The following is a 144179-nucleotide window of genomic DNA, read 5'->3' as shown; positions in this document are numbered from 1 at the left end:
TGCAGTTTAGAAAAGAGACTGGTAGACTGAGCTTGACGCTAGATGGGAGAGAGTTCATGATTTCTCTCTATGCAGATGATATCCTTCTATATTTACCTAATGGAGACTATGGGGTAAGAGACAAAATGGGCATCTTGAGTGACTATGCTACTCTAACCCGTTTGAAGGTCTCCTCGACGGAGGGAAAGAACTCCGACTCAAGAACACCAGTCTCCCCAGAGGGAGCCCTCTGAGAAAAGATATAACCTTAGAAATAGGGATAACTTGAAGAAGCCTGATAGATATCAAAGTATTGATACACGTCCCTCTCGATCTTTTTCGCAGAAATCGGAAAGAAGAGGACGATCAGACACAGGAGAGCACACCAAGTCCAAAGACAAGGAACCTGCTCAAAGTAAAAAATCTCAATTTCCAAGAAAGAAGGTAGCCAGTATTAGAGTAATCGAACATGCCGAGAATACTGAGGACACAGCTGAAAAACGGGGAGTGGGCACAGACAATGCTAGACAGTGCAGCAGAAATCACCATAGCTCGCAAGACCCTGATGAGTCATCTGGAGACAGTGGACACGAATGAATACATTCAAGTAGAAACTGCAGACACCAGAGTTAGCGAACCTCATAAGATAAAACAAAATAACTCTGCGTATAGAGGGAGATAAGACTAGGAAAATAAAAGGTCTATTTTGGGATAACCTCTCAAAAGGCTATGACATCCTGTTAGCTGAAAAAGATTGGCCCCCAGAGTTTGTCAGGGAGTGCCCTCGTGGCGAAGAAATGATTATGCCTGCCTTCTCGAATCACATTCCGGTTCATACTAAATATATATATGCAAGGAAATGGGCAGTAGCCCAGGCACCAGCATTATATAAAAATCACGTAGGATGGGATGAGGACTCTCCTCCTCACAAAATCCAGTTAAAAAGTCCACCAACTGCACAAAGGCAGTATCCAATTAAGCAAGAAGCTAAAAAACAAGTCAGGGAGATTTTAGATCAACTTGAATACCAGGGGGTGATTGAAACATGCACCTCTCAAATGAACAATCCTTTATTTCCTGTCTCCAAACCGGACGATTCATATTGTCTAGTCTTGGACTGCAGACACCTTAACTCATGTTGTAAAACATTTGCAGTACAAAATTTGCATAGTGCTGCACTAATGAATAACATAGTTTGTAAAAAATATAAAACAACATTAGACATATCTAATGGTTTCTTTTGTCAAAATATTGCACCAGAAAGCTGATACTTGACCGCTTTCTCAGTAATGGGGTCACAGAAATTTTCTGTAGGCTCCCACAGGGATTCAAGAACAGCCCAGGACTATTTGCAGCCAGAGTAACAGAGTTACTACAAATATATGATGATGAGGCATTATCTTATGTAGATGATATCTATCTCACAGACGACGACTTGGAGACTCACTTGAAAAGAGTGAACACCATAATACTTGGGTTCGCAGCAGAGGGTTACAAATTCAACTTTAAAAAGTCTCGAATTGCCCATCTGACAGTATTATTTTTAGGATGCGAATTATCAAGTGAAGGAAAAAGCCTAGCGGACAACTTCTTAGAGAAGTGCGCTGTACTCCAAGCACCAAAAACGCTGAAGAACTTACAATCGATTCTAGGCTTCCTGAATTTCGGAAGAACTTACATTTTAAATTATGCGGAGAGGGTTAAACCTCTCTATGAACTAATTAAACCTGATTTTAAACCAATCAACTGGACTCAAAAACACACAGAAATTTTAAGATCATTGCAAACAGACATGTTAGCAAAAACAAAATTAGATACACGTGACAATACACGCAATCTTGTAATCAAAGTCATCCCAGGAAGATGCGGATTCACGTACCTGACCTCTAATGAGGGAGAAAAGGTACCAATTGCTTACAAATCACACTTGTACACACAAGCAGAAAAAACATTCAGTCTCACAGAAAATACTGTGAAAGCAGTACAAACTGCAATAGCAAATGAACGAGATCTAGCACATGGCAAAAGGATCAATGTCCTCACAGCGGAATCCGCCTTCGAGGCGCTATTCAGCCCAGTAAACCTGCCTACAGTGTCACTGGATCCGAAACGGATACAGTGTGTAAATTCTCTTTGCGCGGAAGATGTGAAATACTATTTCGCCCCGCACATGAAAAAACGGAATGATTTGACTTATGAATAAGAATATCCTCTGCCAATCGAAATTCTGCCTCTCCAACAATACTCTTGTATAATCTATACAGACAGATTTGTACAGCATTACAACGTAGAGAACAAATCCTACGATGCAGCCTGCGCGATTGTTAAAGGTCGCTGGCTGTGCGGTAAATTCAGACCGAAAATAACAAAAACTGAATCAGTGAGAAACTGTTTGGCTCAGCGAGCTGAAATCAGATCTTTAAAGATGGCGCTTGAAAATGCAGAACGTGAATTCCCGACACTAATCGTGTGCGATTCTCATTTCTGCGTCAACTCTTACAATAATAAATTGCAGAGCTGGGTTCAAAATGATTACAAAGATGACACAGGTGCCACAATCAAGCATAAAATGCTTTGGAAACAGATAGTTCTTTTACAGAAAGAACTACAAAAGACTCATGTGATACACACTCTGAGTCATCAAAGTGATGGCGTTCACGTTGCAGGGAATTCATTAGCTATTACAGCCACAGCGGAAGCAACTAAACCGGCTTCCGTAGCCACAAAAAAGCGTTCAGAAAAATACATAGACGGGGAAACCATGCTGGCAGTAAAAACGTCCTTAAAAGGCGACTGTGCAGCACTACCCGTGAACTATCCACTCAATTATGCATACGTAATTGATGCAAACTCCGTTCCTTTTGCTCGAATCCCTGGAGTGGGGGATAGGGTAATTCCAAACATGAACCGGAGAAAGGTATTAATAGCAGACGCACACATGGGTGAAGGTCCAAGGCACATACAGATGAAGGAATCTCTGACTGAATTACAATCAGTATACTGGTGGCCAGGGATGAGCGTGCAACATCAAATATATGTAAAGAACTGTCCCGACTGTGACAGGGATCACAGTAATGAGCCGGTCCAGTCTGTTGCCCAGCTACCGTTTATAGACAGGATAATGCTGTCTACGTGCAAACCGGCGTCCTATTAATTAATTAAAGACTAAAAATTCCCTTAAAAAATGTGGCCCCAGCGCTCGGCTGACGCCAAAACTGTTATAAAAGATCTGCGAGTCTTCATCGGCACATACGCAATTGCCATGTTCCATTCTGACCAGAGTCCTGCTTTCAGCTCTCGAGCTTATAAGGAGGCCATGGCCAGTATGGGCGTTGAGTTGCGATACTCTTGTCCATCACACCCCGAAGGGAACAGTGTAGTGGAAAGAAAAAAACGGGACATAAAGCAATCTATAACAGCGAAGGTATTGGGTTCGGGTAATGGGTGGGTCAAACATTTAATAAGTGTCCAACTTAGTCTAAACAATTTGCCAAGAAATTCTCTAAAAGGTTTCAGCCCATACGAACTATTGTTCGGAACTAGAATGCACATTCAGGACTTAGATAGTCAGGTATCAGTGGTAGAAGATAAGAATAAAGACTTTGACATCAAAGATCGTTTGGCTGTTTTACAGGACTTGAATGAAACAAGAAAATCCTTAAGCAACATAAAGTTAAAGCAACAGCCAACTACCACTGATGAGGCACCACCAGCCCCAGCAAGACCTGTCTGGATTCCAAAGATTGGGGATCTAGTCAGAGAGAAAATAGCGGTGAAGAAGGAATTTGGGCCTTCTTACAGAAATGCAGTACCTGTCTTGGCAATCAACGGAACAAGATCAGTAGTACTACCTCCTCTTGCTGGTAAAAAGGAGAACAGAGTTGTATCAATCGACCTGGTAAAACCACAAGCATGTGGCCTATAATCAACAGTAGGCCCAGTGGACTCCCAAAAAACAACAGAATACCCAAATTTGCAACAATTCAAGAGGTTCAAACTGAAAGACTAATCACATTTGATAAACCTGCAGTGCACAGAGAGGGACTACGCAATAATGCCATGGAACTCGTGCCTCTTGAAACACAGATTGAATCACTTCGTCAAGAAACACCAGTCTACAATGATGTGACATCAGAATGTGCTACCGAAAGAAAAATTGAGAAAACAATTCCAACAATTGACAGAACTGCCTCTGGCTACTTCATCAATTTCAATAACTTTTCTGAAGATCTAAGCAACCCTGAAGTAATGCCAGAAACAAAGACTTTTAAAGAAAAAGCAACAGAACTCTTTCATCAACTCAAGAAAATTTACCTTATTTCTCCATGGCTGGAGTTCTGGTTTGGTCTAGGTGTATTTTTCCTCCTGCTTTGGCTCATCATGGTACTTTGTTTGAGAAAATTCATTGAGGGAAAATACAGTTCAATGGACACAGCAAGTCAGAACATCAACTTAGTCCTAAAACCACACAAATCATCCCACGTGAAGAAAAGAGAACTATCAACAGTAAATGTCACAGCCATTCCAATACCCGGCGGGGTAGTATGGGACAAAACTGACTATGAAGTATATGGTCCGGTTGAAATCCTTAAATATCCTCACCAGTTTAAGGTTTCATTAAGTGACTTTGTAAAACCAAGTACATTTTCTGATGATTGGGATTTTGAAAGTATAAATAATATGATGTCTGATTTAGTGTTGTCAGCAAGATTTAAAGAACATGATTATTTACAAGGTTCGTCTCATTATGAACAAATGTATTGCTTCTCACATTACGGAGACCATTACTTACATAAATCTGCACAACCTAGAAATGTTTTTAAATATAACCAATGGGAACATTGTGCTACTCCACCTAAAAGCAGTTCCAAAACATTCTATGAGAAATTTCAGTACTTCTCAGGGTTTAACACAAGTAATGCAGAAACGTTTTACTATAAACTGTTGGATAAAACAGGGACGAAAACTATGCTGACAAATACTAAATTGATATATTCTGAAGCATTTTATGAAAAAATGATGACATTTGGTTTTGATTTCTGGAAAAATAACATTGAAACAAAAACCATTTGGGGTACAAAAGATTGGCAGGTACAAGGCATAGAAGCATTATTTTGAGCCTGCATGATCCCAGAACAAATGATGTTCTTAAATGACACAATTCACCAAACAACCTGTCTTGGCCTAGCTAAGATTAAGGACCTTAACAAACCGTCTATTCCAAAGCCAATACCTGATAATGCAACAACAGAAGTTGAAATAGACGTATCTAACATTTTACATCTAAACAGAACACATCCTGATTGGAAAAGTGGTTAATCTGGCCGATTGACACAAATAACTGTCAAGATAGATTCCTGAACAAAACACAGGGGTTAATAATGTCCAGACCAGACCCTAGATACTCCCAGAGACAACATCCAGGGATAGTAACAACATACAGTGTAGGGAAACTGTGCCTCGAATGGCTAGAATCATCCACACTGGCAGAAATTAAGCAACACTTATCTTTACTTAAAGATGGTGCTGACTTGCGTGATTTCATTATGGGACCACGCAAACAGCGCCAAAAACGATTCATAGCAACCAGTATATATACGGCTTACAAAGAGGCTTGGAAAGTAACACAAATTGAAACAGCTGAAAAAATACGAGAAATTGATCGTATTAATTTGGAAAAATCACTTTCTGTCGTGGACAATGGGTTAATGACTCTGTCCTCCAGAATATATTCACTGGACAGTATTGTATCATCTACCATAGATATAATAGACAAAGACTTGCTAATGTTACAGCATGGCCAGTCACAATTGCGTTCTATTGTACAGTTAGGCTGGACGCTGCAAAATCTTCGTTCAGGCTATGTGCCATGGCGTTAAATCAACACAACGTCATTGTTTTCCATCTTTAACCTTACTGATAAACAAATCAGCTTGGCACAGAAAGGAGCAGACTATACAATCCTGAGCATCGAAAAACTTGAGAGATTACCATTGACAATGTCAGAAAGTCCTGTCATTGAATGGATAATACACGGGATTATCACAATTCCAATAACAACTTTCCGATTTAAAAATTGCCTTGAATACATACCGACTGGCCAGTATGAACGTTTGGGTAAAGGGTACATTAAGTCAGCATGGAAATTACCATATACACACACATGCTATAGTGACCGCAACAAAAATGTATTTCTTAGTGGTGAAAATTGCAAACATTCACTAAGCGGTATACTTTTGTGCCAAGGTATTAATTTACATGGGGCCTGTGAAGGAAATTCAAAGAACCTTTCATGCCACCAACATGTCACACCTGCAACGCAGATAGAGCCTTTCTTTAAGCAACTCTTGAACGGGAGTTACATTCTAATAACGGATCACAGCTGTTGTGGCCTTATGCCAGGGAAAGCATATCTCGTACAAGTAACTTCCATGGTCAAATGCTGTATGCAAGCATTGTTTCCAAACGGCCCTGGAGACTCCGAGACTCCCATATGGCCTCGTTTGAATGTCTCTTCTATACGAATTGATACTTTAAGCAGAATGAAGTCTGTGCTTTTACAGACAACAGTGCCCATCACGTCATCAAAAGAGACGTATGATCTCCAAGTTGCAAGGACGGCTTCGGAGATACATGACCTTTTATCAACAAATTGCCCCGTGCATTTCACAGAAATGCTTAGCCAAATTCTAAATATGTCAAGTGCCATAGGCATCCCAGGCGTATTTAAGACGATTTTTTCGGGACTGTTAACACCATTCAAAGCAATCCTAGGAATTATTCCTAATTTTGTCCATTCAGTCTTTGGCGGCATACCCCTAAATTTTGGGACTTGTAGCAGGCATTTTATTTTTGACCCTCCTGCTCCGATATGGCAAGCCAAAACACAGACATGACTCCGGCAAGGATGGAAGAAACGACCCTAGCAGTACGCTACCGGGACCGAATAACTAGAGTCCTTGGATTGGCCAGGCTGAGAGATCTGAACATGACCTGGTTTCTTTCATTCAGACCTATATGGCAGACCTGCATCTTACCTGTGCTTCGATGTATGCTATGCGGAGAAGAATGCGTGTTGGACACCTGTCTTGCACTTCCATCAGCAGCACCAATGGATATCGATACTTTGCTAAGTCCTGTAACGGCTCATGCATTGTGTTGCCCCCAGCGGCTACCAATCCTGATGACGGCATTCGTTGAGACTCCTGTGCTACGACTAGGTGGTGACAGTGGAGCAAGAAATAAAAGCAACATCATCCAGGTACGACCTTCTGTGAGCATTGCTGATCCAAACACCGATGATAGCAATCATTCACACACCTGCCAAGTTACAGCATTATCGAACTTGGTCGAACTGTCACCTGATTTTGTAGACCAATTCTTTGAGAGCCTGTCTGATATGATGTTCTCCCCTGAACAGAAACAATAATTTTTGAAAAGCATTCCGACACACAGCGTTCCCATGAACTCTGAATTCGGCCTTCAGTTTTGATCAACAAAAACTACTGAAAAGCGTTGGAAGTCTATTCCCCCGTTCACCATGAAAATTTTTTGGGGGGTTTGAAATTTTTTCCAAAATATTTACCTTTTTTTCTGGCACAAATTCTTTGCTTAAAGTAGAACTATTCATAAAGAACAGAACTTCTATTTTTAGGTAAATCTAGAGACAAAATAATTTTACCTCAGCCTCTAGCACACGTTACAGCAATTGCATTTCTATGTGATGAAATTATCTCGCCCTTCTTTTCTGTATAAAGAGATATTTCATGTGTAATTTTTTTCGCAAAATCGTTCACTGATTACATATGCTATAATTTTGAATGATTTCTATGCTTAAAGACGTACAGTACCAATATTTCCATGTATTTCAAATACGCCATTTCAAATGCGAGTATGTATTTTGGGGTGGTAATGTTATACATACATCTTATTGCTTTAGTTTTTAGTAATTTGATGGACATAAATTCGTGGAGTGGGTGTCGTGTTCTAATCTAGGACCCCGATCAATACTGTGACCTTATGCCCCTATATGGCTATAATCCATTCATGCCCCTATAATGGCATAAACGACCAGAGCCATATTTTCAGCCATATTCTGAAACTCGCCTCTGCAGCTCATTACAGCAGATGACACAGCAGAAGCCACTATCTTAGATTCCTAGATTACACTCTGAGTTCTTCAACAAGATAAAACCCAGCAACCTGGGAAAGCCCCGCTTGCTATGTTTTGATTAGTAACAGAACTCTAATGAGCACTGAAAGGACGATCACTTCCTAGTGACATCTTTATTGTCGTCTTATGTCCAAAAACTTACGTCAAACAAGGCACCTTTCAGGTATAAATATTACCAACGTTGCCTTAAGCAAACGCGACTACGATAACGATGGTGTGGTGAATACAGGAGCAGAACAGCTGTCCCTTGCAGAGCCCAGCAGATGCAAGCAGCCCACGGACGCTGCCCCTCCTCCTCCTTGACACGCTGAGAGAGACGCTGTCTTTTCTCTTGCAGAGAAAATCCAGCTCCGGCGTTTCCAGCCTACTCTTGCGAGTGACTGGGATATCGAGTCCTGAAAGGAGATACAAGACCTCCAACATTCTATTCCAGAGGTATGGTGTTGACTAAACCCTTAGAGAGAATTCTTGAAGCAAACCTTGGCAAAACCAACTTAACTAAACTGCTACTTACTCCCTCTCAAGCATTAGGCTTAGGTCAGGTACACTGGGGTAGGCGTAGTTAGAAGCACCAGTTGAGTACGTTAGCCTAATGTATATATGAATGTATATATTTTATTCATTTTAACCATTGTATGGCTAAGAAACCATATCAATGCTTTTACAGTATTATTTCGCAATCCTCCTTTTACTGTACGCACTTTTTATAATAACAAGTCTTGCAATTGTGGCAATTCATTTCTCTTGCATGAGAAGAAAGACTGTTCAATAAATAATACATTTTATTGAAAACGCCCGTCTCTATACTCTGCATCTTGGTGAAAGTAATCTGCACAACTGACTGCGTAAAATAACTGTCTATTGTTTCACACAACTCTAGAGATTGACTCTTATTCTAAGGAGCAAAGTTGTCATGTTTATGCGGTTGTTGGAAAACTGAATCCCTTCTTGTCTGTATCAGGGAAGCTGATCACTTCCTATTCAGTCAAGAAAGTTTCCAGTGACCTCTGAGCTAGTTGGTACAAACCCAATTAAGTTTAGCATAGTCAGTAGAGACCTGGAACACCGCACTTCTACGTCTATACTGCTGTTTATGTTATTCCAATGCGCAGGGCCTATAGGGAAAATAGGAACTACACTCACTGACCTTAGCGTATCTGAAACGGAATGAAAGAAGGTGCTGAGGTTGCCTAAGACTATCTCCAGAAATGCCAGCTTTAAATACATCCAATTCAATATCCTCATATTGCCTATCTCACTCCACATAGGCTTAACAGAGTGTTAGGTAGTAATGATAAACAATGTCCACACTGTGCGCAGCTGGACGCAGACTTCAAGCACATGATGTGGGACTGCCCGCCCCAGCCTGAATATTGGCATTGAGTCCTTGAAGTAGTGCATAAGGTTCTCAATCACACCATTCTTTGCATAATTGAAGCTTGCTTGTTGGTTTCTTTCCTAGGCAAAAAAAAATAGAAAAGTAGGAACTCAATTAATAGATTTAGCTTTAGTGCTAGCAAAAAGGAGAATAGCATTAATATGGAAATCCCCTGCAGGTCCTAACATTTCAAACTGGGACAATTATGTCCCAGTTTGGGCCCGGGCGAAGGAAAGAGCATAAATAGAGGAAGATGGGAGAGGTGCGAGGCTCCACCCTATAGCGGACTTATGGTCGGAAGTGGTACGAGAATGGGAAGCTAGGGATGCAGAAGAAAGCAATAGCTACCCCGAAACCCTACAGCCTGCCACACCACACTGAATAATAACATGATTCATCAGGGGACTAACTTGGGGCGAAGACCCACTACCTCTTCAAATGTTCCCCGCCTGCCCTCTTTGTGAACATTAAAATACATTGAAGATACATGCAATTTGACCACAATTAAGATACCTAGATTGTAGCAACTATAGCCTGACTGGGTTTACTGGGTGCCCCCGTTGTTAATTAGTTTTATGAGGAACTGCTCGACATGTATTTGAATATTAGATTTTGATTCAGGGCGATATTCATGATGATCTGATCCCCATTTCTGAAAAATTGCTGTTGAGATTTGACTGCTAACTATGCACTAAATAAGTGGAAGAAGTGATGTCTACTTTACAAGATGAGTACTTAATGATTGTTGATACCTAAAGACCAGACGAAACATGTATGTTGTACCTGTTGAAATTAAAATGTAAACTCAATAAAAAGATATTTTTTAAAAAAAAGATGTACGGTGTTAGTGATGGGGTATATTTGTGGTTGTGTGGGTATATGACGATGGCTGCCTCATCTCTTTTATTACTCGAATAAACTTGTAATGTGTTGTGTTAGAGATAATTGCATGTTATTCTTGTAGTGTATAAAAGGATGTATGATTACGAGTTTTAGTTTCAGCATACAGCATTGGTAAATTGTAACTTTCATTGTTTTGGCATAGTATGCACTGTGTTGCTATATTATGGTTGTTGTGAGTGTGTGCCACTGTATGAGTTTGGATGAATGAAGTTGGCGTATAATGGTGTGTGCCTGGCTACAGGCTGGTGGATGTTTCATGTTGGTCATTCAGATGCATGTCTTGTAGGAGATGCATGGTTATATGGTGGTATTTTTGTGCCCAAGTAATGCTGGTTTTGTGGCCATGCATGATGTTGGGTTTGATGGCTATATGACTGAGGCTGTCATATGATGTTGGACTGATTCAGGTATGAAGGGGGTGGTGGATTGATTGTATTAAAGAATATATTATAATGTATAATGTGCAGCTTGTTGTTTTTTATTTTAGTGCACAACCGATGGTGCTTCTGCAGTTATATATGATGCCAGTTTGTTGGCTTTATGATTTGGCAGCTTTTAACATAGCATTGCTGCTTGTGGGCAGGTAGTGCCACATTGTTGATAACAAGAAAGCATCATGTAAACGCATGACAATTTTCGAATGACCTGTATCCTGCTAGGTTTTACTGTTAGTGTCTGACACTGCCTCTCTGTGTATTTCCATCTCCTGGGCAGATCTAAAGGGAAACGTTAGCAGCTTAAATTGCCACCGAGTTCAGAGGTAACTGGAGACGGTGCAGTGACCTTTAACCAAATGTCAAAATGCCTCCATAGCAAATGCAAGTCCAAAGCAGTTCTTGGGCTGACAGCCAGAGCAAAAGGTGATGTGCATGTCATTTTAGTAGAACTGGCTTTGTGTGAAATCCTGTGGGTTTTTGTGTTGTTCCCACCTCATTTTGCTCCCTTTGCACAGATTAGCAGGAGAATGGTGTTACACAATGCAAAGAAGTTTGGCGGGTAAAACATTTACAAGTCAAAGTTGATCATCCCAGTTATTTGCACCACTATACGTTATGAAACATTGCTTAGTGTTATGCAAGTGTTTATAAATAAATCTAGGCAACTGTGATGGTGAGGGTATCACTGGGAAATTTGTTTAAAATGTAATATACACTAACATTCTCTCCTTCTGTCTTGTTTTCCCTTCTAGGGCAGAATGAGTGTTTGTCTTTAAACAGACATACACTAAAAGGGGCAGTGGGTCATCTGGGTATGGTGGCCATGCACAGGGAATACGCACAACCTTTATTCTCCACGTTGAGACATTGCCAAGTAAGTGCTATAACCCAGTAAAGGACTGGTAGTGCCCCTTTTCTAAGCCGGTGAATGTGTAAACACTGGTGACACAGGGAGCTCCATTCAGCAACTGGGATCCCAGTAAGATCATTTGAGGACACAATTGTTGGAACAGGGCTAACATTATTGTCATAGTCATAGAACTAGGAGAATATCTTGTGTTATTGTGACTTTTTTGTGCACAATAGCATTGACACATCATCATAATTGGCATGCAATATGTGCAGAGGACCTAAGTCACATATCCCAGAGGAAGTTAGATATCACAGAATCACCAAAGGCAGCCTTTGTAATAATAAAAAAGCCAGGACTCTTGCTTGCCACTACCCCATTGAGCAGGAAAAACTGATAAATGTAGGTCTGCAGCTGTGATGCAGGAGGGTAAGGAATCAGGACAAGCAGTAATCCTCTCCTTGCACACAATATTCCTTTAACATAGGATTCTACTTGCACAGTCATAGTGCTACATCTGTTGAACACATAGATGCACCTTTCTCCATTCTACAAGCAGCCTTTGTACATGTATGCCCAGATGCATCAAGCATTTTTGGAGTCGCAAACGGTGCGATTCCTTAAAATCGGCCGTTTGCGACTCCAAAAATGCTTGTTGATATGCATCATTAGATTTTGTCCAAAATCGCTGATTTTGCGAATTTCTAAAATGCGATTGCATTTAAGGAATCACAATTTTGCGATTCCTTAAATGCAATGCATCATTGTTTAAAAATTTGCGAATTTTAAAATAGCAAGTGCAAATTACCACGAGTTTGAACCTAGTGGTAATTTGCAAAAATGTTTATTAATGCACAAAAATGCATTTTTTAAACTGTTAAGTTACAGACACACATGTCCTTAGGACATGTGTGTATGTAACTTATAGCTAAAAGTGCATTTCATGTGTGCAGGGGGGGGGGGGCATTTGGACCCCCCTCTCCACCCTTGAAATGCTTTGTTGAATTGCGATTTTGAAATTGCGAATTCGCAATTCCCATTCATTCCTATGGGCATTTCAGCCCATAGGAATGAATGGGAATTGCGAAATCGCAATTTCAAAATCGCATTTTTTTTGCGATTCGGTAAAAATTGCGATTTTTACCGAATTGCAAAAAAAATGCGAAAATAATGATGCATACCATTTTGCGAATCCTAATTTGCGATTCGGTAATTTTCGCAAATTAGGACTCGCAAAAAAGTAGTTTGATGCATCTGGGCAGTAGATACACACAGACAGGGTCTATGAATGAAAGACGGCCTCTGGCTACGCCAGTGACATTTATAGTCCTATTTCCCCACCTCTCCTACTTCCCTGCAGATGGAGGTATGTTCCCAGTTGTGTTCACGTAACCTTCTGAGGGATAGTATAGAATGATGATTACAACCATAGATCCATGGAGGAGATTGTACCCTTATGCTAAATATAAATTGTTCTACCACTAGATTGCGCTTTCTGTCCACCAGTGTTTAATTTGTAAAAAAAAATAAGTGCCAGGGCCCTCGTCAAGATGCCACTGCAGCTTGCACCACCCATTACTCCTGCCAGCGCTGCCAATAACAGTACCAACACAACTACTAACCATCACACTCCTAGAAGTGTGAAAGTCCATAGACTATTCCAGTCCCCCAAAGCTATAAGACTAACTTGGGCGGCAGGTATTGGTCCTTCTTAATGTATATTAAATTAGTAAACAAATGTTGTGCTCATGTCTGAATCAAACAAACAGCGCCACCATGTGACAGACTGACATAAGTGCTGGTATTGACAATAAGTTCGGGTGCCAAGCACCAGAAACCACGGCTCAAATTAAGCACTGCTGTCCACCACCAATACATAAATGCAAGGTATTGAAGATCTGTCCTGCTTAGATATCTGAAAGGTAGAGCATCCTTAACAGCAAATTGGCTTTAGTGATTGAAGAGTCAAAGATTGATACGAAGTTTCAATCCCCATTTACAATATTCATAGAGTCCCTTCAATTAACACCTAGAAAAACCATGCAGTGGCAAATATATGAAATGAGATTTTGAGACTCAGTGGTAAAAATGCAATAAGAAAAACTTTACAACATTATTTTAAAGAAACTGTAGAGCCGCAGGTAACTTGAGATGAAGTTTGGGCGCATGTAAGGCAGTCATGGGGGTAATAATATCACATAAGGCTACATTTTTGGGATTGACAAAAGAAAGGAAACTGGTGTTAGAGGCTCAAATGCACCAGTTAAAGACTGGAAATAAACAAGATGACTCAAGAAGACCGTACAAATCCTTGTATGGCGAAAGAAGAGAATTAGAGCAACTATTACTTTTGAAAGCTGCGTGTATGCCACTTTTTGCAAACAAAAATATTGCGGCTGAGGCGGAACAGCCAACTGCTAACCGGCACACAAAATGAATAGTTTTAACAATGCCAATGACATTTAAGAAATATAGTAGGATAGAGGGAAGATTTATAACTCAACAACTGAGATAATTGCCCTTTTATACTATTACTATTACTCCTTATATACTTCCAAGTGATGTGACGAGCAATTGTTAGGCATGGGTCTTGCAGATTTTACATTTCCCACCAGTGACCAAGATAAAGAAGCAATACTAGAAGAACCCTTTATGTCATAGAAGTAAGAATAGTCATCAAGAAAATATCCAGAATCAAAGTACCAGGGCTTGATGACTCTATAACTTAATTTTATAAATCCTTCTTTGTCTATTAGCAAATCCTCAGACTGATGTATCTAATTATTTTTTGCATTCAGGCAAAGTGACTGAAACAATGCCAGAATCTACTCCCGCCTTTTCGTTGTGGAAACCTCATAGCGGTATGACCAAACAAGCTGCTTATAGACATATAGCTCTGTTGAACATGGATATAAACATATTCAGTAGAAATATGGTTGCATGTCTCAATCCAGTTTGGATCAGTTTAATATTAACTTATCAAATGGGATACGGCAAAAAACAGGCAGAGATGGGATACTATACATCTTGCTTTATACATTGATATTGCAGAACACACTACCACTAAATAAATCTTATATACAAAGATCGGTAGTGGTGTTTCCAAAAATTTGGAAAAGAACCGCACATACACTAATATTAGTGAGATAAGAAACAGTACTGGACAGTCAATAGAATCTTTCTAAATATCAAAGACGGAGTGCTACATGGACCAATATCCCCCCCTACCAGGAAGGAACACAACTCGTCAAGCCAGAGGATTGACAAATATACATATAGGCAAAAATGGTCAGGAGAGCACAATCCTACAATGTAAATATGTACAAGACTGATGCAGTATAAAGGCAAGACAACAGCAAATCCAAGTAAAGTCAGCAACTTCTCATAAGGTACAGGACAAATAGATTAATAAAGTTCATATTTTGTGTCATCTTTTTCTTTATTGATTCTTAAAAGTGATTTTCCAATTGATAAAACAACATCCAGGCACAAAATATGAACTTTATTCATCTATTTGTCCTGTACCTTATGAGAAGTTGCTGACTTTACTTGGATTTGCTGTTGTCTTGACTTTATACTGCATTAGTCTTGTACATATTTACATTGTAGGATTGTGCTCTCCTGACCATTTTGCCACTAAATAAATCTTCTTTGCATTAAATGCAAAGAATGCATTTGAAAGGGTCTAATTGAGTTTTCTGAAAACGCCACTGGAAATAAAGGGGTTTAGATATAATAATTAGAAAATTTACTTTAGCAAACTTCAAATTCACAAAAAAAAAGACTCAAGATAATTAGTAAAGCGTCAAATAATATAACTTTAAGCAGTGGGATCAAACAAGATTATCTCCCTCCCCTCTCATTTTCACTCTTTCAATGGAACCAATTTTAAGAAATAAAAACATAATCCTAAAATTAAGGTTCTGCCTACTTCAAGTGGACATAATAAACTAGTTCTATTTGTAGATGATGTCTTTCGCTTTATAACACGACTAGAAAACTCTCTCCCTGATCTGATAGCTGAACTTCATCTCTTCCTGATCATAGCAATGAAAATTAACTATGCTATTTCGGTTGTAAAAGGAGTGACAGACCCAACAGGATTTAATACAAGGTTACTGTCTGAGCCAGGCTTTAGCCATAACTCTAATCCAATAACATCTAATATTTCACCCCTAACGTAGCATATATGTTTGGTTGCAATGTTCACATACGATGGACATATTGCGCAAGGATTTATAAAGGTGGGGCTGACTTGTACTTTCCTTTTTTCGGACATGTTGGATCTATTAACATTTATATTATTCCTTGCCAACTGTACATAGCACAAAAACTACCCCTCAGATTCTCTAAATCAGTAATTCCGAATAAAGGGAAAAAGCTGCTAGCTTTCAGCTGTAGCAATAAATCTCCCTGAGTAGCAAAGGCAACACACTGTACTGGTTGACCTCCAAAAGGAGAATGTTTTTTCCCAATATAGAGACACAAATTAGAGCAGTCCAGATCCGACCTGAAGTGGACACCGCAACCGTATGTGAAGCCATAGGATCTCATTGATTCTGTTCAGCCATTGCTGTGCCCTACTTGTTCTTGCTATTGCCCAACTATAGGGCCCTAAGCAATACTGCTCTTAATTCTATAGGATTTTTGATAGAAGACTGGGAGGTAGTCATTAGGAGCTATAAGGTCAACACATATCCATCGCCACAGACTACTATACCATATTACCTAGAATTTCCTCTGGGAATAGCTGCCATTAGGGTTCAAGGTTGGCGTCGATCATCCCCACCGCTATTGGGTAATTTATTTCAAAGTGATGAACTCAAGAGACCTGTAATAAAATTTCAACCTGTCGTCTGTAGATAAATTTAGACTTATGCAGTTGCTTCACTGGGCTTAATCAGCTCAATGTGTAGAGTAGGGCCAGGGAATGGACACCTATGAAAAATGTTTTTTAAATCTGAAAAATAGGCATTTCCAACCTTTGTATATTGATAGGATGGGCTATAAAGCAACCATTCAAATACACATGTATGGAAATACCAGGAGGCATATGGGCTATAATTTAGACTATGGCAGAGAAGTCCTCAAAATGAACACAGTATAAAGAAAACCCATATAAAATATTGCTGAGATTGTATTTCACACAAGTTAGACTAAAGCTCATGTTCAGGGCCAGAGGACAATTTTGGAAAGGATGCACTAAAAGCGGCACCACGATCAACATGTGTTGAGCATACTCCAATATTCAAAAGTATTGGTCAGATATATAGGGGATGATAACGCTTATTCATTAGCATCCACAATTGCATTCATATTTTTGGCTAGATTCTCTCTTGCCCAATTTTGGAAAGAGGTAGAACCTTCCTAGATAAAAATATCTCGACTATTATATGGGCATGAATGCCCTGGAAAGGCTTACAGTTACCATCCATGACAGAAAAAATAGATTTGAGATAGTGTAGACTCCTTTCAAAATGTATGTCAAGAGAAGAGAAATGACTAATAAAGTAACTGCCTATATGCTATTGTGCAAAACTTACATTTGTGTAAAATGTCAATGACGAGAGATGACTGAATAAAGTTAGTTTTAAAAAAAAGATGCACCTTGTTTTAGACAAAAATATAAAGCTGATAATCGATATTTAACTAAGAAAATGTTGTTTTATACTGATGTCATATGATATTGTGTGTGTCTCTCTGACATGCTTAATGGATAGTAATCCTGCTGTAAGTATGTTTTGAGTCAATTTACTATAAAGTCATTTAAAAAGCAGAAATACTATTTTGGAAATGACCCTTCTGCTGTTATTATTGAGAAGTACGTAAACTCTTATACAGCTATTAAATTGAAATTTAATAGGATAACTTAAAGAATATTGTAGCGCAGGAGACACTGGAGAGGGGATGAAGTTTATAAAAGAAAGCACTTCTATAAGACTCAGAATAAAGGGGCTCAGAAAGACATGATATTACTAAATGCAGAGGAAATAGGCTGTTGCTTTTAGAGAACAAACACATCTGTCTGCTCCTTCTCTGATATCTAGTACAGTTCCACCCTGCTGTGAAAAGAAGGTATTGTAGCCTACACCGTGATACTACTATTACAATGTGGGTTCATGCTTGATAGTCCCTGTACAGATGAACATCCAGACCATCTGAGCAGGCGTGCAATCCTATCATTTTTCCTTTGACCCCGAAAATTCTGCTGTTGTTTTGTTTCTTGACAACAGTTTGTGGGTCACTTAAATAGCAAATCTTGGTCTTCCCTTTGCTGGTATACCCTGAATTAGAGACTCTCAATTGGACTTGTCTACATACCCAGAAGCCTCGAGATGGTAGCACCTCTTTGACCCTTTTCTACACAAACACTAGCTTGTGGCTCCATGTTTATAGTTTTGCGGTGTACAAGTTGTACCCAGTTGAGCTGGCTATTGGCCGTCCATGTAAATAAATTCCAAAGGCTTGAGGTAGATTAGCTCCACTCAGTGTCTACTATTTATTGTATGTTTCGGACATGCCCCAACTGCCTGAACCTTTACATTTAAGCTAGAGGTTGCCTCCATCTTGATGAACAACTTTTGTTCCTGGATCTGATTCCATCCTACTGAGCGCTACCCATTTCCCATTTCTCCTGGCTTAGAACAATTCTGAATGCGCCTGCTCAAGCTGTGCTGGCCTGCCCCATTGCTACTAACCTTGCTTTCATGGAAAGCCCGCCAAATGATTCCAGAGACTCACAAGAGACTAGAGGAGTGTTGCCCAAGACCTACTCCAACAAATACCAGTGTGCGGAGTGCTGACTCTGCCTGGTGACAATGCTTCCTAGCTGCACCACCATCTGTTATTTTTTTTACTGTTTTTACAATGCTGTTTTGATGCAGTTCTTGTCAGTTAGCTAAATCGAGAGAGCCTGTGTAGGATGAGAGAAGCCCTTTGTGCCTGTGGGCTTACACCCGTTTCAGTGTATCCAACCGTGGCCAGCTCCCTCTTAGTTGCCATTCAATGAGGAGCTGCTGAACCTTAGCTTCAAGTCCCTCAAGTCATGCAATAGCCCCATTTTGGATGACTTACACCACTAACCTTAAACAAAAGAAACAGGCTTCACTCGTCGGAGCCCCCAAATGAAACTGCAAAACTCCACGAACCTGTCCCCTTTCTTTGCCGTCACTAGGTACACTGGATATAGCACCCTATTACTTGCAAACATTGCTTAAACTGTTTAAATATTTTCATAACTGCACTGTAGTGCTTTTATGTCTTTGTGTTTCATTAGGTTAATGATAATTTAGCGTCTGCCTTTAGAATATACTATATATTGTGCTATGATCATTGTTCGTTTTATGTTGCATTGGGTCTTGCTGTCATTTCTGTTTCCATTTGTAGTAAAAATATTTTTAAATATCCCTGAATTGTTATTACATAATGGACAGGCATATCTGCATAGTGGTTAAGAAACAGAGGGAGAAGGAGGATAAACAAAGCTAGGTCGGCCTCCAGTTACATGTATCAAAAGATCAGGAACCCAGGGTAATGGATTCAGAGACCTAGTTTGTGTGCTATGGTTACTGCATAAGTTATGTCAGTGCTTACCAAAAAAGAAGAAAGAAAAATTTCTTTCTAGAGTCCCCTCACTCACTGGGGTTTCCCCACGGTGACATGCTTCATCATTGGGGCCATCCCAGTTCTCTATGAAAAGGGGCGTGCTGCGACTAGCGAACTATGCAGGAGCACTTTATTTGTGAAGGACTATGTGTGGTGTAAAGTGATGTGGTGGTGGAGTGGGTGTGTGAATTAAAAATACCGTGCTAGTGGGCCTCAACAATTTTATTCTGCTCCTAGTTTTGTATATTAAAATGGGGGTGACACTGCTATTTAACCTTGAGTAGGGTCAAATCAGTGTTCTTTGGTCAACATGTTTCAAGCTCCCCAAGCTTTTCATCAGGACCATACAGTGTCCAGCCCTGTATATACCACTCCTATATTCTAATAAATAGGATCAATTCGATTTAACTATGCGCTGTTAATTTTAAAACATGCGTGTTATACATACGATTTGTACCTTAATGATGTTTATGTATTGGTGCTAAATAGCACTTCATGGTCTCAGGCGGGGGCGGGATCACCTCATGGAAGCATTGTTCCGTATCGGCGAAACCGCTCGGTATTACCTATTCGTTCCCCTCCCGACCGCTCGGTATTACCTATTCGTTCCCCTCCAGACCGTATGGTCGGGAGGGGAACGAATAGGTAATACCGAGCGGTTTCGCCGATACGGAACAATGCTTCCATGAGGTGATCCCGCCCCCGTCTGAGACCATGAAGTGCTATTTAGCACCAATACATAAACATCATTAAGGTACAAATCGTATGTATAACACGCATGTTTTAAAATTAACAGCGCATAGTTAAATCGAATTGATCCTATTTATTAGAATATAGGAGTGGTATATACAGGGCTGGACCCTGTATGGTCCTGATGAAAAGCTTGGGGAGCTTGAAACATGTTGACCAAAGAACACTGATTTGACCCTACTCAAGGTTAAATAGCAGTGTCACCCCCATTTTAATATACAAAACTAGGAGCAGAATAAAATTGTTGAGGCCCACTAGCACGGTATTTTTAATTCACACACCCACTCCACCACCACATCACTTTACACCACACATAGTCCTTCACAAATAAAGTGCTCCTGCGTAGTTCGCTAGTCGCAGCACGCCCCTTTTCATAGAGAACTGGGATGGCCCCAATGATGAAGCATGTCACCGTGGGGAAACCCCGGTGAGTGAGGGGACTCTAGAAAGAAATTTTTCTTTCTTCTTTTTTGGTAAGCACTGACATAACTTATGCAGTAACCATAGCACACAAACTAGGTCTCTGAATCCATTACCCTGGGTTCCTGATCTTTTGATATCTGCATAGTGCACATTTACCGCCCTCCGCTCCTAGTTGGTCTCTTACCACTGTTGGTACCGACTAGACACTTATTTTCACCCAACTCAATGGAACACATTTTATTGATCTCAAGAGGGTGCACACCTAAGTGGCCTTGATGTGATTGAAACCTGTGGAAACGGGGATAAACTCAAATTCCTGTAGTGGATTCAATATTCATTGGGCCACCAAAACCAGTGTTCACAGTGCTGGCTTGATATCAGCATCCCAAAACAAAAAGAGGAAGCATAGAGGTACTGATAGAATCACCCTCCTAGCAGAACTGTATAAACAAAGAGATTCTATCAAAGGTGAAAAAAGTGATAATTTGTATGTTTAATTTTCTGAGTGATACTAGGCTCTCTCTTAGGTATAGAAAGATGAGAGCACAGTGTGCTTGTTAAAATACCCCTCACACACTAAAAAAGTCCTTTAGTGTCATGCTTCATCATAGGGGTCTTCCCGCCCCTATAACGGGACGGGGCGTGCTACGACCAAACGAACTACGCGGGAGCACTTAAGTTGTGACAGAGGCTATGTGTGGGTGTATGGGTGTCAGTGAAGTGTAGGGACCTAACAAAGTGAGGGTGGATAATTACAAAAAAGTTACAAATTCCCTGGAGTAGTAGAAAAAATTATTTATTCATATCTCTAGCTGGGAACATTAATAAGGGGATTGTGAGGTAGAGCAAATAGCTTGCTACCTAGTCGACATGTTTCGTAAGCAGTCCCCTCCTCGGAGCAGCACGGGGGTAGGAATAAGGATTCTTTCTTCTGCCGGTGATTCAACCGTGCTGATCACCCCTCGCCTGCAAGCTCATGGGGCATTGAAAACTATCGAAAAGAAGACCGCAATTGGTCAATATTTTTGGTACTCATTGTATTTACCTTGCTTTGCTTGGGCCAGCTCATGCCCTGAAGCCCAAACAGTCAGCTTATTTTTGCTGCATTGTTTGTAGGACAGTAGGCATACCTCTGTAGAACTGAGTTATTAGTAGTAGGGATCACTATACGGTCCTGATGAGTAAGCAGTAGGGGACTGCTTACGAAACATGTCGACTAGGTAGCAAGCTATTTGCTCTACCTCACAATCCCCTTATTAATGTTCCCAGCTAGAGATATGAATAAATCATTTTTTCTACTACGCCAGGGAATTTTAAACTTTTTTGTAATTATCCACCCTCACTTTGTTAGGTCCCTACACTTCACTGACACCCCTACACCCACACATAGCCTCTGTCACAACTTAAGTGCTCCCGCGTAGTTCGTTTGGTCGTAGAACGCCCCGTCCCATTATAGGGGCGGGAAGACCTCTATGATGAAGCATGACACTAAAGGACTTTTTTAGTCTGTGAGGGGTATTTTAACAAGCACACTGTGCTCTCATCTTTCTATACCTAAGAGAGAGCCTAGTATCACTCAGAAAATTAAACATAAAAATTATCACTTTTTTCACCTTTGATATCAGCATCTACATTCTAACTCTGACAGCTGTGTTGTGCCTGCATTAAGTCCCACCCTACACCATTGCCCTTGAACTAAGCCTTAATCATCACCCACCTCTGCCTGGAGACTAAAGAATGCAGATGTGCCCCTTCAACCACTACCAAAGAAAACATGTGACCTCACTGATTGAAACATTTGGCACTATATTTCTCTTATATTTAAGATACATCTTCCTTTTCCAATGCCATTCTTTTCTTAGGGAGTTTGTTAGAGTCTCTAGATCTCCCTACTCATAAACATGGTCTACTTGACCTTATTCTGGCTTTAGCCTTCCAACAAATTGTGCTTAATTCTAACAACTCATTAAAACTTTCCGTTCAACACTTGTGGAATAATCTATGCCAGAACCATTGACTTGATATTGCTTTTGCCTCCGCCTGTAAACCATTTGTTATAATTTTTTATTGAGCAGAGCATCGAGAGCATGTCAATCACAAAAGAAGTTTAAAACAGGAAAACATCGAAAGATCAACATATGCATAAAATCGGTTCATAAAGGCATAGAGTATGTGCGGTAACAACACCATTTACATAAATACCAACAGTAAAGCAGCTTCTAGAAATCTAGAAATATCTACCATTTATTCTTGCAGAAATACTTAAAGTGCTAGAGTAAGAAAGTGCTAAAGTGCCAGAGTATTAAAGTGCTGTAATAACCCAGGAGTAAACCTCCAAACCCCTCAAACATATCCCATATTCCGCTAACCTCTAAAATTCAAAAGGACCTAAATTCCTTATCAGAATAAAACTACTAATCTATCTCATTTTCCAGACTCCTAAAATACTTCCAGGTTTCATTAAACTTTTTGGATGCACCCACCCACCTCGCATAAACTTTCTCAAAAGCCCTAGACCAATTCATTTTGTTTAGCCACTTCTAGTAAGTGGGTGCTTCCATCAACCTCCAGTTCTGTAGGATCAAAGAGCGGGCAACCAAAGTGGAGATAAAAATAAAAGTCTCCTCTGCTTTTATCAAATTTGCTTTTTCTTTACTGATTCCAAAAAGGGCAACCTCCGCCTCCAACTGGACCCTCTTCTTAATTGCCCTATTTAAGGCAGAGAAAATCTCTCCCCGTAAAGGCCCTAGTCTAGGACACGTAAAAAAAATATGTAGCCAATGCCCTTCACCTTCTGCCTGGCAACTGTAGAATCTATTATTTTCAACTTCTGGGTATTTTTTGTTAAGTGCTTTAGGTGTAAAGTATGCCATCCACCGGGATAGAAAGGCCATTCTTTTCAAATTAGCTGCTCTCAGGGCCTTGCTCCCTAACTGGCATATGACTTGCCATTCTTGACTAGAGAGGGTGCATTGCGTTTCCCGAGTTACCCTTTCTAGATGTTTCTCCACCAGTAGGGGTTGGCCATGATTGCGCAAGAGACAATATCAATTCCCATCCCTCTTAGCTTTGCTCCATAAAGGGCTGTCATCAGTTTAGTTAGCGTACTAAACACATTTTTTTGTCTATTTAGGAAATATACAATCTGTAAATATTCGGGAAAAAACGGGCTTCCTCCGGTCTCTACTCCTCATCAGCACCTCTTGCCAGGTGATTATCCTGTTCTGAATTAAGAAATGCCTTAGCTCTTCTAACCCACAATCCTTCCAATTTCTTAAATGGCTAAATTGGATTTGGAGGTCGATGTTTTTGCATTCTCCTAATTTTAAAGAATGAAACCTGGAAGAGTCAGCATTTTAAAAAACGAATTGAAGTCCAATAGAGTAATCCTTCAACGTCTTATATCTTGTCCTTTTGGGAAGTTTAGAAGTTTTTAGAAATATTGAAATCTGAGAATCAGCATCCTGCACCATTTTATCTCCCAAAAATTGAAATTTAAACTGTTAGGAACCAGTAGAATCTAAAAAGGCTGCTTCATAATATGAACGAACATGAGGAAGGGCCAAGCCACCCAGGTCGATGGCTAATTGTAGTGAAGAAAGCTTAACCCTTGATGTCTTTTTCCCCCAACAAATTTTCTAAACATAGTTTCAAGCTCCTTAAAGAAATGAATACTGATTTTGATATTTGTAAAAATGAAAACAAGTGACGGAAGTATAGAAATTTTGATAAGGTATACTCAGCATATCAAGGTTAAAGGTAGTAGCAGCCAGTTATCCAACAGTTTCTTGATTTTATCCTGCATAGCTACATAATTCAGCTTGTTTAGCTGTTGATGTTGATCAGAAACATAGATCCCCAAATAGCGTATTGGGTCAGGCTTAGCGCTTGGTGCATAAGATTGGCTGGGAGAAAATTTGTGTCAGAGTTCAGTACGAGGATTTCCGTTTTATTTTGGTTTATTTTATATCCCCCAGTTAGTTCAAATTTTCTGAATTCCATTAGGACCAATTCCAGATTCTGGCTATCAGGTTTAAGATGTAACATAATATCATCCACAAATAACTTTAGTTTGGACAAACCCGGAATTGGAGCGTTGTTTGCAACCTTTTCTTGAATTCGATGGCTAATGGCTCTATGAAAAACCCTTGTCTTGTCCGACGATTAATTTTACTGTGCCCACACGATTTGCATTTATTACCACCTGAGCCTGAGCCTCCTGATAAATCTTTTGAAGTATTAAAATAACCTGGGGAGGAATGCCAAACCTGCCAAGGCCGAAAGAGAGAATTCCAATTTACCAGGTCGAATGCCTTTTCGGCGTCGCCATCATAATACAAGCCGGGATTAAGTTAGTATTACAGTAGTCAAGAGCCTGTATTAAAAATTCAGTATTTGACGACATAGCTCTCCATGCTATAAACCCAGACTGATCCTTATGGATTATTTCCTGTGCAACAGTTATAAAATTTTGCGCCCAGGTCTTCATTAGGATCTTATAATCAGCATTGAGGAGACTAATGGGTCTATAAGAATTGACATCTTTTGGATTCTTACCATTTTTCATGAAGCTGACAAAGATAGCCTCTTTAAAAGGGGAGGGCACCACATCTCCATTTTTGATATGATTAAATAGCTTAGTCAAGGGTGAGGTCGATTCTTTTGCAAACTCCTTATAAAATTCTGCAGATTCGGTATTTAAGAACTGGCAAATGGGATGTAGGTAATTTTACCGAAAAAATTACCGAATCGGTAAGTTTCGGTAATAGGTAATCGTCATTCATTCCTATGGGCCTGGAGGCCCATAGGAATGAATGTCAATTACCGAATCAGTAAATACTGATTCGGTAATTGGGGGAAACATTGAAGGGTGGCAGGGTGTCACTTTGACAACCTGTTGCACCCCTCAATTGTGTATGTGTGCACATGTGGCACACATACATGCCCTAAGGGCATGTATGTCTGTCACATGGCACAGGTGTAAATGCACATTTATGCATTTACATAGGAATTCCTTATTTACCACCAACTAATAGTTGGTGGTAAATAACGAATCCTTAAAGCCCAGAACCACTGTTTACAGTGCTTCCTACATCTCATTTACCGATTCGGTAAATACCGAATCGGTAAATGATGATTCGGTAAATACCGATTCGTTATTTACCGAATCGATAAAATAGCCTCCTACATAGGGAAAGGCTTTTACCGGTCAGTAACGGCTGATTTCTGCCGTTACCGACCGGTAAAAGCCGACCTACATCTGGCCCTTAATGTTTTTTTCCCATTTTTTTTTCTTCGAGTTGGAGCACCCTTTCTATCACTCGCTCACCCCTCCATTGATTTATCAAACTATTTTTTCAAATGAGGAGGTTCTCTATCTCTGAACCAAAATGCCTCACAGCTCCAAGCAGCTTCAAATGTCCCGGACACAGCTTTAATTAGTCGCCAGGAAGAAGTAATCCTCCTACCTCCTGCTTCGCCGTTGCATCGCTGCCGCCTATGGCGTCCCCAAGAGCCGCCCCAACGTCACGAACGCAGCCATGAACGTCGCTGCATGCCTGCCCACTGGAAAAAGATGAGGCCGCAACGAACGCCAGTCCCGGAGCGCCGTGAAGGGGAGAAAAACAGACTGCCAGCAAGACCTTCATTTTTTCCGGAGCGCACCTCGCTCAGGTACGCTGAGTACACCAGGGCTCCATTACCGCGGGCGGAGCAGCGGCACCTGAGGCTACACAGAGGCGTGGTTCTCCTTAGCCATCCTTCGTAACAGAGAACTCTTCTGGTTGCCACTGACATCATATTTTAACAAGTCTGTAAAAAGTTCTCCTATATGTGCTGAAAATTTGAAACCTCAGTAATTGTTTTATTTTCTCTGTTCTTTTTTCTCTGATTTCTTGTTGGCACACTGTTTTCTTAAATTAATATACGATTGTTTTTATAATCATTTAAAGTTTTGCAATATGTGCTGCTTAATATTCATATTTTGTACTGGCTGGCCTTTGTATCTTTCTTATGTCATTTAATAAAGATTTTTAAAAGAAAAAAATAGAACTAAACAGATGCAAAGTGTTGACCGCAGTTTGTACAGCTTCTTTTTTTTTTAATTTCCGTAATTTTTTATTGGATAAAAAATATATATTTACATGGAGCATGAAATATACATGAGTGGAGGGAGAGAAAGGAGAGAGAGAAAGAAAGGAAAGAAAGAAAAAGGCGCCGGGGGGGGGGGGTGGAGTGTTGGCCATCTGCCTTCCTTGTCCTTGCAGTAGTTCAGTCTTCGCAATGGTACGATGGATCAGATAGTTCGAGTAGTTCAAATGTCCGTTTCCAAGTCCTGCTTGTCGTTGTCTTTTGCCTCCCCCTTTGGGATGCTTGGCGGGTGTCCTTGTTCACGCCCCAGGCGATAGAGGATAGGGAAGTATAGAGGACGGAAATGAGAGAGGAGAGGAGCCTTGCTTACTGCTTTCTTTTGTTAGAGCGCGGATCCCCAGAGTGTGCCCCTTGATGGTTGTCTATGTTCTGCGCCTAAGGGGGTTTGTGCGATGATAGGTAGAGGTCTAGGGGCCCCCACATGTTTGACTGCCTGTGGGTTTTCGGTGAGTGTCCCGCTACAATGTTATCTGCCCCCCTTAGGAACGTGACCCAGTTGAGCCATGCCTCGGGCAGCAGCTTTCGAAGTGTCCTTCCAGTTGCTTAGGATTATTTTGACTGCAGCCGTCAACAATAGGTCAATGAGGTCCCGGTCTCCTGTCGTTGTGATGGACGGAGATGCAAAACCCCGGACTAGACTTGGGAAATCTATGTGTATGGCTACTCCTGTGATTTCATTGATAAGCTTCCCAATTCTATCCCAGAATTCCCTGACCTTAGGACTGCTGAGCAGGAGGTGTTCTAAGTCCCCCCTCCCTTTGTCACAATTCCAGCATGCATCACTCTCTCGGATCCCCAAGGTGGCCAGGCGGGCCGGTGTCCAGAATGCCTTATGCACTAACCAGTATTTGGTCTGGTTTAACGATGCTGTTATCTTTTTCCTAGAGGTTGATCTCCATAGCTCTGCTTTCTCTGTCTCGCTTAGTTCCTTCCCTGCCAGAGTCCCCCAGAAGTTTGTGACCTTATCGTTGAGTTTGGTGTGTTTGGGCCGGAGGGCTTTGTATAGGTGTGCTACTTGGTGTCCTAATGTGTTGAGACTGGCTGCAAGTTGTATGAGCGATGGTGTCCGGCTGTTGAGTTTTGCCTTCCTAATTGCTACTTTGATTTTCAGGAAGTTGTAGAGTTCTATGCTTTGTAGGTTGTGTGTTTCCTTGAGAGTGTCGAAAGTTGTGTTCGCGCCTTGGCGCTGTAGGTCATGGGCCGTGGATATACCGTGTCTGTACCATTCATGCATGTCTAGAACCTTATCTCTGTATCTTAGAGTGGGGTTGTGCCAGATGGATTCAAATTGACCTCCCTTGATGCTTGTTGTCAGTAGTTTGTCGACACTCAGGAGAGCGGTCTTTGTGTTCTTCAGGACAGGGTTGTCCTTCACTACTGGGTGTCGTGTTGCGGTTAGGAGGGTGATGGGGTTCATGCCTTTTAGTAGGCCGCGCTCAAGTGTTAGCCATGCTGGGGTGTATTCCTGTCTTGGGTCCAGCCAGTGTAGCCCCTGTCTGGCTATGCATGCTACCTGGAATCGTTTGAAATTTGTTATGTTCAGGCCGCCCTGAGTTTGTGTAGGCTTATTCTGGGTTTTTTCCCTCTCCACAAGAAGTTGTTCAGTATCTTGTCTAGTCTCTTGTGGAAGTCTTCTGTGTTAGTCAGTGGGAGCATGGTTAGCATATAGTTGACCATCGGTGTGAGCATCATCTTTATCGCTTCTACCCTTCCCCACCATGTTGTGTATTTGGGGGACCACCCTTCTACTTTGTCTTTAATTTTCTGGATTATTGCGTGTTCATTGTGTTCTAGTGTCGTTCTTAGGTCTCTCTCAAAGAGGATACCCAGATATTTTATGGGCTTCTGTTGCCATGTTAGTCCGGACGTTCCTAATACCGTTCTTGTTGTGTGGATGTTTAAAGGTTTGCACTCCGATTTATCTTTGTTGAGTTTGTACCCCGAGACCTGGGCGTATTTATCAATGGTGTCAGTCAGTGCTTTAATGGATCTTTCTGGGTCTTCTGTGACTATTAGTACATCATCCGCGTATGCCGCTAGCTTGAAGGTTTCTTCCCCTATTGGTATCCCCACAATATCCACGTTCGTTCTGATCATCGTGAGGAGCGGTTCTATTGCTAATAGGAATAGGGCTGGTGAGAGAGGGCAGCCTTGTCTCGTTCCCCTTCCCAGGATGAGTATGTTTGATGTGCCTCCGTTGACCACCACCCGTGCTTTGGGGTCCTCGTATAGAGCCATCACCATTTTCCTATATTCCGGTCCTATCCCGAATTTCTCCATGCATTGATCTAAAAAAGGCCATGAAACTCTATCGAAAGCTTTCTCAGCGTCTAGGGCTATCATGACTGCTGCGTTGTTGCTTCGGGAGGAGTGGTTAATTATGTGGCATAGTAGTCTTGTGTTGTCGTGTGACATGCGGTTTTTGAGGTAACCTACTTGGGAGTTGTGTATAAGTTTGGGTAGGTATGCGTTGAGTCTATTGGCCAGTATTTTTGCGTAGATCTTGCAGTCTACATTTATGAGGGAGATCGGTCTGAAGTTCTTCGCCTCGGTTGTATCCTTCCCTTCCTTTGGTATAACAATTATATTTGCCTCAGCCATTGAGGGTGTCATGCGTCCGCTCTGGACACATTCCGTGTATACCTGTTTCATTGTGGGTTTGAGTCTGTGTAGGTACTGCTTGTAGAAGCCAGCTGTGAAGCCATCTGGCCCCGGTGCCTTATTGTCTTTGAGGCTTGCCGTTGCCTTCTCTATCTCATCCTCCGTTATGGTCAGTTCTAGGATGTCGCGTTCTCGGTCTGATAGTGTGGGTGTGGTCATGCTCTCTAGCAGTTCTTTGCCTCCATCCTCCTTTAGCGTTTCATCTTTGGTGTATAGTCCTTCGTAGAAGTCTCTGAAGACCTCTAGAATCTCTTTGTTTGTAGTTTGGGACTTGCTGTGTCTGTCTTTGATGGCTCCTATTGTGTGGTGTTTCTGTTTTCCCCTTAGATAGGATGCTAGGTTTTTGCCTGCCTTGTTTGCAGTGCATAGGTTGATAGATTTGTATTTATTAATCCAGGTACCTGCTCTCTCACTCAGTATTCTATTAAGTTCGTACTTCAGTTTGGTCAGGTTCGTGAGGGTGTTCTTATCTTCTATTCTGGCTATATGGCTGTTCTCTAGCTTTTTAATCTCTTTCTCTAGGTCTTCAATTCTCTTGTTCCTTCCTTTGTTCAACCTGCCCTTGATTGTCATGACTGTTCCCCGGATGGTGGCCTTCAGGGCATCCCATAGTACTCCCCTGTTTGTCTCTGGTGTGTCGTTCATTAGCAAATATTCTTTTATCGCCTCTTCTATCTCGGCTTTCGCTGATGTGTGTTGTAGTAGACTGTCATCGAATCGCCACCTGCGGGTTGGCCTTTCATTGTGCTTGCCAGATAGGCTTAGGCTTATGTGCGAGTGATCTGATACTGTTCTCGGTCCTATCTCTGTGTGGTCTATGAGGTGGGTGTGTGTTTCAGACATTAGGATGTAGTCTATTCGGCTGTATGAGTTGTGTGGGTTGGAGTAGAATGTGTATTCTCTGGCATCTGGGTTGCTTAGGCGCCATGGGTCTCTTAGTCTTAGTTTGGAACAGAGGTTCTTTAGGATATTGGGGTTACTTGTTGATTGGCTTGGTCTATGTGGGTGTTTGTCAATCGCTGGGTCAAGAACTTGGTTCATATCTCCTGCGACGATCACTAGGTCCCCTAGCGGTAGGGTGTACAGTTGTGCACCTACCCCCTCCCAGAATGGTTTGTCTTCTCTGTTGGGACCATATATGTTTGCCACATGGAATGTCTCTCCCGCTCTTCTAAGAGATGTTACAAGCGTTCTTCCTTGGGAGTTTGCTTGGGAGTCTACCACTTCTAGTTTGGAGTTTTTGCTAGTGATTGTTACTACCCCATTCTTCTTATTCTGTGCCGGTGATCCCAGCACCTCGCCTATCCAACTGGCCCCTATGCGCTTTATATCTTCTACTTCCAATCTCGTTTCTTGGAGCACATATATATCGCTTTTAAGTTTCCTGAGGTGTTCTAGCACCTTCCTCCTTTTCACCGGGCTGTTCAGCCCTTTGACGTTTAGGGACACTATTTTAATGTCAGACGCGATGCTACTCTGGTTGCTGTTTGTCATTTACGCTGCTCTGTATCTCGCGGTGTAAGTGGCCTTTCTCTGCGTACTTTTGGTCTCATGGTTGTGTGTGGATCCATCTCCCTACGTCCGCTCGTGCTGCTCCTACATGTGAGTGCATAGAAAGAGAAATAGTAGAAGAAATAGTAGAAGAAGAGAAGATGATAGAAAGTAAGCCCATGTATATGCTCCCCGCTCCCCCCGTTCCCCTCGCTTCCTCCCCCCCACCCTTCCCTCCCACCTCCCCCCTCCCTTACTTGCAGAGTGGGTGTGCGACGACAAAGTTCCTTCGCCCCGCATCATCCCTGAGGTAGAGTTTGTTTCATTCCTTTGGTCTAGTCTTTGAGGTAGTATGGGAGAAGAAAAAGAAACAACGGCACGGTCTTTCTCCGATCGTCTTGTTCAAGCTGTGCCTTGTTCGTCCTGCGGTGTGTTGTTCTCGCCACAGACTCCTGGAACTCCTTGATGTGCAGTCCTGTTACTGTCTTAGGTCTTATGAGGTAGAAATGTTGTCTTGTGTTTGTAGTGTGTCCTATTCAGATTGCCTGTTCTCGTCTGGTGAGGCGCTTCTTTTCGCTGCTCCGGGGCTTTTGTTATCCTCCATCTCCTCCACCGGTGGGCCTTTCAGGTAGCTCCTTAGTTCTTCTGGGCATTCAAAAATCATTGTTTTCCATTTATCTGTTACTTTGAACCTGGCAGGGCCGACGAAACCGAAGGTTGCGCCTCTTCTGCGCAATGTTTCTCTGAGGGCCAAGAACCCTTTTCTTGACTCTACCGTTTGTTTTGAGTAGTCTTGGGTTAGTACAATCTTGCTTCCTGCCCACATCAGGTTCTGGTTTTTCCTGGCAAAGGCAAAGATGGCGTCTGTTTGGCTCAGTCTGAGCGGGTTGCATATTATTGCCCTTGGCCCCCTTCCTGTTGTTGGTTTTCCTGCTGGCACTCTGTAGGCTTTTTGCACCTCGAACCTTCTATCAAAGGTGATGCCTGTTAGTTTGGGGATCATCTCCTCTAGCATGGCTGCGCATGAGCCCGCCCCATCCTCTGCCCCTTCCGGCACTCCCAGGATCCTTACGTTGCCTCTTCTTGCTCTGTCGTCCTTCTCCGCTAGCTGTTTTTGTATGGCTTTCGTGGCTTTCTGCAGTTCTGCTATGGCCTTGGTGTTGTCACTTGTCTCGTCCTCCACTGTGCTTATTCGGCTTTCTGTTGCTTCTATTCTTGTGTTCGTTTTGTGGATTTCCGCTCTTATAGCCGCCATCTCGAGTTGCATGTTCTCCACTTTGAGCCTCGTCTCTTTCCCAACTTCGTTGCCTTCGTTTACTCTCCGTAGGATTGTTTCTAGGGTGACTGTTTCGCCCTTTGTTTTCAAAGGGGAGCCTTGATTGTCTATTTTGGGCTTTTTTTCAAGCATCTTCCCCTCATTGCCTGCCATTGTTCCGATGCCCCGCCTAGGTAGGATGCTGTCTAGCCGCCCCCTGCTTGGTCCTCCTTTGGTAAGTTTGCTGCTTTTGGCGTCGGTGCGTGGATGCCCTGAGATCTATATCTGCTGGGCTCTCTGATGTGCCTTGTTCTTGTCTTTGCTTTGGGCCCTGCCAGCGTGTGCCTTGTCTCTTTCGCGGCTTTTTGGGCCGCTTGCTCCTGGCGTGAGGGCGGCGCTATCTGAGGTGATTATGGTTGTGGCTTTGTCGAGTGCTGCCTGACCCACTTTTTTTTTTTTTACTTGGGGCGGTTGCTGCTCTGCTCTTATGGACCAGTATTCCCTCCACGCTCTGTTATCTGCGGTCTTGGCACTCACGTTTATTTTGCTCTGGTGCAGTCTTAACCTCCCCCTGTGTGCACTACCAGTCCTTAGTTCGCTGTCTTCCTCCTTACACCTCCACGCTCACCTCTTGGCCGCTAGTGATGCTTGACCATGGTACCAGTGCCTTTTGGTGGTGCCGGCAGGCCGTGTCCCGTGGCTGCTTCTGGTTGTATGTGAGACTCCGCCCTTCCTCTGTGTTGGCTACCGTAGCCTGCACCTGCCTAATTGTTCCTTGCACTTCGTTGCAGTCTTTGGAGCTCCCTTACTCGTTCTGACCCCCCTCGCTGCGCTTGCTGTCTTGGAGGCGGTCTTGGGAGCTTCCCACTGCTCCTCCGCTGTGTCCCGCTGTCCCCCACTTCAGAGAGGGTTGCTGCGCGGCCTCCGGTGTCACTTCTGCATCTTTCCTTACTTGCGTCGGAGTCTTATGGCGGCCGCCCTTCCGTGATCTTGGGCGCGCTCCGACCCGCTCTTCCCTGGTTGGTCGCTGCCTCCGATTACGGTCCCACTCCCTTTTCCGTTTTCCGTTGTATCTCCTATGTTTCTCGCTGTACCTGCTTGAGAGGGGAGTACTGCGCAGCCTTCAGTGCCTTCAGTGCCCGTCCCTGCCGCTTTCTCGTTCGTGTGGGCACTTCCGGTGATGGCCGCACTTCCGCTTCGCTGTTTCCGGTCCCCTTCTTCCGCTTCCGCCTGTGTCGGTGAAGATTTCCGGCAATGGCGCCCTCTCCAGAGCTCCTTCCGGTTTTGAAACCTTGCCTCAATCGGTAGGTTTGTCCTTTGCGTTGTCAGGTGGGACGCTGGGTCAATGTGCAGGCTTATTTGCCGTTCTTGCGCTGATCACTGGGGAGTTCCGTTGTGCATATTCTTTTTAGCGGGCGTTATCGTTGCCTGGCATTTTGCTGCAAATCAAAGTGAGTCGCCGCTCGCGCTTGCGATTGTCTGGCGAGGGTGGCCTTGCGGCGCTGTGCCCGCTACCTTCTCCTATCTCTCTCCCTCTCCGCTGGCTTCCAATAGCCTCAGGGCGCCATTTTGTGCTTCGTGTTGTTGCCTCCCGTCTTGAACGTCTGTACTGGTTTCTTGGTTTTCCGGCCGCTTTCTTCTCTTTTCTTGTTGGTTGCCTTGTTGTTCAGATCTTCCCCTGCCTCATTCTTCGCTTAAGTTCCAGATCTGGCGCGTTTGGCAGGTTGTTTTTCCCTCAGGGGTACGGAGCTGATGGACTTAGACGACCGTCCACATTGTCGTCCAAGCCACGCCCCAGTTTGTATTGCTTCTAACCGTGGGGGCGCATTTGTATTTTTAGCGTACCCATGGGTTTAATTATTTAACTAATCATGCATTTTTCGTTCTGGACCGAAGCTAATCTTAAATAAAACTCGCATTTTGCGTAACACACGATTTGCAAGCACTGTTTGCCTATCGGACCAATGCATGTTACCTAGAGGAGAGTAAAGATAGTTCTTCAACTCACAAGAAATACAGCACTAGAACTGCTTGCTGCATTGTTGCATAACCCCGAGTGCTGACAAGTACCTATAACATGACGATAGAGGGAGCCAGAGGCTTAAAATGCTCCTTTATATACCAAATAGTTTAAATACCTTTAAAACACAGAAGGAATGCCTTGATTTCGTTTAAGAAATCGAGGAAACTGGCCTACCGTAAAATGACGTCCACCGCGCAGAATATGCTGAGGGACCCCCAGATTCCCATAACTCGCAGACCTCGTGCGCCACAGGGGCTTCAGCAGCCTGAGTGCAGTGCAGATGCCAAAAGAATCTCTTCTGGAGCTAGCAAGCCATAGTTTACTGATTAGTACGTTTAAGGAAGCTCCTACTCCAAAGGTGTGCTCTTAGCTAAGCCTTTGGTCCTACTCATACTTGTTATGTAGGCAGAGCCAGCCATCTTGAGTCAGACTCAGGTGTATCATCAATCTAGGTGGATTTATTTGCGTTGGGTGCTTTCCTCCATACAACACAATAACAGTAAAAATATTATCAACGTTGGTCAAAGTGGCGGTTGTTAGTGGCATGGCCTCTACCTATTCTGGAAAGTTCCTATAAGTTATTTAGAAGCTATCACTATAGTGTCAGATTCCGAGTTTGTGGATAAATTGAAAACTCTTGCCCCCAAGTCTCTACGCCAACAGCAAAAGAGAACTTGCTGTCTGTAGGAATGAGGGGTAAACAGGGAGTGGAACGAGAGAGATGTACACACTGAATTGGACTCTTTTTCATAACCTCAGTGATTTTCTCAGTGGTGGCATCTCACAGACCGACTTTGATAAGAGTTTGTAGAGTTGACACATTTGTACCTCAGGAAGGTATTGGTAAGTATTAATGCAATAGATAGATAGGCCACATAAACAGGTAATCAAACTGGGGCTTACCCGGCTCAACACTGAGGGACATATTTATCAAAGGTTTTGTGTCACCCTTGCACCACATAACAGGTCCCAGGGTGAGTCAAAACCTAGAATGAGATTTACTAAGCTACACAAGGCCACCCTCCGTGGCTTGGTAAAGCTAGAGTAGTTATTTGCTTAACGCTGCTTCTTTGCACTGTTCTTGTTTTTAACTAGGAAGAGGTCAAGTCTTTAGTAAAATTTATCCTTTTTGCCCTCTATCCCTTTTTAACCCACCACTATTATAATTTTTGAACTGCACATGATTCCATCAGATCAATCCCATATGGTCAGAGTGTGAATGTGGGTAAATACCCAGCTCCGGTTTGGGGTAAGATTGTGGTCTCAATGATCAAGAGACATATTGCTCCTTTTGGATGACCAAATGATAAAATTGATCATCACAAGATTGTGATGGGAATCCTAGGAACACTTTGTGGGTTTCAAACAATCACCTGTGGCCTTGTGTATTGAATTGATGTCCTACTTTGGAAATTGGATTAATGTTTGCTCATCAATGTATCTTGGTAGACACCATTGATCACTGATGGAGGCTCTCTGATACCCTCATTACTAGACCCCTAGGTTTCTTTGTTCTTTAAGTATTGATTGGGGGGTTATAACCTAGGCTAGGTCTTTAAATATCCCTCAGACCCTTTGTCTACTGTTTTGTACATTGAAGCTAGAGTAATGCAAGGCAGCACAAGTCGCTGCCTCACATTACTCTGCTCCAGAGAGGTTTTCCATGGGTGGAGCATGGGTGTTCACAGGCATCCACCTATGGATTTTGGCGCATTCCTAGATTTACCATGAGTGATAGACCTGGGAATGCATCAAAATGCTCCGCCTTCCCAGGGGAGGAATATGTGATGTTATAACGCAATCAAAATGATTGCGGTATGTAACATTGCAGTTTTTACAACGCCTTGCGCTGGAGGGCGCTGGACTTAGGACTAGTAAGATTTACTATTCCAACACCGGTCTACGTACAGTAGGGAAGGTGTTGGAATAGTTCAAGTTCAAGTTCAAGTTCAAGTTCAAGAATTTATATAGCGCACTACTCACCCAGAGGGTCTCAAGGCGCTTGGGGAGGGGGTTCATTATTTATCGAATAGCCAGGTTTTAAGTTCTTTTCTGAAGGAGATATGGTTCTGTGTAAGGCGGAGGTGAGTGGGGAGTGAGTTCCAGGTCCTGGCCGCCAAGTAGGAGAAGGATCTACCTCCCATGGTAGATCTTTGGATACGCGGCACTGCGGCTAGGGCTTGATTGGAGGATCTTAGTTGGCGGGAGGGTGTGTAGAAGGACAGTCGAGTGTTGAGGCATTCGGGTCCTAGTTTGTAGAGGGCCTTATGTGCGTGGGTGAGGAGATGGAACGTTATTCTCTTGTTGACGGGGAGCCAGTGGAGGTCTTTCAGGTGGCCGGTGATGTGGTCTTGGCGAGGGATGTCCAAGATGAGTCTCGCTGATGCGTTTTGGATGCGTTGGAGTTTTTTCTGTAATTTGGCTGTGATTCCGGCATAGAGGGTGTTTCCGTAGTCTAGACGACTCGTGACCAGTGCGTGGGTGACAGTCTTTCTTGTCTCGGAGGGGATCCAGCTGAATATTTTTTTGAGCATACGAAGTACGTTGAAGCAGGAGGATGAGACAGCGTTGACTTGTCTGGTCATCGAGAGTGAGGAGTCAAGGATGAAGCCAAGGTTACGTGCGTGGTCTGTGGGTATGGGTGCTGTGCCCAGAGCCGAAGGCCACCATGAGTCGTCCCAGGCAGAGGGGGATGATCCTAGGATGAGCACCTCCGTTTTGTCCGAGTTAAGTTTTAGGCGGCTGTTTTTCATCCATTCGGCTACTTCTTTCATGCCTTCGTGAAGATTGGTTTTGGCGGTGTTAGGGTCTTTGGTGAGGGAAAGGATCAGCTGGGTGTCGTCAGCGTAGGAAATGATGTTAAGGTTGTGTTGACGCGCGATGGATGCGAGTGGACTCATGTAAACGTTGAAGAGGGTGGGACTAGTGATGATCCTTGTGGTACACCACAGATGACTTCGGTGGCCTCTGATTTGAATGGGGGAAGTCGGACTCTCTGAGTTCTCCCAGTTAGGAACGAGATGATCCAGTCCAAGGCTTTCCCTTGTATGCCGATGTTGCTGAGGCGTTGTATGAGGGTGCTATGACAGACTGTGTTGAAGGCGGCGGAGAGGTCGAGTAGGATGAGGGCCACTGTTTCTCCGTTGTCCAGTAGTGTTCGGATATCGTCTGTAGCTGTGATGAGGGCTGTCTCGGTGCTGTGTTTGGCTCGAAAGCCGGACTGTGAGGGATCGAGGGAGTTGTTGGATTCAAGGAAGGAGGCGAGCTGGCTATTGCCGGCCTTCTCAATGACTTTGGCAGGGAATGGGAGGAGGGATATGGGGCGGTAGTTTTTAAGTTCAGAAGGGTCTGCTGTGGGTTTTTTCAGGAGGGCGCTGACTTCGGCGTGTTTCCAGCTTTCTGGGAAGGTAGCAGAGTTGAAGGAGCAGTTGATGACATCACGGAGATGGGGTGTGATGATGGAGTCTGCTTTGTTGAAGATGTGGTGGGGACAGGGGCTGGTTGGCGAGCCAGAGTGGATGGAGTTCATTAGGCGGATGGTGTCATCAATGGTGATTGGGTTCCAGGTGCTGAGGTTGTTAGAGGGCGGTTTAGGTTCGGAGGGGGGTGGAGAGGGATGTTCGTTGGAAATGTTCTCGAAGCTGTTATGTATGTCGGCAATTTTGTTGTAGAAGAAGGAGGATAACGAATCGCAGAGGTCTTGGGAGGGGGTGATGTCGTTTGAGGCTGCGGTGGGGTTGGTGAATTCTTTGATGATGTTGAATAGTTCCTTGCTGTTATGGGCGTTGCTGTCGAGTCGATCCTTGAATGCTGATTTCTTGGTGGTTCGAATCAGTTGGTGGTGTTTGCGGGAGGCTGCCTTGAAGGTGGTCATATTGTCGGTGGTTGGGTTTTTTCTCCATTTTTTCTCGAGAGTACGGCATAGCTTCTTGGATTTCTTAAGGTCATCGTTGAACCAGGGGGCCTTTTTGCTGTCCTGTTTGTTGTGATGGTTTTTCAAGGGTGCTAATTCATCAGCGCTGTGAGTGATCCATTGTTTGAGTTTGGTGGCAGCTTGGTTTGGGTCCGATGAGAGGGCGGGTGGGTTTTGGTTGAGCGATGTGAGGAGTTGGTCGGTGGTGATTTTGTTCCAGTTTCTTCGAGGAATAGGTTGTGGGGGGTTGTGGGTCGAGGTGGTTTTGTAGCTGAAGTGAACACAACTGTGGTCCGACCAATGGAGAGCTGTGGTGCGATCGAAGGAAATGTATTTGCTGGAGGTGAAGATTGGGTCGAGTGTGTGTCCGGCTACATGGGTGGGGGTGTCAGCAAGTTGTTTGAGTCCGAGATTGGCCAGGTTGTCAAGAAGGGTGGTGGTGTTGCTGTCGTTTTTCTTTTCCAGGTGAAAGTTGAGATCTCCTAGTAGAATGTAGTTCTCGGAGGCGAGGGCATGTGGGCTGATGAAGTCAGTGATGTCTTCGCTGAATTGTTTACGGGTTCCTGGGGGCTTGTAGATGAGGGTACCTCTAAGTGTGGTCCTAGGGTCGGTGTGGATCTGGAAGTGGAGGTGTTCGGCGGTTGTAAGGTTATCGTCGAAGTTGGTCGTGATTTTGATGTTGTTCTTGTGGACGATGGCGATGCCTCCTCCAGTTTGATTGGTGCGGTCTTTTCGGGTGATCTTGTAAGTGTCCGGGATGGCTATGGCGATGTCGGGTGTTGATGATGCGTTCATCCAGGTTTCTGTAAGGAAGGCGATGTCCGGTGAATCAGTGTCGAGTAGGTCCCAGAGTTCAGTTGCGTGTCTGTGAGTAAGTAAGTCTTACTATTAGTAAGTCTTACTATTCCTTAGATTATAGCACCATCCAGTGCAAGTCGATGTAACGACTTGCGTTGTAATGGCTGCGTTCTAAATGCATCGCGGTTTAAAGGATATCTCCCCAGGGGAGGCATAACAAGAAGAAATATCTTTATTTCTCCTCATTTTTTCCTCTTTCAATTCGCGCTGCATTCTGCACCGCACATAGACAGACGAAAACGTCTCAAATGGTTGTTTTTGTGGAGGCAAGTGTCCCTTCCTGCACAAAAACAATCCTGCCTGCAATGCAGGTACCCTTGCACCATGTTGCAACGGTCCCTCCATTGGCACTAGGCAGCACATAGTGCGCAAGTGCAAGGCAAGGAGAGGAATGTGCTACATAATGTTAATTATAGAGCACTCCTGAACTCACCCTGTCACGCAACGCACTGCAGCAAGGTGACTTGCTGCATTATATGAAATTTTAATAAATCTGCCCGAGTGTTACTCTAATGAGCATGAGCTAACCTGGAAAGCAGCTGACCACCCCAGGACACTCTTGACATCTCACTGCTCCAACTGCGAGGCATGAATTAGGTTAAACAAGGCACAGCACAACAGAGCAACTGAATAATAAGAGGCAAGGAACTGGAAATACCCAACACGTAGCTACCCTGGGGTAGCACATTCAGTAAAGGACGGAGCGGTTGCTTCCAAGCTGCCCTATGTTTCACAGTCCAGTCAGCAGCCTCATTCACTTTTAAAGAGGGGATAGAGATTCTCCTGCAGGTGGGTGCAGTGGGTGTCTTAGGGGGCCATGAAACCCTCTTTTCCCTCCAAAGGGCTTCTTTCAGGCAGCACAAAAACATACCAATTTTTTGCAGCACACTGTCAGTACACTTCCTAAGGACATGTTTGCGTCTGTGCCTGCATCTGTAAGGGCACAAGCTCAGGGTCCATGAAACCCTCTTTGCCCTATAAAAGGGCTTCTTTCAGGCAGCGCACAAACATACCAGTTTTTTGTGGCATACTGTCAGTGCCCTTACTAAGGGCATGTTTGCCTCTGTGCCTGCATCTCTAATAGGGCGCAGGCGCAGGGGCAAAGTGATTCTCCTATTTGTGTGTAGCCTGCTGTAAGAAACTGCTATACTGCACCAAAGTGAGGTACAATGTGTATAGAGTCCAAAGTTCTCCTGAGGATTGGCAGAGGTTAAAGTTAGATAGAACCTTAGTCTCTAAAGTGGTAGCTTGGTCGAGTAGTAAGGCAGTATCAGAGGACAGTGTAAAGCATTTGATGTACACACTCAGTTAGCAAATGGTCTCACACACTCAAGAACTGAACTCTAGGTCAATTGATTTCTAGAACCAAGCAAGCCTGGTACAGGTAAGCATAAAAATACTTTTCAGTAGTAAATTACTTGTATGAACATAGTTCAAAATTGCAGTGCAACTTGTACTGTTTTTGGTTACAGTTTTAAGGAAGCAGTTTGCAACACATTTCAGGCAAAGTACATTCAATTGAATGGGCTTTTTAAGTAAAATGCAGTTAATTACTTATCAGATTACTTTTGCTAACACAGGCTGGATCCTAGATTCAGCCCTGGGACATTTCCTGTAAACAGGTGAGTAATGCGTTTTGATTAAAGGTACGATTTTTAAAGAATATTACTGCATTTCAAAAGTTGACACCCAAAAAACTTTTTCACATAGAATCACCAATTTTATCCTATGGGAGGAAATTCACTTAGCAGGTAAGTTAGGTTATATGTACTTTTTCTTACTCAGTGCTGGATACCTAGATTTAGCACTGGGACATTTCCTGAAAACAGTTGAGAAAATGGGTTATTCAGCAGATTTTTAAAGAATATTTGTAGTTTTCAAAAGTCAACACTTAGAAACTTTTTGGGAGAAAAAGTGTCAATGTTATCCTATGAGGAAAAATTAGTTATCGGTATCAAGGTAAGTAATCGGTCTTTTAAGTTAGGGTTCTGGGGTTAGACTCCGGGGGTCTCCCAGCGTCAGTGATGCACTGTTGTTGCACCTTCAGTGGCACTCGGGCGGCCGGGTGCAGAGTGTTGAAACCCAATGTTATCCTATTAAGGATAGGGGGGCTCCGGTTGGTGGCGGCTGGCAAGCAGGCCACGGGGTTGTGGGTGCAAAGCTCGTAGGGTGAAGCTCAGCGCAAGTTGGGGACCAAGTTAGCACTAAAGGGGCACCCTCAGTGGCGCTAGGGCAGTCGGGTGCAGGGTGCTGTTTTGAGGTCGGGTGCCCTGTTGATTTCAATGGGGTTTTTCCGGGACAAAGAAACACTTTGAGGGGTAAGTTGGGATGTAGAGGGATGGTTAGGCACTGCTGGGTTGGGCACACAAGACTGTGGGGCGTCGGGTGCAGGGGTGCCTTTGGACGTCAGATTCTCTTTCCCGCTTTGGTCGCGGTAGGGGGGTCTTCTGGATTGAGGCTGCAGGCACCATCTGGAGGCATGAGGCAGCTCAGGGGTCACTGAATCTCGGCTCAGGATCGTCGGGGACCTCCTCATGGTGTTTGTTCGCTCAAACACGGGCCGGGCTCGGCGGTGCAGAGTGTGGTGGGTCCGCAGTTTCTGGCTTGCACCAGAAGCTGCAGTTTAAAGACATCCGGTGTTCACAAGAGGAACAGCTTGGAAAGTGAACACAGGTCCTCCGGGGTTTTTGAGGTTGCTGGCCGCTGGACACGCCAGGGTTTCACAGGAGCAGGTTCAAGGGGAGACAGGTCTGTAGGGTTGGGGCCAAGTCAGTGGGCGTTGTCCTCTTGTTAGCTCTGCATGGCTTCTCATGCTTCTTCTTTTCTTGTGGTTGCTGGATCTGAGGAAGGAAAGTTCAGGATGCCCCTAAATACTAAATTTAGGGGTGTTTCAGGTAGATAAAGGTCTGGAGAACCGCAGCCTTAAGGCCCGGCGGCGCAGGGTACGCCTGAAATCCCCAGGATTCACCTGCCTTGTCAGAAACAGAGACACAGACTCTCCGTCTGGCGTAGGAGATGGTATTTATTAGCTGCAGCTAGTACAGTGGTCTTAGAAGTCGTTGATATAACGAGGTTCAAAAGAGACTGCCACTTAACTCTGTGGCGCACAGGTTTATATACGATACAGTACAATGCACAATGCAATCACACAAGAGCAAGAGCCATAGGCAAACGTTATAAACAATGCTTTAAGTCCAAAGCAACTCAAGTTCCCGGTTTTGTTTGTCGCTCAACCCCTTAAGCAAATTACAACTGAACCCACACAATTTGATTTACAAGTAGAGAAAACACAGCTGCATGTTTTAGAAGGACAGTCGTGAAACAGGAGAATGCATGAGACATGTAGCGAAGGACAGCAGATAAGATAACTTAGAGGAAAGAATGGTGTGAACCAACAAACAGTCCGGACGGGGTTTAATCTGCTCAGACAGGAATTAGTGTACTCGGCCAGACCCTGACACTCATTAGTAAACATAGGCAAAGAAATCACCTGACACGTAAATGCAGAAACGACAAAAACATCGCGTTCGCCGCGCTGCCTGAGTGAGGGCAATATAAAATGGCGGCGACTACAAAATGGAGGCTGAGCACGAATGAATTCGTAATTTACAGAACCTCAGGTCAGGGACCAATGGGTCCCTTCCCTGGGGTGGGTACACCCCATATTCTGCCACTCTCCAGTGGGAGGGGGCAGGAGCCTGTCCCTGGTTGCCTGGGTCCCCCATCCTCAAGATGGTGGGGACTAGAGGTTGTGCTTCACCTCGCCTCCCCCACCGTAGGGGTGGAGACGGCAGAGGTGGGCACACCTCTCTTCCGCACTTTGTTTTTCCCGCTGGGTCTCCCGCCAAAAGTGGGGGATTGAACCAGTGCGGACCAGTTGCTGAGTACAGCAAGTGGTCTGGATAGGCTCACAATGGCGGTATGCCTTTGAAGCTTCCCCTTCGTGAACCCTGCCCATACTGGGGGATGAGGCTTGGCACCTCGTCCCAGGATGTGCATTGTTTCAGGTCCCCGAGAGCAGCAAGCTATCGACCCAGGGGTCCAGAAACATGTCTGGTGGTGGCAGCCTAGGCAGCCACTCAGTCAGGTCACTGGGAGTTGGTTGAGTTTCAGGGGGCATCTCTAAGATGCCCTCTGGCGTGCATTTTACATAAAATCCCACATTGGCATCAGTGTGTGTTTAATGTACTGAGAAGTTTGATACCAAACTTCCCAGTCTTCAGTGCAGCCATTATGGTGCTGTGGAGTTTGTAATGACAAACTCCCAGGACCATATACTCTTAATGGCAGCACTGCACTTACAGTGCCCAGGAATGGACCTGGGTCCTGTAGGGGTACAGGGCTCATGCACCTGTACCCTCACCACTGGAATAGGGCACCCATCTAGAGGGGCGACTGATATATGCCAGGGCAGTGTTCTGTGGGCATGGTACACAGGGATGTGTGCCATGTTGACTCTTCAATTTGTTCTGCACCAAGACACGCAGCCTGCAAAGGCAGTGTGTGAGTGTCAGGGTACAGGGCCTCTAAGGGTGGCACAATAAATGCTGCAGCCCTTAGGGGCCTTCTCTGGTCACAGTTCCCTTAGTACCTGGTGTACCATTTACCAGGGGCTGACCTGTGGCCAGAGATGCCAATTGGGTTAAGGCTTCAATGCAGTTTGAGGGAAGGAACCCAGGCCCTGGGTACCTGATTGGCAGGAGCCCAGGGCACACTCAGTCAAAGCACATCAGCAATTCAGCAAAAAAGTGGGGACATACCGTGCAAGAAAGAGGACACTTTCTCACACCTGCCCCCATGCAAAAAGAGGGAATGCCCTCTCAAAATTCCTCAGGCACTACATGTGGGCTAGCACTATCAGTAAAGAGCCCGACCAACATCTGTGGTCTCTTCTGTAATGTAGTGGCTCGCGGATGCACAAAGCGGATGCTTTGTGCTCCCGAGGCACAATGCATGATACTGCCCATGGGGTCACAGAAGGGCAAGTCATTGATGCAGAAGTAAATTATAAGGAAATAGAGTAATGATTTCCTGGATAGAGAACCTCAGAGGCTAAGGGCCTGATTTAGATCTTTTTTAACAGGATACTCCGTCAAAACGGTGACAGATAGCCCATCTGCCGAAATATAAATCCCATAATATTCTATGGTGTATCTGTCACTGTTGTGATGGAGTAACCCATTCACCAAAATCTAAATCAGGCCCTACGTGTTTGGCAGAATATCAACCAACAAGTGGCAGAAACCCACAAACCCTATTTTTAAAGCTCTGTGCACTCTGAACCAGGTCTGGTGGCTTAGTGGACTAATATGTCCACTGCTGGGGCCTGTGTTTGACCTCATGGTCACAGGTTTAAATTCCAGCGGGTCCACTCAGCCTTTCATCCATTTGAGGTGGCTAAAATGAGTACCATTGAGTAACAATAAACATCTGTTATTCAGCGTCTTGAGACCCCTGGGTGATAAGTGCGCTTTACAAATACACGTGTTAGGTTATGTTATGTTGAACAGAGTGAACAGGACACCCCACACTTTTTGGCATATATTTTGCATCCGCCAAATTTTAAGAAAGGCCTAAAGTCATGAAGGTCACAGACACTGAGAAAACTACAACAGGCTTACATACATAGAGGCAAGAAACATGAAACAGCGACAAGACATCATAGATTTTGTGATGAAACACACAAGGGAACATGGAGAATCAGACCTGGGAGAGTGATACTGTACTTGGGAGACACAAACCATGATGTTAGGGTTCATAATTAACAAGACAGAGATAAGAAAACTGGCACAGAAAAATAAAGGTGTCAGGAGTGGAGGTCATGGGCAAGGACATTGATTCAAAGAGACACAAGCACTGTAACAGAGATATTGCAAAACCAGGCCAGAGAGGCAGAGACCCTGGAATAAAAATACACAGACAGTGAGACAAGTAGTTATGGGCTCCAGCAAAGTGGGGCGGGGAGGGCATACTGCAATTGGGACATTGAGGAAAGGAGACAGGACATGGAGATAAGGGTCAGAGATGTGACTCTGCGTCATGCATATACATATATTGCTACAAAGTGACATAGAAATGAAGTCCAGATTTACTGACACTTTGAACTGGGTTTGAACAGAAATGCAAATCATGACTCTACTCTACTTTGCATCAAGAGGGCATCCCAAGGGTGGTACATGGGCACTCCCATGCAACCACCCATAGGTTATGATGCAAATCACTATCTACTAGTATTTCTAGACAGGGGCGTGCACAAAACAATTCTGTGTCCTCAAGACAGAGTAACTGTGGAGCAACACTTTTCCATCTGTGCATGTACAACACACATACAAAGTAGGAAAACATAGTTTATCTACTGGTAGGATTCCCTTTCAGTACAAAACCTATGGTTGACAGAACGTACGTACCCTTGCACAAAAGTGCAAGGGTTTGGGCACTGGTGCATGGCAGCCAAAAGTGCACCAGCGCTGGGGGGACCAACAGTAGATACAGCACTGTAATGCAATGCAGCACTGCAGCACTGTAACTTTGATTCTTGCCGCGAGTTCTGCTCAAACTTAGTATGTTTGACTCCAAGGTACGAATAATGAAATCTACTGCAAGAGAGCACAGAGCCATGGGGAATCAGTCACTGGGATGGAACAACAGACTATGGCATAGGAATTCACAAACACTGGAGCAGGGAGATACAGACATTAGGGCAAAGAGAGACAGACTCGTGGATTAGGAAACACAAATGCTTGTACAGGGAAACACCTGGCACTGAAATTACAGAATAGCCTGTCCTTTGAATTTTGTAGGATTGAGGCCCACTTTTTTGTTTAGGAAGTGCTTGAAAACGAATTTGTTTTGTTTAACTTGTGTGTGATTTTTTATTTTATTTGTATTTATTGCATTGCCAAATGACATATAACAGCATGAACAGATGCGCAAGCAAGCTGCAACAAAACAGGAGAACATAAAGGATATAGATATTTATCCTGCCCAGCCACCCTCGTTACAACTTTAAACAATCATCCAGGCGCGCAGAGCATTATAGTACATTCTCTTCACAGGTGTGGTTATTTTACACTTAAAAATTCCGGCTACTCAAACATTTTACGCCATGTCAGGATGGTCCATTAAGTGAGCAGTCAATGGTGAGCAAAAGTCCTTAGGTCTGGACACCACTGGCAGCTCCTCAGCATATATATGTGATAGAGCGCGCAGGTCGCCCGACTCTTTATTTCACCAAATTGTACGCACTTGGGCCCATAATGTGTTTAGTCAATGTACTCTTTTGAATCGGGTGAGCTTACACATCACTATCAGTAATTCTTGTGTTTTCTTTACTAGTATTTCCCGTGTACCTGACTTACCAATCCTTCTCACACGTACCTATGTTCCCGATGAATCAGGATCTACTAGGGGTAGGAGATAAGGCTAACCAGAATACCTTGTACATTTGAATAACAATTTATATTTTTGTAATAATCACAGACACCTGAAGGGTTTTCAAGACTTTATATAGTAAAAGTTAGATTCCATATCCCATGAGAATAAAGTTTACACAGATTAGAATATCAATAACTAGAATCAGGACTATAATGTAACTATGAATGAGAGTGAGCACCATTGAGTGCGAGCAAACTAAAGGAAAAAGGTAACAGGGAACATGCTATTCAGTTTACAGGCTTATACTAAGGCAGGCAAAGTGGGAAAGAACGTACCATTTAGTAGAGTTCTAGAATTCATCAGTGATTTAAAACAGACCTTATTCTATCTACTATTTAAAGCATAGATTCTAAAGGATAGATCACACTGAATAAGTAAACAGTTCAACAATATCCTATAGGTAAGGGGAAAATGGAGCATAACTAATAATACAGTTTGCATGTAAAATCTTTTGGGAAAAGACAGGGAAAAATAACATAGGCAATGATGCTTTATTTAAAAGGAGGAGAGGAAAGAGTATAGATAGACGGACACCCACAGATATATATTTACCTAGGACGGGAATGAGGACTAACCCTGGCCACGGGTCAGTTGGGGAAAAGGCGAGGACAAGGACCCTCAAGGACTTAGGATGCCAGTAGGCGAGCAGGTACAGCTCATGGACCGTCTGGATAGGATACCCCTCAGGATTTGGATCAGGACTGGGCTCATCAAAGGGTACGACCAACACCTACAGCTTCGGATGCAACGCCTGCGCTACTCCCTCTCTGCATGGAATCTGCCAATAACCCCGATTGGGTTTTAGAATCTCCCAGCAAAGTGCTTCGCCAGCACTTAAAACTATTCCACCCCAGTGAGTTTGTGGAAATTACGGGCAGAGTGCTCCGCAGCTCTCTGTATCAATCACCTATAGAGTTCGTAGGGTCGGTGACAGGTCAGCTACTCGGACAAGTCGGACAATTTCTCTAGCTAAACCTAGGCTAGTTATACTGTTTTCGGGTCAGTGGACCACCCACAAATGTTGCAAGTGACAGGATCCCCAACTTTGGATTGGACAAGTGAGGTGGTTAGGTCATTGTTACTACCTAGAATTTAGTGTTCCCACAATTAATATTCATTTTTCGTACCCACCCCTTACATTCCAGTTCCCATGGCATACGTGTAAAAGAGAACAATAGGACACACAGTAGACTAACAATTTTGTATCATTTTTAGGTGTAGTACAGCTTCTTCTCGCTGGGTCAGAGTGCAGGTTCCCAGGAGCATCTCAGCTTCGGCAGCCAGCTGGCTGAGTTCCACTGCTGCAAGACTAGGTTCTCTTATCACGTGGTCAGTTCCACTCAGACTTCCAAGATGGAGAGGCTCCCCACTCCCAGGCCCGCAGATACGCGGTACATGAAAAGTAAGCGAAAACAAATTAGGAACACAGAAAAAAATGATTACACTGTATACCATGATTGGCTATATTACATCCCTTACTTTATAATATCTATAGCGTTAAGAGTTAGGCAGAAATAGACATTTGTGCAATAGCAGCGATAGCAAGCAAGATGCATGTTAAAAACAAAGCGGCCATGTTTGCAATAATGCGCATGTGCGAAAAAATCCCTCCAGAACTACGAGTGCGTCACATCACATGGGTATGACCGACGCATGCGCAGACTGAAATCCCGCATAGCAGCGACCAGTCAGTGTGCAAGCTTTGTTAGGATTAGAAAACACATAAGCAAGCGTCTCTGGGACACCCGCGTGTAGTGTGAAAGTGCGATATTAATAACAGAACAGGTTGATTAATAACGTTATTGATTATGCGAGGTTCTTGAATTCAAGCAAGTCGCATTACGTGCGAATCCTTGCTCCATCAATCCCCTCTTTGATGATATTTACTATCATCACTATTAATGGAAACAGATGCCAACTTTCTCTTTCATATCTCATTCATTTCAATCTCCACAAACTTGTTATTTAGCCTTTTTTCTGCATCCTTATTAGGATGGGAATTCTTGGCTCTTTTGTAAATCTGATTTCTCAGCACTTCTAATTCCAGTTCATCAACATTCCTTTTCACTCCTCTCTTATTCACAGTATACTTCTTTCTGCATTTTTGACATTTGCAGCAAATTATTATGATCAGCACAATCAAACTTATTCCAGCTATTGGCATCAGTATTTTACTCACAAGACTTTTACCTATGTTAGAAAACCAACTACCTACAGAGGAGAGACCATCAGTTAGTCTCTTCCAGGCACTGTCAACCTCCAGTGGTTTGAGTTCCTTTTCCAAATTAGTTATGTTTCTCACATATTTCTTAATTTCAATTCTTTTATCCGGAATGTAAGTGCAACAATGTTGCCCTTTCAACATTCTACAGACTCTGCCCTCTTTTGCCAATAAAGTATCAAGAGCGAGGCGGTTTTGTAAAACCATTGATCTGATCGCAACCAATTCGGTATTGACCAGCAGGAATCCAGCAGCAGTGTCAGTTGATAACCGATCCACTACTGTAGACAATTTGCAAATTCGATGTGTATTCAGAACCACTCCCACTCCAGGTATCAATGCACTAAATATATCACCTATTATTTCTCCTACGCTTTCTCTTCTACTATGTACTAAACCATTAGTATTTTCATTGCTTCCAGCGGCGTTGTTCACGTGGTATATTTTCGGGAAGACAATGCCAAAATAGCAGCTTCCATACCAGTGATCTGGCAATTTGAAATAAGCCCTGTTTTCACATATATAATATATTCCAGGAAACACAGGTTCTGACCCATTTTTGAATCCCCAACCTCCAATTACCTTGTAATTGTGTTCGCATTCACTGGAACCGATGAATACATTGTTATAATAACTAGTCTTTTCCCTATGAAGGCAACGTTTTCCCTTTCTTTCGAAGTCCAACAACAGTCCAGGATTAGCTTCACCATTTGATGTGCTTTCTATGTTTTCTGCCCATTTATGAGTTTTCTGTCTTTTGTCATTTGCTTTTCTTAACTTTCCCTCCTTTTCTCTGCCATATTCAGGACAATTTTCTCTTGTTCATGTAATGAACAGGTCAAGTTATCCCTGTTTGTATCACCTAAATCTATAACACCTATAGTCAGAAAATACTCTCCCATATAACAGGTCACATCACTCTTCACATGTACAATATTCAGGTTTCCCCGAATAGGAAGTTCAGAAAAAAATACGTCAGAGTTTGAATAGTAATACTGTAAGGTGCTTCTGTAAAATAAGCTTGCTAATATACTACAGGAAATTCCATAGGTTAGGGGTAGATGGTGATAGGTCACACCTTCAGCTACAGAAGTGGGTAGCTTCATGCATACATAACAGTCTTCTATTTCCATTGCTTCTACATAGTGTACTGAAACATTTGCAAATACATTTAAATGTGTTCTGTTTTTGATTCTATGATAATGTAGTCCTCCCTCATCTGATGCATCTAAGTCTGGGTTTGTCTGTTTAAGGCTAAATGTATTCTCACGTCTTTCTACACTTCGCTGTGTTTTTTCTGTTGGTTGAATGTCTGAGTCTGCCGTCACTTGTTTAGTAGGGTATAGGTTAGAGTCTTTACTTAACATGAACGGGATACTAATTGTTAGTCCTATCCATAATATCAGTACTATTGCTACACTACATAAGCATACTTTACATCATGTTTTACAGCGATTCTGTCTTGGTCTTCCATTCACATTTGAATCAGACATCGTGGCTTAAAGAAGTTTTCCAACCCCTCTTTGTGTCTCTTCACAAGTTGCTTACACAGGCTAAGTTTTTTCAGGTTGGGTCTTCTTCTTCAGAAACCTGATCAGCAATCAGATCTTCCTCACTTTCGTCACTTATTTCCAGATCTTCAAATTCCTCTAACACCAGGTAAGTCCATTCAGTGCTTCGATCATTTTTGTTTTGTCTTTTTATCCTTGTACTTCTTCTATTCGGCTGGGCTCCTGTTTTCTCCTTTTCACTGGCAGCCCTTTTTCGGTCTTCTAATTTCTCTTCTACTGTTTTCAATCTTAGTCTCAGTCTTTTTATGAATCTGGGTTCACTTTTCTTCTTCTTGAGTCTTTTAGCTGTCACTGTAGTTTGGCTCTCCTCACGAGCTCTTTTATTTTCGTTCAGTTGTGGTACCTTTTCTTTGACGGTATCTTCGTCCCTTCCTGTCTGACTAGTTCCAGGTCTTACTTCAGCATCTTCCGCCTGGTCTCTAAGCTGGCCTTGTTCAGGTGTACTTTTGATTTGACTTTGACTTTCAACTGTTTCAGACTCTGTCTCCTGAACACGTTCGTCTATTTCTATCTGTTCCTGTTCATGCACTTCGAACCCTTGATTTTCTACTGCAAGAACCTCAGCCCTAATTACTATCTGTCCCTTTTCAGTTTCTGGAGTCTTTGGAGGTGTGTCGATGACTTGGTCTGTCCCTATCTGACCTTGTTCTTCAGCAGGTCTGACATGGATTTCGATGACCTGATTATCTCCGTCTTTTCCTGTCTCGTCCTCACTATCCCAATCTCTATCTAGGTAGGAGTATTTTCTGGTTCTTATTGGATCAAGAATCAGACCGTCTGCTGGGTACCATTCGTCTTGACTGGTGCTCGGTTGTTCGATATCAGCTAGTTCCGAACCCTCATCTGGAGACCCCTCAGCTGCACAACCTTCAGCCTTAGTCGCTTCTTCTTCGGTCACCCGCTTGGTATGACTGGCATGGATCCACTTTGGCACTCCTGCACACTTGACTGCAGTTGTGGTGACAAGAATCACTTGTCTGCGTTTTCCCCACTTCGGTGCAAGGCAACTCTGCCGGGTGTGTTTCTTTAACACAACCCAATCACCTGGTTTCAGATTATGAACTGGAGTTGTTGGCCAGGCGACGGCGTCCTCCCCAATCTGGTGACAGATAGAACGCACTTGGTCCCCAGCTGCTTGCAGTATTCTAGTACCAAATCATCAGAAATACTTAGCAGTTTGTGTCCTGGTACCCATGCCTGTCGCATCACTCTTCCCATTAGTATCTCATGGGGACTCAGGCCTGTCTTTCGGTCTGGAATGCTTCTCAATCCCATCAGGACAAGGGGTAAAGTGTCTATCCAGTTCAATCCTGTAGAGTTACACATTTTTCCCAATCTTGACTTTATAGTGCCATTCACCTGTTCGACCACTCCAGAAGCCTCTGGATGGTATGCACAGTGCAGTTTTTGGGTAATTTTGAATGCTTTATAAAGTTCATCTAATATTTCATTAGCAAAATGCCCACCTCTGTCTGATTCAATCGTGTCTGGAAATCCGTATTTAGGTATCAGTTCCCTCAGTAACAATTTGGCTACAGTAATAGCATTATTTTTCTTTGCTCGGTAGGCCTCCACCCATCTTGAGAATATGCAGACTAGAACCAAAACGTACCTATATCCTTTGCACATGGGTAACTGAATAAAGTCAGCCTGCAGTCTGATAAAAGGACCTTCTGCCTTTCCAATTGTACTTTGTAACACTAATGTTCTCTTCCCAGGGTTAAACTGCTTACAAGTTAAACACCTCTGGCAAAGTGCATCTGCAATGTTCCTGAACTTCGAATTGTACCATACTTCTTTGAAAACACGGACCATCGCATCCCTCCCTATGTGTGAGTCTCCGTGTATCAGTCTGGCCATTGGAGCAACCATACTATCTGGCAACACAGGCGTACCATCACTACAAGCAATGACACCATCTCTATTCCTGGGCCGGCAGCCATCCTTTTCCCATCTTTCCTGTTCTTCTGGTTCTGCTGCCATTTGCAACCCTTTCAGTTCCTCCCAAGTAGATACACTCTCAAACACCATAAGTTGGCAGCTGTTTCCGCCTCCCCACAATTTGATGTTTAATGACATTTTGTGTCGTGCACAATATTGGGCTATTTGGTCAGCATATCTATTTCCAGCCGTCACATCGTCGTTTCCAGATTTGTGAGCAGCACATTTGACCACCGCCAATTCTTTGGGTAACTGGATTGCTTCCAGTAAGTTCTGTACTACTTTTCCATTTCTGATAGGGGTAACTGGCCGAAGTCATGCACAACCCCGTAACCATACTGGCTGTCAGTATATATGGTTACTCTTTTGTTTTTCCCTTGTTTACAGGCTCTTGCCAATGCAATCAATTCAGCTACTTGTGCAGATTGTATTTCACTTAAATAGGAGGCTTCTAGTGTTTTTTCCAGAGTGACCAAAAGTCCTTAGGTCTGGACACCACTGGCAGCTCCTCAGCATATATATCCACTTGTTCTTTACAATACACCAGGTCTTTGATCCTAGGTCTGGACACCACTGGCAGCTCCTCAGCATATATATCCACTTGTTCTTTACAATACACCAGGTCTTTGATCCATTTTACCAAAGTTGGGGTGGTTTAACCCCCCCCCCCCCTCAATGCATAGCGACAGCACATTTAACAAACAAAGTAGAGACACCAACTATGCATCTATTACTAGGAGTTATCTTCTTTATCAATCCCAACAAGCAGATTTCCATTGTACGTTCAACCATTTTCATTATCATGACAAATAATACCTGTGGTAACTCACTGTCAAACGTTATGAATAGCTGCACATCTCCAGGCTAGGTGCACAAAATTCATCCCCTCAGCCCCGCACCTGGCTCACCTTGCATCGTCCCTTAGACCAAATCTCATCAATTGTACTGGGGTGTTATAAAGCAGCTAAGCATTGAACATTTATTATTCAAGGTTAAAATTGGCAGTAAATCGCCTGGTCAGGGCACAATACACCACCCAATTCTCCCAGGCCATAGGGAAAACCAGCCCTTTATTCAATAATCAATAATCAATTTCTCAAGGGATGGGGAGCTAGACACATCATTTTCCTTCTGAGAAGCACAGTACAGTTTAGTGGTTAGTCCCTTGCTCTCCCCGACAGTCAACACTATTTGTAATGCTTTCAACATCAGCGGCTCTTGAGGGAACTCAGGGTACAATGTTCTCACTGCCATGCGTAATCTGGTATATATGAACCCATGCATTGGTCCCCTCCCAATATCACTACGGAGAGGGTAACGACCCAATACGCCTCCAAATATTTTAAAAGGCTAGGCCGTCCACATTTGGCCCATGGGTATTAAGAACAGTTGTGCCTCCCAGTTTATCCTGCACCAGAAGCACCCAACACTGCTCATCCGCCTCAGTCTTAAGCAGAGGGAACGGTGTGCCCCTCTTGACCAGCACCAGCACACCCCATGAATACGATGAATACAATGCTGCTGCTCGCACAGCGGCCCAGCAAGCCCCCACATTGCATTCGGAATGCTTAGTAAGGTGCGTGTCCTGGAGAAATGCCACCTGTATATCATTCCTATCAAGAAAAGCTAGCACATTGCGGATTTTCTTAGGGTTATTTAGCCCACGTATGTTCCATGTTATTAACTTAACCGTACCACCCAAACCTGCATTTTCAAATCATGGCTTACAGGAAGCCACCTTACAGATCCCCGGAAGGCGACACACATTTTACTGCATTTGTATTGCACTGCACCTGCAACATTTCTTCCCCACCCATCCAGCCCCCCCACCCCCACCCACTTCAGCATCCTCAACTTGCTAAAGACAGCCCATGGTAGAACGAACAACCCCCCCCAAAAAAACAGCACCCAGTGAAAAAGGCTGGGTACACCCATTAAGAAACGCTAGAGTGCAGTCAGCCTCCCACTGAACAGGGAGGTGGCCGAACGAGTCCATTGATTCAACATGACTGTCCAACTAGAGTCCAGTGCCCAAGGGGCATCAGCCAACCAATACCCCAATGGACAGTGCCCACTCAACTGCCAGAAGATATGTCCCAGGCACCGAGATGCCAACATATAATGTCACTAGAATTTTCACCCCCTTCCAACCAGTGGCGGTGCGTCCATTGGGGGCGTTGGGGCGTTGCCCCACTAGCCATGGACGCCCGCCGCTGGTGCCAGCAACATATTTACAGTATGAGTATTTTTATTTAAAGTTCCTTTTGTGTTTACAATAAATCAGAGCGCACAGCGCTACAGGGCCGGGACGAGCCCGACAGAATCGGGCATTGCGTATGGAAGTGGGCCGTGGGGGGCGGGGCTGCGGCAGAGAGTGATTGTGATTGACAGCGCACACAGGCAGGCAGCCAGAGCGTAAGCACCTGCAGCGGGGTCAGGGTGACTAGCTACGCATGTAACAGCCAGGAGTGCTCATAATTGAGACTGGCCTGCGCATGCGTAGTACCGAATAAACCTCGCCCCCCCACCCCCTGTAGCACTGAGAGACATGGCAGGGACCCGGGGCCCCGGTTTCAATATGGGCAGTTTTTCTCCTGCTCGTAGTCCAATCCTGGCGCAGTGACGCTGTTAAGCCTGCGCCAGGATTGGCTGAGTAGAGCAGGGGTCAGGATCATGGGGTGCCGCGCCTGGGTGTTTGCTGCTAGTTCAGTAATGGCCAATCACATATGGCTATATCAAGCCAAGTTGAGGTGATTGGCCATAAGCTACAGTGACGTGACCGCGTTAAGCAACTGAAAGTCGAAGGAAGGTTCTAGAAGACGACGTTGAACTCCAGACTAGGTGACCACTGAGACAGACCAGTTGATCCAAGTGCGTGACGGTGACTGACTCCTGTCCTGACTCACTCGTCGTATCGTATGGCAAATTAATGTAAGTGCAACATTATTATCTTATTACAGTACTACTTGTATGTACACTGTACAACCAACCCAGAATTCACATTTTACACTCCGTCACTGAGGGTGTCTTTGGAATCCAATGTACAGGCTGCCGGAAATAAGGGGGTGGGGGCGTCATAGGCACACATGTTTGCGCGCCCGTTTTGTGTGTGCTAATACCCAACTTTTCAATTACTTTTTCTGAGTAATTACTATCTAAGCACTGGCGAGGAGTGCCCGGGTAAAACAGAGCGGACCAATTTAATACCAAATGGTCAAAATGTACACAGATAAACTACTTGCTGTCACGCGCTCAGGGTTTCAGGGAGGCTGCGTGGGCTTTGCTGGGCTGTGCAATGTAACAAAAGGGGGGATGCATAAAAGAAACCTCTCTCCTGTCCGACCTGTCGCCCTGCAGTGCAGGCCCATTTAGTGCAGCAGGCCTGCCCTCAGGCCTGCACTGCAGGGCGCCTCAGCTCAGCCCTGGCCCATCTGAGTGTCGGACACGCACACGAAGGAAGGGCCCCCGACTCCCAGGCCCATTTATTATAGATAGTGCAGCAGGCCTCAGCTCAGCCCATCTGAGTGTCGGACACGCACACGAAGGAAGGGTCCCAGTGTTGGTGTATCTGTTTCAAGATCTTGGCGAATAGGCATAGCATGTGTGTGTGTATCCAAAGCACTATTAAAAAATGCATTAGAAAATAGGCCCCGGCCACCGTGCTCTCAAAACGTTTGCGCCGTGCACTGTCTGATGGCCGCACGAAGGATCAGTGCACTGAATGTCGTGCTCTCTGAGGGCTGTGAAGAACATTGTCAGTGGAACACACTGCGGGCTACATACACATTCTCAGTGCACCAAAGCAAAGCGAGGCCTACATTTATTTATTTATTTATTCGATTTTATATAGCGCGAACTTTACCCGAAGGTGTCAGATTCTCAGAATGAATGTGCTTGTCTTCTGCCGACAGTGTTAAGTAAAGGTTGAAGGCAACGCGCGTGCAAACTACCGGCTGCTTTTTTCTTTCGGAAAGTCATCTGTATAATGCCGCATATTAGCACTAGAATTTTGCCAGCCGCAATTTGATAATTTGATAATTTGAGCATTGTACATGAAATAATTTTGATAGCAATAAAGGCTTGTTTTTTTGAAGCTGTGATCAGTTGGATTTCATTGTAATGTGCATTTGGGGGTTCCAAAAACAAAGTTGCTGCAGCAGAAGACATGTGATCAGTTACTTTTTAACAGAGGGGAAACGCATAACTAGGCATGCATATAAATGTACAAACAGTACATGAGGCTGAGATGGAAGGGAGAGGTGGGCCGCACATCAGTGGGTGAGGGGTATTCATGGATTAAAGACTAATACTAGTATTCTGGGATGGGCCCATCGAGCATTCATGTGTATAGTACGGGTCTGATGCCATTTGCACAGCTACTAGAGGAGTCCTTCTCAACCAGAAGACTGTCTGAATGATCCTGTCTATCTCCAGAACTATTAGATGCCAAAGGTGGATGTACACACCTGTGTATCCTGTAACATGAAATGTTTGGGGATTTAGCCCCATGTTGGCAAATTGGAACAGTCCAATATTAGTGTGTTGGGGGCTATTAGAACTGGGCTAGCCAGCAATTCATGGGGCGAGCCTAGCCATTAGTGTGGCCTGACTTCTAAGAGCTAAAACAACGAGTCTCGCCATCAAAGGTTTTAGCATGTAAATGACAGCAAATATCATGTAAAAATATACTATTTCAAATTATTTTTTTTATTTTTGAATGCTTCTGTTTTACATTCGTTTGTCCTCCCGGCATTAACAAATATTAAAATTAAGCTTTTAAACATGGGCCCCCATGCCCTGACATTATGCTTTGAGTGAGCCTAGATATGTCAGCTCTTCATGTACAGTATACACAAGCCAATGTTGTGCTAATTGGAGCAACCTTGTTGTTTAGTAATTGATACGCAAGAGTGTTTTTTCTATTTAGAGCACATCCCAAACTGAATTTATCCAAGGTGCACTTTAATCTAACAATCAATCAAAATAATGCTCAGTGTATTAAAATGCTTTGGATAGGATCCCAGAATTTGGTCAAGTGGGGAGATTTCACAGTCGCAGGCAAGTTTTGAAAATGGCCACATTAGGCGACAGTCATACAAGTGGGGTTAGTTGGCTCGTAGCAGCATGTTTCTGCAGAAGGGACTGAACTACACGTGTGGATTTGCAAAAGGTGCTGTACCAGTGGTATTAAGGTGGCACCATTTTTTCACTATTTTTTCAAAATTTTCTCGGTGCAGTATGCTGCCGAGTTTCTGCCCCACCACTTTCAAATGTCACCAGCCGCCACTGCTTCCAACTAGCCATCCCCTACAGACCTTTTCCATCACAGCAGCCAAAGAGCCACAGCAGACCTGTAACAACCAGTCAATAATATGCAGTCCCGGGCTGGTACTCACTGTTCCTCTTCGTCAGGATCACCTGCAGCATCTCTGTGCCTCATTCAGGGATTTAACATGGTCCATGGCCGCCTTGGAGTTGTTGTAAATCTTGGCAGTTCCCTCAGACCCAATTCTAAGGTTGCAGGGTAGAGCATAGCGTATGGTATATTTTCAGTAGCCATCAACAGCTTTTTGACTGGTGCAAATTCCCTCCTCTCTGTCTGGACAGCAACTGTGAAAACAAGCTCAGGAAGGCCAGCTCATTACCTTGATAAGTAATTGAACATTTTTCATGTACCATTCCTAAGAATCGAATCACAGTCCCTACAATTGAGCAACCGCGCAATGATCGGCAGGACTCCAGGGACCGGGCGGACGGCCAATGAGTTGTGCACCCTTTCCTTGATCAGCATGGCAGACAGATTTTCATGCCCAAAGATGTCTTTGGGGAGCCCCTCAACAAAGATCTCTAGCTTCCTGGTGTTGGTCGATTCCTGTAGGCCAGTTATTCTCAAATTGTTCCACCTCTGTTAGACCTGGCACCTTGGCGTGAGTTTCCCTTCCACTTTTTGCTGATGTGCCTCCGATGTTTTGCTGGTTTTCCGATACTCAGGGCGCTGCGCCACGGCTGACCCGTGCCGCAGTGCAAGTGCTCCCTACTGTAAAGTGTACATGTGATTGATGTCCATGATTGGTTCATTGGATTTGCTGTTAGTCCCTAGTAAAGTGCACCAGGAGTGCCGGGGCTTGTAGATGCCAATACTGCTGGTGGGCCTGCAGCGCTGGTTGCGCCACCCACCGAAGCAGCCGTAGAGATGTGTCTGGGAACTGCGACCGCAGAACCCGCGTGCGGTCTCGTACTGTCACGCTAGCTGGGCAAGTGCACCCACTTGCCAGCCCCTGAACCTTCCCTTGACTACATGTTAGTCACTCCTATGGTAGGCCTGCGGGCAGGGTGCATTGTAGGTGTAAGGTAGGACAAGCCCTGATGTGTGTGGCATGTCATAGTAGTGACTTACAACCAAATTCGTATTTCACTATTGAAGGCTACCTGCTTCCGTTAGGCCAGACTGAGCTGCTGGAATTATTACACCCTATAATCCCAGCAGGCTCAGGGAGCATGGTAGCGAGTCGTGTTTAGTATGCCTGAACTCAGGATGATAAAATATTTCTTGTAGTCAAGTTTATTTTAGTATCCTGGGTTTGCAAATGCTACTTTTAGAAAGTTAGCATTTGTTTGCCTAACCATTTCAGCCCGCCTCTGCTGGTATGTGTATCGGACTGTCTGGGATGTGTGAGTGACAGGGCTGGGGGGATGACAGGTGGTGAATGCGCAGATTACACCTTAGTGGGAGGTAGGAGTGGCTCTTGACTCTGGATCTTGCTGTGCTCTGCCACCACAATGCCGGCTCCACTCTCCTGGGGAGCGACTGATGACTCAGCCGACACCTGGCCCAGGAAGGGCGAAGCCCCCATCGACAAGGTACTCTGGCTGCCCCTGTCCACACAATGGTGGCTCCACCTCCTGTGGGGCGTCTGATGCGCCTGCCCCTCACACTGAAAGCAGAAGCCGGAGTACACCCACCAGAGTACTCAAGGACTGAAAGTGGCTATGCAAAGGCCCCCCTGGCCTGCGAGAACAAAAGAAATACCGTATAAAAGAAGGAGCCCTGCTCCTTGAAAGTTAGATCCAGTTTGGGCTACAGAAGGAACTCTGCCCGACGAGAAGGACCGGGAAGGACAAGGAAGGGTACTGTCTCTTGCCTGTGTCTGGTGCCTTGCTGCCGAAGGAGAGAAAAAGGAAAGACTACGAGAAGACTTTTGCTTGACAAGACTTTGTGCCAAACTCTGCTGAAACGATCTCCAAGGGCTTGCTCTGAACTTGCCCCCTGACCAGCGCCCCAGGACCAGTGAGCGCTACACCCTGAAGAAAGCGACTGTGTGTGCTGCTTATCACTGCAGTACCGACGGAGGAATCTCCTCCAAGGCAACGACATCCACCTGACCACCGTGACCGGGGCCCAAAGCAACAGCGAAAGCAAAGTGAGGTCCAGCCGCCGCTGGCCCGAACACCGTGACCGCAACTGCACCGGGAGCCCGAGAGCAAAGCAAAGGAGGACCTGTCCGGTCCGAGCTCTCGAGTTGACTGCGCCACGAGCAGCCAATCCACTTGCAAAGACGGACAGTCGCCCTGTGAGAGTCCTCTAGGTCGGTAACTTGCCCGACAGCTCAGCTGTGAACGCACAGCTGCACCGGCACTTGGCTGGGTACGTCCTGCACTTGAGGACCGTACTGCCACTTGCCATCACCACACAGCCGCCGCCTACAGGGTCGGAGCGAACGACGCGGAAAGGAACCTGCCGCCACAGAGCACCGCTGCCCCGGATGACCCGTGACCTGCTCGGCTGAGAGCCGCAACGACCAGCGACCCCGGGAAGGCAACGCGACGTGGGACAGCTCCCCTGGAAACCGCCCGCTCCACAAGAACTTTGTTGAACCGGCCGGAAGGCCCTAAAGAACACTTATTGCTCGAAAGAACTGTGGCAACTTGAACTAAGTAACTTGGAACCGCTATGTTGAAGTCTGATAACTGTATTCACTTACCTGCTTGAAGTTTATATAAAGAGATATATTTTCAAAGAATACAGTTTGGTCTCATTGTGTGGTGGGTTGGTTGTGACGGTGTAATATTGCAAGTGTTTAACCCTATGTGCCCCAAAGATTAGCCTACGACTGCTTAAGCCACACTACCTAGAGGGTAAGCAGAGGTTGTCTGGAAGGTAACCCTCAGCCCTGACGAGGAAGAGAGAGTCCCTGCTTGTCGCTAGTGTCGCCACTGCGCCAACTAGAGCCTCCCCCTTCCTACATTGGACGCAGCGGTGAGGATTTTTCGAATCTACATTTGCAATATTTATACCTGAGCTTCTGACCATTGCACAGTGATTACAGTCCAGTTACTTAGCCACAGACTTTGCTTTTGAATTTTGCCAAGAAGAAGATTCCGAGTGTGAGAACCATGCCGGGCGCGAAAAGCCTGGATGGAGCGGAATCCACGACCTCGGAGGTGTTGGAGGTCGAGTGGGACGCCGCAAAGCTGGATACATACTCCAGAACGGAACTTAAGTTTTTTTGCAAGAAACTCAAGGTTCCACACACCGGTTGCAAGAACAAGCCACAGCTCTACAAGGCCCTGAAAGCCTGGATAGAGTCCAGAAAGGCCCCAGAGGATCAAGATGCCCTCGCGGAGCAGGAGGCAACTGAGGAGCAGAATGCACCTGTAGATCTTGTGGATCTCGAAAGGCAAGACAGCGTGCACAGCTTTGGTAAAGGCCTGTCGCCAGAGGAGCTGGCAGATAGGAAAGAAACAAGGAATCACGAGAGAAAGCTGGCAGAATTAAAAATCCAACTGGAGCTTGAAACAAAAAGAATGGCGCTGGAAGAGCGAAAGCACCAAATGGATTACGAAGTGAAAATGAGGGAGATGAGTCTGAAGGAGAGAGGCCTGGATCGTCCTCCCTCTGGTGGCAGCACATCGCCAGTGCAGGTAGAGTCAAGAGTGCACATCCCGAAGGACGTAGTTAAGGAGTTCTTTAAGGGGGATGACATAGGACAGTGGTTTAGGGCATACGAGGTAGCCATGTCCTCCCACCGGGTCCCTGACAAGGATTGGGGAGCGGGGTTGTGGGGAAGGTTCCTTAGCGAAGGGCGAGATACCTTGCTAGATTTGCCCGTTGAAAATCAGAGATCCTATTCCCACATGAAAGAAACTTTAATGAACAGGTACGGGCTTACCCCTGAAATGTATAGACAGAAGTTTAGGGGATGTAGTAAGCGGCCTGGGAATACGTATGTGGAGTATGTGACTTACTTTTGCAGAGCACTGGATGGTTGGGTGAAGGGTAGCAAAGTGAATGATTTTCAAGGTCTCTTTGATTTAGTTGCATGGGAGCACTTGTCTGATCACTGTTTTCCTGAGTTACGCCAACACCTGATCGATAGCAAGCTGTCCAACCCGAGGAAGCTTGCTGAGGAGGCGGACCGCTGGCTCAGCACCAGGGTCCACAAGGGTCCCGTGGGAGACTCCGCCAAGAGTGGGCAGGGTCCCCAGCAGAAGAGTGGGGGGGACAAAGGGGGAAAACAGAAAGGGTTCCAAAAAGGCCCCCAAAGTAGTTCCCAGGGGAACCCGCAGCAAGGTTCTCAGCCTCCCCCAACCCCGAAGCAGAATGGGGCCCCGACAGGTAAACCTGTTCCAAAGGGGCCCTTCAATTGTTACAAATGTGGCGAGCCTGGGCACATATCCAGTGACCCCAAGTGTCGCCTGTTTGGAAAACCCGCACCCACTGGTGCTCCGCCCCGTCAAGTGACTAGTGTTCACTTAGGAGAAGAAGTGATGGTCCCGGGGGGTGGAGATCCCGTTCACATGACCCTGGTCTCGCTAGGAGACAGTGAGATGATCCCTACGAACTACCTGCCCTCTAACACTAAGAAATATGGGCAGGTGGTGATCATCAATGGCAAGGAAGCTGAGGCTCTTAGAGACATAGGAGCCAGTGTGACTGCAGTGAGGCAGCACCTGGTGTCTCAAGAGCAGGTTGTACCCCATGCCTACTGTAGGGTTATCAACGCTGATAATTCAGAGAGTCAGTGTCCGATGGCTCAAGTTCACTTCGAGTGGGGGGGGGTCTCTGGTACTCTGCAGGTCTGTGTAAGAAAAACCATGCCTGTTGACTGTTTGCTAGGGAATGACTTGGAGCACTCCCCTTGGGAAAAGGTGGAGAAAACAACTCACCTGCGGATGGTGGGTCTGCCTGACTGGGCGTGCGTGACCACCCGGTCAATGGCAGCCAGTAGGGGTGATCAAGAGGTCCTGGGGCCTGAAGGAGAGGCCCAGGAACCGGCCTTAGGGAGAAGGCGCAGGGGGCGCGGGAAACCGGCCCCTGAAGTTCCCACGGTCCAGGAGGAGGCAGACCTTGAGGGGGATGCCCTGGAGCCTACAGGGGAACAGATCGCCGAACTGGGGGACCTGCCTGAGCTGACCCATTGGCAGCAAGAAGGAGGACCCTCCAGGGAGGAATTCTGCAAGGAGCAGAAAGAATGCCCTTCTCTCGTGGGTATGCGGCAGCAGGCTGCAGACCAGGCCAATGGTGTTCAGGCCAAAACACATTATGTGTACTGGGAGAACGACCACCTGTATTCAGAGCCTAAGGCTGCTGAACCTGGGTCAGCCCGTGTGCTGGTGGTACCCCAGAAGTTCAGAGCCTTCCTACTGGGTCTGGCTCATGATGTGCCTTTAGCAGGACATTTGGGGATGGACAAGACCTATGACAGGCTTGTCACCCACTTTTACTGGCCCCAAATGCACAAGAGCTCAGACGCTCATTGTAGGACCTGTCCGACGTGCCAGGCAAGTGGGAAGACCGGAGGGAAGAACAAGGCTCCCCTCCAACCCTTCCCTGTGGTCGGTAGGCCATTCCAGCGAGTGGGTATTGACATCGTCGGGCCTCTGGACCCCAAGACAGCCATGGGCAACAGGTTCATCCTGGTCTTGGTGGATCATGCCACCCGGTACCCTGAAGCTATCCCTCTGAGGACAGTGACGGCCCCCGTGGTGGGACGTGCGCTGATGGGAATTTTCTCACGCGTAGGATTCCCTCTAGAGGTGGTGAGCGACAGGGGGACCAACTTCATATCCAAATATATGAAGTCCCTTTGGCAAGAGTGTGGCGTAACGTATAAGTTCACCACGCCTTACCATCCCCAAGGTAACGGGTTGGTTGAGAGATTCAACCGAACCCTGAAAGGCATGATCATGGGCCTGGAAGGTCCAATGAGGCGTAAGTGGGACGTCCTCTTACCATGCCTGCTCTTTGCATATCGCGAGGTACCACAGAAGTCCCTAGGGTTCAGCCCCTTTGAGCTACTGTACGGTCACCCCGTGAGAGGACCACTGAGTTTGGTAAAGGAAGGCTGGGAGCAATCTCCCAGGAAACCTCCCCTGAATGTATATAGCTACATGCTGGCCTTCAGAAACCAAACCAGACGCTTCAGACAACTTGCCGAGGCAAATCTGGAAGCGAGCCAGGAGGAGATGAAGCGGTGGTACGACCAGAATGCCACTCTGGTCGAGCTTCAGCCTGGACAAGAGGTGTATGTCCTGGCCCCAGTGGAGCCCTGTGCCCTTCAGGATAAGTGGACAGGCCCATTTGAGGTTGTGGAGCGCAAGAGCCCAGTGACATACTTGGTGGACATGAAAACGCCCAGGAACCCTTTAAGGGTCCTACATGTCAACCGCCTCAAGCCCCACTTACGAAGGTCCGAAGTGGGCATGTTGTTGGCAACTGATGACGGAATGGAGGAGGAGTCGGAGCCTCTTCCTGACCTCTTAGTGGCCTGTGAGAAAGACGGGTCAGTGGATGGAGTTAACCTCTCACCCACCCTAACCCCCGAACAACAGGAAGACTGCCGCCAGCTGCTGGGGCAGTTTCCAGATCTGTTCTCCCTGGTTCCGAGTGTCACAGATTGGTGCGTCCATGATGTGGACACTGGAGACAGCTTACCTGTGAAGCATAAGGCTTACAGAGTGACTGACAGGGTCCGGGCCTGCATCAAGGAGGAGGTCTCCAAGATGCTTGCCCTTGGGGTGGTTGAGTCTTCCAGCAGTCCTTGGTCCAGCCCCGTGGTCTTGGTCCCAAAGGCTGCTGCGCCGGGAGCCACACCCGAACTCCGGTTCTGTGTGGACTACAGAGGACTCAATTCAGTCACGAAGACTGACGCGCACCCCATCCCCAGAGCTGATGAGCTCATTGATCGGCTGGGGGCTGCCCAGTTCCTCAGCACGTTTGATTTAACGTCTGGGTACTGGCAGATCGCCTTGACCGATGGGGCAAAGGAGAGGTCGGCATTCTCGACACCAGATGGGCATTTCCAGTTCCGGGTTATGCCATTTGGGATGAAGAATGCCCCTGCCACCTTTCAGAGATTGGTCAACCAGGTGTTGGCTGGGCTGGACGAGTTCAGCGCCGCCTACCTGGATGACATCGCGGTGTTCAGTGGCACCTGGCCAGAACACCTGCGACACCTCTGGGAAGTGTTGATGGCCCTGCGCAGAGCAGGCCTCACAATCAAGGCAAGCAAGTGCCAGATTGGGCAGGGTTCAGTGGTGTACTTGGGACACCAAGTGGGGAGTGGCAAGGTAGCACCCTTGCAACCCAAAATTGAGACCATCCTGGCTTGGGAACCCCCCAAGACCCAGACTGCGGTGAGAGCCTTCCTGGGGCTCACTGGGTATTACAGGAGGTTTGTCAAGGGCTATGGCATGATTGTGACCCCCTTGACAGAGCTGACTTCGAAGAAGCAGCCCAGGAATGTGATTTGGACTGGCACCTGTCAGAAGGCTTTTGACACCCTGAAGACTGCCATGTGCACGGCGCCCGTGCTCCTGGCTCCTGATTTCTCCAAGGAATTCATAGTGCAAACAGACGCTTCAGAGCATGGTGTAGGGGCTGTTCTTTCACAGATGACTGAGGAGGGCTTTGACCAACCCGTAGCCTTCATAAGTAGGAGGTTACTTCCACGGGAAAGTAGGTGGAGTGCAATTGAGCGTGAAGCATTTGCTGTGGTCTGGGCGCTGAAGAAGCTAAGACCCTACTTGTTTGGGTCTCACTTCCGAGTTCAGACGGACCACAGGCCCCTCAGATGGTTGATGCAAATGAGGGGTGAGAACCCAAAACTGTTGAGGTGGTCCATTTCTCTACAGAGTATGGACTTTACGGTGGAACACCGCCCTGGCACCGTTCACGCCAACGCTGACGGTCTGTCCAGATTTTTCCGCCTTAGTGATGTGGAACCCCCTGGGGAAGGGTAGTTCCCCCCACATTTCAGCTGGAGGGGACACATGTTAGACCTGGCACCTTGGCGTGAGTTTCCCTTCCACTTTTTGCTGATGTGCCTCCGATGTTTTGCTGGTTTTCCGATACTCAGGGCGCTGCGCCACGGCTGACCCGTGCCGCAGTGCAAGTGCTCCCTACTGTAAAGTGTACATGTGATTGATGTCCATGATTGGTTCATTGGATTTGCTGTTAGTCCCTAGTAAAGTGCACCAGGAGTGCCGGGGCTTGTAGATGCCAATACTGCTGGTGGGCCTGCAGCGCTGGTTGCGCCACCCACCGAAGCAGCCGTAAAGATGTGTCTGGGAACTGCGACCGCAGAACCCGCGTGCGGTCTTGTACTGTCACGCTAGCTGGGCAAGTGCACCCACTTACCAGCCCCTAAACCTTCCCTTGACTACATGTTAGTCACCCCTATGGTAGGCCTGCGGGCAGGGTGCATTGTAGGTGTAAGGTAGGACAAGCCCTGATGTGTGTGGCATGTCCTAGTAGTGACTTACAACCAAATTCGTATTTCACTATTGAAGGCTACCTGCTTCCGTTAGGCCAGACTGAGCTGCTGGAATTATTACACCCTATAATCCCAGCAGGCTCAGTGAGCATGGTAGCGAGTCGTGTTTAGTATGCCTGAACTCAGGATGATGAAATATTTCTTGTAGTCAAGTTTATTTTAGTATCCTGGGTTTGCAAATGCTACTTTTAGAAAGTTAGCATTTGCTTGCCTAACCATTTCAGCCCGCCTCTGCTAGTATGTGTATCGGACTGTCTGGGATGTGTGAGTGACAGGGCTGGGGGGATGACAGGTGGTGAATGCGCAGATTACACCTTAGTGGGAGGTAGGAGTGGCTCTTGACTCTGGATCTTGCTGTGCTCTGCCACCACAATGCCAGCTCCACTCTCCTGGGGAGCGACTGATGACTCAGCCGACACCTGGCCCAGGAAGGGCGAAGCCCCCATCGACAAGGTACTCTGGCTGCCCCTGTCCACACAATGGTGGCTCCACCTCCTGTGGGGCGTCTGATGCGCCTGCCCCTCACACTGAAAGCAGAAGCCGGAGTACACCCACCAGAGTACTCAAGGACTGAAAGTGGCTATGCAAAGGCCCCCCTGGCCTGCGAGAACAAAAGAAATACCGTATAAAAGAAGGAGCCCTGCCTTGAAAGTTAGATCCAGTTTGGGCTACAGAAGGAACTCTGCCCGACGAGAAGGACCGGGAAGGACAAGGAAGGGTACTGTCTCTTGCCTGTGTCTGGTGCCTTGCTGCCGAAGGAGAGAAAAAGGAAAGACTACGAGAAGACTTTTGCTTGACAAGACTTTGTGCCAAACTCTGCTGAAACGATCTCCAAGGGCTTGCTCTGAACTTGCCCCCTGACCAGCGCCCCAGGACCAGTGGGCGCTACACCCTGAAGAAAGCGACTGTGTGTGCTGCTTATCACTGCAGTACCGACGGAGGAATCTCCTCCAAGGCAACGACATCCACCTGACCACCGTGACCGGGGCCCAAAGCAACAGCGAAAGCAAAGTGAGGTCCAGCCGCCGCTGGCCCGAACACCGTGACCGCAACTGCACCGGGAGCCCGAGAGCAAAGCAAAGGAGGACCCGTCCGGTCCGAGCTCTTGAGTTGACTGCGCCACGAGCAGCCAATCCACTTGCAAAGACGGACAGTCGCCCTGTGAGAGTCCTCTAGGTCGGTAACTTGCCCGACAGCTCAGCTGTGAACGCACAGCTGCACCGGCACTTGGCTGGGTACGTCCTGCACTTGAGGACCGTACTGCCACTTGCCATCACCACACAGCCGCCGCCTACAGGGTCGGAGCGAACGACGCGGAAAGGAACCTGCCGCCACAGAGCACCGCTGCCCCGGATGACCCGTGACCTGCTCGGCTGAGAGCCGCAACGACCAGCGACCCCGGGAAGGCAACGCGACGTGGGACAGCTCCCCTGGAAACCGCCCGCTCCACAAGAACTTTGTTGAACCGGCCGGAAGGCCCTAAAGAACACTTATTGCTCGAAAGAACTGTGGCAACTTGAACTAAGTAACTTGGAACCGCTATGTTGAAGTCTGATAACTGTATTCACTTACCTGCTTGAAGTTTATATAAAGAGATATATTTTCAAAGAATACAGTTTGGTCTCATTGTGTGGTGGGTTGGTTGTGACGGTGTAATATTGCAAGTGTTTAACCCTATGTGCCCCAAAGATTAGCCTACGACTGCTTAAGCCACACTACCTAGAGGGTAAGCAGAGGTTGTCTGGAAGGTAACCCTCAGCCCTGACGAGGAAGAGAGAGTCCCTGCTTGTCGCTAGTGTCGCCACTGCGCCAACTAGAGCCTCCCCCTTCCTACAACCTCGATCTGGCCTTCAAGTCCTCATTTTTCGCCTGGATGACCGCCATTACTTTCTCCATGTGACACATTTTGGAGGTCACATTTGGCAGTGGAGACTCGCTTCTCTATTTCGCCTAAGCAGGTGCCCGGCTTGTCAAACTTCGCAGACATGTTGTCCATTCGCAAATTTAAAGCATCTATCTTGGCGTCTATCGACTGCAGGCTTTGCTGCATTGCCAGTAATGTTGTCTCCAGCACAGGAGCAGCCGCAGCCGGGGCATCCGATTCAGAGTCTAAGTGATGCCTTTGTGCAACTTCCCAGGTTTGCACATCTTCACTGACAGGCAGGGCTGATATTACTTGATTATGAGGTTTTGGTGAACTAGGAAGTGTGGTGCTCAGCTGTTTTTGCGTGTAGTGTTTAGAGTGTCTGGTATAAACGGTGCAGACAGGTTTGGGGAAATACCCTCTAACCCCTGAATGTGTGTCAGAAAGGATGCTACACAAAGTTATGAACAGAAGTCCTGTGCACGCGTTACAATTGTTAGATGAAAGTTCAATTCATCAAGTATGCTTCAAATGAAATGTCAATAAAGTTTCAGTGATTCTGTCCTTTGTTCTTTATTTCTTTGGTACAGCAAAAAGCAACCACCCAACACGTGTTTCATCACAATGGGAGAGTGTCCCGTGACTTCTTCAGGGCTGTACTTGGTGGTTGTATTCTTTAAAGATCACTGTGCCGGTGATAATTCCAACCCGGCTGGCCAATAACTAAAGTTATTCTTGGATCCGAAGGATTCACGATAGTGAGTATCGGTACCAATCACCTAAATTGTGGTGATCATGCAATTCTTTGAGATCACTAAGCCGGTGATAATTCCGACTCGGCTGGTCAAATAGAGCTAATCCTAGATCCGTAAGATTTTAGTTTGTGAGTGTAGTTAACTGACCATCAGTGGGGCCGTGCTGCTTAGACAGGGGACGGTGAGTAAACCGCTCCGTGTGTCATGCGATCTATAGCATGTGCTCTAAGCTGGGAGGCGGCATTGGCAGGGGTTCTCTGTTCTGGATATGGTCCATATCCGGAATGGAGAACCCCTGCCTTTGCCGCCTCCTAGCTTAGCGCACACGCTATAGATCCCATGTCAGGCGCGGCTGAGACTAGTACGTTTTGCCCATTTTGGCAGGTGTCCCTGTTACACCAACAGCGCATACACAAAGCCCCAGACGAGGCAAACAGTCCCACTACTGGTATTATGACCAGGACCACTGTATGCTGGAGAGTCTATCACCAGTGACCTCAATTCCAGGTAGCAGCAGCACAGCACCCCTGATGCTGCAGCACGTCTTCAAGGTAAAATAACCAGGCACATGAGCTCAGTTTACACGTGTACCTCAGCAAGCCAGGACACCAGCGTCAGGCACACTATTTGCCAGACGCACAGACTATAGTTCAGGCCCAGGGTAAAACGATGGGCCAGTATGCACTGCTGCTTGTATGTTTGCACAATAGGAGAGACACAATAATCCCACGCCTAGGGCGGGCTGCCTGAGCAGACCAGACACACTCTGTAATACACCGAGGCAGCGCCTGAGATCGGGGGAGTTCTGTCGACGCAGCCTTCCCGGAGACAGCGTACTCCGCTGCAGGCCTCGCCTTTGCGTCTTGTTACGTCCCACACCTGAAGCCCAATACCTGGCCCCAAAGTTAATCAGCACCTGCTGGTCTTCTGACCGCTCACACCGAACCACTATGCATGGGCAGGAGTCCCCGCAGTGCACCAGCGGCCCTCTGCGTCGCTCCGGAGAGGCAAATTCAGCATGCCAGTAAGGCCCTCGGACAGTCGCTGCTCCGCCGGCCCTCGCACCCCACGCACTCACCCTGAGCACCGGTGTGCAACCGCCCACAGCACAGCGCCAGCGAGGCCCAGCAGCAGCCCCAGATCTGCCGGTCACAATTCAGGAGCCACAGGACCTCAGCCTCGTGCTGGGGGTGCATATTGAGTCCGCGGTCACTCCGCTTAAAGACAATTTCTCAGAACAGCAACATTCTCTTGGGCTCAAATCCACCAAGTCATTGCCTGGGCTCTACAGCAACACAATGGAATGTGTTGCAGCGCTGGATGCCACATAGTAAAGCAGGATTCCGAGCGGATGGTAGGTTCGGCAGGCAAAGCTGCACTCAGATGCAGCCATCTTGCCGCGCACCCTCTACCGGAAAGTTGTGCATGATTAACGTTGCTAGGCTAGGCCGTCTGTTTGTCTGTCTGCTTTTAGCTCCATGAAGCCAGTTCGATTTCCCTGTATGCTTTAAATATTAATTGATACACAGGGAAATTCAACCCATTGGATCTAGATACTAACACTCAGCGAATGAGACACAAACATTTAGACAGGGGCATATAAATTAAATGATAGGGAGGACCCTGAAATCGGGGTCGTAGCTACCATTTATGCAGCAGGTCACTGGGCCCATTGAACCTTAGTAGATTGCTGTATTTTACTATCCCAACAGGAGTCAAAGGGACTATTTTCTTTGCTAGCACCAGGGCCCATAGCATCCTTGCTACACTACTGCCTGAAATGGGCAGTGAGAGACATGAACATCATGAATTGGAGATCAGAAAAACTGGAATTGCAAGACTTGGACACCTGTAAAAGGAAATATTGACCTTGGAGCCAGGAATTGAAAGATATAGATATAGAAGCAATGAGATGCAGACAGTAAGGCACAGATGTCAGGTCAAGAATATGGACACTGGGAAGGGAAATGCATATTGTGCGACACATACTGGACAGAGTGAAAGGGAGATGCAGCTTCTATATCATGAAGGACTCAGGAAAATATAAAGACACAGATGCGAGTATAGGGGACAGGAACACATAAATAAATAGTCACTGACTTTGGAACAGCACGTTAGGGACATTGGGGAAGGAAAATACAGATGTTTGGACTGGAAATCACGGACGTCACTCCAGAAATACAGAGAAACCGGGTCAGCGGTACATGGGCACTGGGACAAAAAGACACAGCAGTGGCGACAGGGAATCCAATGGCGGAGGAAGGAAATATGGGGTGAGCACACTAGGGAAATGGAACACAAACACTAGGACGGCAAAGCATGAGAAAAATGAACCAGACTCAGCAATAGGGATGACAGATACTGAGACAAGAAGGCATGGACACTCAGTCCAAATATTAACACACACACAAGGAGTAGGAAGCAACATCGAGACAGATAGACAGGGACAAAGGGGCAAGGAAATGCCAACAATGTAACATCAACACAGAGACTGGAGGAAATAGACATTGCAGCACGGAAAGAACTCTGCTCTGCAGCCTGGCGTTTAATGATGCTGCCCCTAGAGGCCTCTAGCTGTCAGGTAATATCATTACACTTCATGCTGAAGAGCGGGATTCATTTCAAAATAAGGAGAATCTTGACAGTGCTGAAGTTTTGAAAAGCGGTTATGAAAGCCCCTTCCTGGTGGAGTAGCGAAGGCACACCTTGTGCAGAGAAATGCAGCTTGGAGAATTTAACTTGAGCTTTACCCAACAAATGAAATCTCCGCAAGTAAAATGTGGGGCCAGATGAGCCCAATCTTTTTGCATTTGCAAATGGCCCGATTCCCAGAATCGGTCGGTTTAGGACCACAAAAAGGCATTTTGGTACATAAGAAACCCAAATTGTGATTCAGTAACACATTGCCGAATCATAATTTGGATTGTGACTTCATACGGATTCGGTATTTGGGAAGGGGCATATTTAGGGTGTCCCTTCCAAATAATAAATCACAGTGGGATGTATTACTGTTTTGCGACCAATATCCAGTTACAAAACAAAATGTTTATCGACTACTGAAAGTAAGTGGTTAGACAATACCAAATAGAAAGGGGTCCCAAGAAAACCCTTCTGCTTTGTAAATGTTGGAAAAACAAATTAGGAGTAGGTCGTCCAATGGACCACTGCCTACCCTTAAGTAATGATAAATGCAAGTTTAATTTTGTCTTTAAATGCATCCTGTTTTCCTTTAAGGCAAATGGGTTGGATTTTTTTAAAAATAGCTTTATTTAAAACCAATCACAGAAATGGTGGTCCGCTGACCTCAGCAGGCCACCTTCCCTGTGATGGATCCAATTCATTGTGGGTGACAATTACCGTCCTATCTCATAGATATTCATGAGGTTGCTCAAATTGCAACCCACTACGAATATGGGGCATATCATCAAGGGCCTTATCTCAGCTTTTTTGGCTTTAAAAGCCAGAAAAGCAGAGATACTGTTTTCTCCCTATCAACAAGAGGGTGCTAATATGCAGAATCGCATGTTAGCAACCTTTTCCCTACACCTCCCTTTGCATCTCTAATGAGATGGAAAGTGGGCATTCCTTCACAAAATAACTGGAGAAATGTCGCTAACCGACATTTCTCCAATTATCAATGGGCACGCTAACAAGCATAGCGATAAGAAAAGTAGCGCTAACCACGGCTATCGCTACTTTCCTTACTCCTGCTTTTAGTTTGACTTAGGCATGATATCCAATGGAAGGTGGATATCATGGTTAAGTCTGTCCTGTCCTATTATCAACGAGTGCCAAACGTTGTGCAATTATCGCTGGAATCCCAGTGATAATTGCACATTTGGCAGCTAACTCGGTTATTTTTATCGCTCTGGAGATAAGCGCAGCGGATAGTGTGCTATCTCTGTGATCAAAATAAGCGATAGCCAGCAATAATTATCCTAGCGCTAAGTGCGCTTAGAGATAATTATCGCCGGTTGTTGATGATATGCCCCGAGTTTTTCCGAACCAACCCTGTCCCCCAAAAATTCTGCACCAACTAATCGAGGTGCTGAATCCTACGATCAATAAAATAGTTAATTCCTCACTCCTCACAGGGTCTGTCCCCAGCCGATGGAAAAAGGGAATTGTCAAACCCCTTATGAAAAAGGCCAATAAATCCCCGACAGATCTGACCAACCTCCGCCCGATTTCACTACTCCCTGCCTTGGGAAAAATAACGGAGCAACTAGTCTACAGACAGTTAAAACGCCACCTGGAAGAAAACAACATTCTCCACCCCAAACAATCAGGCTTCCATCCAAAACATTCGACTGAAACTGCACTGATAGAACTATCAGATACCATCAAATTGTTACAAGATCAGAGGAAAAATTCTATTCTCATCCTCCTTGACTTAACGGCGGCGTTTGATACCATCTCCCACTCCATCCTCATCAGCAGATTGATGGATATTGGCGTCTCCGACACTGTTTTAGCTTGGATTAAGTCTTTCCTCACCGATCGCTCACAAACTGTCGCCCTAGGTCCCTTCCACTCGAAAGAGAAGATGGTCTCGTCTGGTGTACCACAGGGGTCCATCCTGAGCCCCCTCCTTTTCAATATTTATCTTATCCCACTCCTATCCCTGATCGATTCCTTTGGTATACCAGTCACCTCGTATGCCGATGACACACAACTCATCGTGCCTCTAGAGGACAACTCCACTGATGCCGAACTCAACCGTAAACTCTGTTTAACTGAAGTCCTCCGCTGGATGGACCGCAACCATTTAAAATGCAATTCCAGCAAAACTGAGATCCTTCCTATTGGAAAAAACGCGTCCTTCTGACCAACCCTCTGGTGGCCAGATGATTCAGCCGCTCCCCCCCAGACTGTTACATCCGCCAGAAATCTTGGTGTTATCTTTGACTCCGACCTCTCCTTTGACATACACGCTAGAACGGTAGCTGGCAAATGCTTTGGAATAATCAAATCACTCAGAAAATTCTTCAACCTCCTCCCTACCGATGCCAGGAAAACTGTGACAGTAGCGCTCATAATCCCCCGCCTAGATTATTGCAACGGCCTTCTCGCAGGGGCAAAAAAGAACACGCTATCTAAACTTCAAAGTGTGCTTCACTCCGCTGCTCGATTGGTACTCAGGCTACCCCGCAGAACCTCTATCTCTGCTGCCCTCCGTTCACTACACTGGCTGCCTCTCCATAAGAGAATTCTCTTCAAAATTCTGATCATTGCCTTCTGTGCCTTCAACAAAACCAGCCCTAAGTACCTCTCCAGACGATTTCCCCACTACACCCCCAGCCGTTCTCTCCGCTCGTCTCTTGATAATCTCATCCTCCCTACCAAATATAACCTAAAGACTAAGGGCGGCAAAACCCTAAGCTCTCTGGCTACTAAAGCATGGAACAGCTTGCCCAAAACTCTCCGACAACAGACGCTTGAAAAATCCTTCAGAAAGCTCTTAAAGACCTGGATTTTTAACCTCCCCGATGACTACGCCAAAGCGGCCATCTAATCCCCCCTTCAACCTCAGGATTGACTAGTCAGGATCTACAGCGCCAAGATGCTCCCTCCAGAGCGAACGTCGCGCTCTACAAATAACCCCTCAAATATCAAATATCAAATATCAAAATTAGTAGATGGGTCATTTTGTAAAAACAGAATGGATTAGTTAAAAGTTGATGCACCATTTGCAACCCCTGTTACCGAATCCACTCATCTGGTCCGTAGTTACCAAATTGAGACTTGAGGTTATGCGATGAGTAGTACTTGAAGCCCTGATAAATCAAATTTTATAAAGCACAGGTTAGGTGTAGTTGCGTTACAGGTTATTCATTCCAAAGGAAATTATTCAGATTGAAAATATTTTTGGTTTACTATATTTAAAATAAAAAGAAAGGATTCACAAAACATTCAAAATTACTTTTTTGATATGTTTTGATTAGTGCCTTCCTGTTTGAATGCTGATAAGGTAGAAATACATAGTTGAGGGACATAAAGTAAGCAGTGGGCATTTACCAACGCTAGGCAGTTATATTCCTACAAACCTCTTGGTTTCAACCCCTTGGTCTTGACTGTCAAGCAGGGCCAAGCCTATCATGAACAATTATGAAACAATTACATCTGTGTCCCTAAAAATGTTCTTATACATATCTATTTTCTAATCATCTGAGACAGTCCAGGTTGTTTGTATTTCTTTATTTCATTAGAAATATAATATAAAAAACTTAAACACATGGTCCTAAAAATAATTCATTTAACAGAAATGTGTTGTGTCTGAGTGAGCGACTGCACAGATCAAACTTTGGTCCACCAACTGGAAGGGATTTCTTGTTGTCACCAAGAGGAGCTGCTTTTCACTTGGGGAAATGTTTTTTGAAGATGTCAATGTACTCTTGCACATCATCTGGGGACCCCAAGACGATGGGCATTCTCTGGTGGATATCAGTGGGATTCACGTCCAGCACCGCTTCCGAGCCAGTAGTGGCCATCCCTCCTGCCTTCTCCATTATGTAGGCCATGGGGTTGCATTCATACAGAAGTCTCAGCTGTGAAGGAGAAATGGCATGTTATACAAAGGTTACCAGATACTCCTCTTGATGTTTCACACACATCTACTACACAGCAGAGTTTTCAATAAACTCTCTTGTGCAGAGATAATGTAAAGAATTTCATACATGGTGTCAGTATTTTTTCAATTGTACGCTATGCTTTTTTCTTAATAAATAAAAAAGTAAGGGCCTGATTTACAGCCTGGCGGAACGGTACTCCATCACAAATGTGAAGGATATCTTGTCTGCCTTATTACAAGTGCATTATAGCCAATGCCACTAGTAATAAGTCTTGTTTTCAATTTTTGGAATGTGAAAATCCCACAATCACCAAGTGTGTCTTATCTCAATGGGTAAGCAGTAGACCTAGTTAAAGATTAACGGTGGGTTAAAGTTCTCTGCTGAGCTTGCAGTTACAGCTCAATTCTGGCAAGCAAAATGTATTTACTTACTCAGCACTTGTGTTGATTAGATGTGCGCACAAAGAATCCAAAATGTACAAAAACAATCTACTAAAGATATAGTGTGACATTACTTTTCCTTCTACTGAAAACAGTATAGAGCAGTATTTCAAATAGTGTTTTCAATAAAGCTTTTCTGTCTTGAAAAAAACATAACACTGTTTTCAACATAAATGCAGCAGAATCAACATGTAAGTCTATAAAATGTAAATAGCAGGTACCTTGGATACTATGTTCTTATAGTACATAGGATTCTGTAATCCCTGTATAAACAGTAGTCTCCAATTTCTTTATAAACGGCGACTTATGATGCACCCAGTCACAAATTATAAATAAAAGACGTCAGAGCTTGACTACAATAAGTTATTACAGTCAAGATCAGATGTCACAGTGCCTGCTGCCAGAGCCCGCAGCCGAGGTGAAAGGCAGGTCTAGTCATGGAGCATATTCAAAGCAGCTGTTTAAAGCAAAACAGAAAGTTGCTTTTCTTTCTCCTGCTCTACTTTAATAGATTGCAATGACAAGCAAAGAGAATATGTTTATTGTTTGCACTCCTTAGAGAAAAGCTAGATTATTTCTGCATCTATCTATCTATCTATCTATCTATCTATCTATCTATCTAGATAGATAGATAGATAGATAGATAGATAGATAGATAGATAGATAGATAGATAGATAGATAGATAGATAGATAGATAGATAGATAGATAGAGCTCAATGAACCCAGATTCGCAGAACTCTGCAAATTAACGGTCCAGGTATCTGCAAATTGTAACATCTTCATGCCCAACCTTCGACCCTTTTTAAACAATAACTGTACTCGAAACTGATGATATTTACACCAAACATGCAAAAGCACTTTCTTGAGTAAAGTTCTACCTTGTGCCAAATTTTGTGGAATTCTGTTTCTGTATTGAAAAGCAAAGAATCTTATTGAACAAAACAGTTCTTTTAGGACACCTCTTTTTCTTAACCCCCACTTGACAAATCTGAATGAGACTTGACAAGAACAACCCAATGTGGATGTATGTTTTTGGAAGGTTTGGAAATTATTTAGAACATGCTTTTTCAATGGAAACTCCGACCTCACCATAACTACATAGGCGCTATAAATATGCACTCTAATAATGTCAAATATGTGAAAGGCATTTGATATTACCACTGCTGATAACAGTCATCATAACACTAGCCTACTGGTGATGTAAAATACAATTGACACATCTACCCTTGGGACTCAGTGCAGGCTGTGTAACAAAACACTTTTAGATGGGCATGTGTTCAGTTCCGAACAAAAGCTAACCAATAAAACATAAGACAAAAAGGTCAACTATCATATGTTTAAGTCATGGATTTTCGCTGTTGGCCTTTGAGGGCTTGAGCCCTGTTGGATTTCTATGAGAATCTCGAAGTAAATTTGTACTTTATGGCGTGATTTTCTATAAATTGATCTAAAGTGGATATCCTAAACATTTGCCATGGCTAAGGTTATGTGCACCAAAAATGAATCTCCTTGTTTTAACTGCTTTAAATATATTGTAAGATAAGTGAATATTTTGACAAATGGTTATGTTACCTTTCCTTTCGGGCTCTTTGCATTTGCCGGATACAAAAAGATTCCTCCGTATACAAGCGTACGGTGCACATCAGCAACCATAGAGCCAACATATCTACTTCCGTATGGAGAACTGCCATCCTGTAAGAGAGTGGCACAGGGAATAAACAGTGAGGACAGGACAAGATTTGGGTCCACAGAAAACAAATGACAATTTGAGACGCTGGTATTGGGATGGATATTATTTATTGGCAAGAAAAGCTCATTAATTCTCAAGAGGGTATTGCAATTAAATTGACAAAGAATTCACAGGAATTCTAAACATGGATATTTTTGGGAGATATACATGACTGTAAGACAAGATCAACATTCCTAGAATATTGATTTAGCATTAGTGCATCTAGGGTATATTTGCTTTTATAAATCAGGAGTACTGAAGCACTCTACACGTTGGATGACATCGTTGTGAGTCATACTGACTGCCAATTGTTAAATGCCATAAAATCAAGAACACAAAGACATCAGAGACAGTAATGTCAAGTTACTTTTACCGCTGAAGTCACTGAAGCCCTACAAAAAGTGTTATTTCAATAAAATACCAACAATATTGCTAAAGCGGACAAAGATCTAGTTTAGTTACTACACGTATTTTATCTGGGGTGCCCCCATGATTACCAGGGATCTAGCCATATGTCAGGAACATAGCCATAACGTATAGGTATAGCTACCACTGACACTGTGATCATGTATCTACTAAGACTTCATAGAGCCATTTACAGCTCCAGAGGTAACCACAATATCAAATGGTATGCAAAGCCCTCATTAACCAGGTACAGCCATGAATGCCCAGGGGCAATCACAGTGGTAGCCGGTGAGCTATGAAAGTGGTGGCGTGCAATAATTACCCTGAATTTGAGCAAGTGAGTGAAACCGTCTCAGTGCCTCTGCCCCCACTGCCCCTCAAACGTGAATGTCCAAGTACTGACCGTCCAACCGTACACTTAATTCTACTGCAAAGCTGCCATGCTTGCAGATTTCCCCAGTGACAAGTGCAACCACTCTTTCCTGTTAAGCCTGTCATTGTGATGCGAGATTTGTGAATTACGAGCACAATTTAAACTCGTAGAACACCGGATTGATATTTAACCAACAAGTAACAAGAGACTTAAGCTCCTTAGTCAGAGTTTGGTGGATGGATGCTCCGTCACAAAGGTGGTACATATCCACTAAGCCATATTACAAATATATTATTGTCTATGGCACTTGGAATACGGCAGACAGGATATCCATCATATTTTAAAAGAGTATTCTATCCGCAAAACTCTAAATAAGGCCTTAAGAGACTTAAGCCACAGTAATGTAATTAACAAAAGTGCCATCAAAGCTTCCCTGGCCATTTTGAATTTTGATAGCATAAGCACACCTACCTCTGGGAATTTCTTCTTCTTTAGGTATTCCGTAACTGCAGCATCGAAGTATTTGGCGTAGCCCTCGTTGATACTGTAGAGGTTGCCTTTCTTCTTGACCCTCATGTCTCTATCTACCAAAATAAATTCCCCAATTGCCTATGCATGGCAAACAGAGAGAAATGAATTATTCAAAAATATTTCAAATGATTTTCAGTGCACACAGATTGCTTAAATTGAATAAGACAGATGATCTCTCAACAGCGTTTGAGACAAGCAAATAATAAGGCAGCAAGCTTACTTTCCATGTTCTATTTATTTATGCCATCACAGTCAGAAATAGATACCTTTCAGTTCATTTTGAATACACTTAGGAGTGAAACTGGTACTGATAGATGTATAGTATAGGGTATAGTAACTATTAAGCAGGTTTCCCTCTCTGTGTTTTACTGCAGATATATATTTTAAGTGCCAGATACTATATTTCTATGCATTACATGCATTAGGTTAACTGCTAACTTATTACTACATTTGAAAAGATTGCTATAGGGGACATGTTAACAGCTTTCCTGCTGGGACTGTTGTGTAAACTCTCTAGATCTTGGTTGAATGAGAGGCAGTGAAGTGTGCTTCTGAACGAAGTCTTCAGGGAGGCCAAGGGATGCCAATTGCAGTGCTCTGGGGTCAGTCCTGGGTGCAGTGTTATTTTAGGTTTTCTTAAGAACCAGCTTAACCACGGGTCGAGGTGCACACCTGTCTACTGGTGACACATGGCTCTACCCTTGCATTGATACCCCAGTAGAAGTGGAAAAAGCAGCAGTGTCTAAAATGTACTGGAAGCACAGTCTGTCTGGTGACAGAGAAGATCCATTGAGACAAGCGCAAACCCTTGTATTTTCAGGGCAAAGGCGTGCTGGGGCTAGCTCCACAGTGAGAGATGAAGTTTCAAAGACCACCAAGCAGGAGCTCGATGCTGGGTTATTGTATCCGCTGATCTGAGAGGGGCCAAGCATTGCTTCTGAGTCATCAGGAGAACAAGGGGGGGGGGGTGCAACTACCTTCAAGAAAAATGGTCTTGCCCTATCAAATATATATGTACTCAGTAGGGCCTCATCTGGAGCATTATGTCGGCTAGACAATACAAATCAGAAAAAAGTGTGGGATAGATGTCTTAAATGAAGCTCCTATGGGAAAAGTGCCATGGATCCCTACATGCTTGAGGAATGGAGAGAAGAGCATTATACAAACATTCCCATTCTTTCAGGCAGCCCATTCCAAGAAGCAGCATTTTTCAGTGGAAGAGCTCTCCTAAGAAAAGAGGGCAGAACATGACACTCAATGGCTCAGAAGTAAAAGCCTTATTTTAATAGATAACATAATAATGGTCTCCGGCAGACGTGGAAGGACTAACTAAATGTGGTTCATTGTTTAATTTACACGACAACGTTTCGGTAATGTTTTGCAAATGAAACATTCCAAAAATAGAAACATAAAAAACATTCCAAAAATAAAAACATAAACTCATAAACTTCGACCTAACAGCCTCACAAGCCTGTACATGATTTCATTGGCTAATCAAAGCCTCATCCTTTGTGTGAGCAACATTGCACCTCCTCCGTATCCTTCTTTCCATCGTCCTCCATCACCACACAGCACTCCAGAGTAGCATCATGTAGCATAGGTGCTACACAAACAATAAATCATAAATAAATGAGACTATTGACGTGTACCTTCTTCAGGATTCAATTGTGGTTGTGGAAAAAAAGCTTTACTAGAGAGCTCCTGATTTAGGAGGAAGCCAAACATTACTTCTATTAAAGGGGAAATATGGCTATATTGGAATATTTAGTCTGTGCATCTGCTCCATAATAGCTGAATATGTTTAACTGTGAATATCAAACTAATTTGTAATCAAGGAAGAGCAATTTCTCCCCATTTTTGTTCTTAGGGCTTCATTTCGTCTCTATGGTATTTTATTTAAAGGAAAGAAAAACTATCATACAAAAAGAAAAGCTTTGTTAAAAGGACTTTTTGTACAGAATATACTTTCTCATGCAGTTTGGCATAGGTGGCTTGATTCCCCCGAGGCCGGCCTCATTGCATTCTCAACGGAGTGTTGCGACAAGCAGCTGTTGGGAACACTACAGCGGGGGGAAACAGTGTCATGGCCTCCAGAGCTCGGCAGGGGTTGAGACCTGGAGAACGCCACCTAAGGAAGGTGGCCTCCCCTGCCCTGTTGCCTGGAGAAGCAAGGACCCCATTCCTGAAGTGGAACAGAACGGGCCCATCTGGGCCACGGTGAGAGGCGGTGTGTTGCACCTGCTGAAGGGGTGCCCTTGTGATCAGTGGCTTGCTGGACATCTCCCCTACCCAACCACTTTGCAGATGGGGGTCTGCGGAGTGTGGCTGGTCTGCCTGGGGTTCCTGATCATCCTGTATGCTATGGGCCCAGGGCATCGCTGCCATCGGTATTGAGGAGAGAATGCTGGTTTTGAGTAGCATTGGACCTCGCCTTGGAAGCAGCGCCCGAGTGCCTCAGTCATCCCCATCCATCCATCCCCACTGCCGTAGACCAGGCTACTTTGAAGGGGCCATGGGGGACCAGCCATGACCTAGAGCTGTGGCCCCTACCTTGTTGCGCATTTTTCCACCATTCCCTCCTCGCCTGGCGGCATTGGAAAGAACATTTTGTGGGGGAGAGACATCTGTGGAAGCGAGGAGCTGCGGAGAGGGGGCATAATAGTGCCTGCTGAGCTGGACTACCGCAGGGCTGCTCGGCCTTTGGGGTGAGAGACGTGAGAAGTACAGTCTCTTGTGGGGGACAACTTTATGTACAACTTTAGAGACAATTGTCTGACTGGGAAGGAGAGAGGAGGAGACACCCAACCTTCCTGGCTGTCCAGCACAGTGTGGTGCGCTGCTGGTGTTCCCTACCACAAATTTGATATGGGCAGAGATAGGGTGCCACATGGGGCCCAACAGACTAAAATGGGCCAGTTCACTGCCATGGACCTGGAGGGGGCACGGCAGGTGAGACCTCCACCCAGCCCCTCCCCCACTCCCTCCACGGGCCGCAGCTGAACAGAGGCTAGAGACGGAGGAAGCCAGGGCTCTTGTGGAAGCGGTCACTTCTGCTGCATTGGCCGGTGGTGGCTCTGAGGTAATCGAGGATATGCCGGACCTTGAGACCAAGAGGCTCTCCAATACTTAGTCTGCAAACAGTGCCTTTTATAACGCCTCCCATGACTGGATCCGCCTGGCCAGGGGAGAGAGGTCATGGGAGCAACTCTTGGACTTGTGCACCTGGAGGCAGCTCGGCCAGAATGTGGGATGGTGGGCTGGGTCTGAGTCCAGTGGCCTCCCACTCACCCTCCTATCTATCCAATCACTTAGGACTGCTCTTTTCTTTCCTGATCTTGGGGGCGGGCTGGATTGTTTTTCTTCCTGCTAATCTTCACTTTGCAGGAGTTGGAGTACTAGTTGGGTGTTTTCGGGTTGAGCAGTTGGGCGACAGACCTCTCTTGCCTCACACACAAGTACTTGTCTAGTTGACATGAGATTTCTCACTCTCTGGGGTGGACGGTTGGGTGGGTATTTAATCATTTCTGAGGCTACAACTTGTCCCTGTCGATTCAACCTGAATTGGTGGGTGTGTGTTCATGCCTCCTCGGCAGTTCTGTACTTGTTTTGGGTTCAAGTGTGTGCAATCATTTGTTGTATGATGGAATTAAGAATGCATAAAGAACACAATTTCTTTTTTTTTAGTGTACATTCTTCCACATAATGTGAAGTACATTCTTCCACATAATATAAATGTTCACTGATAACTATCCAAACAATTCCTAAATGAGAAATCTTAAATCATCCAATCAAGTGTGTGGTGTTGTGTATCCAAAGCTAAGTGAGGAATGGGTGCCATTTCCCTAGAGGTACAAATCCCTCATGCCACAAAATGGGGGCCAACAGGTATTGTACATATATGTGTGTATCTAATTACCACTCAAAGGTGCATCCAGGCACCAGGAAAGAGAGACGGACGATTCTTCTTAGCTGATGCTGCCAGCCGCAGTAAAGTTTTTATTGAACCATTGAGAAAGTGCAAATCTCGGACATATGAGCATATATGTGTGTGTGTATATATATATATTGCAAATATCATTTAATGAAAAAGCTGCTAATGAAGTGATCATATCTCTCAGGGCCAATAATGTATGTTCATGGCAGCTGCAATCACTAAAGGCAGTATGTATCTTGTGAGTAAATCTCTTACCGGATCAAGCATGAAGCCATTGACCCCACATTCGGTGCCCAGCACCACCATTGTGGCACTGCCGTAAAGGGCGTAACCTGCTGCTACAATATTCCTTCCAGGCTGAAGAGCATCTTTTTCACAGGGTTCATTGTCGCCGTTCTGGAGACCAGAAAAAAAAGATCAGAAAATTCACAAAAGCTGAAGCATGGCACCTAAGGTCTCATAACAGCATCTGCCTGCACAGATCTACAGGTAATGTCAGAATTCGCAGAATTACCACACCCACTACTTTCCTAAAACCATCTCAGGGCTAGTGCAGCCCTCCTTTCTTGTTACAGTGAACAGATCAGTAGCTGTTTTGCTATCCTGTCTTTGCTTACAATGGTTGCAGAGTAATCTTTACATTGTAGTGTAAACACTGATGCACACCCAAGACAGCCACACATTCAAATGCTCAGGAAGAACATAACAGATTGTTTGTCTGAACCAGTTTCGGGTCTTAATGTTCTTGATATGACTGGTCAGTTTTAATAATAATTTTTTTAATACTTCAGCTGCAGGAACCCAGTTGAAAATACATCAATTTCGTCCACAGTCGTCTCCTAAGTAGCGGATACAGACAATAAGCAGAAATTCCTCACATTCGTTTAGCGAAACATGGAGTCCTGAGTGTTACACAGAAGCAATGGACAAGCACATGATGCATTAGTGAAGGTCTATTGATTGGCAATAAATACGTCAATGAAACTCTGCACGTAGAAAGATGCACGAAAATACAACAACAAAGCAAAGGAGACCCGCTGACAAAACAACAGAGATTGCCGTTACAAAAATATTGCATTGTCATCTTTGCCTCAGCAGGAAATATGTTCACACAAAATGGAGAAGGAAACTAAGGAAGTACAAGAGCAACCACTGATGCAATCTAGTGACATGCTTAAAATTCAACCAGGCATCTGTGCCGGCTTCTAGACATCAGCTCTGAAGCCCAAGCCTTGATCATCTGGTGGCAAATCAGATATTTTGGGCCATCTTTAGGGAGACACAAATGTGCATGCCCCTCTCTGGTTTTATAATGATTAAAAAAAGATGTTATTGTAATTTGAAGATGAAACTCCCGGTTAAGTCAGCCTCGTCCCCTGGTCCGCTTCGATTAAAAAGGCTGGAATGGAATGACTTGTACCAATGTGAGATGCTGAAAGACCCGTAACAAATCTGTGGGCTGTGTTCCCTGCTGAGCAAATTCGTACTCTGGTTTCATGTACATTTGCAGATATGTTTACCTTTTTGTAGATGGCAAAAATTGTTCCAATGGATACAAGGCAGTCAATGTTAGAAGAACCGTCGAGAGGATCAAAGCAGACCACATATTTGCCCTAGAAATAAAAGCAGAGAGAATTAGTGTGTGCCCCGTTCAAAAGAACAATATCTGGTCAAGCAAAAAGGTCAATCACAGCTCAAGTGGCTAAATTGTTGGAACCCCCTTATGAAAGTGTGCAGGTATTTGGATTCTGTAAGAGCAGCAATATGTCGACGCTATTGTATATCACTCCATTTTGTGTTACTGTGATCAGAGTCTGTATTTATTCTTTAAAATGTCACTTCAGGACTGTTGAGGAAAAGTGTAATTCTCCTGCACACAAATCAGTATTTAGCATTTTGTATGTTTTTAACTGTATGGCGGTCAAGCACTGTGGGCCTTATTCACAAAGAAGATTTGTACATTTACACCTGTACCCATACTCCTATGCATACGTGTAGATTTACAACCTTTAAGCAATACTTTTGGACTATCTGCAGGTTTCGATCCATACTCCGTGAAAATCAAGTGACTCCAAAACCATGCCTCGGACTTAGAAAATTGGGATAAATTCCATGGTGGTGGGAAGTCTTGCATTTGTTCATGCTTTAGCTACTCAGGAGACATTTTCCGTTCTTGGGGCCAGATGTACAACCGTTTTTAGCAGCCACAAATGGAAAATCAGGCCGTTTGTGTCTGCTAAAAAGGGTTATAGAATGTACAAAGCCCTATTTTGTGAGTCAGTAACCTATTACCAACTCTCACAATAAGGTTTGTTGTGGAATTTTAGTTTACGAACTGAACATCATCTGCGCCAGCTTGTCACCCATGTACAACGTGCACGACAACCATTTTAGGTATCATGGTCTCCCTGTCCACGATCGGTTGCCAGCGCGCCCCTCTGACCCAGCAAGCATCCTCCGCGCACCCTGGCTCCCCCTCCCTCCCTCTCATGAGCATGACCCTTCCGCATGACCCTGTCCCTGGGAGTCACGCCAGCGCCTGACCAGCACCTCCTCTCCTCCCATGAATGCCCCTCTGTTGATCAACCTTCCCTCCGCACTGGATTGTCCACGCGGCATGAATACCACTCCTTTGATGACCCCTCACCCCGTGTCCGACTGTCCACACAGGTCCGAGGCCATTGCCTAAGCCGGGAGATACCATTTACTGCCCCTCATTGTATGGAATCGCCCCTCTTCAAAGGACACACTGTTGATCAGGGCCTCCTCACCCCCTGGGATATGATCAGGCGCACACATCCTAAGACTTGGCGAAACACTCAGCTGCGTGATGACCCCCTCCTCTTATCAGCAGGTTGAGGACCTCTATTGTGAAGGTATATGGGGGTGGGATTGACACAAGGATTACGGGGATGTGTCTTTCCTTGTTGTTCACAATGTTCTGATTGTAATAAAGAAAGGTCACATGCCATAAACCAGTGTATAAGAGGCCAGGCCTCCGAGAGGCTGTGAGAGCACCTCGAGACGATACCTTGTTGTCCGATCTGATGTGTTCTGCTCCGTCGGAATAAAACTTCTGTTTCCTGCCTTCTGGTCTCCGGCGCCTGCCTCATTGCTTGGTAATTTGAATGGTACAAGGGCGGTTAGCGCCGGGCACATCTTGAAAAAGGTCATAGCCCTACCTTTTTCCACAATTGGCGTCCCAAAGCGTGGGGCCCATCAGTGACACGTGGATCCAGTGGGAGAGGTCCCGACGACAGAGTGAACGACTGCAACGATCGGGAGAGCTCGTGTCCGATAGACCCTCGTCTGACAGCCGATCATCCGACCTTCACTAGTTCCGAACAGACCTCTCTCGAGTGATCTACGGTCCTGACTGGGAACCATCAGGAGTGCCACGAACATCACGAAGAAGAGAGGACGATCGGGCGCTGGATTCAGAAGACAGGAAACCGTCCATGCGGTCCGGGTAAGGTCGTGTAGACACGACGAACTGAGAAAAAAATTGTTTGGTTTGGATAATACTAGTATTACGCTTTGTTGAAACCCTCTGGAGATTCACCGTCTGCAAACGGAGAAAATAACAGGCTCTCTCTTTGCAAGCAGTGAAGGATAGGTAACGCAGACTTTTGTCCCCATTGTAATCCGTCGTGCCTATCTTCCTCCCCTACTGTTGTCCCGAACTGTCGTTCGTGGATTATTGTCTGGAGATTCTTTGTCTGCAAACAGGGAAGAACAAGGTTTCTCTTTGCAGGTAGAGAAAGGGTGGGTAACGCAAACTTTTCGTACCCACTTATTCTCCCCACTGATTGTTTGATTGACCGAACACTGATTGTTCGGTATTGGTTCTTTTGAGGTATTCACGGCCTCCAAACAACGTAGAATAGAAATATTCTGTCTAGTCTTTGTCCGCCGTGATAAGATAGGTAGTGCAGACCTTTGTCCCCGTTGTAACCCGTCATGCCCATCTTCTCCCCACTGGTTGGTAGCCTGTACAGCCCGGACCGCTTATTAGAGATGAATCATCCAGCTCCACTGGAGGGCACCCCTAATAAGGACATGTTCACTAAGCATGGACTAGTCGCTATAGCTTATACTAAGTTATGGCATAAATATACAAAGAAGAACCCTGAAAGTCAGTGGCCACTGATAGGTTCCTTTGACGATCATAAAATAAAAGCATTAGAAATAGCGCTCCAGAAAAATAAGACTACGCCCACTATGCTCGATAGTATCGGCATGTGGCGCAAAGAAACGGAACAACGAAAGAAAAGAGAAGAGGCAAAAATAGGGAAAGAATTACGAAAGGCAGCCCACCTAGCCGCAAAGCAACTAGAAGAAGAAATAAAAGAAAGAAAGGAAACTATGCGAAACCAAGAATCAGGGTCGACAGGCCAATGTCCTGTTAGGACCCCCTCTGCGCTCTACCCTGAATTGCCCTCCAAACAGCGGGCGAACGATGAGTTACTACTAGGTCCCCCAATTATCTACATGCCCCCTCCGTATGCCCCCTGCCAACAACACTCACAGGCCCTAAATGCAAACGAGAACGACCTCAGCGCTAGTGCACCGGCCCTCACGGCCTCCGCACCAGCCACATTAACAACATCGTCAGACGACCCTGAGGCTAGCAAACAACCACCAGCCAGACCAAATAGGTTGAGCAAAGATGAGCGGGATGGGATCGACAAAATAGCAAAGACCTTAGTAGAACGAAGGGAGAGCGAAGAGTACACAATGAACATATATAATTCACATGCCGACAGCCACAGGCGGCATTTCATTTTGCGATTCAGCTACCACACCCTGAACGCATATGAAGATAGGTACCAAAGTAAGGGCCCCGCTAAACTAACAACGCTGTATAGGAAGATTGATGTTGGAGATGGGACTGAATGTGAGGCGACGGAGCTCTTCACGCAGATGCTTGAGGTCCTCCGCCACCTCACGGAACAAAAACCAGAAGCCAAGGTTACAGTCCCTGAAACGACCTCAGTAGAAGTAGCCAATACTATGATGCCCATCAGGGAGGCGGCCTCTTACTGGATCCCGCCACGTGGCCAGGGAACAAGCGATGATATTAATAATGCAGATGCAAAAGGGAGGGTTGTGTATAATTGGGTTTACCAACCATGGGACCGACAAGATATCCTAACCTTTAAACAAACTCTGCCCGATTTAAGAAAGAACCCGACAGCATTCTATACCGAATTAGGCACAGCCTTGGGTTCGACGATAATGACTTTAGCGGACATTGACTTGTTCTTCGGGTTATGCCTGCCGGCTGACGTGTGGAAGCAAATCCGGAAGGCTGACCACACGGATCTGTTTGGACATACCTGGGACCAACTCGGTAAATTAGATAGACAACGAGAACCTGGAAGGAAACCGGTAAAAGACATACTAGAACTCCCAGACAAAATAGTTCAGAAATTAAAGACACTGATCCCAGAAAGAAAGGTAGACTGGTCGATAGTCACGGCCTGTCGACAGAAACCCCAGGAAGATGTGTCAGAATACTTCTCCCGGTTCGAGACAGTGTTCTCCGACTACAGTGGCCAAGACATGACCACCGCAACCGGACAGCACCTGTTTGTACAAAATTACGTAAAAGGCCTAACACAAGAGGTCTCCCAAAAGCTGCAGACGAGTGAGAGTAGTTGGGGGGCCTCCAAACCCGCAGCTATCCTTCAGATGGCTCAGTATTACGAGCACCAAAAGAATGAGAATGATAGGGCGTCCGAGAAAAAGAAGAAAGATTTAAAAGAAAGGGTAATGATAGCCCAGATACAAGGTATAACGGTAGGACGGGAACATCAAAGGGGAAACTACCAATCAGCCACCCCCAGAGATCTACCTCCTAAAGAGCACACTCCCACACCCCACACTGGACGTAGAGACATTAGCAATGACCAATGCGCCTTCTGCAAAGGGTTCGGCCATTGGAAATCCCAGTGTCCGGTTCTGCTAGAGATGAATAGAAATAGGGACTCCAGGGATGTGGCAGGTGGTCCGAGAAATAGAGTACAAGGACGAGGGCACACCAACGACACCAACAATGACAGATCAGGAAGACTGAACACATTTGACCGTCCCCGACAGAACCAATATCAGCTGTCCGAAGGTGAAAATGCCCCCGACTTTGCATAGGACTGCCAGGGGCAAGGGAGGGATCCAGTCGAGCTCTGTGTTGACCAGCAAGGTCCTTATGTCACCGCTAAGGTCCTGGGTACAGGGTCTCCATTCTTGGTAGACACTGGGGCGACACGTAGTGTGTTATCAAAACGACTGATTCCAAGGGCACCCTTGTCTGGCTCACACATAACGTCGATAGGTTTCGATGGAACGCCCTCCACTAACCCCCTGTCCGTACCTATTACCTTTGACCTAGAAAACAACACCACTGACGCGACATTTCTGCTCTCCTCCAACTCCCCTGACGCCATTATGGGCATTGACTTACTGAAACATTTTCGAGCCACTATTAGGTGTTCCCCAGACGGAATCCGAGTCATTCTGTACGACAACCCAGACATGCCCAGATCCTGCCCCTCACGACACATGTGCTCCATAACTGACGCTGACCTGTCCTTGCTTGACACCCTGCCTCCGTACCTGTGGGCCAAAAATGACTCTGATGTGGGACGAATGATGATTGACCCTATTCATATAACTGTAAGACAGGACGCTATGCTCCCGAAACTCCCACAATATCGGATATCCCCAGAGGGCGAGAAGGCACTGGTAGCGATCATTCAGTCTCTGGTAGATGCAGGAGTGGTTGAAGAGGTGGTCAGCAACGTCTGCAACAGCCCAATCCTACCTATTGTTAAGAAGCAAGGTGAAGGAGATGAGAAAGCGTACCGCTTTATCATCGACCTGCGAAAAATTAACAAAGTGGTTGTACCCCAATACCCTGTAGTCTCCGATATCACCACCATTCTGACCCTCATCCCGTCCACTGCCACCACCTTCACTGTTATCGACCTTAAGAATGCGTTTTTCTCTATCCCCATCCATCCAGACAGCCGTTATCTCTTCGGCTTCACTTTAAAATCCCGCTCGTACCGATTTTGTAGAGCTCCCCAGGGGTACACTGAAAGTCCCAGCATTTACAGCCAGGCCCTCAAAAGGCAGCTGGATGCCTTCCAGCTGCCAGATGGAGTGGTGTTGATCCAATATGTCGATGATATCCTTTTGGCGGCCGACACCACCCCGCTTGCAACGACAGCCACCGTCCAACTCCTACACTTTCTTGCAGAAAATGGCCATAAAGTCTCCAAAAAGAAGTTACAATTCTGCCAGCCACAAGTGACTTACCTAGGCCATCTCCTGTCCAAAGAAGGGAGGAAACTTACACCCGACCGAATCCAAACCATCCTAGACACCCCCATCCCAAAAACACAAAAGCAAGTCCGCTCTTTGGTTGGCCTAACCTCTTTCTGCAGACAGTGGTTACCTAACTTCAGCCTCATTGTAAAACCCCTACTTGCCCTATTAACCAAAGATGCCTCCTTCCCGCTCCCTTGGACCCCTGAGTGTCAAGCATCCTTTAAGGAATTGCGAGATGCCCTCTGTTCGGCGCCTGTCCTAGGAACCCCGGATTACTCCAAACCCTTCTCCCTCTTCACTCACGAAAGGGAGGGGTGTGCATTATCTGTCCTAACTCAATCAATTGGTCCTAAGCAGCGCCCTTGTGCCTACTTCTCCGCCACTCTTGATCCTGTAGCCAGAGCCTTACCTGCCTGCCTTCGAGCAGTAGCTGCCGCTGCTGTCTCTATCCGTCAGAGCGAGGGAATTGTACTTTCCAACTCCCTCACCGTGCTAGTACCCCATGCTGTCGACACCCTCCTGAACCAAACCAAGACTCAACACCTGACTAGCGCACGACTGACAGGGTACGAACTGACGCTACTTGCACCCCACATCACACTAAAGAGATGCACAACTTTGAATCCTGCCACATTGTTGCCCCTGCCTGAAAATGACCCCGACGTTCCCCCCATCCACGACTGTGTGACCCTCACGGACGAACAAACTAGGAGTAGAGTTGACCTCCAAGATACTGCTTTCACTGATCCCGATGGAGAGCTATGGGTAGACGGCTCATGCATCAAACTCCCAGATGGCACCACTTCAGCTGCCTATGCAGTCACGACAGCCCGAACAGTAGTTGAGACAGCCTGCATCACACAACGATCTGCCCAGGCAGCAGAGCTGATAGCCCTCACACGAGCATGCATCATAGCCACGGGGACCACCGCGAACATATACACAGACAGCCAGTATGCCTTCGGGGTGGTCCACCATTTTGGACTCCTGTGGAGGGAGAGGGGATTCCTGACGTCCCACGGCACCCCAATCCTCCAAGGAGATCTAGTCTCCGCCCTGATTGAAGCAGTTCTCCTCCCCAAACGATTGGCAGTGATCAAATGTCAGGCACACAAAAGGGTGACAGACTTAGTCGGACAAGGGAATGCACTGGCCGACATCACTGCACGAACCACAGCTGAGAATAGGACGGTGACACGCATGTATGTGACCAGGTCACAAGCAGAGAAATGGAGTGACACTAGGGTAATGATCAGAGATATTCAGTCGGCCAGCACCCCTCACGAACTGACTAGGTGGGCAAGGGTGGGTTTGAAGGACGAAGAGGGCTGCTGGCGAACGAAGGATGCAAACAAGTGGTTGCTGCCCGACTCATATCTGATCCCCGTACTGACGATGGCACATTCCCCCGCACACATAGGATCTGCACCCATGATCGAGCTCATTTCCAAAGTCTGGCACAACGACAAAATCCCCGACTCAGCCAGACGCCTAGTCCAGCAGTGCCTTATCTGTCTGCAACACAACCCCGGGAAAGGAACTGTGGTACCCCGGGGAGGGTTTGGGACCCCCAATCACCCCTTTGAGGTCCAGAAGATGGACTACATCCAACTAGAGAGATGCCAAAGCTTGAAGTATGTACTGGTCATCGTATGTGCCTTCAGCAAATGGGTAGAGGCCTATCCAACCCGTGACAACACTGCCATGACTACTGCCAAAGTACTACTGAAAGAATTCTTCCCTCGCTATGGCCTTTGTCGAATTTTATGGAGCGACAATGGCCCCCACTTCATAGCTGAGGTTATCCAACTAATCCTAAAGGGGTTGGGGGTGAAGCAAATGTTTCATGCGGTCTTCCACCCCCAATCCGCCGGTCTGGTGGAACGCCATAATGCCACACTGAAGTTAAAACTGTCAAAAATAGTGGCCACCACTGGACTTAACTGGCCGGATGCCCTCCCACTGGCCTTGTTATCAATGCGCTCCACTCCCACCAAGCACCACTTGACCCCCTACGAGGTCGTGTTTGGGCGACCGATGAATCTCTGGACTGCTCCCAAACCGACCTCCATTCATGACGTCCCAGACGTCCTACTATCTGATTATTTGTGCAAGTTAACTAAAACGTTGTCTGTCATTCATCAACAGGTGCAGCAGGCCATCCCCGATGCTTCCAGGGGCCCCGGCCACGACATCCAGCCGGGAGATTTCGTCCTAATACGAAATTTTCAGCGGACCAAGAGTCTAGAACCTCGGTGGACGGGCCCCTGGCAAGTGCTGATTACCACCCGAACGGCGCTTCGAGTGGAGGGGAAGAAGCACTGGCTGCACGCACATCACTGCCGGAAGGTCTCTGCAAACTTGGCCACGACAGAAAACGTCAACACCCAAGTAGAGCTCCTGAACAAAGACCGACCGACATTGAACTGTTATCCCGATACTGAGGCACTCGAACTTGCAAAATTCTCTGATCCCACTGTGCCATCCAGAGAAGGGTATTTCCTGCGTCGAAAGGAGGGAGTTTCGGCTAAGTAGGCCACGGACTAAGTTGAATCTCAGAACGGTGACCTAAGCGCAATCAAGGGTTACCGGGAGAGAAGCTAAACGAAGTCTGTGGTTCTGCCCACTACCGAGCCCCTTGAAAGTGATGGAAGCGCCAGATGAGAAGATGATGGAAGCGCCAGATAAGAAGATGATGGAAGCAACAGGAAATACCCACTATAGAAACCCAAAGACTGACAATTTGCACAAATCAAAGACAATCGCCCTCTTTATTGTCTTCCTCTTCTGCCTCCTCCTCATGACCTCCTTCTGGATTCTGGAGGAAAGCACACCGGCTCATGAGGCATTGCTACCTACTGCACAACCAACACCCCTGAAAGAGCATCACCTAGTCTCTCTGTCGCCTCAGCTGCGAGAAAGGCGCAGGGAATTCTGGAACAATTCTTTCGTGCAACTGTTGCACCAACACAACCTTGCCGCAAATGCTACGAACTGCTGGATCTGCGGGTTGCTCCCGCATGCCGCTGGACACTCCATCCCCTTCATCCCTTCTCCTTTCTCAGTTCACGGCTCCTGCCTCGCCTGGTTGATCCTCATGCAAGAGAGCCACAAGGACAACGCCACCTCCAGCCAGACGGTGTCGCACTTCTACTCTGGTTTCTGGCTGAACAAAACCGGAAAGACTTCTGCTGCCCTGTGTCCTGCGCTAACGGGCGCCACCTTCCTTAAAGACATTCCAGCCAAAGAACGAGTCGAAGTACAGGTGCTCCACAATCCAGCCAGGACCACCTTCTCTCATCTGCAAAAACAAACTACCGCTACTCTGACTGTGGCCCTGTCTGTTATCAATGTCACAGGTCTTGTGTGTCTCGAAGGCCATGGAACGCAGCTGGTGGGTCACAGTGCCTGCCGAATCACCAGAACATTGAACTCAGTTGACCCCCCTTCCTTTGTTGCTTCTCCAAACATGTACTTTGTGTGTGGCACCAAAGCTTACACCTGGCTCCCGAAAGGTTGGAAGGGTGTCTGTTACATTGCCTTCGTTCTTCCGCCCACGTATGTAGCCCCTGCCAACCATCACCGGCAGAGGCGAGCAGATGACATTGGACAAGCCGACTCCACTGGAGCACAGTTCCTAGATGCAGCAAAGGGACTTGTTCCTCTGTGGGGCCCAATGGCAAACAGCCGCGCTATCCGACACCTGACCCAGGCAGTAGAAACAACGATCAACATCACGGCTGGCATCCTCGCTAACAACACGGCTGAGCTTCAAGCGGTCCGCCTTGTGACACTTCAAAACCGCCTTGTCCTAGACGTGGTCCTAGCCAACCGAGGAGGAGCATGCCGCATCATCGGATCTAGCTGCTGCACCTACGTGCCTGACAACTCGCCTTCAGTCTACAAGGCGATTGAGCACCTCGACAGACTTTCCTCGGAGGTTCACCAAGAGCAGGAAGGATGGTCGCTTGGGAGCTGGTTTTGGGACACTTTGAAGGACTGGGGTTGGAAGTTGTTTTCCTTCATACTGATACCTGTTGTGATATTATGTGGGTGTTGCTTGGGTGTTCAATGTCTACCCCCCTTGTGCAGTTTCGTTTCTAACTGTATGTGCCCAAAGACTTTGGACTTCCGAAATGAGCACATGAGTCCCCTCTATGAAGTAGAAATACGTGACCTTATGGGGATAAATCCGAACTGACAAGTTGGCGAGACATGTTAAAAGGGAGGACTGTGGAATTTTAGTTTACGAACTGAACATCATCTGCGCCAGCTTGTCACCCATGTACAACGTGCACGACAACCATTTTAGGTATCATGGTCTCCCTGTCCACGATCGGTTGCCAGCGTGCCCCTCTGACCCAGCAAGCATCCTCCGCGCACCCTGGCTCCCCCTCCCTCCCTCTCATGAGCATGACCCTTCCGCATGACCCTGTCCCTGGGAGTCACGCCAGCGCCTGACCAGCACCTCCTCTCCTCCCATGAATGCCCCTCTGTTGATCAACCTTCCCTCCGCACTGGATTGTCCACGCGGCATGAATACCACTCCTTTGATGACCCCTCACCCCGTGTCCGACTGTCCACACAGGTCCGAGGCCATTGCCTAAGCCGGGAGATACCATTTACTGCCCCTCATTGTATGGAATCGCCCCTCTTCAAAGGACACACTGTTGATCAGGGCCTCCCCACCCCCTGGGATATGATCAGGCGCACACATCCTAAGACTTGGCGAAACACTCAGCTGCGTGATGACCCCCTCCTCTTATCAGCAGGTTGAGGACCTCTATTGTGAAGGTATATGGGGGTGGGATTGACACGAGGATTACGGGGATGTGTCTTTCCTTGTTGTTCACAATGTTCTGATTGTAATAAAGAAAGGTCACATGCCATAAACCAGTGTATAAGAGGCCAGGCCTCCGAGAGGCTGTGAGAGCACCTCGAGACGATACCTTGTTGTCCGATCTGATGTGTTCTGCTCCGTCGGAATAAAACTTCTGTTTCCTGCCTTCTGGTCTCCGGCGCCTGCCTCATTGCTTGGTAATTTGAATGGTACAAGGGCGGTTAGCGCCGGGCACATCTTGAAAAAGGTCATAGCCCTACCTTTTTCCACATTGTGAGTCGCTATGAGGCATGTCAAAGGCGCCCCTTCCTAATAGTGAGTAGCAGGGGGGTGTCTGATTGTTTTGCAAACACAAATGTGGCTGCAAAACACCAAATTGGTAGTAAGCCAGTCGCAAAGGGGAAGTGGTTCCCAGGGACCCCTTCCTCTTTGCGTTTGGCAGCAATAATATTTTTAAGAGCAGGCAGTGGTCCCACAAACCACTGCCTGCCCTTAAAAAATTAAAAGAAAACTTTTCATGTTTTACTTTTATTGAAAACAGTCTGCTTTTTCAAAACAAAAGTGCTTTATTTAAAAATTAAACCCAGACATGGTGGTCTGCTGTCCCCAGCAGGCCACCCTCCCTATGTTATTGCCCATTCCCAATGGGTCGCAAAGTGCGACCTGCCGCATGAATATTGTTGAGGCAGGTCATTTGAAACCCCATAGGGAATCGCTAAATGTGTCTGAGACACATTAGTACATTCAGTTTTGTGAGTCGCAAATTGCAAGCTGTAAAATATCGCAATTTGCGACCCTCAAAACAGATTGGTTGTACATCTGGCCCTTGGAGAGATCATTTTGGGGTCTCTGGACGCACGCACTGCTGAGCAAATGGGCTTTTGGAGTGACAATCTTTTGGGATATTGAGCAACTGCGTCAACTGGTATCTTGGCAACAGTATATAAACAGGAAGCCCATGCTGGGACAGTGTAATTGTGTCCTTTGAGTGCAAATGAGTAACCTCTACATGTGTTTGGGTATGGAGATAAAAGCGAGCATGAAACACCAGCTTTGGGAACATTAACACATTCAATAAGAACTGGGATGAAGAAGACAGGGGAGCAGATAATGGGCCAAGAACCCCATGTGCAGCACTAATGATCCTCAAGAAACATGGCAGACTTCCTAAATACATAACTTACATGTTTTTGGTGGTATATCTAAACCTAAATAGTATACATTTGTGATTAGGAGAGCAGATCCATCACTCTAAGTCTATCTAAAAAACACGAAAATGGTTACATTAGCAGACTATAATTATTTCTGAGCTGCACTGAGCCTTGATTAAAGTGTAGCCAAAGCATAGGCAGTTCAGTTCTATTTTGTTTGGTGGAGGGCCAATTCTTCGCCAGTCTTGAACTGACATTTGCACAAGTCCAATAGCACAGCACAAACTATGTTTTCAAGTCTTGCCTACACAGAGCATGAGCGACCTCTTTGAGGCCTGTTGTTATCTAACAGTAGGCTTAGAGGCCATCCATTCCTTACCATTGGTTGGCGTTTTTTGTTGCTGTCATTTGCTTGCTTCTTATTGGTCAGCTCCATAGGCCTTCCTTCTCTTTATGTGCTTGTCCCTCCACTGGAGCATGAACGCATTACTTGTGTCGCTCCACTGCTAATTTTGTATGCACTATTTTATTCTTTGTGTTTAGACATCTCTTTACCAGAATCCCTGTTTCACCCGGCTCCCTTGTGCTCTTCTCCTCCCTCCAGGGCCGGACTGGGACCCCAAACCAGCCCTGGCAATTACGTCCAGGGTGAAGGGGTTGAGGGGGGGAGTGGGAACACTGATGCTGTGCTTTTGTAACAAGGGGCCGATTTTGCAGCACTGCTGCAAAACGCCCCCCAGTAACAAAAACGGCCCCCAATGGTGAAAAACAGCCCCCACCCTTCCGGGGAAACGCCTGGTGCCACTATGGCCAGTCTGGCCTACCTCCACCGTGTTCCTTCCACCATGCCTGGTCCATGTTGCTTGCCTCCACATACCCCTTCTCCTTCCCTGCCTGGATCTGTTGCTGGCCCGACTTGCCCTTCCTCCTTCCCCCATCCCTCATTCCATGATCCGTGTTGCTGCTTGCCCCTTCCACCCAAGTCTGTGTTGATGCTTGAACTCCATCATCCATGTTGTTGCTTGCCCCTATCCACCCTCCCTCATCTTTGTTGCCGCTTGTCCCCGCTCTCCCTCCATGCTTGCTCCCACCCACTCTGATCCAAGTTGCTGCTTGCCCTCCATAATCCATGCTGCTGCTTGCTCCTGAACTACCCTCTGTTCCTCATCTGTGTTGCTACTTGCCCCCACTCTCCCTCCCTCTTCTGTGTTGTTGCTTGCCTCCTTCACACACAGAACACAACAACAAAAAAGTGCAAAGACGCAGACACCACTAGTTCTATTATGCCTTTATTTTTACCACCGCACCTTCTATTGTCTGTATTGCCGAATCCCACTGTAATACAAAAAAAGGGATATGATGCTGCCAGTGCTGACTTTGCCTTAGAACTTTTTTCCTTTCACATATGCTGCACAGCAGCCATGTGTGGTACAACATGATTAAACATTGACAAATCTAATAGCTCTTGGCTCAGAGGCAAAACCTATTGGCTTTGCCACTGCCTGTTTCTACTTGTCCCTTGCTGAAAATGTATTTTTTTTATTGTCATTGGACATATCACTACACAATTGTCTGGTACTAGGGCAATCAGTGCTTAATTTATAAAATAAGAAGTGCTGATGCCCAAGAATTTCCCAGAAGCCCCTGACCATCACTACCTAAAATCAGGCATGCCGAATACTAAGGCTGCATAGTCTTGATGACACCTTATGCCTCTTTCATCCACCACAGGATACTTCTTGTCCTGTTATCTTTATCATACCAGTCCTGCATTCTCCCTTTGTCACTGTTTTCCAATCTTTCTTTTCCTCCTTCATTCTCCCTCTTTTTGTTTTCTCTCTAGCCCAGGATTAAAGTCTTTTGAGGAAAAAAAGTGCTGGTTCCCAAAAAGGAGTGCTGTAGCTGCAATCGCAACCTAAAATAGGCACGGAGTGCAGTAATGACCAGGCAGAGCAATTCACAAGATCAGGCCCTAAATCTCTTATCATCAGTTCACTCCTGTAATCCCTTATTTGCTTACATAACATGTGTACTTATAAAGCGCACGTTCACAGGGGTTATGTTGGCATTGAATAACAGATGTTTATTGTTACCCAACTCAATGGTACTCCTTTGATCAACCTCAGATGGATGAAAGGCTGAATGGGCCTGCTGTGTTTTGAACCTGTGACCATAAGGTCAAACGCAAGCCCCTGCACGGGACGCATTCATCCACTAAACCACCAGACCCAGATTCACTTGATGTGGAACCAGAATGGCCATGCGGAGCTCAGAGAAAAATCGCAGATGAACAGAGAGACAGTAGGCTACAGGGCAAAGAGCGTTGAAAGCAGCCCAGACAGGCAAGCAGCCATATTTATTTGTTGTTTTCCTGCTCCACTTTCATGGAATGGCACAACACCTTGACCTATGGTGACCTAGGTGAAAAAACATGCACGACAACATACTCAATTTAAGAGAGAGATTCCAAATTTCTGAAGCCAAAAATTGATTTGTTATAGCTTTCTCCTACCTCAAATTAGCCCCATTTTAATGCATGTCAATGGATCAAATTTATTTTCCTGATTTATTTTAGGAAAACCTCCTTCTTTCCCACTTCCAAATGTCCACATATATGCAAAAGCTAAGAAAAAGAGAGACCACCTGGGATAAAGGAGGTGTGTGGTATCCATTGTGTTACAATAATAGAATTGTGGTGGAATAGAGAGATCGCGGGGCATAAGCATGTGATAAACACATGGGTCTTTCGCCTCAGAATTTATCGGTATTGTTCTCTGGTGATCCTTCTCCTTCACTGCCAGATCATTATATGACGGGGCTCAGAGCCCTCTCCCTTCGAAGTAAAACCTATCTCTTAATGAGAAATGCATGGAGTGCTGCATCGTCTTCGATTTTAAGAAGGGACACTGGAGTTATGCGATTTGGTGACAGTGGCATTTTCTGCATGTTTATTAATTTGCCGCATAATCCTTCATCTGCTGCATAATCTGCAGACTTTAACACAAAAAAAATCATTTATTGCCTTTCAGTGAAAGGGCCTTTAAAAAGGTTGATTCTTCACCCACCTTTGTGTTGCTTATTGTTGTGAATGGTACTAATGAGGTGAAAGCTATGCCCAGATAGTGTTAACATGTAATAATGACAACGTAACGAGTTAATACTATCACAAAATGGGCTGCATTGTGCAGCATAATTTGCCTTTTCTTGCCACATAATTTAGTAAAGCCTTCCATATAATTTGGTCCTCCCTTGCCGCATAATTCCAGTGGCACACTGGCACTGGGTCATGAGGAATGAACTCCTTCAATTCGCATTTTAAGGTGTGTGCTGTTCTGCCCGAGCTCAAAGACAATATCATTTGTTTGGCTGCAGCTTCCATTACAAGTGAAAACAGACTCCACCTCGGTTTCCTCAGCTCACCCTATAACTGCAGATTGTCTTTTATTTTTGAGTGGCAGCCCGCCACGCAGCTCAACATGTGCAGTGAGTTAATGCGTTTCCTCATGTCCCGATTTACTTCTGCAACTACACATTTAGGCCTGGATTTGCTAATGGTTTTGTGAGTGTTTGTATGTGGTACTTCAATGCGTCACTCTGCACCACCTGAGCGCCACTCCAAAACATTAGCAAATAACCCTGATTATCTCGTTTGTCGAGATCGCCCAGTCATGATCTCCATCGGCCCCACATTCAGTCCCAGTAATTCAGGTTCATCTGGAACAGCGTCAGACGTGTTTTAGTGTCACGACTTGTTTTCTCAGGCCTCGTGCCATCTCTAGGCCCATCAGCGTGCTTCCTGATTGGAGGCCACGCCTCTCATTGTTATGGTGTCTGTGCCTTTTGATAACCTTCCCACCCGTTGATGTCCCACCTGTTGATGTCCACTCTGCTTTACATGTTCATATACATGTGCACCCACTTCTGCACTGCAAATGCTCAATGCTTGCCACCTGCTCCCAGGTGCCCTTCAGTGCAGCAGTTTCCATAGTGCCCTGCATGCCCCATTCAGTGCCCTCCATCTCCAGGACCCACTTACTCCCTCCCTTGAAGGCTCCTTCCATAAGATAGGTCCCATGATCTAAATAAACTTACTCTAAAGCCCCAATTACAAGTCTCTCAAGGTGGCTCAGCGATTCACCCTACCTAGTAAAAAGGAACACTGCAGGGTGAAGCATTTAAGGGGTCAGGTAAGACCTCCTATTCAGAGTTTCCTTAGGAAAAATGGGGATTCCCAGGCAAAAATTATGTTTTTTCAACTAAATTTCACATGTATAAAAAGTTACTGTGCATACTTCTCATGTTCAATTTTGGCAGGTTTGACTTGCAGACATTTCCATGTTCGACAAATCCAAAATGTTTGCTTAGACCTGGGTTGACCCTGTTCCATAAGTGTAGTAAATCGAGTTTTGGCCATGGCGAAGACCTTCACAGATAACCACACATAGGTGCCTGGATAGTCGAAAGGTACGAGACAGTTCATTAGACCCAAAGGTTTCTCAAATGCGTATTATTAAATAAATGTATTCAATGAAATAAGATTTTATAGAGGTGTCCTGCCACCAGACGTCTGTCCTTTCCGGGTGCAAGCACAGCAGTAGCAGTAGCCACTTCTAGGTGCAAGGCCACATTTGTGCAGCTAGACTTGGACCAGCAAGAAAGTGAAGCTGGGCCTTCACCTTTCAGCTGAACTTCAATAGAAGGAGCCAGCACTTGAATAAACCACCACACACAGAGAGGGGACACACTAGAGGCATTTAACGAGCCGCTCTGCTTGGATCACTCTAATATCTAATAGAGATGTTGCAATAAGAGAGCTTGGGAGCTTGATAATTCTTGTTGTTCATTATTCCATGCATAGTTTTGTGCACCTTTCCCGGTATCTTGTGGCCTTGATTTGCTGAGGCGCTCAGCTGAATCTTGCTGGTAAATGCTGACTCCCATTTGATGGCACCGGCTGGTCAGAGCATCAAGGTCAGCTTGAGGACTACAGAAGTGCTTTGGGTTATTTTCGAATAAAGTGCACATTCTTGAACTTTGACTGGTCTCTAAGGAGGGAAGGTGGCCGTGGCTGTCAATCAGAGTCTCCGCGAGCATTCCATGGCCTCTCTTCTGTGGATGATTTGGGTTGCGGCTGATGATGCTGTATCACGACTGCGCTCCCCATGCTCGCGATGAGCAGAACATCGGCATTAGTTCTGACTGCTGCTCCCACTCCCATAGGCGCAGATTAGTCAGTGAGATTGAGGGAGAGGGGGGGGTGGGGGGGGTGCGGGGGTGAGCTTCACTTTTCCCAACAATCGTGCTGACATATCATATTAAAAGGTATTATATGAGAAGCAGGGCATTAGGGGGGCTTAACAGACAGGGGAGAGGGAGAGGAGTGCGGATTGTTAGGGGTATTTAAAACAACATTTTGCAAAATAAGCAATATTTTTTAAGATCTTCAAAACAGAGACGAGAGAGAGAGAGGGGTGTGTGTGTATGTCTGTGTGTATGTAAAAATCTCAGGGGAAATCTGACAGACGCCTTACCACATCTGACTGAAACCACCTGTACCCAACTACTTACTAGATAATACATTTATGTCGGGGTTTAACACCCCAAACTTCCCCCCTGAAGCTACGCCCCTGCCCACTCCCTTCCTCTGATAGGTTTTTAAGGGGGGGGTCCCACTGGGAGTAGCCATCTGAGGGGTGTGACATGTTGGTAGAAGACTGCTGCCTGACAAGACAACCGGTAAGCTTTATAGTTATATCCACCCAAAAATCTGACTCATGTTTCATTCCTTGCAGATAGCTGGGTGTAGTTTCTCTGAACAAATGGAGTCACTTTCTGGGAAGAGTCAGTTAGTGGCTTAAGGCAAAGTTCCTCTCATCTGCCCCACCACTAAAGAGACAGAGGTGTCCCTGAAAGTCTTTCCTTTCGCAGATGTACAAAGGCCTTGGGCTGTGTAGGGGAACTTTTTGAAGAGTTACACCCCAGAACAACCAGAGAGTGCTTCACATGTGTGCAGTGTCGGGCTGGCTTATAGGGCAACCAGGCAGTGCCCAGTGGGTCTACCAGATCGGTGTGTGGGCCGGGTTTTAGCCATTGCGGGCGGTTTTATTTCGAGGTGGGCAGGGTTATTCCTGTTGATTTCCCTAATATTACCCCCTTTTTGTTTGCTATTTGCTTCACTGATGGGGCCACTTTTAATTTGGTGCCAGGGCCTATTGTTGTCCTGCATGTGTGCACTACTGGTTACGTACAGACATAGCCCATGTTAGACATTTGGAAACTACGGACACCTAGGAGTACATACAATATATTAGGAGGGGATATATAATGAGAATTGCTCTACATGAAATGACCTTATTCGACCCTCTCAAAAGTAGTGTTGCTTTCACTGAGAACATGATGCTATTGTTCTAAGCAAGGGCATTGGTCCTGGTGTACTACTGGCCATGCTGCAGTGCTGTGCTGTGTCTGCACAGTGTCTCCATATGTCAACTCTTTGCTCCAGTCCCGGCAGACATTGTAAAAGGCCACATGCAGGGATTCGCAGTCTATCTGATTACTATGAATAAAGGAGGGTTTCCACTGAGAATCCTTCCGAATGGCTGTAAATGCAGAGTTTGGGTTCTACAAGGGACAGCAAACTTTCGTTTCTGCCTCCCCAAGATGCCGCCATTATTGAGACTGCAACCCAGACCGACTAATGAACAATGCAAAGGAGCGTCAGAGAGCATTTCCAGCAGCCCCGTGGTGAGACCCGCTCGCACAGCCGCCACTTGCAGGGTGAAGCAGCGCCCAGCGGAAAGCTTCCACTGAGCCAGCGGTTACCGACGGCCTTCAGCAGGCAGAGAGGTGTGAGTGCTTGAGGACTACAGGGGCGTTCGCCAAAGGGTGGCTCAGCTGCCCCTGTGCCTTCCCCATTCCATTGCAACTCCATGGAGCTGAAATGTTGACATTGCAAGTCTCACAGACATTTGCGACTGGCAATGTCACGTTTGCCCTTTGTAAATTGGGTTTCTGCAACTGCAAGACACAAGTTCGCACAGCAAAAGCCTTGCCATTGAAATAGCCTTCGAGTCGGGCCGACTACAAAGGTAAGAGCAAAGCCAAATGAGTTACTTCCTGGTAAAATGATTGTGAAATATCAAAAGTCACAGAATGCTCAAGAAAAGATCTGTTGGTTGATTACTTATTTCCTCATGGCTCCTGCGCAGTGGCCGGGATTTCTACAGCTTCGTGTGCATCTGAGGCAACTTCCTGACATCCCTCTGAGGCGGTTGGCACTTCTGTAATCACCCAGAAGGCAAGTGAAGCAATGGAGTAGATACATACGCAGCTTTCCTTCCACTTGAGCCACACTGCCCGCCATTGCCCATTCTTTCACTTCAAAGGACGTCAATGGGGCCACACCCCTTGCTGCCTCTTTTTGTGGGACCGCGAAGGAGAAGATGAAAAGGAAAATAATAAAAAGCTTGTGTGGCTAGCTGAATAAATGTAAATAGAAAATCGAATTAGTAAAGGGCACTTGGATGCTAACTGAAGGAAAAGCACTCTTAAGAGAAAATATTGTCCGTTATTATTACGATCATTTTAGCTGTGTTGCAGCATGTGTTGGATTGGCTGAACATCTAGCTTAAGCGTCACTGTTGTTAGCTGGGAGTATTCCAGTTGTTGTATAGAAGTGATTCACAGAAGTGTACTCTTTGCCAGTTCTGTAGCCCACTCTTACTGAACACATGCCATTCAACTACATTGGATAACAGGGTCATCTATAGTGATTTTTCGTAGTTTCTCAACTTGAGTGGTGCACGGTGAGGTCTTTGCACTTGGGTCTAGGTTAGGTCTGAGATGTGGGCGAATAGAGCACAGCTAGGATGGTCTCCTTGAATTATGCGTGGTTTGAATACAATTTTCGGTTACCGTGCCCGCACAGTTGCTACTACGCATGCGCATAACAGTGAATTATGTACTTTCTACGCTTGAGCCAACATGACACAAGCTGGAACCACCCTACTGAACACTGCAGCCTAAAGAACCCCTATCTTGCCATACATCATAGTCCCCTAGCACTGAAGGAAAAGGCAAAAGATGAATGACAGAACTGCAGACTCCTTCCCAAACATTACCAATGAGATCGGAAGGGGTAATGAATGTCCTAGAATTGGAGTGAGATGTCAGACGCAGCCAATGTCAGTATGAAAACATCCCAAAATTGCATCTCCATGTCCCCTGGATAGCAACTCATCACACAGTGCTTAATTTAAGCCAGTGGTTGCAGGTGGGGCCTACTTGTACTCTTTTGTGGGGGCTTGGACTTATTTGTCATTATCAAGACAAAGAAAGGCCGAAAAGGGGTAAAAACGGTGGATGAATAAGGTCAAATACCAGTGACAAATGGAGAAACAGGAATTAAATAGAAGTTGCAAGAGTGATATGAAGTCCCAGGGAGTGGATGGTGGTGGATGAGAAAGTATAAAGTGTAATCAAGACTAGACAGAAGGGATATTTGGAAACTTCGGCATTCGGCAGCTGGTGACGGGTTTCTTTGAAAAACTTTGGGTACTGGCACTTATTCTTTTATAAATTATGCACTGTCATCACTTTTATGTCAGCAAAGCAATTCATAATCTCACAGTGCACACTTCAGCTCCTTGACCCTCTCTAGCCTCAGAAGGGGGAGTCAAAACGGGTGTCTAAAGGCTTACACCATCCTCACACTAAGGGAGGAATGGTGATCCCCAAGTATCTCTGCACCCCCGTCTTTCTGCCACTGACGGAGGACAAAGGACCTGCAGAAGTCGCATTTCCCACCAATATCTTAATTATGCCTTGATATATTCAGCTTGTTAGCACTTGTCCACACCCAAACCCCTTATATATCTCTTTTCAACATCTTTCTGCTTTTTAGATCTAGGCTTCAGCAGTGCAGCTGTCAAACAGACCTACTGCTAACAATATACACAGAGCTGGCTTTGGGTCCACCCCTTTCACCTAGGGTATCCTTCCACCAACAGCTTTGAGTCATTGGCTTTAGCAATCACATCTCAGTTCAGCCAGGTGGAATACCCAGCTCTAAACTATTGTTATTGGCTGTTTGAGTATATCCTTTCCCCTCTGCTCAAGTGCTTGCATTGAACTGCACTATTTTCCAACTATAACCCAGTCAGCCCGCTCCTCCTGACTCCCTTCCGTGTGCTGTACTCTAAGTGTGCTAACAGTGCATACATTACCACCTCAAATCCAGACCTATTGGTATGGCAATGCTCATTTATATGCACTCTTAACCTTCTGTTTCCTTCCTTACATCCTTGTTTCCATTCTCACTCCTCCTTCTTCCCCTATTCCCTGATCCTCACTCATCTCCAGTCCACCCATTCTTCTAAAGAGATAGCTCTTGTTTCTTGCATTACATATTATCCCCATTACATATTTAGGTGCAACTGGTCTACGCATTACAGAACTGAACAATGGCCTATGATTTGACATATAATTGGATGACCCTCTCTGCATTGCAATACATCATTTGAAATATCCCCCTTGATTACTAGTCATATTTGTATGTGCAATGAGCATATCTGGTGCTTTTGTAAAGAACAAATAAGTAAACAAATATGAATTTGGTGGGATACCTCTATAATGTTATATGTTTGACACAAAGTCCTAAACAATGAGAGCTAATGAGATGGAGTCAGGCTCTTGGTGACTTACCCTTTTTTCCACTTCGACGACTAGAGCGTTTGTATCTTCTTCTGACACAAGGACGCAGGTACTGAAGGACGCCTTCAGCGTGTTGATGACCAGGTCATTGGAGAGGACATCCAGCTTCTTCACCTGGTCTCCTGTCACATTGGTGGAGCCCGCTATGCCATAGCTAGAGCATGAGAAACAAAATAGGATTCACAGTTTTAATGACAAGATAAATACGAGTCAACATTACAGGGTCCTGAGAAGACCTGACCACTAAATGACAAGGTGCATAAAATGAGTCTTAGATGTGCGTTCTGGGTATTATCAAAGAGGGTGCGTGGGGTGAAAGCCTCCTGTGTACCCAAGTAAAGGCCCATCTCCACCCTACTTTGTATTGCAAAGTTGCTTCAAACAGTTCCCATCCACTGACTGCCCTCCCTCCTGGAGGCAAATGGCCTCATAACTGACTTTCAATCAGGTTTCATATCACATAAGGGTATGGAGACCACTCTCCTAATCATCAAGGAAGAACTACCCAGCTCCATCAACTAGCACCACCTCTGAGCCTTGATTCTATTGACTTTTTCAGGCGTCTTTGACACAATTTACCATGAGGTGATCATCAAATATTGTCCACTTTGTCCTTCATTAGATTGACTACGTTGAAATGGTCTGAGTCATCAAGTCAAACTGGGTACATGTCAATCCAGACTAGCCAACATTAGTGGTGCCTCAAGTACTCAGGGCTCTGTCTTGTCAAAAATGCTATTCAGCATTTACATGGCACTACATTCTAACAATATAGATTCCTACAAAATGATCTATTATATGAATGAGAACGATACACACTTCCATCTTAAGTTAAAAGGCATCCGAGTTCCCAATCCAGCAATACATTACCTGCACGATTCAGATGTGGGTAGACCTTAAGTTTGCCCACAATGGAGACTCGGTCTCCGCCACGACCTTACTTCTCCAGCAGCCCGATGGAGTAGGCGTTGTATGAGAATTGGCTATATGTCCATTCACCCAATTACGATTGGTAGACATATAGTCATTTTTTGCTGTCCGCCACCGCCAGGCAAACCCTGGCAATGAGGGACAGTAAAAAAGAAATAATGCCCCCCTCTTCTTGGGTTATGACTTGCAAGGCATGAGGGTTGGGGGGCATTATCTTTTTATTTATTTATTTATTTTTTATTTATTTATGTCGACTTATATAGCGCATTATCACCCCGGGGTCTTTATTCCCAGAAAGAACATACAGTTTCTGGATATTTGTTTTGAAAATAAGAAAAGAAAACTGTGTGGTGCAAGGCTTCATCATGTTGACAGAGCCCTGCACCAAACAACAAAATGCATTGACAGGAACTTGGGTGAAGGCGGTTCCTGTCAATCTTTATAAATGACTGCCCGCTTGGCTCTGATGGCCGAAATACAAATTCGTTTCTGCACCTACATTATCTTCTGTTTTGATTTTATAACATGATCTCAATTGGAGCCCTGTTTGTGAAACCATTTAAAAGTATTTTCTGTACGTGTGTGTTTTATCTATTATGCACACAGAGGGGGGGGGGGGCAGAGTAGCCCCTTGTCAGCTGACTCGGTGATTTACCATTTTTTTTCTTGTTTATTAGTAAAGATTTTCAGACGTCAAGATCAGCTTGAGTACAGATTTCTTCCACAAGTTAGTGCATTGGCTGGGAAACGATCCCAGGCCTTCTGCTTGAAAGACGATGTCCCGCCAGAATTTCTGCAATATTTCATGCACAAGCCTCTCTAAAGTATCACTTGCAAAACTCCAAAAAGTTCAAAATGCATTCTGCTTTTTGTTCAGTTTGAAAGGAAATAGCCACGTCACACCACTCCAGAATTCAATCCTATTGGTTATTAGTAAAAGGAAGATCAACTGTCAAAACTCCTTGCATAGGAGATTAAGCATTGCCGAACTACCACACAACACTGTTCACTCCCTACCTCCTGACCAGTATTCGCAGGTGTGTAATTGATATCTCTTGATGACCTCACAAATAAGATACAAGAGATTTGGTGGACAAACGTTTCATGGTCACAGTTGAATTTCCAGACGGTACATCTGAGCCAGAAAAAATACTTTGTCAAATTCTGACAATCCTAAAAGCTCACCTATTCTTCTTGGCATTTGGGTACTCCAATCTTTCTTCCTCGGTTGTTCCTCAAAGTCGTGGCTGGTGGAATGCCTAGGCCGCCTTCATCCTTGGCTTGCACAATATATTCTTCTCTAAGGTTTTGTCATCTTTGTCAATGCCTCACATTTAACAGATGGGCTATGGATCTCCATCACTAGATTGTGAAAAGTTCTATCCTGCAATATTCTAATCTTTATATGTATCCATAAACCTTCAAGCTCGGAGTCACAAGTGGGTGGTTACGAGCGCTTTACAAAATACATTAAAAAATAAGAAATACATTTCCAGGACATTGCAGCAGAAGATGGAGCTGCAGTACAGAGATTACAAAGCTAGTGTCAGCTCCTCCTTTTTTGCTTAATACGCATAAAGTCAGTACTGACACCTGCCTTTTAACCTGCGCAGTCTTGAGGACTGGTCCGAAGTTTGTCTTCAGATTAAGGAAATCACTAAAGGCGACAGATTTCTGATGAAGGTACTCTGCAACATTAGAACTTAATTTCCCAAAAGATTGCAAATATGTAACTAGGTGCTGGTAATGCTCTGCACTGAGTACGGGTAATCCTTACTACCGGGACTGCTTGCGTCCAGCTTAACCCTTCTCAAAGCCAGTCTTCACTCTGCTGCCTGCTTCATCACCAAAAATAGGAAGTTAGGAAGAATCACTCCCTTCCTTACCTCTGTAATATGGCTTACATTTGAAACTCTAAGGCCCACATTTTAAAGGGCCTGGGCCAGTGTTCCCTAAGCAGTATACTACCATTCCAACAGGGTCTCTGGGCATTACCAGGCCCGCATACTCTGGGCTGGTAATTCCAAAACTAGAGACAGCACACCTGCACCGGTGGGCAGTGCTTCAGGGGCTGTGGTCGCCGCTGCATCCGGGCCCACCCACCCTGCACAACAGAGTGAAGTTCTAATGTACCCCCGAGCTGTAACTCCCCTGCACACTGCCACCCACACCACAGGCCTCAACAAAGCCTCCCATAATAATGTCCCACCTGCTCAGAGAAGATGGGAAATGGATGTGGATTTGACCTTGGTGTTCCACATGAAGGTGGAAAAACATGTGAATTTGGAGCAGCTATTCCCGGATCTGGGGGTGTTAGTTCCCAGTTCATGGAAATAACTCACAGTCCCAGGATACCGGAGCAGGGATACCCACCACACTTAAATCCAGGGAACACGTAATGAGAGCCTAAGAAGCAAAATTGCATTTGTTTTAAAAACACCTGGTTCCAAAAGGCATGCACTCTCTACTGCCTCATCTCTGGGGGGGAACGTTATAGACTGGTCTACCAAATGATGCTCTTCCCTTCCATCAAGTTTCCAGATCCAGGCTAAAAGATCATCTGCTGAACCTGTTCTAATCCACTCCAACTCAAAAATGGGTTAAACATTCTTAAGGCTCACAGTTTTCCGTTTTTACTGATTTTTACAAATACAGACATTGTATTTACTGTCTGTATTTATTTTTATATGCAAGAAAATACAGAAAATTGTGCTTCTTCAGGGTGACTCTTTCTGCTGTCCTTCATGAATTCCAGGCCAACAGCTGAGCACAAAGACAGCATGGAGAGGTACAAAATGGGACGAGATGTCCTTAAATACAGGCATAGCTTAACATATATTTGTATATAATGCCAACATCTACGCGTGGGTGTAATGTTTTGTTATTTTTGGCTTCAGAATTTGCTAAAACACATCCTGCACCAAAGTAAGAGTGCAAGTTACACACTTAACTGAAGATATATTTACCTTTTAACCTGTCAGTGCAAGCTGTACCTAAATGTATATATTATATTGTGTCTCCTCTTGCTGGAGTCTAGTGCTGATATTATGTCGTCATTTTATGCTGCCTGCTCTTCCTATCTAAATGTTGTGACTGCCTACAATTGTATTCTCATTTTACATGCACTAATGGTGTACACCTGATGTCTACAGGGAATATATCCTACCTTTATTCTTCTACTGTACAACTACATAATATCTAATGAACCTTTTTGGCAAATCGTTAAGTGACGGTTCTGCTGTTTTGTAGAAATATATCAAAATCTACAGAAATGAAAATCAAAATGAAAGTTTCCTGAGTCCCTGTGGTGCTGCAGTAACCCTGGTCTAGGTCCTGAAAAGACTAATCTGTGAACCAGAGGAAGGACCCCATTTCCTGTGTATGGTACACACACTGTTTTGGAACTAAAAGCAACTTGAAGGAGGGCATAATTCCTGCCTGTTAAGAAACTCACCTTGGACCCACAGATTCCCCAGCAGCACTGCTGTATATGAGAACAAGAATTGGCAGAGCCAGTAGGCCTGGGATTGGCCGACAGTCTTTTGGCTTTGTCCAGTGTCATGATGTTTGCCAAAATGTTATTGTTAGGTATGCTGCCCATGCCTTGTCAATCCAAAATATTGGCCAAAAACAACACATTGCCATGGTAGGTGCTGGCTCTTAAAGGAACTACTTTGTGTGGGATGTCCTCCTTGTAAGAAGACAGAATGGTACCACTCACAGTGATGTTAGCCAATGGCTGTAGCGGACTAACCCATTTCCGCCGGCTGTGATGGGTGGAGGAAAAATGTGAATGGCAATATAACATCACTGGATAAAGATGTCTGGCTGTACGTATATTGTACATCAAATGTTAATAAATTGTAAACATCTTGGCGAATGCCAGACCTAGAAGCTTAAGCAGCTGGCTCTGAGAGCAACTTTGGCTTTGGGCAACAAATACTTATTATATGGACTCCCCCGATAGGTTTCTTACTCCTCTTGCAGGTACACAGGCTGCTACATAGAAAACACTGACTGTTCTCTGCAAAGGATGCAGGGAGTAATTAATGTGTTTTCTTTTAAGAAACAAACTATTGCGTGGGTCACTCTGGGGTATGTGGGAGTCTCATAAGGCCAGGGAGCTCCCCGTTTCACACGCGCTGCCACAGCCCGGGTCCCATATTATGCGGCAAGGCCTCCCCTGACGCTCAGCACCCATCATCAGAAGCTCTCACAGTGAGAGAAATTATATAGCGCTCTTATACAACGGATGGTTACCCCAAGAAGCTGCACAACAATAGGAAGCCTAAGAATTGGAAAAGAAAACATTTAGCCACACGTTTAAAGCAAAGAATAGGTTGTTGGCACAGGGTCAGGAAAGATGGTACGAAGATGGCATCGCAAGGTGCCCAGGCACTGCCCTCCCTTGTTGTGGACAGTTGGAAAGAAGTTTGTGTGGACTATAGAAGTGGTAAATGGCAACAGTAAGGGAGTTACCCACTTGCATCATCATGGGCATTACTTTCATCTGTGCAGCAGGTGCAGTGGCACCGGGTCCAGTGGAACCTTGATTATTGCTGTATTCTACAGTTCGAACAGCAGCCACTGGGCCCATTTCCTTCCTTGTACTATGGTGGCCCATGACATACTGGATACGCCACTGTGCAACACTAGAGCCAGACTAGGGTAACGTCAGAGCCAATGAGGATGCAGGAAGGGTTTATAACTCGAGGCGTCCAAAAACACAATGTAATGTAATGTATGTGGTCTTGTAAAGCGCACTGCTGCCCTGAGGCGTCGTGGCACTGTAGACCGCTGGGGAACCCGTCCTGGCTATTCCTGTGAGATGGTCCCTACTGGGTATCTCCAAGGTGAAACCAGGCATCCCCTGCGAATGTGGGGGGCCGTTGTAGAGATGAGGCAAGCTAATGCCCAGAGTTGCCGAGTGTGATACCTGGTTAGAGTAGGCACCAAGGCGAGAATTATCAAGTCCGCTGACCCTGGTCCACGACCCTGCCACGTCCTGAATTGAACCCTGGTCCCGGGCTGTTCTCTGCTTCCGGGTCTGCCCCTCTAACCAGTGAGCCACACCACTCCACTCACATATCTTAAAGGAAAACATAATGTTATGTGATATAAAATGGTGGGCATTCTGCTTTTGCAAAAAAGGCATGGCATAAGGACCATTTGCACATGACTTTACTTCTGACTGCTAGCCTCTAAAATATCGAACATTTTCGGCATTGTCCTTAAAGGGTCGGTAATCCTGCGTCAGCACCCGCGGAGGATCGTCCTCTCCCCCACCCCACCGTGTAAGATGTTTTCTATAGGATAGTTTCTCTTGTTTTTCATTTTACGAATTCCTTTCCACAGAGGATGAAGCAAGATACATGGAAATTGGTGAAAAGTGCAAAAGTGACGTGAATGAATAAGAGTATAAGCCTAGCATGAAATAGCAGCGCATATCCTTTTGGGCCTGAGATGAAGTAGCGCAGGTTTCGGTCAACATGCTGCTATCCCCCTCCCAACCACAGAGGCTGGGATATGTGAACCTTTAAAGCACAGACCCACTCTTGTGCTGGCGTCAGGCCGTTTCCTATCTGCATGTGCAGGGGAAGCTCGGTGATTGGCTGGAGCGTGGCAACGCCTGCTCCTAAAAGGAAGGCCTTCTGTTTATTCTTGATGCAACGACAAATCCATATATTGCGATCTTTGCTCTTTAAAGCCTGCGTGTTCTTGACTACAAAGCATCATAAAACAGACGACCGTGAAGATAAGCGGAGAAGACAATGTTCACTATAAACTCGGCCTGTGGAGTGCTGCAAGCCCCCCTCAGCGTTTATCAGGTTCTGCTGCATTTCAGGTCAGAGGTCAGGAAACAGCTTACATGCACGACAGGTATCCCTGATAGCAAAGTGCAACATGCAATTATGTGCAAGTTTGGCGAGCTAAGAATTTCATCTAAAAAGGAAAACGTGACTTTGAAAGTGCCTTTCACAGCAGTTCATGTAGTAAGCCATATGTAAATGCTACATACAACAAAACATGTCGCTGGCACATAAGGTAGATGGGTGCCAGCGCAGGTTTGGGTGAGGGTGGGGCTGTCAGAAAGCCTTGCTCCCTATAGGTGTTGCGCAATATTGTAACTTTATATCGAGCCAACACCCTCACCATGGAAGCTAGTAAGGTAGCTTAGAGCGAGGGTTAATGTACCTGGAGGATCTTGAGGCTGGGGTCGGTCAGGAGTGCAGCCTACATGTAGTAGGCCACTATGTCTATTCTGCAGGAAACCCTTTGGCATTCTAAGTATTGAGAACTATCAGAGATCTGTTAGAAGGGTGCATACACTCATGGCCTGGAAGTGCTGCAGAGATAAGTGCACTGCTCTGTGTCATGCAAGCTGCCACTATGCCACAGGGCCCGCTGTGCCCTCTGTAGAAGTGTTTTTGAGAACTAAAGCTTGGCGCGTGTAATGCTTTTCACTTCTATTTGTTATTTTAAATTTCCAGGTCAAACAATAAAAATAATTCAAGATTTGGAGACTGTGCCTTTTTGGCACCCCAAAATCCCATTTTGAATGGTCTTGTGTAAGAAAGTGAGCCATGGGTCTTGATGCAAGCAATGAAAACGAGCCTCTCTTTCCCATAGTTAATAATGGACATAATTGGGCGTGCTGTGCATCCTTCACAACCTTGGGGCCTGACGCCACTGCACTTGATGCACTGTTGATGACTACATCATTGTCAGTAAAGGTCATCCATATTATAGTAGCATTTCTAACCGGCAGCTGCCCGTCCTGTTGCACTCTACAAATAGAATCTCTGTAATGTGTCAGAAACTGGTACAGTAAAAACCTTATCAATTTGGGTGTTTCAGACAAGAACAGCCTACTGCAAAGCATTATGGTAACAGCTGCAAATATCCCTCATCCTACTGATGCTGGCTTATCAACCATAATAAGGTCACTAGTTTTACTTATGGGAATTCACATTTTACCTACAGTAGGCGCCTTGACCTACTGATCTATCGATTAAGTTAGTTGCACAGGGACTGTGGAGAGACTGCGAGTTGCAGATACGGAGACTCTGATTTGTTTCCTGAGGGTAATCGTACGTAGGTGCCAAAGCAGTATTTTAAGTGGGTTAAAGGAGGTTAGTGGGGTCTCTAAAAGGGACACAGCCAAAGAAGCATAGCTATGAATCCTTTCCAAGAGGCGTGGACTATTTAAATTAGGGTGTGGCTTTAAAAATGTAAACTATAATCCTGAGCTTCACAAAGCATGCCCCTTTCTTTGTTTTCTATTACTACAGCCAATAATTTAACACAACAGATCTGCACCTAAAACAAGTCCTATTTGCTTTGCCAATGCTTGCAAGCAGTATCAATCGAATGAGTAACAACAATGACTGTAGAGAATAATTAGAACTGGAAACGTTTCAATGCTGGAAATATGAGACTTGAGCATTATCACTGCGGTCTGTGGAAGGGGTGGTGGTCTTTTAGGTTTTCCAGTTACTCCTGTTATCCCCTTCACAGCATTTTCCCCTGGAGTCTTGCAATCTGTTAGTCACTTATACCCCTTCCCTTCTGCATGTATCGCCTTACAACTCATCCACTTACCTTTCCACACACAACCCACCCACGAAACTGAAAACACAGTATTTTATTTTCCTTTTACACTGGCCATATTTGAAAAGTTGAGTACCTCCTTCACAAATTTTCCAACTGTTACAAAAGGTACATAAGTGACCATTAATGTTTGCTCAGCAGAGAGGCCAGTGACTGGATGAGCATATAGTCTGTACACCTTTATCACCATCGCTGGGCCATAATAAAAATGGGTGTGGTCATGACGAGCTCAGCTCGCCATGAGCACCGAAGGGGTTATGACTCCCTAAGAGGCACTGTGAGAAACCCACACTTCCTTCTGCCTCAGCTTTAAAGCATTTAATTGTGCCCTTCATAAACACCCATCCGCACCCTGATCTCAATTAGATACGACTTCGTTCGCAGTATGCGAGTATAAGAGTCACACCTTGCATGAAAAAAACTACAGAATCACAGCTGGAAAAAATACCTTAAAGTTTTTACCATCATTGTTGAGAAATCGATCACTATCAGTGTTTTTGCTTGTTGGGTGGCAGTGTGTAGGTGCACTTATCATTTTGATGTGTCACTTTCTATTTGTGAGTGTGTCTTGTGTTTTTGAGTGTGTGCGTCAAAGAGAGTGCGGTTTCTGCGTGAGACTGAGCGTGAACATGCGTGTATGAATGGGAAGCGCTTGTAGGAATGCGCTACAGAGAGACAGCCTGTGTGCGTATGTGCACCCTGAGTGAACGTGCATGCTTTGCGTGTGTTGCGTAGAGTGCGTGCCCTGCGCGGGTCTGCGGCTCGCGCCGAGGCGTCCACTTACAGGTGCGCGAGCCCCGCTTTCCTGACGGCGGAGGAGATGGCTTTGACGGCCGTGCAGAGGGAGTTGAGCAGCTGGGTCATCTCCCCCGTCCCCTTGGCCTTCCGGCCCTCCTGCATCACGAAGCGGGTCAGTGTCATGACGTCGGTGTCGAAGGGGGCCTGGTCCGACATGGCTGCGGCTCGGTGGGGCTGTCAGGGAGAGATGTGAGGTGATGAGCACTGCCGGAGCCCCACGCGCCCTGCACAGCCTTTAAAAGCAGCTCCACATCCGGGCCGGGGAGGAGACCTGGGCGGGCGAGGGCTGCCTGCAGGGGGTGTGTGCAGGGGCAGAGGCACGGCACGAGGACGCGGCCAATCCCTCGAGGAGAAGAGAAACTCCGGCGTTTGGCGGTGGTGTCCCTCCCACATGTCCTGCAGAGTGGAGCAAAGTTCACCGTCGCCCAGCAGCTCCGGGCACAACAACCAGGGTGGACCTGCCAGAGTCCGCTGACAAGGTAATACAATGCAGGTGTTTGCAAAAACCACAGTACACATCTGCTAAGCAAAAACAAGAGCGTCGATCACTGCATGCACTGATGTACAGCGCAAATCAGTCCTAGCAGGAGCTACACGCATGCATGTCACGTGTGGCATGTAAGGCATGACCATACACAGCTCTGTGGGGATGAATGGTTTCTCTGTACTCAGCAGGGTTACTGTATCCAATTCGGATCTTTTTTTTAACAGAAATGCATACATTCCTAGAGATGTGCGCGTCTCCCTGCATATTATGCTGTGGAGTGGAGAATGCACAAATATAGCTGTGTGTGCTATGTTGTATTGTGGTTGCTAATCTGTTAAGTGTTTGGCACGGAAGTAAATGACACTCAGTAACTGGCAGGATTCGCAAGAGTGCCATGCTTAGTAATGTTGGTGCAGTGGTTGGTCTTGGTGTATTGTGGTTGGGTGGCAGGCAGTGGCAGCTCGTTGTCAGCTGCCTACAGCTGACATGCAGCACCTGGTATTCCTGGGGCGGTGTGACTTGGAGGCTCAGGTCTTAGCTATATGACAGCCTGGACAGTTTGGTTTTCAGCAAGTTTGTCACTGATATTTGTGTTGTGCTAGGGCCCATGGTCGAGGATCCCTGGTTCCTCACAGCGGCTGGCCGTCTGCTGCATGTACTAGTCACTGCAACATGGCTGTTTACCCATCCAAAGTCCTTCAATCAATGTGGGCAAATGGATCAAACGCCTCTCCTCTCTCCATCTTAAGATCTAATGGCCTTTATTTATTTTATAATTGTATAAATCGCTTAGACATTCGCCCGTCTGGTGCTCTCCTTCATTTAGTCCACGCACAAATCACCAAGGTTGGGCTATCTTTAACGCTGGCAGACTGGCACCGAATGTATCCTGCTTAAACATAGAGGTGGGCAAATCACTGAAGGCTCGAGCCTCATGCAAGCCTCCAGCTCAGATCGAGGTCTTTTTGGGCCATCGAGCCCAAAGCGAGCCAAGCTTTCATGTGGCTTCTGTCTGCTACTTACGCTTTACCCTCCCTTGCCAAGAATTTTAGGCAAAGCATTTGACCTTTTGGTCTAAAACGGGCAAAAGAACCAGATATTCGTTTAGTGGCTGAACTGTACAATGTGGAACTAGGTAACTTGCGATCAACCTGGGCTTTCCTGTATGGGTGCTGGAAACATCTACAATCTTCCACTCCCAAAAGACACCTCAACAACGGATCAGGGAAAGCTTTGAACCACAATTTCATGAGGCAATGTGTCCCTAGATAAGGTGCAAAACAGCATATCAAAAATACAGTCAAATGAAGAAGGACAGACTCAATAAGTGGTTTCTAGGGTGGAATTACAATATTTAGGAATATTTATTGCACAAATTCAAAAGGTACAAGGCAAAAGTAATAAAGAGCAAATGTAAAAAAGTAATTGCCATGAAGGCACATAGCAATAGGGCCGTATGGAATAATAGGCACAATCAAAACTATTCTAAGTCCTAAATGAGCAGCAAAATTAGAAATAAATCGAAAAGCATCCCTAGTAGCATAGGAAAGGTCTCATGAGAGTTCTGGCTCACCTCCAAATTGAAGGGTTTATATAATCTTCTCACAGAATATAATAGAACTGCAAATTCATCATATTGTAAAAAAGAATTACAATTTCAGCAAATTAGAGCATAGGTACTAATAAGCCTCATCCTGCCTTACCACCGAAGCACTACTTGACTACTCAAATATAGACTCAGCCCCCTCTATTCTAATGCCAGGCGAAGATGGCAGAACAAAGTAGTTACAAAACAAAAGTGAACTACTGTGAATAAATGCAATACAGTGTGCAGGAAGAAGAAACCTTGACGGTTGAAACATTACTGAGCCCATGCTAGAGGGCGAACAACATAGTTAAGAAATAAAGAAACATGACTTGCATTTATACATGCAGCAGAATAATAAACAGCGAATGTGCAGGGTGAGGCCTTCATGATGACGTTAAGGCCCTGTTTAGGCTTAGCTAGCATATGCCAAGAAAAGTCACTTTAACGGGTCATATCAAAATTCTTTCATGGGTAATTGCATCATACAAGTGTACACATGAAAATTTTAGTGAAGATCCATATTATGCACATTGTTATTAATATACAAATAATATTAATGCCCAAACACTTCTACACCTGCTTAATAAAATTATGTGATCCTTGACAAATATATAGGTATACATATATATTTTTTTTTACAGAGCCTCCTTTTTAGGTTCCACCTGCCCAGTGCTTCAGCTGGGCTTTCCAAAGCTCTTGCAAATAAAACAAATCTTAAAAGGGGCTTCCAGCCCATCTATTACTTACCATTTATTTGCTTTTTTGACACTCTCTTTTCTTTGATTTTCCTTTGTTACTGCTCACAATTTCCTGTTGTTTTCCTTTATCCCTTCATGTGTTTGCGTTTTCCATGGAGCATGTACCAAGCACCTCTTCCTTTTGCAGTATTCATCCACAGATTTTGTTGCTGGAGCTAGTTTGTTTTGTAAACAAACACATTCTGTTACCATATATTTTTAAATAGCTATGCTTCTTTGCCTCACTGTATTTATGCTTTAATGCCACCTTTTGTATGTGGGCTTCTTGTACTTTTTATGACCTCTGCCTGTTTTACGTACTTTCGCTGCGAGCACTATGTTTTATTGCCAATTGCTTTGTCAGCTGTGCTTTGTTGAACCACAAATTGCACAACCATTCAAAACCAGTTAGATTATAAATTTCCAATCCTGCTTTGAGAATGAGTATTAATACTATGGGCTAATTATGTTACGTGTGTTATGTAATGTCTTTTCCTGTCATGTCTTAGAGATTTTATACAGCACATTTCAATATTTTCTAATTACACCTTAATCCTATGTAGATTATAAATTACTTGGCTATAAATTGGTCAAAAAGGACATTGCGCCCATGGAGGTTTAGGTCATGAACCCTGAGCCTGTGCCTGTGTGTTAGTACTACTAAATTACACAATAATTACTGAACCCAAGGCAGTAAAGGCTTAAACCATGTGTGCACTGGTCTGATTTCCAGAAATTCAATAATGATTCAGTCACAACGCTCAACTCTTTGTGGTCCACCGCTCTAAGGCCACAGTCTGTTAATCAGTGTGCCTTGTTCATCAATAAATGATTGAATTTATTAAATACAATCCAGTCCACAGAACGATGATTTCCAATTCAATTCCAAAGTTCAAGCTGTATATATGAAAGTACATCCAATCATCTGTTTCATTGATTTCTTTCAGTCTGACTTCATGAATTCAAATTCATCACATCTTTTCAGACAATTCCGTCAATTCTTAACAGCCTACGCGTTTCGTCCTAATACAGGACTTCATCAGGGCTTAATAGCACCTTGTTATTGTAACCTTTTCTGAGTAATCAATTCCACCTTAATAACTTTTCTTACTGGTCTATAATCTTAATTAAAGTCTTCTAGTGCCTCATATTATAGATCCAATATCCAATAATGAACTTGTTCCCAATCTTCATATCTACCCCGGTCATGGGCCCTTAATTTCTGTATATGAATTTTAATCAACTTATCACGGTCGTCACACTTTTCAATCAAAACATATTCATGATCTCAATCCCTCGTGGTACAGTCGTTTCCCTGAACAACAGGTCTGATAAATCCCTCCGTAAGATTATAGACGCAGTAAGAAAACGTATTAAGGTGGAATTGATTACTCAGAAAAAGTTACAATAACAAGGTGCTATTCAGCCCTGATGAAGTCCTGTGTTAGGACGAAATGCGTAGGCTGTAAAGAATTTATGGAATTGTCTGTAAATATGTAATGAAATTGAATTCATGAAATCAGACTGAAAGAAATCAATGGAACTGATGATTGGATGTACTTTCATGAATAAAGCTTGAACTTTAGAATTGAATTGGAAATCATTGGCCTGTGGACTGGATTGTATTTAATAAATTCAAGAATTTATTGATGAACATGGAAAACTGATTAACGCTCCTTTTTCTTGGACATTACTACTAAATTACGTTTATATTTTTCAAGCTAAGTAGAGAGTTGGCTGTTAATATGTTTTTTTAAGATCTTTAATGCTACATAAATTGCAAATATTGGACAATAATTACTCAGGGTATTTGGATCATTTGTAGTTTTTCAATAGCAGGGTAACAAATGCATGTTTCCGAGCAAGAAGCCCAAAGGCAGTGGCAATAGATGCATTGAGAATGGGTGATAGTGCATCACTAAAATATTCCAAAGACAGATGTAAGATTTTTGGAGGACATGGCTCTAAAGGAGAGCCAGATTTGATTGATTTTAAACTAGCTAGAGAATCTCTGAAGAATTGATCAAAGCAAGTTAAAGACTGATTCAGATGACACCATCGAAGGACGTGAGCTGAAACATCACATCAAGTTTGAATTGGCTGCCTAATCATATCGCGATTCAGTTGTGAGGATGAAGTAACTGTATAAGTTTTAACAGTGCACATGCTGTAACCCATATCTTTGTTTTTTCTTATAAAGACCATGTTGACATGTGTTGGTTCTGTTTCTTCGAAGGTAGAGCAACAGTACTGAGAAATATCTTTATTGCTCCAATAAAAGTATATCAGAGCTGCTGAGAAATGCCCGTAAAATGCTGCGTACTGCAATCCTGCCCGAGAAGTGCAGACTTATATCATTTCAAAGAACGGAAACCTACTAACGAGTTCATTACAAGTGTACTAGAATTCAGCACCATATTTCCCTCCCCACCCTGCAACTACAAACACTGTATTTGAGGCATTTGTGGGTGCGCCATTACCACTGATTACAAGATTTTGGGGATTGCCATGCTGGAATTGGTGTTTCAGCACCAATTTCCACTTCTTTTTCTCCCTTTATTATGGGAGTTTTTTGGTGTTAAGGTGTCCAGGTGAAAAATTCCAGATCAGCAGTTTGTTTCACAAATCGTATAATCCAAATAGAGCCAAAAACTCTTGGTTCTGCTTCCAGTGGGATTAACAGGGTACTCATACCAACGACATCAGCAGTGTTATTACAGTGTCATTTACAACACAGGAACCTAAGAGGATTGCTGCTCTGCTATGAGGCTCTGATTTTGGCCAATGGGAAGTGAAGGAGTCCTGCTTGAAAGTGCTTGCACCTACTTACTCAATGTGCTGTATACCTGCTAGGAGTTTAAAGAGGAGCCGCACAGTACGCATCATCAGACCTTGACCTCACTGCCAACAAGGGCCCAGCCTACACAGCTTTACTAAACTATACACACTGGACGCATCTCCATAATCGCCATTCCAAACATTTTCATGATTACAGAGCCAGGCCCATTGGATGGGTCAGGATTGTAACCTTTGGCTCCTGTCGTCTAAAAATTATATATCGATGTACTGTCTATTCAGATCAGGGGCCTTATTACACGTTATCACTGTTTACTTTGCACCTGGCGCACCTTTCAAAAGGTATGCCGGGCGCAAACAGTGAAAATGCACCCCATTATGGTGTATGCGCTGCCCCCAGGGCAGCCGCAAACTCGCACTGCCCCCAGGGCAGCGCATTCATGTGAAAAACACGGAGTGTTTTCACTGTGCAGGCAGCACCCGCCTGCACTTTCAAAAGGGTTTAGAGATCCCCTTACAGGCGGGGGCAATCAGTGACTGCACCCGCCTGCAAAGGGATGTCTGAGGGGTACATGTGACCCCCTTTAACCCCTGCAGAGGTCTGCTGTCAGGAGGCTCACTTATAGTGCGCCACCTTTTAAATGGCACACTGTCAGTGCGCCTTCTGAGGGCCTCTTTGACTCTGCACCGTGTCTATAATGTGGTGCGGGCGCATAGTCATAAATATGAAAATGAGAAAACAACCTCTGTTGATAGCGCTGGCACTTTAAGTGCACCAGTGCTGTCGTTTTTATAGAAGGGGATGCACAAGTATCTGCGTCCCCTTCTATAATACCAAAGTGCCCCGGGGGCACGCAAAGCGGGCCCAAATGCCCATTGCAACCCCGGGGCACCACCTCTAATAGGGCCCTTATACTTTCTTTTCTTCCAGAATGTTGAGCATTGTAACAATACAACGATTTTTTTTTACTTTCTTCGGACTGGTCTAAGTAAATAATCAAAATATTACAACATTTCTGAAAAAGGCAACACAGCGTTTACTGCAATCACACTGAGTAATAAATGTTGTCACATTATTTCATCATGTTTGTAACTGGTGGTCAGTACTTCCTAGTTTGGTTATTTCTTCAGTTTCCCACTAAGTGGGTAGAATTGGTGAACAAACCATAGGTGCAACCAGAAAACTAATCAAATTGCAAAATACAGAAATGGATCGTGCCTGCTGATAGAAAAAAAGAAACAGTGAACATAAACAGGAGAAAATAATTACCGATGCTATTTGTGTCTATTCTGCATTATTTAAAGAAGGACACATCTGCAATCCTCCCAATTTTTACCCAAAGTTCTCCAATAAAAGCAGCAACTGACGTTCCACTAAATCATCATTTCCACTTTTGGGATAAGTACCGGACATTTTGCATGATTCTTTTTAACTGTAACTTTGCCTTTAGCTATCTGCTGTGATATTGATCTCCGGTGTTATTTTACTAAAATTGCACGACTCTTGTGGAGTCTATGGCTCGTTCAACAAGATTTTGAAATGAACAGGAGTCACTTACTTTGATGGGACTAGTGACTAAGGGCCTAATGTATAATTTGGGAGATGGAATACGCAAAATTTGTGAATCAGGCCGCAAATAATAATAGGACAAAAATTGACAATTAAGATTGGCAAGAGTCTAACACTAAAGGGAGCATTTGAAAATGGTAGGCAAACCGTACATTTTAAAGCACATTCTGAACAAGAACCAGCAATGCCAAAAGGCCTGGCTTTTAAATGGAAGTGCCTCCTGAGTCAATAATATATTTAGGCATTCAATAAGCCATCATACATGCACTCTGTCACTCAGTTTAGCACTCTTGAATCCATTTATCATCCCACAGACTCTTTTTTGCATTCTCCTACTTACAGAACCCCAATAAATTCACACACAAACTCAACAACATAAGCAAGAGACATTAAAATAATAAAAGTAGATCCACCACGCTCACGCCAGCTGCTGTCTTCAAAGTTTTGTGGTGAACCGTCAAGCGGGGGCCAAGAAAAAGAGGAGTCCCAAAACACATTTTCCCCATGTTATTTCCCATAGGAACTTTAGACACTGCTTCAGCCCGGACTGCTGAACGGAATTACACCAAATTTGGGAGAAAGGTAGATATTGGTCCAGGGAAGTGCCTATTTGTGATTTGGTGTAAATCCGTTTAGTAGTTTTACAGATATTAACCGAAATGCAAATTTGTATATGTAGGGACAAGAATCTTCAGAGGTTCCAACTGTTCCCATCCTCAAATCCGATTGGCTGCCAACACTTCAAAGCAGGAAGTGTTGGCTGCCCCACTAGGCCTCTTGGGGGGTGGGGGGAGGGGGGGCAAGGGCAAAAAAAGCTTATTTCCTAAACAATTTCAGTGGGAGTTGCACTGGAGCTGCGGCTCTCGCTGAAATTTGTTTTAAAAAGAGAAGCAGAGGCTCGTCTATTGTTTATCCCCCAGTCGAGCCAGGTCCCTGGGGCCTATTTATAAGTAATGGGGGGGCCTTACAGACCCCCGTGCCCTTAGGACCTCCACCTCCCGGGGTCTATTTATGAAATGAATACAGGCCTCCCCAGCAGCCCTGGGGACAGCCACCTCCCCAGGGCTAATAAAAAATAAATCTGGGGAAACTCACGGACCCCCCACCCCCCATGCTCCAGGGACCACCACTTCCCCAGAGCTGTTTAATTTTGTACTGGGGGCCCATAGACCTCCCCAGGGACCACCACCTATGGGCAAATTCAGTGTCATTTAACATGTCATGAATAATGTAATATGTGAGGTCATAGGCAGTGCATGGCAGGGGCGCAAGTTATAGCTAGCTCATTAAACATGACTGGTGAATGTCAATGCTTTTTTTGTTTTCAAACAATAATGTTTATAATATTACAAAACCTGGCCATAATATCACTTTAACCATTAAGCATTTCAGTACATTTCTAAGCTTTTTTAAAATGTAAAGGTAGATGTTTTTTCCTTACCTAACTATAATATCTCCTAACCCTTTTTTCAGTGAATTTCCACTTTTTTAAAAGTAAAGGTAGATATTATTACCATATCTAACTATAATGTCTCTTTAATCTTCGTGTTTTTTTCTCAGAGAATTTCTGGGACTTTTTGATCATATTCACCCAAATTCCTCGCTGCACATACTATTCTACCGCAGTAGAGGGTTGGATGTAGGGCCTGGTCGCAGGCCAGATCCTGCACCCAACCCCGCAGGTAGCTAACCACCAGCCACGCACGACCCATTGCATCCTACACCCCACAGGTGCCTAACCTTCCTGTTGGCGGCCAATGACCCATTGCTGTCCAAACCCCCATGGTCCCTCAGCCCCCCCAAAAATGTACCTTTTATTTTTTAGAATTTGTTTCACTGCACCATGGTACTCCTAAAGGAACATGTGGTAAGGTTGCGCAGGGTCCTGAGAGAGTGCCACATTACCTCATGGAAGCCTCACTGGGTCCTGCTGGAGTACTACAGAGCGTCCCATAAATATTTATTTTCTAATCTGGGACCACACAAAAGGGCAAGAGGTTCATGGCTAAATGCAAATCAGTCTGAACCTGTGCCTCATGGGAACAGTCCAGCTCGAACTGCCAAGCCATGTCTTCCCTGGACCGGAAACAAGCTTTGTTCTGCATTCTGTCCATCAACTGTGGTTTTTGCATTTGTCACCCCGAGTGGGATGGGTATGCTCAGACGTGAGTCCCATGCACTCCACACCACTGAATTCAAGCAAGCCGGGCTGAAGACGGCTGGAATGTCAGAAACCAGTCCTCGGAAGCTTGTTTCCGGTCCAGGGAAGGCATGGCTTGGCAGTTCGTGCAGGACTGTTCCCATGAGGCACAGGGTCAGACTGATTTGCATATAGCCATGTCTGAACTGGGGTGGCAGAGTGGGCTAAAGAACGGTGATGGATTAAACCCAGATCTTTTGACTGGGTGTGAGTGTTTGATTGATTCAGATGCTCCGTCCATCACCACCCCCTTTTGTACCACAAGAAGACTTAAAGCAAGTTCGAGTCTGGCAGGAGACTAAACCTCCTGTGATTCTGGTTTAATTTCTTTGCCTAAAAATGAACGTGTCCAGCTGGTGCTCTAATAAAACGCTCTGATACAATCAGGTCGAGTTCCCGTTATACAAAACTGCAAAAAAGATGAAAGGCCTCATTATCTTATATTTCCCCATTGACAAGCAGTCTGCAGCAGTTACTTGTCACAGCTTCACTTATCACAAGTATTTGCAATGCAATAGATCTCGCATTACTGATAGTGGGAGCTATTGACGCTGCTAATAATAATGCTACGTCAATAGCTCAAACTTTGAGTAATGCGAGCCCTATTGCATTGCAAATGCTTGTTGTTGTTGTTGCTGCGAGACAATTAGATTGCTTGGTACCAGGCCCGGTTTTAGAGGGTGGGCCGGGTGGGCCAGGCCCACCCAAACATGAGCCTGGCCCACCCAAGCAGGAGCCTTGGCCCTCGCAGTGAATCTGCCACCGATGTACAACAATAAAAACTTTTCAAATAACTTGTGATTTACGATCCTGCTGGAAAGCAACCATTTGTCTGTTGGTAGTTTTTAAATGCAGATAAACTGAATTTTATGGGACTAGCTTAGTGGGTTACTACCTCTGTCACAGATATCCTTGTGTCACTTGCAGTTCAAAAGTTACTATCCTGACAAAGGACAGTGACCTATGAACTGTCATCAAAGAGCTGCATACAAACTTCGCGTTTTTGTGTTGTGATATAGTTAGAACTTCTCTATTCCTTCATTATTCTAATGTTACTAAAAAGAGTTTGTTTAGGCAGTTATACATTTTTATCAGTAAAGCCAACCCCCAACCACTGGAGTACTCTTTAAATCCTGAGTTAGTGCTTCCCAGACCAAACCCTTGTAAAATATACTGCCCACCAGTCTGGATGACGTGATTTCTACACCTTGTAATCCTCTTTGGCTTATGTGACATTTCCTATAGACTGATTCATTGTCTTTGTTTAAAGTGTGCTGTTATGTAAAGTACTGTGACACCCTACACTCATATGAGTAGCGCTATGCAACAAAAGGAATGGATATGAGAGAGGGGCTACGGAGAGATGAGGGGCGCTGGTGGAGGGTGGCAGTGAGGGAAGCCGAGGAGGAGGTCACGGGGTGGGGGGAACTACAGAGAGATGAAGGGCGCTGGTGGAGGGAGCAGTGAGGGAAGCCGAGGAGGGGGTCACAGGGTAGGTGTGCTATGGAGAAATGAGGGGCACTAGTCGAGGGTGGCAGTGAGGGAAGCCGAGGAGGAGGTTATGGGGTGGGGGACTCGGACAGATGAGGCGCGCTGGTGGAGGGAGCAATGAGGGAAGCTGAGGCGGTGGTCATGGGGTGGGGGGAACTACAGAGAGATGAGGGGCGCTGGTGGAGGGTGGCAGTGAGGGAAGCCGAGGAGGAGGTCACGGGGTGGGGGGCTACGGAGGGATGAGGGGCGTTGGTGGAGGGTGGCAATGAGGGAAGCCGAGGAGGAGGTCACGGGGTGGAGGGCTCGGAGAGATGAGGGGCGCTGGTGGAGGGAGCAGTGAGGGAAGCCGAGGAGGAGGTCACGGGGTGGGGGGGAACTACAGAGAGATGAGGGGCGCTGGTGGAGGGAGCAGTGAGGGAAGCCGAGGAGGTGGTCATGGGGTGGGTGGCTCGGAGAGATGAGGGGCACTGGTGGAGGGTGGCAGTGAGGGAAGCCGAGGAGGAGGTCACAAGGTGGAGGGCTCGGAGAGAAGAGGGGCGCTGGTGGAGGGAGCAGTGAAGGAAGCCGAGGAGGTGGTCATGGGGTGGGGGGAACTACAGAGAGATGAGGGGCGCTGGTGGAGGGAGCAGTGAAGGAAGCTGAGGAGGAGGTCACGGGGTGGGGGGAACTACAGAGAGATGAGGGGCGCTGGTGAAGGGAGCAGTGAGGGAAGCCGAGGAGGTGGTCATGGGGTGTGGGGCTCGGAGAGATGAGGGGCGCTGGTGGAGGGAGCAGTGAGGGAAGCCGAGGAGGGGGTCACAGGGTGGGTGTGCTATGGAGAAATGAGGGGCACTAGTCGAGGGTGGCAGTGAGGGAAGCCGAGGAGGAGGTTAGGGGGTGGGGGACTCGGACAGATGAGGCGCGCTGGTGGAGGGAGCAATGAGGGAAGCCGAGGCGGTGGTCATGGGGTGGGGGGGGAACTACAGAGAGATGAGGGGCGCTGGTGGAGGGTGGCAGTGAGGGAAGCCGAGGAGGAGGTCACGGGGTGGGGGGCTACGGAGGGATGAGGGGCGTTGGTGGAGGGTGGCAGTGAGGGAAGCCGAGGAGGAGGTCACGGGGTGGAGGGCTCGGAGAGATGAGGGGCGCTGGTGGAGGGAGCAGTGAGGGAAGCCGAGGAGGAGGTCACGGGGTGGGGGGGAACTACAGAGAGATGAGGGGCGCTGGTGGAGGGAGCAGTGAGGGAAGCCGAGGAGGTGGTCATGGGGTGGGTGGCTCGGAGAGATGAGGGGCACTGGTGGAGGGTGGCAGTGAGGGAAGCCGAGGAGGAGGTCACAAGGCGGAGGGCTCGGAGAGATGAGGGGCGCTGGTGGAGGGAGCAGTAAAGGAAGCCGAGGAGGTGGTCATGGGGTGGGGGGAACTACAGAGAGATGAGGGGCGCTGGTGGAGGGAGCAGTGAAGGAAGCTGAGGAGGAGGTCACGGGGTGGGGGGAACTACAGAGAGATGAGGGGCGCTGGTGAAGGGAGCAGTGAGGGAAGCCGAGGAGGTGGTCATGGGGTGGGGGGCTCGGAGAGATGAGGGGCGCTGGTGGAGGGTGGCAGTGAGGGAAGCCGAGGAGGTGGTCATGGGGTGTGGGGGAGCTACGGAGAGATGAGGGGCGCTGGTGGAGGGAGCAGTAAGGGAAGCCGAGGAGGTGGTCATGAGGGGGTGAACTGCAGAGAGATGAGGGGCGCTGGTGGAGGGTGGCAGTGAGGGAAGCCGAGGAGGAGGTCATGGGGTGTGGGGGAGCTACGGAGAGATGAGGGGCGCTGGTGGAGGGTGGCAGTGAGGGAAGCCGAGGAGGTGGTCATGGGGTGGGGGGCTCGGAGAGATGAGGGGCGCTGGTGGAGGGTGGCAGTGAGGGAAGCTGAGGAGGAGGTCACGGGGTGGGGGAACTACAAAGAGATGAGGGGCGCTGGTGGAGGGTGGCAGTGAGGGAAGCCGAGGAGGAGGTTATGGGGTGGGGGGCTCGGAGAGATGAGGGGCGCTGGTGGAGGGAGCAGTGAGGGAAGCCGAGGAGGTGGTCATGGGGTGTGGGGGAGCTACGGAGAGATGAGGGGCATTGGTGGAGGGAGCAGTGAAGGAAGCCGAGGAGGTGGTCATGAGGGGGTGAACTACAGAGAGATGAGGGGCACTGGTGGAGGGTGGCAGTGAGGGAATTCCAGGAAGAGGTCATGGGGTGGGGGAGAGCTACGGAGAGATGAAGAAAGCTGGTGCGGGTGGCAGTGAGGGAGTCAGAGGAGGAGGACACGGGGTGGGGGGAACTACAGATGGATGAGGGGCACTAAAGGGGAATGTCAGTGAGGGAATCTGAGGAGGAGATCACGGGTGGAGGGAACTACAGAGAGATGAGGGGCGCTGGTGCAGGGTGGCAGTGAGGGAATCCGAGGAGGAGGTCACGGGTGTAGGGAATTACAGAGAGATGAGGGGCGCTGGTGGAGGGTGGCAGTGAGGGAATCCAAGGAGGAGGTCACGGGTGGAGGGAACTACAGAGAGATGAGGGGCGCTGGTGGAGGGTGGCAGTGAGGGAATCTGAAAAGGAGGTCATGGGGTGGGGGAACTACAGGGAGATGCGGGCACTGGTGGAGGGAGCAGTGAGGGAATTTGAGGAGGAGGTCATGGGTTGTGGGGGAGCTACAGAGAGATGAGGAGCACTGATGGAGGGTGGTAGTTTGGGAGTCTGAGGAGGAGGCCATGAGGGGGAGTGGCTACGGAGAGATGAAGGGCACTGTTAGAGGGTGGTTGTTAAGCTATCTACAGAGAAAGAGGTCAAAAAAGAGGTCAACAAGACTTTTGCACCAGCACTAAAGCCGGCCCTGTCATGGCCTTTCTGTTTTTGTTAATTTAATTAACAGTCAAGTGATTAGGACAACTGTGGAGCATACTTTAACGCATGCTAATTACATTTACTGCTATATTCAATGTTTCAGTTTGAAGATGATTTTACTATTTTTTTTTTACTCGGAATAATGAAAGTGGAACTGAATGGTGGCTGATATGGGGCTGGGGCCCAAGGTCAGCTGTGAAAGAAGGGGGATAATCAAGCCTAAAAGGAAGTGCGGTGCAGAGTCAGGGGTCAGGTGGAGGTAGTAATAAAGAGGGTTTCTCCCTGAAGGCTCACACAGAGGGAGCCGAGTAGAGTCCCTTGCTAGATACTCCCACCTTAGAAACCTCCTCTTCCCATCAAAGGGACATTACATGGAAAAAAAGCACTTTTTGAGAGTGATAACATTTAGAAAGAGACTTGGAAAAGAGTGCGTTTTACTGAACCTTGTAAGACTAAGGAGAGATAAAAGGAGGGCCCAGAAGCAGGCCGGGCTAGATATATAAGCGATAAATCGGCCCACCCGAATGTACCCTTGGCCCACCCAAACAAAAATTCCTGGAGCCGGGACTGCTTGGTACCATGGGCCGGTACCATTGCCATGGTAGAGAAGCAGCCACCAGGAAGAAAGCTCTCTCGGTCAATCAGAATGCTGTATTTTTGTAATTTGCGGTACCGCAGGAGTCCCATGGCACAAACCGTCCAGATATCTCTATTTTTTTAAGCTTAATTTCTCAAAAACAGTTGCGCAGATTTCCACCAAATCAGAAAAAGTAAGCTTTTAGAGCAAATACCTAGGCTTCTGCCAGACTTGGTGTAATGCTGTTCATCCATTTTTCCTAAAATGTTTCTTAAAATTTAAATCGGAAATTGAATGGGAAAGTTTGCCTGATTGAGCCTGAAGTTGGTGCCACACTGCCTCAAGCAGAACAAACTTTCGGCTCCGGTGTCCGGAACCCGAGAGTCAGCTCACGCAACAACACCACAATTCCAAGGCCTCCCCAGCCTGCCGGCCACACCTGCAGGGCAACTACAGGTCGACTGCAGAGGACAGATTGCAGTTAGCCAGGAAAGGAAGGGGCTGTGGTAGGAGAAAAAACAGCAGGAAGGCTAGGCCAATGAGATTACCCTACTGAGATAGAAGCGGCTGGCATTAGACCGGTGCGGCTTGTCTCGGCGTGGAACTCACCTCCGACTCACCCTACAGCACCAGCTCTACCCTGGAGGTCCTAAGTAGAGTGTGCAGGCCTACACTCCCATATGCTCCCTGACTCCAATAGCTCTGTGAGGAGAGTCACAGGAGGGAAAAGGGCACCACCTTGTGCACCTCCAGATCATCAATCCATTAGCTAGAATTTGGATTGGTACACTGGAACCTGCCCTGGAGGAGAGAAGGCCCGAATAGGGTCAGTAGCGAATTGGAAAACATGTTTTGCCCTTCCCCCACTGTTTTCTCAGCCCCCACTTGATGGATCTCCTGACAACTTTCCAGGGAAGAGCTGAGAAGGATGAACTTTTTTTGGACGTTTTTTGAAGATTCATCAAATGAGACCACAGTTATTAGCAAAAACAACAAGCATTGGAAATGCAATAGGTCTCGCATTAGGAAAGTCTGAGCAATTGGTATTGTAAATGACACTTTTTTTATTTATGTGTTGGTTTTGAAAATAGCAAAAGTAATAGCTTTGTCAGTTACAATGTCAATAGTTTGAACTTTCACAAATGTGACACCTATAGCATTTGTAATGCAATGTGTGTTGTCTTTACGTGACTTAGATGTATTGATATTGCAAATAACAATGGCTTTTAATTTTGTAAATAATTAATACTTAAATAAAATTTATTGTAATTTATAATGGCAATAGCTTAAAGGTTTGTAAATTAATTTTGTGAAGATTATGTTCAGTGTATTTTATTGTGACGAAAATCCAAGAACATTGCATTTGCACCTGGTGGTGGATGTGGTGGTGGTGGTGGTGGTGGATGTGGTGGTGGATGCGGTGGTGGTGCATGTGGTGGATGTGGTGGTGGTGGATGTGGTGGTGGATGTGGCGGTGGATGTCATGGTGGATGTGGAGGTGATGGTGGATGTGGTGGATGTGGTGGTGGATGCGGTGGTGGTGGTGGATGCGGTGGATGTGGTGGTGGATGTGGTGGTGGATGTGGTGGTGGATGTGGTGGTGGTGCATGTGGTGGATGTGGTGGTGGATGTCATGGTGGATGTGGAGGTGATGGTGGATGTGGTGGATGCGGTGGTGGTGGTGGATGTGGTGGATGTGGTGGTGGATGTGATGGTGGATGTGGTGGTGCATGTGGTGGATGTGGTGGTGGATGTCATGGTGGATGTGGAGGTGGTGGTGGATGCGGTGGTGGTTGTGTTGGATGTGGTGGTGGATGTGGTGGTGGATGTGGTGGTGGATGTGGTGGTGGATGCGGTGGTGGATGTGGTGGGTGTGGTGGATTTGGTGGGTGTGGTGGATGTGGGTGTGGTGGATGTGGGTGTGGTGGATGTGGGTGTGGTGGATGTGGTGGTGCATGTGGTGGTGGATGTGGTGGTGGATGTGGTGGTGGTGGGTGTGGTGGATGTGGCGGTGGATGTGGCGGTGGATGTCATGGTGGATGTGGAGATGATGGTGGATGTGGTGGTGATGGTGGATGTGGTGGTGGATGTAGTGGTGGATGCGGTGGTGGATGCGGTGGATGTGGTGGCGGTGGATGTGGTGGTGGATGCAGTGGTGGTGGTGGATGCGGTGGTGGTGGTGGATGGGGTGGTGGATGTGGCGGTGGATGTCATGGTGGATGTGGAGGTGATGGTGGATGTGGTGGTGGATGTGGTGGTGATGTTGGATGTGGTGGTGGATGCGGTGGATGTGGTTGTGGTGGATGCGGTGGTGGTGGTGGATGCGGTGGATGTGGTGGTGGATGTGGTGGTGGTGATGGTGGATGTGGTGGTGTTCAGTGGGAATTTGCCGGACAATTTACATTAAGATGTTTTATACTTCATGGACATTTTCAGGGTTGTCTTTGCTTTGTTGTGAAAACGAAAGGGCAGACTCTAAAAGTATCCGATTGCAGGCGAGGAGCCCTTAACGCTGGGGGCCAGGAGCCCCTCCGGGTTCTCATAATAATCAGCCACGGATCAAAGCAGCGCCTGGGCGGAAAACAAAGAGAACCCCGTGGAGACCTCCAAGCGCCTTTGATTTCAAGCAATGCCTGCTGCAGGGGTGGGCCCGTTGCGAACAGCATGGTGGAATTAATTCAATTCAATGGTGTGGCCAACAGTGATGGGGAGGGGCAGGGAGGAAAGGGGAGGAGGCGAAGGGGGCAAGGGTAAATATGGACATGGAGGGGGTCGGATGAGGGAAAGAAGAGAGGATATTGAAGGCAGGGACGAATGACGTGTTTAGAAGAGAGAGGAAACGAGAAGGGAGGGCTGAAGTGAGGGGGAGGAGGAAGGGGATGAAAGGATGCTGAAAGGCGGAGTAGGAGTAGAGGTTACGAAAAGAATGAAGGAAAAGAGGTCAAGCAAAGGCATGAAGCAACTGAAGGACAGAGGGAAGGCAGAGAAAGGGGGGGAGGAGAAATGCGACAAATGTTTTTTTTGTTGTACTTTATATTTGCCTGGTTATATACATATATACAAGCATGTAGTCCGTTAGTGTTCAGTGGGAATTTGCCGGACAATTTACATTCAGATGTTTTATACTTCATGGACATTTTCAGGGTTGTCTTTGCTTTGTTGTGAAAACTAAAGGGCAGACTCTAAAAGTATCCGATTGCAGGCGAGGAGCCCTTAACGCTGGGGGCCAGGAGCCCCTCCGGGTTCTCATAATAATCAGCCACGGATCAAAGCAGCGCCTGGGCGGAAAACAAAGAGAACCCCGTGGAGACCTCCAAGCGCCTTTGATTTCAAGCAATGCCTGCTGCAGGGGTGGGCCCGTTGCGAACAGCATGGCGGAATTAATTCAATTCAATGGTGTGGCCAACAGTGATGGGGAGGGGCAGGGAGGGAAGGGGAGGGGGCGAAGGGGGCAAGGGTAAATATGGACATGGAGGGGGTCGGATGAGGGAAAGAAGAGAGGATATTGAAGGCAGGGACGAATGACGTGTTTAGAAGAGAGAGGAAGCGAGAAGGGAGGGCTGAAGTGAGGGGGAGGAGGAAGGGGATGAAAGGATGCTGAAAGGCGGAGTAGGAGTAGAGGTTACGAAAAGAATGAAGGAAAAGAGGTCAAGCAAAGGCATGAAGCAACTGAAGGACAGAGGGAAGGCAGAGAAGGGGGGGGGGGGAAATGCGACAAATGTTTTTTTTGTTGTACAACGGTGAGCCACCGTTATGAAAGTAAATGTGCGCATGGTGTACTGCAAATGAAAACAAGCAGCTCAATAGGAGTGGTGGGGGCGGGCACAGAGAGACAAGGGGGGAGTGGATGCTGGAGGTGGAGGTGTGCTGGGAGAGAGAGTGGGGAGGGGGCGGAGCGGGAGGAGCGTCGTGAGGGTCAAGCAAAGGCATGAAGCAACTGAAGGACAGAGGGAAGGCAGAGAAGGGGGGGGGAGAAATGCGACAAATGTTTTTTTTGTTGTACAACTGTGAGCCACCGTTATGAAAGTAAATGTGCGCATGGTGTACTGCAAATGAAAACAAGCAGCTCAATAGGAGTGGTGGGGGCGGGCACAGAGAGACAAGGGGGGAGTGGTGCAGGGGACTCAAGGAGGCACTGCAGCTTCTGCCCTGCACTCTCCCACAAGCAAAACGAGCCTAGACGGAGAAGGCAGAGAAGGGGAAGGGGAGGACAAATGTGACACGGCGGGGAGGGGGCGGAGCGGGTAAAAAAAAAAAGAGACGGAGGGAAGGCAGGGGAGGGGGGAGAAGAAATGCGACAAATGTTTTTTTTGTTGTACTTTGTATTTGCCTGGCTATATACATATATTCAAGCATGTACTCCATTAGGTAGGCATGGCTGTGGAGAGGTCAGTAGCACGTCAGGCATCGGCAAACCTTTTGGTCAGATTGGGAAATTAAAACAAGTTAAAACGGTGAGCCACCGTTATGAAAGTAAATGCGCACATGGTGTACTGCAAATGAAAACAAGCAGCTCATTAGGAGTGGTGGGGGCGGGCACAGAGAGACAAGGGGGGAGTGGATGCTGGAGGTGGAGGTGTGCTGGGAGAGAGAGTGGGGAGGGGGCGGAGCGGGAGGAGCGTCGTGAGGGTCAAGCAAAGGCATGAAGCAACTGAAGGACAGAGGGAAGGCAGAGAAGGGGGGGGGAGAAATGCGACAAATGTTTTTTTTGTTGTACAACTGTGAGCCACCGTTATGAAAGTAAATGTGCGCATGGTGTACTGCAAATGAAAACAAGCAGCTCAATAGGAGTGGTGGGGGCGGGCACAGAGAGACAAGGGGGGAGTGGTGCAGGGGACTCAAGGAGGCACTGCAGATTCTGCCCTGCACTCTCCCACAAGCAAAACGAGCCTAGACGGAGAAGGCAGAGAAGGGGAGGGGGAGGACAAATGTGACACGGCTGGGAGGGGGCAGAGCGGGTAAAAAAAAAAAAAGAGACGGAGGGAAGGCAGGGGAGGGGGGAGAAGAAATGCGACAAATGTTTTTTTTGTTGTACTTTATATTTGCCTGGCTATATACATATATTCAAGCATGTACTCCATTAGGTAGGCATGGCTGTGGAGAGGTCAGTAGCACGTCAGGCATCGGCAAACCTTTTGGTCAGATTGGGAAATTAAAACAAGTTAAAACGGTGAGCCACCATTAAAGTAAATGCGCACATGGTGTACTGCAAATGAAAACAAGCAGCTCATTAGGAGTGGTGGGGGCGGGCACAGAGAGACAAGGGGGAAGTGGATGCTGGAGGGGGAGGTGTGCTGGGAGAGAGAGTGGGGAGGGGGCGGAGCGGGAGGGGGCGGAGCGGGAGGAGCGTCGTGAGGGGAGAGAGAGTGGGGAGAGGGCAGAGGGGCATGTGCACGCGCTTTTAAGCTCAATGCGCATGCGCATTGAGCTTAAATTTCACGGGCACTGCAAGGAATCGCCACGATTCCTTGCAAGTTAGTTAAAGAGTGTTTAAGCCCCCATAGTCTCGCAAGCTCGATGCGCATGCGCATCGACAGGCGAGACCTAAAAACCCTCCTCCAAAGGAAACTCTGACCTAACTATAACTACACAGGGGTAACCACCACTATATGCATACCAATATGTAACAAAACTTACGCCTTCACCATGCACTGCTTGTACTCTCACATATTACATCACTCATGACACATTCACTTACTGCATTGATAACATCCATAATCACATCTGAAAGGACATCAAAGATACCATCACTGTGCATGGCGGGGGCACCAGTTATTGTTACTTTAGTGCACGAGTTATAGTTAATTTAAATAACTATAACTGGTCAATTTCAGTGGCTTTGTTAGTTTAAAATGTTACTTTTTCAACTGACATTTTCACCTAACTATGATGCCCCTTTAATCTTAGTTTATTCAGTATAGATAGATAGACAGACAGCTAGACAAACAGAGGAGGTAATCAACATCAAAATCCTTGCTTACAACCCTGTGAGATTTCAAATAACTAGATAGATGGCTACTGTTAAGGTATTATTGATTTTAACCTGTTTTTCGCAAAAAAATAATTGAGACCTGTTACTTTTGTTGTAACATTTATAAAAACAGAGCAGAAGTATGGCATCTGCATCACTTTTCCCAATCCACTTATCAGGCCTATAGCCTTTGTCACTGGCTTGTCATTATAACCAACTCATATCTTGTCTGCTGAGCATGAGCTTTCCCACAAGGCAACTATCAGGTGAACAGCAATAAAATTGCAAATATGAATAAATTACCATTGGCAACAACCAACCAACGCACACCATGACCGAGCAACCACCCCCCACCACCACCCTCCACGCCTGGACCCCGATCAGCACCGAAGACACCATCCGCACGATGAACTCCATCCACTCCGGATCACCGACCGACCCCTGCCCTCACCACGTCTTCAACAAGGCCGACGCTGTCATCGCACCCCACCTGCGAGACATCATCAACACATCCTTCGACCCCACCATCTTCCCTGAGAGCTGGAAACACGCCGAACTCAGCACTCTACTCAAGAAACCAACAGCGGACCCCACCGACCTCAAGAATTACCGCCCCATCTCGCTCCTCCCGTTTCCAGCCAAAGTCATCGAGAAGACCGTCAACAAGCAGATGGCCGCTTTCCTCGAGACGAACGGATCCCTTGACCCCTCACAGTCCGGCTTCCGAGCCAACCACAGCACCGAGACCACCCTCATCGCCGCCACCGATGACATCCGAGCCCTGATGGACAATGGAGAAACAGCGGCCCTCATCCTCCTAGACCTCTCCGCGGCATTCGACACGGTCTGCCACCGCACCCTAGTACGGCGCCTCAGCAACATCGGAATCCAGGACAAGGCGCTGGAATGGATCATCTCCTTCCTCGATGGAAGAACACAGAGAGTCCGCCTACCACCGTACAAGTCAGAGGCCTCCGAAGTCATCTGCGGCGTCCCCCAAGGATCATCTCTGAGCCCCACCCTCTTCAACGTCTACATGAGCCCCCTCGCGGCCATCGTACGCAAACACAACCTCAGCATAATCTCCTACGCCGACGACACCCAGCTGATCCTCTCCCTGACCAACGACCCCGCCGCCGCCAGAGCCAACCTGCACGAAGGGATGAAAGAGGTAGCCGAGTGGATGACGACCAGCCGCCTGAAACTGAACTCGGACAAGACGGAGGTCCTCATCCTGGGCTCCTCTCCCTCCGCCTGGGACGACTCCTGGTGGCCTCCCGCCCTGGGCACCGCACCCAAACCGACAGACCATGCACGCAACCTGGGCTTCATCCTGGACTCCTCCCTCTCCATGACCAGGCAAGTCAACAACGTCTCCTCGGCATGCTTCAACATCCTACGCATGCTACGGAAGATCTTCTGGTGGATCCCCACCGAGACCAGGAAGACCGTCACCCAGGCCCTCGTCACCAGCCGACTGGACTACGGCAACGCCCTCTACGCCGGTACCACCGCCAACTTCCAGAAGAGACTCCAGCGGATCCAGAACGCCTCAGCCAGACTCATCCTCGACATCCCACGAACCAGCCACATCTCCGGACATCTGAGAGACCTTCACTGGCTCCCCGTCAACAAAAGAATCACCTTCCGCCTCCTCACCCACACACACAAAGCCCTACACGACCAAGGCCCGAGCTACCTCAACAGCCGAGTCAACTTCTACGCTCCCAAACGCCACCTCCGATCAGCCAACCACGCCCTCGCCGCCGTCCCCCGCATCCGAAGAGCGACTACAGGAGGAAGGTCCTTCTCCTACCTGGCCGCCAAGACCTGGAACTCCCTCCCGACCGACCTGCGCCTGACCCAAGACCACCTCTCCTTCAGGAAGAAGCTGAAGACCTGGCTGTTCGAGCAGTAGCGGCTCCCCCCCCCCCCCCCAGCGCCTTGAGACCCTACGGGTATGTAGCGCACTTTATAAGTGTCACTGATTGATTGATTGAAAACCATACAAAATCCCTTTTACGGGGATCTACTAAGCATGATTACATTCTAAATCTTCTATTCCCACAGTTTATTAGATCACCAGTACCAAATACCTTGCCTACTATAGTCATCTGTGAGATTAAATGTAACAAAAAACCTGCCTACAGGCATTGAGCACAGCATAATTACAATCCACAGCTAAAAACCTTCTTCCTTCAACACAGGCTGCCTAGCAGCTTTCTCCTAACTTTTCTCAAGAAAGAGATCAAACCTATCAAATCTGACATAACGTTTCCTAATTAAACAAGAAAGCCTTTATCATTGGCCAGGCACCAAAATCAACACAGGCTTATTGAAGTGTGAATATGATAGCAAACACCATGCATGCAGTTATAAAAGTACAAAGATGTACAAAATGACAGGTGGAAATACAATTATTATTATTTGGAATCTTATATAGCGCGTGGTTACCCTTGGGCATCCCAGCGCTCGGATACTTCTTTCAATAGGGCACTGTAAGATTCATCTAAATCAAAATCTTCTACCCCCGGGTTTGTCACAGGGGGTGACCAACACCTAAACCCTTCAATCAATCAATCAAGGCATTCGTAAAGCGCACTACATACCCGTGAGGGTCTCAGGCGCTGGGGGGATGCTGATACTGTTCAAAGAGCCAGATCTTGAGGAGTCTTCTGAAGGTCAGAAGGTCTTGGGTCTGCTGTGGGCAGATGGGGGGGTGTTCCATGTCTTAGCGGGGAGGTGGGAGAATGATCTGCCACCGGCGGTCACTCTTCGGATGCGTGGGACAGTGGCGAGGGCGCGGTCTGCGGAGCAGAGCTGGCGGGTGGGGATGTAGCAGCTGAGTCGGCTGTTGAGGTACGCTGGTCCGGTGTTGTGGAGTGCCTTGTGTGTGTGTGTGAGGAGCTTGAAGGTTATCCGCTTGTTGACAGGGAGCCAGTGCCGGTCTCTCAGGTGGGGTGTGATGTGGCTGCGGCGAGGGATGTCGAGGATCAGGCATGCAAAGGCGTTCTGGATGCGTTGGAGCCGTTTCAGGAGTTTGTCCGAGGCTTCTATGTAGAGGGCGTTTTCAATACTCTAGTCTGCTGCTGACGAGGGCCTGGGTGACCGTCTTTCTTGTTTCAGTGGGGATTCACTTGTAGATCCTGCGTAGCATGCGTAGGGTGTTGAAGCAGGAGGAGGAGACAGTGTTGATCTGCTTCGTCATGGAGAGGGTGGAGTTGAGGATGACCCCTAGGTTGTGTGCGTGGTTCGTGGGTGTTGGGGCTGTTCCTAGTGCAGTCGGCCACCAGGAGTCGTCCCGGGCCCAGGGGGTGGATGCGAGGATGAGGACCTCCATCTTGTCCGTGTTCAGCTTCAACGGGCTGTTCCTCATCCAGTCAGCGACAGCCTTCATTACTTTGTGGAGGTTGGTGTTGGAGGTGTGGGGGTCCTTGGTGAGGGAGAGGATCAGCTGGGTTTCATCGGCATAGGAGATGATGTTGAGGTCGTGCAGTTGGGCGACGTGGGCGAGAGGTGCCATGTAAATGTTGAACAGCGTTGGGCTGAGGAATGAGCCCTGGGGTACGTCGCAGATGATCTCGGTGGCTTCGGAGTGGAAGGGGGGAGACGGACGCTCTGTATTCTGCCGGAGAAGAAAGAGGTGGTCCAGTCCAGGGTCTTCTCTTGGATTCCGGTGTCGTAGAGGCGTGTTCGTAGTGTGCTGTGACAGACCGTGTCGAAGGCGGCTGGCAGGTTCAGGAGGATGAGGGCCGCAGTTTCTCCGTTATCTAGCAGGGTCCTGATGTCATCCATGGTGGCGATGAGGGTGGCTTCGATGCTGTGGTTGCTGCGGAACCCAGACTGGGAAGGGTCTAGGATGCTGTTCTCCTCGAGGAAGCTGGTCAGTTGTTTGTTGGTGGCCTTCGCGATGACCTTCGCCGGGAAAGGTAGCATAGAGATGGGTCGGAAGTTCTTGAGGTCCTTGGGGTCCTCCTTGGGTTTCTTGAGTAAGGCGTTGATATCTGCATGCTTCCAGCTCTCCGGGAAGGTCGCTGTCTCGAAGGAGATGTTGATGGCTTTCCAGAGATGACGTGTGATGGTGGTGCTGGCTTTGTTGGAGATGTGGTGTGGGCAAGGGTCTGACGGGGTTCTGGAGTGGATGGTGTTCATGATGTACATGGTGTCGTCGTCGTTGATGTTGGTCCAGGAGAGCAGGCGGTTGGTGCGAATGGTGGTAGTGAGGGTCTCAGTGGTTGCCGTGGCGTTGAAGCTGTCATGGATGTCTGCAATCTTACGGTGGAAGAAGGTGGCCAGCGAGTTGCATAGGTCTTGCGAAGGTGGGATTTCGTTGGTGTTGGAGCTGGGGTTGGAGAGTTCCTTCACAATGTTGGAGAGCTCTTTGCTGTTGTGTGCGTTGTTGTCTAGGCGGTCTTTGAAGGAGGCCCTTTTGGTGGATCTGATGAGGTGGTGGTGTCTGCGGGTGGCGTTCTTGTGGGCTGCGTAGCTTTCCGGTGTTCGTTCACAGATCCAGTTCTTTTCCAGCTTTCGGAAGGTTTGCTTGGAGGCCAGGAGGTCTTCGGTGAACCAGCTGGCTTTCTTGCTGGTGTGGCTGTTGGAGGGCTTCTTGAGTGGGATGAGGGTGTTGGCGCAGTCGTTAATCCACTGTCTGAGGTTGCGAGCGGCGGCGTCAGGGTCGGTCGGGTCTGCGGGTGGGTTCAGGGCGAGGGTGGTAGATAGTTGGTCTTCAGTGACTTTGCTCCAGCATCGGCACGGCATCTGTTGGGTGTGGTGGTGCGTGGTGGGTTTCCGGAAGGTGAAATGGATGCAATGGTGGTCGGTCCAGTGGAGCTTCGTGGTGTGGTTGAAGGAGAAGCGTGTGGCCGGCGGAGTGGAACGTGTTGTGAGGAATTGTCTGAGTCTGATTTTGGCGAGGTTGTCGATCAGCGTGGTGGAGTTGATGTCGTTGTTGTTCTCGAGGTGGAAGTTCAGGTCCCCGAGGAGGATGTAGTCCGTGGAGGCGAGGGCGTGTGTGCTGATGAAGTCGGCGATGGAGTCGCTGAACTGTGGTCGGGGTCCGGGGGGTCTGTAGACGCGGGTTCCTCTGAGGGTGGTGTTGGGGTCTGTGTGGATCTGGAAGTGGAGGTGTTCGGCAGTGCGGAGGGTGTCGTTGGTGTTCGTCGAGACTTTGAGAGTGTTCCTGTGGACGATGGCGATTCCTCCTCCTACTCCATTAGTGTGGTCCTTGCGTGTGATCTTATAGCCTTCCGGGATGGCTATGGCGCTGTCGGGTGCCGAGGAGGGGTTCAGCCAGGTCTCTGTCAGGAAAGCGATGTCTGGGGTGTTGGAGTCGAGTAGGTCCCAGAGTTCAACTGCATGTTTGCGTGTGGAGCGGGTGTTGAGGAGGTAGTTGGGTTCTTTTGTGGGTGGGTTGGTGGGCCGGATGCTGGTGAAGCTGCAGTTCCGGCAGGAAAAGGGTCCTTAGGTGCGCTTCGGGCGACCATGCAGCAGGTACGTGATCGTCCGGCATTGAGTGTGTGGAGGGTGCTGGAGTCGTAGCGAAGACGGGTGTTGTGGCATTCGCGGGGGCCAAGGGTTCTGCCGCTGGGCGCGGTCCAGGCACGGACGGGCGCAGACAGACTTGCCTTAGGCAGCGACCGCCATATGAAGTGAAGGAGGAGCAGCTGGGAGGCGGGAGCGGGGCGGCGAATCGGAGAGCAGGGGGCGGGGAAGCAGGGTGTGCAGCGGCGGCAAAGAAACAAGAGCGGCGAGGGGTAACAGAAGGCAAAAAGGGTCACGGGGGAAGCGAGGAAAACAATATATGAGGGCAGAACAGAACACAGTACACAGGGATACAGTAAACAGTGAACAAAATAAAGGCAGTGAAAAATAAGCAAAATGCAACAAGAGTCAGCAGGACCTCCGTACCTAGGCAGAGAGGAGCCTCGAACCTGCGGCGGTGGTGGTGAGTAAAGCAGGGACTCACCGTCCCACTGGTGGAGCTGAGCGGTGAGGGGGAGCGACCTGCCTGAAGACAGGGTCTTGACTAGCATGAGAATTCATCTAACAAATGCCTATCTACTGCCTGTAATACAAAGTTAAATGAGCTACCGGTAAAGGCCTATATGCTTTAGCAAATGCTTTTCAAAATGAATAAGCCAAGTCTACTGCCTTTGCCATGACATATAATAAATATATCAGATCTATGGCTTGAAGCATAATGTTTACTAGTGTATCAATTAGGCTTCTACCATTTATCATTGACTTGTCACTAGAACCAACTCAAGTCTACTGTATCACGCATATGTTATCCAACAAGGCAACAATTAGGCCCCCAGTCACAAATGGAGAACTATAAACAACATTGCAGTTGGCAAAGCAACAAAAATCTGAGGGCTAGTGTGGTGTTTTATTTCCCAGTTTACAGCTCGCACCTGAGATCTCAATTGTTCTCAGATTTTATTCTTGCTCGAGGCAATGTCACCTATCAGGGAAATTGCTGACCTTGAAACTTGGGCACAAGGGTCTTGAATCTGGAATTTTGCACTTCATTAAAATCTGGGTGAACAACGTAATCTCTCTGCTCCATGAAAATCGTGTAAGTTAAATGGGTAATGCGCACGTGTGAAAGCTTGGCTTGTTGTACATAATCTCGAATTGTCTGCCACTAGTGTGTTGTCTGATAGGATTACATAGCTTCCCATTGAGGTTTGGTCTAGAGAAATACATAACTTCGCTCTCTGCTACTCCCCTCGCCTTTCTGATTCTTTTAAAGTTAAACCGTGTATTTGCACTCCCAATTGTGCAATGAGATAACTCCGTGCTCCTGCTATCCTCTTCTATGTTGTTGTTTTCTGGTAGAAAATAGAAATCCTGATTGTGTGTCTCCTATCTCTTTGTCCAGTGACCTTTGTTCAGGCCTTCGGAGAGGTTTACAAATTGCAAATTATTAACACTCACCTAGAGAAGTTTTTGTTTTGTGGGCAGCAGTCTAAAGGTCAATCGCAAAGAAAAAAGAGCCCTCACTCATTGAGGAAAATGAGGGCTCGACCATTGACAAAAGAGCGAGATCAGTGATAGAGAAAAAGAGAGCTCAGCCACAGAAAATAGAGACAGCTTATTCTCAGCGGAAAAGTGAGCTTGGTCATAGACAAAAAAAGAGCTCAGCCATAGAGAAAAGAGAGAGCTTGGCCATAGAACTGAAATCCGGCTTCATCCTGACTCTAGTACACAGATATTAATGAAGTTCAATTTAACATTTGTGGAGAAGCAACCTGAGTCCTGCTATTATTAATCTGGTTTAAAATAACTAACAATGTCCTACTTTTGTTTACATATACGTATAAAGCCTGTATCACCCAAAATATATTTGGCACTTTGAGAACAAAGGAGTCAGGCTACGAACGACTGATGCCTTTTAGTGCGTGAAATAATAGGGCCCATATTACAAACAGGGTACACTTTCGCTGTGTGCCGGACTCAAACACGGAAAAAAGCAACCCACTATGATTGATGCACTGCCCTCGCGGCAGCCACAACCTCGCACGGCGGGGGAGCAGCGTATTCAGTGAAATATGGAGTGGCTGCATCAAAGCTGCTTTGTGTTTCTTGATGCAAGCGGCAACCCGCCTGCACCTTGAGGAGGGAAAAGAGAGCGAGATCCCCTTGCGGGGGGGGGGGTGCAGTGAGTGACTGCAACGGCCTAAAGGGGATATCTAGGGAGGTCCATGGGATTCCCTTTGCCCCTGCAGAGGGCTGCCTTTAGGAGGCGCACTGACAGTGTACCACCTTTTTGGCCGGTTTGTGCCTGTGCCTGTAATAGTATGCGGGTGCAGAGGCTAAGAGAGTCCGGCATCCCCCTTGCAATTGAGGGAATGCTCTCTCACAACAGCGCTGGTGCTACATGTTCCGCCAGCACTATCAGTATTACAGAAGGGACCGCACCAGCATCTATGGCACTTTTTACCACTTCTGTAATACCATTCTGAACCAGGGGCACACAGAGCAGATGCACACACCCAAAGCTCCCCCGGGACACAATGTATAACACAGACCCAGATCTTCACAGCTTGCCCAAAGTTCAGAGATTGGTTTCACTTTTCAGCATATGAAGTAAAGTGTTGAATTGGAGAGTGGCCTTGACTGAAAGCTGTCACCAGACATTCGGCTTCTCAACACAGGCACTTCATGGATGAAAGTTTACTAGGAATTGAGAGTGTGCTATTGCTGTTTCTGCCAACAAATTGTGTAAGTGTTCATTACTGGTATGTTGCATTTTATACAAGCACTGCTTTTCGGGCTCATTCATTTAATTTACTCCTCAAAATCTCTGCTTTCACCACATTGGCAGTGACGGTTCTAGGATTTTAGGGGTCTCATCCAGAAAGCAATGTACTAGTCCCCTCTAATTTGCATTCAAGGCAACACATCAGGAAAAGACATCACAGAAGTGCCATCAATTGACTGTTAGTACTCTGCGAATTGTGAAACGACGGTGCATGAAGCAACTTTCCTGGTGCAAATATCAGTAAAGCAATAAAAGCACAATAAAATCTCTATTTATATATATAATTGCAAATGTTTAAATGTTTCATTAATTAGACATACATTATATTAGTCACACCTATTAGAAGGTTTAGCCCTGGAGCTGGTGTGTAAACAGCCACAGGAGATGGTGAGCTTGTCAGCCAGGTAGGTGGGGTGCCAGTTACAGATAGGTGGTATTTCTATAGCACAAATCAAAAAAATGCAACAAAACACTGTGCAAGGTCGAAGACAACTATACGTCAATGAGAGTTAGGAGAAGTAGCTGGTTTGTGTACTATTCATGCATTGAGATATCCAGTCGTGATGGCTTTTTAGATGATGCAGCTTATTTTGAAAGTGGTGACAGCTGGCAAGGGGAACCTGCAGAGTGCCCTCTGGATTGTCCCATGTGTCCATATTTCTTCAGGCCCTACAAAGGCGTGCTGCAACATGTAGGATGCCTTGAAGCAGAGCAGAAATTGATTAAAATTCCAAGATGGTTTCCCAGATACCCAATGCAACATAAGGTGTGTGCACAGATGATTTTTTAGCAAGAACAGTATGAAAACAAACAAAACTGTTGAAAATTATTGATTTCTTTTAGAGACATCACTCGAGTCACGGTAAAATACCAGAAACTACCAGA

General features: G+C 46.2%; 1 protein-coding gene across 1 annotated transcript; it reads right to left on the bottom strand.

Annotated features, from left to right (window-relative positions):
* Positions 1–74593: 74593 nt before the first annotated feature.
* Positions 74594–115040, bottom strand: FBP1 (fructose-bisphosphatase 1). The gene is made up of 7 exons (XM_086961189.1): positions 114755–115040; positions 105421–105583; positions 83916–84008; positions 82651–82791; positions 78402–78539; positions 76996–77115; positions 74594–74958 (listed from the first exon to the last, which is right to left on the bottom strand). Exons 1-7 carry the CDS (start codon positions 114922–114924, stop codon positions 74767–74769), a joined length of 1017 nt encoding a protein of 338 aa, XP_086817315.1. The 5' UTR covers positions 114925–115040; the 3' UTR covers positions 74594–74766.
* Between the last annotated feature and the right edge of the window lie 29139 nt (positions 115041–144179).

The sequence above is a fragment of the Lissotriton vulgaris genome, chromosome 3_1, assembly GCF_964263255.1.
Source record: "Lissotriton vulgaris chromosome 3_1, aLisVul1.2, whole genome shotgun sequence".
NCBI lineage: Eukaryota > Metazoa > Chordata > Amphibia > Caudata > Salamandridae > Lissotriton > Lissotriton vulgaris.
This window is presented reverse-complemented; position numbering and strand designations above follow the sequence as displayed.

Bases quoted from the DNA above. Each gene is read 5' to 3' on its own strand.
- FBP1 (XM_086961189.1), bottom strand. From the start codon at position 114,924: ATGTCGGACCAGGCCCCCTTCGACACCGACGTCATGACACTGACCCGC. The intron at 105,584-114,754 runs GTAAGTGGACGC...CTCATGCTCTAG, and splicing joins AAAGCGGGGCTCGCGCACCT to CTATGGCATAGCGGGCTCCA. The intron at 84,009-105,420 runs GTAAGTCACCAA...TTTTATTTCTAG, and splicing joins TCGTCGAAGTGGAAAAAAGG to GGCAAATATGTGGTCTGCTT.